General features: G+C 47.3%; 3 protein-coding genes, 2 long non-coding RNA genes and 1 pseudogene across 5 annotated transcripts in view; 2 read left to right on the plus strand and 4 right to left on the minus strand.

The window, feature by feature from the left end:
• Positions 1-1,359: 1,359 nt before the first annotated feature.
• On the plus strand, positions 1,360-2,225 carry LOC122204928. The gene is made up of 2 exons (XR_006195844.1): positions 1,360-1,435; positions 2,110-2,225. It is a non-coding gene; the product is annotated as an uncharacterized LOC122204928 (long non-coding RNA).
• A 12,065-nt stretch (positions 2,226-14,290) lies between these two features.
• Positions 14,291-63,960, minus strand: LOC122204797 (F-box/WD repeat-containing protein 12-like). The gene is made up of 10 exons (XM_042912493.1): positions 63,765-63,960; positions 61,037-61,074; positions 50,946-51,109; positions 50,399-50,517; positions 46,711-46,920; positions 22,917-23,075; positions 22,250-22,460; positions 20,789-20,967; positions 20,584-20,711; positions 14,291-16,547 (listed from the first exon to the last, which is right to left on the minus strand). The coding sequence occupies exons 1-10, from the start codon at positions 63,930-63,932 to the stop codon at positions 16,421-16,423; spliced, it is 1,503 nt and encodes a 500-aa protein (XP_042768427.1). The 5' UTR covers positions 63,933-63,960; the 3' UTR covers positions 14,291-16,420.
• A 1,186-nt stretch (positions 63,961-65,146) lies between these two features.
• Positions 65,147-72,237, minus strand: CDK20 (cyclin dependent kinase 20). The gene is made up of 8 exons (XM_042912494.1): positions 71,899-72,237; positions 71,359-71,472; positions 69,049-69,237; positions 68,715-68,836; positions 68,468-68,530; positions 67,676-67,799; positions 67,212-67,367; positions 65,147-66,155 (listed from the first exon to the last, which is right to left on the minus strand). The coding sequence occupies exons 1-8, from the start codon at positions 71,971-71,973 to the stop codon at positions 65,958-65,960; spliced, it is 1,041 nt and encodes a 346-aa protein (XP_042768428.1). The 5' UTR covers positions 71,974-72,237; the 3' UTR covers positions 65,147-65,957.
• Positions 72,238-74,487: 2,250 nt separating this feature from the next.
• On the minus strand, positions 74,488-74,695 carry LOC122205528 (annotated as a pseudogene).
• A 24,519-nt stretch (positions 74,696-99,214) lies between these two features.
• LOC122205503 (double homeobox protein 4C-like) lies at positions 99,215-107,566 on the plus strand. Its single transcript, XM_042913920.1, has 3 exons — positions 99,215-99,296; positions 102,686-102,837; positions 106,811-107,566. The coding sequence occupies exons 1-3, from the start codon at positions 99,215-99,217 to the stop codon at positions 107,564-107,566; spliced, it is 990 nt and encodes a 329-aa protein (XP_042769854.1).
• Positions 107,567-108,269: 703 nt separating this feature from the next.
• Positions 108,270-142,786, minus strand: part of LOC122205536 — a 38,013-nt gene continuing 3,496 nt past the window's right edge. The window contains exons 2-4 of the long non-coding RNA XR_006196124.1: positions 142,673-142,786; positions 109,211-109,308; positions 108,270-108,346 (exon numbers count right to left, since the gene is read on the minus strand). The exon at positions 142,673-142,786 is cut by the window's right edge and continues 17 nt beyond it. This is a non-coding gene — a long non-coding RNA (uncharacterized LOC122205536). The remainder of the gene's footprint in view (positions 108,347-109,210; positions 109,309-142,672) is intronic.

Genomic DNA, 142,786 nt, shown 5'->3' on the forward strand with positions numbered 1-142,786 from the left:
TATGATATATTGTGCTTTTAAAATATATCACTGGATTTGTTTTACTGACATTTTGCCATTTTGTATCCATGTTTATAATTATAAACCTATAATTTTCTTTTCTCTTTATGTCTTTGTCAGGTTTCATTATCAAGCTATGCTAGCCTTGTAAAATGTTGGGAATATTCACTTATTTCTATTCTCTGGGAACGGTATAAGGTTTAGAATTACTTTTTCATTGAATATTTAGCAGAACTCACCAGTGAAGCCTGGAGCTTCCATTTTGAGGAAGTTTTTTCCTTTTAAGTCAGGTTTATGTACAGATCATTGAATTTGGACAAATGTACACATCATATACCACTACCACAAGATGTAGACCATTAATACCAACCAAAAATCTTTTCATGCTCCTTTGTTTTCAATCCTCTCTCCTTACCCAGGCCCAGGAAACTGCTAATTTGGTTTCTATTCCTATAGTGGAATCAACCAGTATATAGCCTTTGTGACTGGCTTCTTTCACCTAGCATAACGCCTTTGAGATTCATCCATGCTTGTGTATGTATCAGGATTTTGTTCCTTTTTATTGCTGAGTGGTATTTCACTGTGTATATAGATGAACTACAACTTGTCTATCCACTCACCAGTTGATGAACATTTGGGTTGTTCCTGTACCTGGCTGTTTTCAATAAGCTCCTATAAACATTCACACGCAAGCCTTTGCACGGATATGGCAGTCACCTTGCAGAGGCAGATTTGCCAAGTTTGGTTTGGATGTCCAGACTGATGATGCTAGCACAAATTAAGAAAAGACTTCTTTTTGTAAAAAAAAAAACATTTGTTTTAATGTTTATTTATTTATTTTTGAGAGAGACAGCACACAAGTGGGGGAGAAGCAGAGAGAGAGAGAGAGAGAGGGAGACACAGAACCCGAAGCAGGCTCCCGGCTCTGAGCTGTCAGCAGAGCCCGATGTGAGGCTCAAACTCACAAACTGTGAGATTATGACCTGAAGTCAGATGCTGAACCAACTGAGCCACCCAGGCACCCCAAATTAAGAAAAGACTTCTTACTCACTTATTCACATAAGGAGGCTTTCTGGGGAGAGCAGAATGCCTGCCAAGCAGGCCCAAAAAATGACTTAGAAGATCAAGGAAAGGAGACTGGCTTGGAGTTTTATGGGAGTGGGGCTGGAGGAAGGTTCCAGAGCATGGGCAGGGACTTGTGTGGTTTGAGCCTCATATCTTCACGAAAGCAGTGAGAGAGCACCTGTGTTGAGGTATTATTAGCTTGCTTGAAACTGGGAAGAAGGGGAAGAGAGAGGTGTTAGGCTTAAAAATTGTCCAAAAACATCAAAAGATGTTAGACTCTTTCTTATGGTACACATGTATTTTTTTTTACTCTTAGGTAAACACAAGAAATGGGATGGATTGCTGGTCTGTTAAGTGCATGTGTAACTTGGTAAGAAACTGTTTAACCATTTTCCAAAGAGGATGAACCATTTTGTCTTTCCCACAGCAGGCCAGGAGAGTTCCTACTGCTCCACATCCTGGCCAACAATTGTTATTTTCCACTCTTACCTTTAAAATTTTACCTATACTAGTAGCTGTGATTGTAATTTTCATTCCACAGTAACTAATGATCCTGAACATTTTTCAAGCGCTATTTGTCATCTACATATCTTCTCTGTTAATTTCTGAGGAAACTCTCAACTCTGTTCAATTCTTTTTTTAAATGAATATAGGACTCTTCAGCTTTCTGACTCCTTCTAGCAGGGTAATACTTTTGTAGGATTCATCCATGTCATCCAGATTGAGAATTTACCGGCATATCATTATTCATGATATCCTCCACATTCTCCTTAGTAATGTCCTCTTTCACATCCCCACTGTTGGCTTTTTGTGCTGTTTCTTTCTGTTACTTAGTCTTCGTAAGGAGTTGTCAGTTTTATTAGTCTTGTCAAAGAGCCACATGTTAACTTTTGTTGTTCCTTTTTATCATGCATTTTTTTGTTTTATGAATTCATTGTTTTTATTGTTTCATTTCCATTTTTGTTTTCCTGTTATTTTTTATAACATTTTAAGATCGATTGGAAGCTCATTAATTTGTAGCTTTTTTTTTCTTTCCCAATATAGGCCCTTATGGTTACAAAATTCGACCTCATCCTGAGTTGGCTGCACTTTGCAGGTTTTGATTCATAGTATTTTTTCATCATTTGTTCAAAAGTAATTAAATTTCTCTTTCAACGTGCTCTTTGACATGTGGTTATTTTGTAGTAAGCTTAATTTCAAAACATGGAAATTTCTGATATTTTTGTTATTTCTAAAATAATTTTATTGTGGTCAGCGAACATACTTTGAATAATAGTAATTCTTTACTATTTACTGAGACTTGATTTATTTCCCAGTATATTTCATTTTTTTTGTAAATGCTCTGTGTACTTGCAAAGAAAATAGATTCTGTAGTTGTAGATGTGATGTCCATATTGGGAAGTAAACTGTGTACCTCCTTATATTCTCGAGAACTCCTGCTTCTTTCTCTTGGTCCGTGACCTACTTGAATTAGTTTACCTTCTAGTACTTGGATGAAATTCAATATCATGTCAGTTTACAAAAATTAAATGACAGTCATTCTCCAACTTAAGAAAATATCTGAAAGCCAGAGAACTTTATCTCCTGTCAACACAGGGTGGAATGCAAAGGAGTTTACATTTACAGCCTCAGCAGGTTTTATGTGAAAATCAGGCCCAGATGCAGGATGAGTAATACTCTAATATTTGGGATTGGGATATTTGGAAGCACAATCTGATAATTTTGATACCCCTCCCCCTCATGTCCCTGAACACTTCCTGATGGCAGAAACAGCGTTTTCCACATTAGCCTCACCTGAAGTGGATGCCTTAAATGATGATGTCTGTCCTTCTCAGGACCTACCTGCCCCTCCATTCCCCCAACTCCTCATTGTCTCTGTGTTGATACCAAGAGTCAGGTACCAGCACAGCCTGGGGAGAGAAATAAAAAGTCCTCCTATGAGGAAAAAATGCCTATATAACAAAAGGTATTACAGGAGCTGCCTAACAACAGGGCCTGGGGAGTCTGTGTAAAAGTGGACCCTGGTGTTAGATAAGGGAATGTAGAACTTAAGAGCAGAGAGGTCATTTATTGACCCGGGCACTCACCTTTGATTCATGATTTTTACTTAAGCAAAAATACCTAAAGCCATCTCAGCAGACTAAGGACAGGCAAAGTTGGAGTGGCAATTAAGATGGTTTGATCTGCAGGGATCTCAGGTGGTGGCTGATACCACAGTTCTCTAAGGTGATAATTTATTTACATAAACAAGCAAGCAAAATAAATAAATAATTAGCCGTTTGCTACCTTAATGGAAAATCAGGGTCCCACACCCAGGGCTCAGCTCTAAATTTACAGACTCAGAGTACATGAAGTGGAAGGTCAGTCCCCCTTTAGTAACACTCCTGTAACTCCATGCAAATGTACACAGTAAATATTCCTGCAACCATTTCTCAAAGGAGCTTATGGCTATTTCCAGGCACTGGGTAGATCAAGGTCAGGTTGGGATGTTTCTTCACAGGTGATGGGCAAGCTGCTGCACTTGAAATATCTCTCCACTTAAATAAAAACAATGAAAACAATACATTGTGGGTCTCTTTGGAATTTGAATTTGGAGGAAACAAGTACCAAAGTTGGGAATACTCTGATTCATTTATTGGATAACCCCAGAGGCTGCCAAATTCCCAAGGGTCCAGAGAAGATCCCAACTGTGGCACAAGCTGCCCTCCTTCTTGATCCTAGAACTCAGCAGGTCAGAAGTTGCTCGTGAGATCTACGGTTGGTAAGGACGTTGTTTGGAATCTGGAAAGCTCCAATAGAGAAGACAGAACAGAGAGGTATGATTTGGAGTAAACTGATACCCTCTACAGAGGAGCACCAGTCATTTGAAGAGCAGCTCTCATGCCCTGGTAGTTACAGATCACCCCACCACAGGACACAAAGTGACAAGTGATCTGAGTTTGCCATCATAAACTAGATTTGATATGATCCATCATCACAGAAATTGGTGTGTACAGCAATGATCAATCGTGTAATGGTAGTGGCCCATTTGGGACTGGGCTTAAGCGGGGCCATAAGGCCCAGGTAAATCACAGGAACAGGTGGCCCGGACTCCTACCTGTGCTGCCTCTCCCTCAACCAGCACCCATGTTTCACGGGGGCTTCCTATGACTAACCAGCATGAAGAAATGACTCAGAGTGAATCACAACTAGGTTGGCTCATTATGTGGGTGTTGGCTGAAATGGTCTGCTGCTGCACCCCTGCCTCATTAGAATGCCACTTGGGACATCCCTGAAAGACACCATGAAAGGAAGTCCTTCAGGTGAGCCAAGCTTGGAGTGGCTCTGTTAGTAATTCATTCATATGAAAGAAAATGACTAGAGGTACAGAGACACATGGACTTTTGACAGTGGCAGATGGCTTGTCTGGTCAGGGGCCTAGAAGGGTCTGAGGTCTGAGAAAGAGATGTGCAGTAGGGCAGACAGCAGGAGATCTTTGTGTCTTACTTGAAAGCCTGCCAGAGACCACACACTGCAGAAAAGGCTCTCAGTATTACTGGTAACAGGATGACCATCTTTTGGCTGCCATGCCAGACAGACTATTCTTGACAACCCAGTCCTTGTGCAAAGGCCCGTGAACAGTGTCAGGGGTAAGAGCTAAGCACAGGCCCAATGGCAAGGGCTTCCTATATCAAGACTGACATAGTTGCCACCATTGCCAAAGGCCCATCTAGTAGACAGCAGACTGATGCTATCAACTTGGCACCATTAATCACAAGGCAGGATTTTGTCCTTATGACCCCTGCCCATGGTTCTACCAGCACATCACCCAGACGCCTGCAGAATGCCTTACCTGTGATATCCCACAGTCCTGCCTCAGAACAAAGGGCCCATTTTACACCAAAGGAGGTGTAACCATGAGCTCATGACTATGGAATGCATTGATCTTGTCCCCTACCCATCATCCAGCATTAACTGGTCTGATATGATGGTGGGATGCCCTATTGATGGTTCCCCTAAGGTGCTGGCCAAGAGTCAATACTTGGTGTGGCTTGGATACCATCTTCCAATCCAGGATGTGGCACACATTCTGAATCAATAATGACTGATGACCAATAGTGCCACTATCGCTAGAATACATGAGTCTGAGAACCAACAAGTGTAGGGGTGGCCCCCTCTCTTATGACAGACAGCAACCCTACATATTTTTTTGTTTCCCATTCATGCAACCTTTGGCTCTCTGGGATTACAGGTCCTAGCTCCTGGAGATATGAGTGGAGACACTTCTTTCAGGGTCACAGCAAACATTCCTCTTAAGTGGAAGCTATGACTACCACCTGACTATTCTCTGTTCTTGGCCAGTGGCCCAAAGGTAAAGAAAGGATTGGCTCTGATGATTGGGATTGTAACTGACAAGCATCAGGGACTAGACTGCTAGTAGAGAATCAAGTAGAGTGGGGTGTGTCTATGTAAATAACTGGGTATCTCTTAACTGTCGTACCCAGCAATGACTTCCAATGAGCAAGGAAAACCACCACAACATCACCCTGGGGATGAAGGTCTGGATCACCCCACGAAACAAGCAACCCACAGAGCCCAAAGTGCTGCTTAGAGTAAAGGGAATCCAGCAGAAGAACTCTTGCTCATTTTGCTAGTGCTCTGGCACAGGTGTTCAGATTAGAACAGGTCATCATCAACTTGGAGACTCCAATCACACTTGCAAAGAGTAACGATGCCTTTGTTCTCAGTCGAGGGAGGCTCGGGAAGGCAGGCCCCATGATGTGTATGAAAGCTGTACACAATGGGAGTGATGCAAATGGTGGACTAAGCTGGGACACAAAGCTTGTACACCTTCTCCAGTTCCTTCAACCAGTTCCTGCTCTCCTGCGATTGGCACCCCATCTACCCCAGGCTGCCCCAAACTTGGAACTGACTGAGGTATATACTGCAGGGCATTTAGAGCTGGCTCTCCGTCAGCCACCTAGGTGCTGGATGTGCATAATGGAGGTGCACAGGAGTCAGCCTCACACTGAACTAGGACTTCAAAAAGCTATACCCTCAGAGCAAAGGAGATTAGCATCTAAGTCTGCCCCTCCTGCCAGATGCAGGGGATAGTAGAGAATGCAGCCTTCTGATGATCAGAACAGGGGATGGGCAGGGACGTGGTGGGGAGCTGAGACACTGTTACCCGGAACCCGCACTACTGGGAACACATACCTTGGATTGGCCAAAGACGTTCAGATGTGAGCCAGATAGAGGCAGCTTCCATCATTGGGTCGCATATCTCTATGCGTCTGCAAACACTCGGCATCATCCAGCTTTCTTTCTTTCTTTTTATTGGCCAGCCTAATAGTACAAAGTGATAGGTCATTACTGTTTTATTTTGTTGTGATTACTAATGATTTTGAGCACTTTATCTGTACTTTAGGATTTGGTTTCTTCTGCAAATTATGTTTCCTCTTTGCTCAATTTAGGGGTTGCTGTCAACAGCATGTCTTAATTTTGGTTATGGTGTCACTTGTACAAAAGATTTAAATCTTTATATAGACTAATTATTTTGCTCTAAGTTTTGCTTTTGTATTATTTAATCCTGCTTTAAAAGCCTACTCTTTTATAATTTTTTCCCTATAACTTAAAAGAAAGTTTAGATCCTTCACACATAAAAAACTTATTTTTGTGCACAGTATGAGGAAAGAATCTGCTTCATTCCATGTGGATAGCCAGTCCTTCCAAGATCACTTACTGAAGCATCATTTCTCCATTCTGATTTGAAATGTCACCTATTGTATACCAAATTTCAAAATATACATAGGTCTGTTTCTTGATCCTCTATTGTCTATTCATGCACTGATGCTGCTGGTCTCAATGATAAAATTTAACTTTGTCTTCATAATTCACAGGGCAGGTCTACCCCTTCCTCTGCCTTTTTGTTTCTGCAAGATTGTCTTGACTACTCATGTACTTGTACAGATGCATATAAACCAGATAATCATCTTTTTACATTCTATTTTTTAAACTGTAGCAATTTTATCAGTATTGCTTTCAATATATGGCCTCTTAAAAGTAGTAATTCTTCTATCATGAACATGGGTTATCTCTCTATTCTTTATTCCTTTAGAAAAGCTGTGTTTTTTCTTCATAAAGTTTTTTTCATTTTAGATTATTCCAAGGTATCATAGTTGCCAGTGTTGTGGCAAATGGGATAATTTTCCTATCATATTTTCTAATTATTATTACACTGATCTCAATATGTTACACTGATTTCAAATATTATTTTCAAATCATGCTGATTTGCTAATTCTAATGCTTTTCTTAGGTTTCTAAGGGAGAAGGTACTGTTTGGAAATTACAAAAAACATCCATTTCTAATATTTTTAGAATTTAATTTTTAAAAATTTTACAATTAATCAGCACCTCCAGGGCAATACTTTTTTTGTTGTTGTTGTTAATACAATTTATCGTCAAGTTACCTAATATACAGTGTATGCTCTCGGATTCAGAAGTAGATTCCCATGATTCATTGTTTACATACAACAACCAGTGCCCCATCTCAACAAGTGCCCTCCTCAATGCCCATCATCCATTTCCCTCTCCCTTGCCCCTCCATCAACCCTCAGTTTGTTCTCTGTATTTAAGAGTCTCTTACGGTTTACCTCCCTCTCTGTTTGAAACTATTTCCCCCTTCCCTTCCCCCATGGTCTTCTGTTAAGTTTCTCAAATTCCATATATGAGTAAAAATATATGATATCTGTCTCTCTCTGACTGACTTATTTCACTTACCATAATACCCTCCAGTTCCATCCACGTTGTTGCTAATGGCAAGATTGCATTCTTTCTCATTGTCAAGTAGTATTCCGTTGTACATATAAATCACATCTTCTTAGCCATTCTTCAGTTGATGGACATTTGGGCTCTTTCCATACTTTGATTATTGTTGATAGTGCTGCTATAAACATTGGAGTACATGTGCCCCTATGAATCAGCACTCCTGCATCCTTTGAATAAGTTCCTAGTAGTGCTATTGCTGGGTCATAGGATAATTCTATTGTTAATTTTTGAAGAACCTCCATACTGTTTCCAGAGTGGCTGCACCAGTTTGCATTCCCACCAACAGTGCAAGAGGGTTCCCATTTCTCCACATCCCCATGAGCATCTGTTCATTCCTGAGTTGTTAATTTTAGCCATTCTGACAGATATGAGGTGGCATCTCATGGTGGTTTTGATTTGTATTTCCCTGATGAGAAGTGATGTTGAACATCTTGTCATGTGTCTGTTGGACATCTAGATGTCTTCTTTGAAAAGGTGACTATTCATGTCTCCTGCCTGCCCATTTCTTCACTGGATTGTTTTTTGGGTATTGAGTTTGGTAAATTCTTTATAGATTTTGGATACTAACCCTTTATCTGATATGTCATTTGCAAATATCTTTTCCCATTCCATTTGTTGCCTTTTAGTTTTGTTGTTTCCTTTGCTGTGCAGAAGACTTTTATCTTGATGAGGTCCCAATAGTTCATGTTTGCTTTTATTTCCCTTTCCTTTAGAGATATGTCAAGTAAGAAGATGCTGTGGCTGAGGCCAAAAAAGTTGTTGCCTGTTTTCTCCTCTAGGGTTTTTGATGGTTTCCTGCCTCACATTTTGAGTTTATTTTTGTGTATGGTATAAGAAAGTGGTCTAGTTTCATCCTTTTGCATGTTGTTGTCCAGCTCTCCCAGCACCATTTGCTAAAGAGACTCTCTTTTTTCCAATGCATACTTTTTCCTGCCTTGTCAAAGATTAGTTGGCCATACATTTGTGGGTCCAATTCTGGGTTCTCTATTCTATTCCACTAATCTATGTGACTGTTTTTGTGCCAATATGATACTGTCTTGATGATTACAGCTTTGTAGCAAAGGCTAAAGTCTGTAGTAGAGGCTAAAGACTGTGATGCCTCCAACTTTGGTTTTCTTTTTCAACATTACCTTGGCTATTCGGGTCCTTTGTGGCTCCATACAAATTTTAGGACTGTTTGTTCTAGCTCTGAGAAGAATGCTGGTGCGATTTTGATTGGGATTGCATTGAATGTGTAGATTGCTTTGGGTAGTGTTGACATTTAAACAGTATTTTTTCTTCCAATCCATGAGCATGGAATGTTTTTCCATTTCTGTGTATCTTCTTCAATTTCCTTCATAAGTTTTCTAAAGTTTTCAGCATACAGATCTTTTGCAACTTAGGTTTATTTCTAGGGATTTTAAGGTTCTTGGTGCAATTTTAAATGGGATCAATTTCTTGATTTCTCTGTCACTTCATTATTGGTGTACAGAAATGCAACTGAATTCTGTACATTGATCTTACATCCTGCAAATTTGCTGAATTCATGTATCAGTTCTAGCAGTTTTTTTGGTGGAGTCTTTCGGGTTTTCCATGTAGAGTATCATGTCATCTGTGAAAAGTGAAAGTTTAACTTCTTTGGCAATTTGGATGACTTTTATTTCATTTTTTGACTGATTGTTGAGGCTAGGGCTTCCAACACTACGTTAAACAACAGCAGTGAGAGTGGACATCCCTGTCATGTTCCTGATCTCAGAGGGAGAGGTCCCAGTTTTTCCCCATTAAGGATGATATTGGCTGTGGCCTTTTCATATGTGGCTTTTATGATGTTAAGGTATGTTCCTTCTATCCTGACTTTCTTGAGGGTTTTTACTTAAAAAGGATGCTGTATTTTGTCAAATGCTTTTTCTGCATCTGTTGACAGGATCACATGGTTCTTATCCTTTCTTCTATTAATGTGATGTATCACACTGATTGATTTGCGAATGTTGAACCAGCTCTGCAGCCCAGGAATGAATCTCACTTGATCACGGTTAATAATTTTTATGTGCTGTTGAATTTGATTTGCTAGTATCTTGTTGGGAATTTTCACACCCATATTCATCAGGGATAATTCTTCTTTTTAGTGGTATCTCTGTCTGGTTTGGGAATCAAGGTAATGCTGGCTTCATAGAATGAGTCCAGAAACTTTCCTTCCAGTTCTAGTTTTTGGAACAGCTTGAGAAGAATGTATTAACTCTGCTGTAAATGTCTGGTAGAATTCCCCTGGAAAGTCATCTGGACCAGGACTCTTATTTTTGGGAGATTTTTGATAACTGATTTAGTTCAAATTTTCTATTTCTTCCCGTTTGAGTTTTGGTAGTGTGTGGGCACCTAGGAATTTGTCCATTTCTTCCAGGTTGTCCAGTTTGTTGGCATATAATTTTTCGTATTCAATAATTGTTTGCATTTCTGTGGCATTAGTTGTGATCTCTCTTCTTTCATTCATGATTTTATCTATTTGGGTTCTCTCTCTTTTCTTTTTGAGAAGTCTAGCTAGGGGTTTATCCAGTTTGTTTATTCTTTCAAAAAAAACCCTCTTAGATTCATTGCTCTGTTATACTGTTTATTATTATTATTATTATTATTATTATTATTATTTCTGCTCTAATCTTTATTATTTCTCTTCTCCAGTTGGCTTTGGGCTTTCTTTGCTGCTCTGCTACTAATTCCCTTAGGTGTGAGGCTAGGTTTGTATTTGGGATTTTTCTTATTTCTTGAGATAGGCCTGGATTGCAACGTATTTACCTCTTAGCACTGCCTTTGCTGCATCCCAAAGGGTTTGGACCGTCGTGTTTTCATTTTCATTTTTTGTGACCCAGTATGTGATCTTGGAGAATGTTCCATGTGCACTCAAGAATGTGTATTTGGCTGCTCTTGGATGAAAGGTTCTGAATATACCTATCAAGTCCATCTGGTCCAGTGTACCATTCAAGGCCATTGTTTCTTTATTGATTTCCTGCCTAGAGGAGTATTAAAGTGGAGTATTAAAGTCACCTACAATTACTGTATTCTTATCAATAAGATTACTTGTTTGTGATTAATTGATTTATATATTTGGGTGCTCTCAAGTTGGGGGCATAAACATTTACAGTTGTTAGCTCTTCTTGATGGATAGACCCTGTAACTATGATATAATGCCCTTCTTCATCTCCTGTTACAGTCTTCAGTTTAAAACCTAGTTTGTCTGATATAAGTATGCCTACTCCAGCATTCTTTTGACTTCTAGTAGAATGATAGATGGTGTTTCATCCTTCAATCTGAAGGTGTCCTCAGGTCTAAAATGAGTCTCTTGTAGACAGCATATAGATGGATCTTTTTTTTTTTAATCCATTTGATACCCTATGTTTTTTGATTGGAGCATTGAGTCCATGCACATTCAAAGTTATTACTGAACGATAGGGACTTAATGTCACTGTGTTATCTGTGGGTTTCATGTTTGTGGTGATGTCTCTGGTCCTTTGTAGTCTTTACAGCATTCCACTCAGAGTGTCCTTTAGGATCTCTTGCAAGGCTGGTTTAGTGGTCATGAACTCCTTCAGCTCTTGTCTGGGAAAGCCTTAATCTCTCCTAAATGATGGCCTTGCTGGATAAAGGATTCTTGGCTGTATATTTTTCCTATTCAGCACATTGAATATTTCCTGGCAGTCCCTTCTGGCTTGCCAAATTTCAGTAGACAGGTCTGCTACTACCTTTATGTGTCTATCCTTATAGGTTAAGGCCTGTTTTTCCCCAACTGCTTCCAGAATTCTCTTTATCTTTGTTTTTGCTAGTTTAGCTATGTTATGCCATGTTGAAGACCTATTTTTGTTGATTCTGAAGAATTCTCTGTGCCTCCTGGATTTGGATTTATGCTCCCTTACCCAGATTAGGTTAGTTCCCAACTACAATTTGTTCAAGTAAACCTTTTGCCCCTTTCTCTCTCTCCTTCTTCTTCTGAACTCCTATGATATGGGTATTATTACATTTCACTGAATCAGTTCTCTAATTCTCCCTTCATGGTCTAGCATTTTCTTATCTTTTTCTCAGCTTCATCATTTTCCATACTTCATCTTCTATTTCACTTATTCTCCCCTCTGATTCCTCCATCCTTGCTGTCATTGCATTATTTTGCACCTCATTTACAACATTTCTTAATTTGTCGTGACTATGCCTTAGTTCCTTGATCTCTGCAGCAATAGATTCTCTGCTGTCTTCTATGCTTTTTCAAGCCCAGCTATTAATCTTATGACTATTATTCTAAATTCTTGATCAGTTATATTGTTTTTATCTGTTTTGAGCAATTCTCTAGCTGCCATTTCTTCCTGGAATTTTTAGTGAGAGTTACGTTTTGTCATTTGGGCTAGTTTTCTATCCTTCATGTGTTTTAATAGCTTGTTATGTGTCCTGCACCTACAAGCACTACTATATTAAAAAGGGGTCATACACTGTCCAGGGCCTGACCCTTCAGGAGGTGTTTTTGGAGTGTGTTGCGTGCTCTCTGTTGTTGTGACTCTGGTTGCTTTCTCTTCTTACTCATAGTGGCGGTTTGGATCTTCCACCAGTTGTGGTTTGACTTGTTCACTGAAGTGACCCTGGAAAAATTTTAAAAAGGGGGGTGGTGGTGGAAGAAGCCTTATCCCATAGAAAGAGAGAAATGATGGTGGTGAGGAAAAGAAAAGAAAAAAAAAAAAATTGACCAGGGAGAGAATCAGAGAAACTACATGGTTTAATCCAGAGAGAGAGAGGAAAATAAAGGAGATACAGAATAGGTGTAAAAAGACTAGATTAAAAGTGTCTGCTTAAACAAACGGACAACCAGAAAAGAGAAGGGAAGAAATGAGGAAGAAAGAAATGAGGAAGAAATGTGTGTGTGTGTGTGTGTATATACACATACATATACATATATACACATATATATGTACACACACACACATATATACATATAATGATATATGTGTATACATATAATAATATATATGTATATAATCTATAAAAAGAATTGACCAATAATCAGAAAATGCAAAACCACTGGACCAATATAGGACAGTGCCTTGGAGTCGGTGGCTGTGCTGGTCTGGAGGAAAGGCTGTCTGATTTGTCAGCATCAATCCCGCTCTTGTAGATACGCAGTTACCAGGCATGGAGGGGCACAATTTGTAGAGGTGAGTCCCGCCTCCACTGTGGGCCTGCTGTCCCTTCCCTGAAGCCCCACCTTGTTGGATGGGGAGAAAAATGGTGAAACCCCAGTCTCTCCTTCCCGGACTGGGTGTCCCAGACCACTCTGTTCAGGTTGTTCTCACAGTGCTGCGGGGGCACAAGCAGGCCAGTTTATCCCACTCCAGAGTCTCCCACACCTCCCAGGCACTCGGCTGGGACTCAAACCCTGATGTCTTAAGGGATCCCACTCCACAAGCCCTGGTTCTGGGGTTGTGCCACTCTACCCAACCAGATGACAAAGGGCTTCTGGCTGGTGGGCACCTGCAGGGTCTTTTGTCCTTGGAGGCTATATACCTTCTTCCCACAGCACTCAAGGGACAGGACTCCTCTGACTGCACCTCTGGGCTGGCTACTGAGCCCAGGGCTGGGCTCTGCCTCCCCCTTCCCCCAGGGCACGTGTGTAGGGCAGCAGACCCCAGTCCAGAGAAAGCCCTGCAACCCTGGATTGTGTTAGGAATTTGTTCCTTCTCCGTTTTTTTCTGTTCCCTAGTCTATGGTCTGGACGTTTTTCTTTTGTCCAAATACAATCCTACACAGTCTCTTCCTTTTGTCTCTCCACCGAAGGGGATTCCTCCCCTCCATGCCTACACTGTCCATTTTCTTTTTCTCTCTCCCAATTCACAGTCATGCACCTATGGCCTGCCAAGCCATCCTCATGGGCCCCTGGAGATGTTTTTGTCACTCTGTAGCCTGGAATTCCAAGTCTTCTGGCCTCAATACTGCTATGTTTGAGGGACAAGGGAACTTTGGGTCCCCCTACTTCTCCACCATGTTGACTCCTCCCCCTGTAGGGCAATACTTAATTATGGTGGTGACCAATGTCACACTTACCTTGTTTCTAGCATCAGTGGAAACATTTCTGACTACTCATCATTAAGCATATTTGCTCTTTTGTATCCCCTTTATCCAGTTAAGAAAATTATCTTCCATTCTTATTTTGTACTTTCTACTTAACCCATCAATTACTTAAAAGTGAATTTTAGGGGCGCCTGGGTGGCTCAATCAGTCAAGCACCTGACTCTTGGTTTCAGCTCAGGTCATGATCTCACAGTTTGTGTGTCCAAGCCTTGTGTCAGACTCTGCACTGACAGCATGGAGCCGGCTTGCGATTCTCTCTCTCTTCCTCTCTCTCTCAAAATAAATAAAAATAAACTTTAAACAATAAAAGTGAATTTTAAGAGTGATTGTGTTTGTGGTAACTGTCTTTTTAAAAAGGCATTATTATAGTTAGTAATTAATATTTTAGAAATTGTTAAGACGTCACCTGTGGCCAAGAACTAGGGAACTTTTTTCAGTATTTTCTGTACTTATACAGAATATCTTGGGCTGCACCTGCAGTACCAGAGGCTCTGAGGAAGGTTGAGATCTACCTGCTGGCAGGAATCAGAGGTGCTGCTAAGGCCCTCATGCTCCCCGGCAGCATCAGCCCTCAAAGGGAAAGAAGCCTCAGAACTTGGATTTAGAGTACCTGGGAGCAGGACACACTTCCTGTGTTTCCCCCAGGCTGTGGCATCACACCTCATAGATGTTGCTTTTCCCTAAGGAGCCCATCTGCCAGACTCAACACATGGTTTCTGCAAGTCTCCCATGCTTGAGTTAGGGCAACTCTCTCCCTAAGCCTCCCGCACCACAGAGCTGTCCTTGGGCAGGGCCACCACACCCAGATGTGACACCATTTAATGCTGCTGCCAGCACACATGAGGCCCTGGTGGGCTGCCTTCCCTAAGAACTGACCACACTGCTTCCCCAGCTATCACATGTCCATGCCTCTCGGGTGGCTTGTACCCTCACCAGTCCCTTATCGGACCTCCCCTCTTTTGCCAACATTCCAACCCCTTTCCCGTGTCTTCAGCAAAAACTCCTCTATCTCAACTTACCTGAATCTTCCCTTTATCTTCTGAACAGCTATTTCCTCTCTTGCTGTGTCATGTGTGTGTGTTTTGCAGCGAATTTTTTGCCTCCTCTCCCTTCCCCCATGGCTGTAAGCAGGATGCACTAGGACCGCTGAACACCCGGTAGGACTGTGATGGGACAAACAGAGAGTTCTGACTTCAAGCTGACAAAGACTTTGGGTTTCCAAATGCCCACCTTATGTAAGGTATTCACACGAGGGGAGGGTGAGCAAAAGATATATGGGGATCCACTGCCCTGTTTTTGCAACTTTTCTGTAAATGTAAAATTACCCCAAAACAAATCTTAGATTTCAAAAGGGGGAGGACACAGATCTCCTCTTGGGTAAATAACTGCGTCTGGGCTTATATGGGACACAGGTGCTGTGTTGGGTATAACGTGCAAGTACTGGGCAAGGGGGTATCGGTACTGGACAGCTGAAGTGGCAGGCTGCGGTAGCGAGCTTTTCATCCTCATTGTCTGTTTCTCAGGAACTTTTCCTAGTTTTGAAGAATTTTTCACAGTGTGAGTCTGGACTGGGAGCTGCTCTATTGAAGCTTAAAGGGTCAGACTCTCCCATCCTGGCCTGGATGGTGAGGGCTTGCGGCAAAGTCAGAAAATCACACTCACATCCTGGTGTTCCCAGCCTTGAAGTCACCCTTCCCCAGAAGCAGCTGGTAAGTTTTCAGACGGTGTCAGTGCCACAGATGCAGTGGCAGCAGCGTGGAAGTGTTGGGGAAAACAGGGACGGTAGGCCAGACACTGCTGGAACAGGCCCTGCTTCCTACGGTTCCAGATCTGTTTCTCCAGCCCCCCCGCTGACCCGGCACACTTCTCTATCTCCTTCCAGTAAATTCCTTTCTTGGTGTTAGTTAGCTAGCTTTCTGTCCCTGCTGCCTGTAGCTGAGAACCCCGGTGACCCACCCACCAAAGCAGCCAGGGCCTCCCTGTGGACCAACTCCAGGGATGCCATCTGTACAAGACACAGAATGGCATCCCTAGAGCTGGGCAGTGTGGTGCCACACAACCATTTATTAACGTGTGCCTAAAGCACATAACAGAATGGGGGGAAAAACCATGTCCTTACTTCGTTACATATCTAACAACAAAATAATCATGGTACAAGCCCAGGCCCTTGTACTTGGGCCTTCTGGCATCCACTCCTCTCTACCACTTACTATCTGAACAAGCTTAGGCAGGTGGCGTGGCAGCTGGACAACGGGCCAATAATGGGTTACTCTCCCATTACTGGTCCTGTTCCTCATCTGAAAAACAGAGACATCATACCTCTTTAACTGGTTTGTGAGGATTAAAAAAAAGTCACATAGCACAGTGCCTGGTCCATAACAGGTATCTGAGAATTGCTCATTTCTGTTTCAGTGGTGTTAAGTCATCATTTAGTCTGTATGTAGACAAGCTCTTCACCAAAGTGAGATCATCTTCAATTGATGCAGTCATCTGAGCCACGCTGCACTTTGAAGCAATATGACCTCAGAATACTCGTCCCAATGTTTCTGGCTTCCACACCTACAATGCTCATACTGTCGCCTTCCACATGGGTGAATCCACTGCGAAAGGAAGGGACAGGTTGCACGTTAATTTGAGGAAGAGACATGTGGTTAAGTAGCTAAGCCTTTACACAGAGAATGGAGTGCAACATCCTGACTGTCTCCAGCCAGCACACCCCGTCTGTGTTGAGACCTATGTTCACTCTAACAGATAGCAAGATGATCACATTCTGGAGTGGGGATAACAGCTTGGGGCCCTCCTGACAGTAGCTGCCTGAATCGCAACGATTCCAGCTGGTCTAGAAACATCTCCTGATAGAGAAGAACTGGTATCTAATCCAATCTTGGCAGGATAGAGTCATTTCCCTGGAAGTGAGAATCAGCCCATCAATTCCTGACCAGTCTCAGTGAAAGACAAATGCAGGAGCTAATGGGGCCATCATTTTCTACAGTGTTCTCTTCACCTAGAAAGACCAGACAGTGCTGCTCTGAGCATGACAGAGAATGAGCCGGTGAGAGAACCAAACCAACCGAACCACAGAAGGGATTGGAGTTTCCTGCAGAAGCTGTTTCTGGCTATAGATTGCTTCTAAAAACACTGCCACTCTGACTTTTATGAAATACCTTTTAGCTTGGAGTAAATTCCACACTGACTTACTGAGTTTAAGTAGCAACTGAAGTTCTACTTAACTTAGAAATTAGTATCAAGAATGCAAGGTGGCATCTCCAGACTCTCAGAAAACTGCAGCATTGGATAGTCTACACTGGGGCTGGGCAGGAAGCAGGCAGCATAGTCAGTCAGCCAGTGGTCCTCACGGTTTGTTGGCAAGAAAAGTTGAACCAGCATCTGCTTCCTTTCTTATTCTCTTTAGAGAATTCCTTAGTCTTTTTTCGTCCATTGATTTTTAGTAAGTGTGCAGAGTTGTGCAACCATCACCACTATCCAGTTTGGATTTCCATCACTCCAGAGGATCCGTGGGGCGCGTCGGCAGTGAATCCCCTCCCACGCCCAGCCCCAGGCAGCCTTGTTTCTACAGACTCGTCTTTTCTAGAAGGGTCATGTAAATGGAATCACACAACGAGGTCTCACACATCTGGCTTCTTTCATGTAGCACAATGTTTTTGTGGTTCACCCACAGTGTCCGTGTCAAAAAGCTGTTCTCTGTCACTGTGGAGTCAGATTCCCGACTGAATCTATCTATCTACCAGCAGATGGGCACTCACAGTATTTGCACTTTGGGGGTATGTTGAATAAAGCTAAGAACATTCATGTACAAATCTCTGTGTGGACATAAGTTTTATTTCTCTTGGGTAGATACCTGGGAGTATGCAGCTAGGTTGCTGGTAAATTTATAGTTAACATACTTGTCTTCCCTGTTTTCTTTAGAGAATCAGTAGGTATTCACAGATGATAACATTTTGGGAAACTGAAAAGCTCTCAGAAAGTACTGGTTATGTCTTGCAGCATTCAAAAGATGCTGGAAAAAATTTATGGGGAACAGCATGAAACAAGATGGCAGGATTTCTTGTTGTCAAATGAAGCTCCCCAAGAGAAATTACCACTCAACTAAGGATTTCCTGAGGAATCTGTTTTCAATTAGGAATGGGGCATAATTCATTATCATGATTCATTCCAGGGTCCTGATTAAAGCACATTTTTTATTTTTATTTTTTAATTTATATTTATTTTTTAATTTTTTTAATATTTACTTATTTTTAAATTTTTTTTAATGTTTATTTATTTTGAAGGGGAGAGAGAGAGAGATGGAGCATGAGTGGGGGAGGGGCAGAGAGAGAGGGAGATACAGAATCCAAAGTAGGCTCCAGGATCCGAGCTGTCAGCACAGAGCCCAACATGGGGCTCGAACCCACAAGCCGTGAGATCATGACCTGAGCCGAAATTGGACACTTACCACTGAGCCACCCAGGTGCCCCAACATTTATTTATTTTTGAGAGAGAGAGACAGAGCACAAGTGGGGAAGGGGCAGAGAGAGAGAGGGAGACACGGAATCTAAAGCAGCCTTGAGGCTCTGAGCTGTCAGCACAGAGCCTGGTGCAGGGCTCAAACCCACAAACTGCGAGATCGTGGCCTGAGCCAAAGTCGGATGCTCAACCAACTGAGCCGCCCAGGTGCCCCTAAAGCACATTTTTAAAAAGATATTTCTTAGTGTCCTACTTACTTGTCACATTGAGAATGGTGTCATTTCAGTGAAGGATGTGTTCACCATTCTACATCCGTGTAATTCAGTGTGTAAAAACACATACGAAAAAGAAGATTCTAAGAGTGCTACGTGCTCAGCATGAAGGAACAGGGTCATGTCAGTGAATGGATGTATTGTGTAATGCATGGGTATGTGTTTTAAAAGACATGCAAAAAATAAATTTCTAAAAGTGCCACTTGCCTGCTAAGTTGAGAACAGTGTTATTTCAGTGAGAGGCTGTTCTAACCACTCCGTAATGATGTAGAGAATTCTTCAAAGACGCGTACAGAAAAGAGAGGACAAAAAGTGTATTTTGAGGCCGACATGGGAGCACAATCCCTGGCAGGCAGCCTCCCCACCCAGCCTCTTTTCAGCGACCATGAGGACAAGTGTGTGTGCTGTGTGTCCCCCAGAAGACAGAGGCTTTCCTGCTGCTGCAGAAGGAAGCCATCACCGACAGTCTGAGTGTCTGCGGCCTATAAATCGGGACCTCCCCCACCTGAGAGGCTTGTTGCAAAGGCCTCTGGTCACTCACAGACTCAGCACCACAAGGCCGCAAGACCCCCACGCTGAGGGCAGGGGCCTGAAGGGGTAACAGCACTGGGGCATTAACTAGCAAAAACACAGCACCTACAGATGTGAACGTGGCCTCGAACTTCAAAGGAATTTAAGGAGGAATCCTGAGTGAAGAAGCAACTGTGAAGATGCCAAGTCCTTCTCAGAATGGGAGCGTCTGGTGGAGGCGGGGGCGGGGGGCGCAGTGGGCCTGGGTGGCTCAGTCGGTTGAGTGTCCAACTCTTGCTTTCACCTCAGGTCATGATCTCATGATTTCATGGGATGGAGTCCTGCATCAGGCTCTGTGCTGACAGCACGGAGCCTGCTTGGGATTCTCTCTCTCTCACTGCCCCTCCTCCACTCATTCATACTCTCTTTCTCAAAATAAATAAATCAACTTTAAAAAACAATAAGAAAGAGAGCATCAGCCTGTCCAGTACAGTTTGTTTAGAAATTTAAGAGAGAGGGTTAAAACCGACTTACAGGCCAGTTGTCGTTAAGATTTAAGTTGACTCTCTAGTTAATTCTTTACCTTATCAGAAAGTTGAGTTGTTTACTAAAAATGAAGATTCTTCTGTGTTAATTAGGAGTTTGCTTTAATAATTATCTTCGAATGACAACTAACTGAAAACTCAGAAACGAAGTAGGTTATAGAAATCTAGTTTTTAAAATATTTGGTTTTGGGCTTAGTGTTTTTTCATTTACGAAGGTAAGATGTTTGCCCCAGGAGGTCGAATTTACCCCAGACCTCATACCAAGTAACTGATGGCTGTCAGCACTCTTGTCGTGAGCAGGCCGGGGGAGTAAGATCCACGGCCTGTCTACTTTGTAGAACTCACTGTGGCAAGAAGAAACATAAGTGATTCCAAACACTACTTTCAGAACCCAAAGCAAAACTGCCTTCTTCGGGACTTTCACCATCTCACCCCCACTGACTCCACCACCACCTGTACGTGGTATATGGTTTCGGAATCACGTGAGAGCTGGACTGCAGGGCGGTGCTGGGCCCGCCTGGGCCTCACTACGCGTCCCTGGGGGACTGTGAGCAAAGTATCTGCATCCCAGAGCCTCTGTTTCATCTGGAAAAGTGGGTAACACCAACTTCAGGTGGTGGCTTTGTACATTAGAGGAGATAATGTACATGATGCTTAGCATCTTTTTTTTTTTTTAAGCACAGTAGGAAATAGCACCTGAGCAGTGACTTGCCTCGGGTGCCCAGACAGTGAGGGAATGGCGGAGCTAAGACCCACGCCGCAGTCTCACCCTTTCCAATGGCCATCTTACAGATGCCGCTGGCAGGCTGGGTGAGGCCACTGTGAAGGAAAGTGGAAGCAGTTACCTGGCCCATCTGTGGGAGCCCCCAAGCAGGTGATAGCAGCTCTTGAGGACGGGAGGCTTCGTTTCTTTATTCCACACATAGACTCGCAGGGATAGGTCAAAGGAAGCGGTGATGACTCGGCTCTGGTCCTTGAAATGAAAAGCCAGGTGAGGTGGGGCCACGGGCTCTTCGGGTGGGGGTGCAACACAGGCAAGCCCACACTCACCACCCACATGGACGTGATGGGCCTCTGGTGGTCCTGGAAGGCTGCCAGCTGCACCCCGTGGATGGTGAAGAGTGCCAGCTCCGACCCGGACACCAGCAGGATCACCTGAGAGCCGTGGCCCTTCATGAGGTGAGGAGGTATCATGGAGTTGGGCAGGAGGAAACTTGCCATCTGTTGTACTTTGTGAGAGAAAAACACACGGACTGTCACCTTGTGATACAGCTGGGGGCCCGGAGCACACGGGCCTCACCGAATGTGCCGTGCGTGGCACTGAAAAGAGCAGCACTTTTGCGGTCACGCCTACGTTCAATCCCAACCCAAGCGTTTACCCCCCGGAGCCTCCCCTTCACCAGCTCTCCAACACCGATGCCAACACCCTAGTTACGGGCACTACAAAGATTTGAGGCAATATGCATGTGGAAGTGACAATACCTGCACACATACCCTCCAGGGAATGGGCCCCCCGCGCTTCCCCATCTACGGCAGGGTGAGGTAAGAAGTGGCTACATGAGAACTGTGACATTCACAACATCTGCGAAAAACTGCTGTTGACAATACTATCTTTTATATTGGATGGCGTTCCTCATTTAAAAACAATTAATTGGATCACTTCCTTATGGTGTTTAGCACCAGGGAAAAAAAAATACCTCTCTTTTTTTTTTTAACGTTTATGTATTTTTGAGGGGGGGGTGGTGAGCGAGCATGAGCAGGGGAAGAGCAGAGAGAGAGGGAGACACAGAATCTGAAACAGGCTCCAGGCTCTGAGCTGTCAGCACAGAGCCCGATGCGGGGCTCAAACCCATGAACTGTGAGGTCACGACCTGAGCCAAAGCTGGACGCTCAACCAACTGAACCACCCAGGCACCCCAAAAATTACCTCTCTTGAAGAATGCATGCTTGTATCAGACAAGGGATTATATTACACATCCCATTTCCCTTTTTTCCTCAGGTGCTAGGAAGCTCAGAGTAAAGTTTATTGTCAAATGATGATATGAAAACAAATGAACAGAATATAAAAGAAAAAATGCTAAGGGCCACAGGGCTGGCCAGGCACAGTGACGTGTGGTTTGGGAGACAGAGAAGGCAGAAAAGGAGATGACTGTGGGTCTTATTTGCCTGCTGGCCTAGGAGCTCCTTGGGGAAGAAATGGTTGTGGCTTTTAGTCACCTCTGTGCACACTGAGGACTGAGAAGAGTGTATTTGTCAGAGTTGTGACAAGACAGTGAGGAGGCGAGACTACGTGGCCAGCGGTTACTGTCTGGCTTCCAGGGCCACAGAGAGGGCCCTGCCCACAGCAAGTGCTCAGCCACTCGGCCAGTATATACGATCACAAACAACAAAACAATTGTTGGGCCACTGTATTCACTGAGAGGGAAGAAAAGTGGCCCGAAGGAAACCTGAGCAATCTGTGCTTGAAGCACCACAGCACAACGGTGACAGTCCTGGTACGGGGATCCTTACCCACGACGTCTACCCCTTCCCGTGACTGCTTGGTCCTGAGCTCGTAGGTGGTGATGACCAGCTGCATGCCGTTGTCATTTCTGTGCGTCACCATCAGCCTGGCTGTCTCGTCAGGGGCCCAGCAGGCTCTGGAGGTCAGCCAGATGGGTAGAGTGGTGGAGACGGGAGGCTCATCCTCCACCAGACACAGCAGGGAGCGAGTGTGGAACACCTGGGGAAACACCATCACGCGGCCCATGCCGCTGACAACCAGCCAGGAGCGCCGCAGACCCACACCCAGTGACCTCACTCTGTCTTACGGGGTTGCCGGAACCACCTGTGCACCCCCAGACTGCTGGGACCAGCCCGTCTGGTCTGGCGGGAAACGCCTCGCCCACCAGTCCCGCGTCGGTCAGTGTACCAGGACGACCGAATCAATGACTCTGGTGGTTTGGGGCAGCGCATGTCCCTGGCATGCCTCTGCTTTCCTGTCCTATCTGCTTGCGGTCTGCTTCAGATGCCTCCTCTGTCCCTGGACCATCCCGTCAAGGTGCCGGTGCTGTTGGCGGGCTTGGTCCTGCACCGGAAGCCACCCTCCTAGACGCATCCACAAGCCCGGGCACAGGCCCCACCACCTTACGTGCGCAAAGCCAGGCCCCCCGAGCAAGGGACATAGCCCACCACTGACCTTCGGGCCCAGGTCTGAGTTCTGGGTTGAAGCAAACACCCACTGGCAGTCAGGAGAGCAGAGGAGACTGGTGGGGCTGCTCGGGAACACGCGAGTCCTGGACCGCAGCTGCAGCTGGGGCACCGTGAGCGCATACAGGAAGCCCTCGGCACAGGCCACCTGCAAGGCAAGGGCCACGGTCAGCACGTGGCCTCACCCCAGGGCAGAGGTCAGCGGCCTGCCCGCCTCCCTGCTGAGGCAATGCCACCTCCTGACACCAGAAACAGGAACGTCCGAACAGGAGGTAAGCCTTCAGAGGGAACCCTCCGCCCGCTCTTTGCAGCCTCCGGGCAGGACCTCCAGGGATTCTTCTCTGTGTGAGACTCAGGCGCTGTCTGCAGACTGCCTTTCTGCCTGTAATACTCCCCGGAACTATTTCTTGTCAGAGGAGACTTCCCACGACCTTTCACTTTCTCTCACTGCGGCGGAAATGTGAGCTGTTCACAATTTTGGCCACTGCAGCACCGAGCACTTCTGTGCATAAGCTTTGTGCACCGACACGAGGATTTCCTCCTGAGAGATCCCGAGAGCGGCTTTATTAGGTCAAAGAGCATCAGACTGAAGACTTTTAGCAGAAGAAAACCAACAAGCTTTTCAAAAAAGATCAACCTGGGGTGCCTGGATGGTTCAGTCGGTTGAGCATGTGACTCTTGATTTCAGTTCAGGTCATGATGCCAGGGTGGTGGGACTGAGCCACACTCAGTGTGGAGCCGATAGGCTCTTTCTCTCTCTCTCTCTCCCTCTGCCCCTTCCCCACTCATGCTCTCTCTCTTTCAAAGTAAATAAACATTTGTTTTTTAAAGCTCAATCTGGGGCACCTGGGTGGCTCAGTTGGTTAAACATCCGACTCTTGATTTCAGCTCAGGTCATGATCTCACGGTTTGTGGGTTCAAGCCCACATTGGGCCGACAGTGCACAAAGCCTGCTTGGAATTCTCTCTCTCCTCTCTCTCTGCCCCTCACCCTGCTCACATGTGTGCTCTCGCGCTCTCTCTCTTTTCACAAGATAAACTTAAAAAATTTTTTGAAAAGAGCTCAATCTATGTTCTCATGCATGTACAAAAAAATACCTTTTTCTCATCCAACTTATTACAATGCTAATCTTTGAAAATGTTTGCTCACCTAATAAGTGAAAATAAAAGCCTCAACCTTTTTTTTTCTATTTTTAACTTTTTTTCCTCAAATTTTTGAAAAGCCTCATCCAATGTCACTTTCTTACCAGTTAGTAATTACATATTATTGACCATTTGTGCTGTTTTTTTCACCTACACTCTATGCTTCATATCATCTGCTATCAGTGCTTTGTTAAAGAAGATACAGTGTTTACTCACAATTTTTCATGGATCTTAATGTTACGATATTCTCTGGTTCAGATGTTTTGGTAATCTGAACAGACTTTTAGGTAAATCAAACCTATGTAATTTTTCTTGACTCAAAACCATTTAACTTTATACTCTTGCCTTCTGCATTAGTTTTTAATTATTCTAAATATATTTCTACTGAATGACATGGGAATAACTTGTTTTCTCTTCCTGACCAAGTCTTGAGTTTCTCAAATAGCTTCTCCTTCACTTATGTTTTATTTTTTTTAATTTATTTTTTTTTAATTAGCATATAGTGCAATAATGGTTTCAGGAGTAGAATCCAGTGATTCATCACCTACACATAACACCCAGTGCTCATCCCTGCAAGTGTCCTCCTTATTGCTCCTTGCCCATTTAGCCCATCCTCCCACCCACAAACCCTCCAGCAGCCCTGTTTGTTCTCTGTATTTAAGAGTCTCTTATGGATTTCCCCCTCTCTGTTTTTATATTATTTTTGCTTCCCTTCCCTTATGTTCATTTGTGTTGTATCTTAAATTCTACATGAGTGAAGGCATATTTGTCTTTCTCTAATTGCTCTTAGCATAATACACTCTAGTCCCATTCACATTGTTGCAAATGGCAAGATCTCATTCTTTTTGATTGCCGAGTAATATTCCATTGTCATACATATACCACATCTTTATCCATTCATCTGCCAATGGGCATTTGGGATTTTTCCATACTTTGTTACTGTTGATAGCACTGCTATAAACTTTGGGGTGCATGTGCCCCTTCAAAACAGCACTCCTGTATCCTCTGGATAAATACCTAGCAGTGCAAATGCTGGGTCGTAGGGTAGTTCTATTTTTCATTTTTTGAGGAACCTCCATACTGTTTTCCAGAGTGGCTGTACCAGTTTGCAATCCCACCAGCAGTGCAAAAGGGTTTCTCTTTCTCCACATCCTCACCAACATCTGTTGTTGCCTGAGTTGTTAATGTTAACCATTCTGACAGGTGTGAGCTGGTATCTCATTGTGGTTTTGATTTGTATTTCCCTGATGATGAGTGATGTTGAGCATTTTTTCGTGTGTCAGTTGGCCATCTGTATGTCTTCTTTGGAGAAGTGTCTATTCATGTCTTTTGCCCATTTCTTCACTGGATTATTTGTTTTTTGGGTGTTGAGTTTGGTAAGTTCTTTATAGATTTTGGATACTAACCCTTAATCTGATATGTCATTTGCAAATATCTTCTCGGTGTTTGGAAACCATTCCATTGGTTGCCTCTTAGTTTGCTGATTGTTTCCTTTGCCGTACAGAAGCTTTTTATCTTGATGAGGTCCAAATAGTTCATTTTTGCTTTTGTTTCCCTTGCCTCCAGAGACATGTCAGGTAAGAAGTTGCTGCAGCCGAGGTCAAAGAGGTTGTTGCCTGCTTTCTCCTCGAGGATTTTGATGGCTTCCGGTCTTACATTGAGGTCTTTCATCCATTTTGAATTTATTTTCTGTATGGTGTAAAAAAGTGGTCCAGGTTCATTCTTCTGCATGTGGCTGTCGAGTTTTCCCAGCACCACTTGCTGGGGAGACTGTCTTTATTCCACTGGATATTCTTTCCTGCTTTGTCAAAGATTAGTTGGTCATATGTTTGTGGATCCAATTCTGGGTTCTCTATTCTGTTCCTTAGATCTATGTGTCTGTTTTTGTGCCAGTACCATATTGTCTTGATGACTACAGCTTTGTAATACAGCTTCAAATCTGGAATTATGATGCCTCCAGCTTTGGTTTGCTTTTTCAGGATTGCTTTGGCTTATTCGGAGCCTTTTCTGGTTCCATACAAATTTTAGGATTGTTTGTTCTAGCTCTGTGACGAATGCTGGTGTTATTTTGGTAGGGATTGCATTGAATATGTAGATTGCTTTGGGTAGTTTTGACATTTTAACAATATTTGTTCTTCCAATCCATGAACATGGAATGTATTCCTTTTTTTTTTTTTTTTTTTTTTTTTTTTTTTTTGGTGCCTTCTTCAATATATTTCAGAAACTTTCTATAGTTTTAAGTGTACAGATTTTTCACCTCTTTGGTTAGGTTCATTCCTAGGTATTTTATAGTTTTGGTGCAATTGTAAATGGAATCAGTTCCTTGATATCTCTTTCTGTTGCTTCATTATTGGTGTATAGAAATGCAACCAATTTCTGTACATTGATTTTATATCCTGCAACTTTGCTGAATTCATGGATCACTTCTAGCAGTTTTTTTGGTGGAATATTTTGGGTTTTCCACATAGAGTATCATGTCTTCTTCAAAGAGTGAAAGTTTTGACTCCCTCCTTGACGATTTGCATGCCTATTATTTTTTGTTGTTGTTGTCTGATTGCTGAGGCTAGGATTTCCAACACTATGTTGAATAAGAATGGCGAGAGTGGACAGTGTTGTGACTTTATGCAGAAGCTCTCAGTTTCTCCCCATTGAGGATGACATTAGCGGTAAATCTTTCACATATGGCTTTTATGATCTTGAGGTATGATCCTTCTATCCCTACTGTCTTAAAGGTTTTTTTTTTTTTTATTTATTTTTGGGACAGAGAGAGACAGAGCATGAATGGGGGAGGGGCAGAGAGAGAGAGGGAGACACAGAATCGGAAACAGGCTCCAGGATCCGAGCCATCAGCCCAGAGCCTGACGCAGGGCTCGAACTCACGGACCGCGAGATCGTGACCTGGCTGAAGTCGGACGCTTAACCGACTGCGCCACCCAGGCGCCCCTTAAAGGTTTTAATCAAGAAAGGATGGGGTATTTTGTCAAATGCTTTCTCTTCTTCATCTATTTAGAGGATCATGTGGTTCTTATTCTTTCCTTAATTAATGTGATGTATCTCATGGATTGATTTGCAGATATTGCCTTGCATCCCAGGAATAAATTCCACTTGATCATGGTGAATAACCCTTTATTTTTTTATTTTTATTTTTTTTAATTTTTTTAACGTTTATTTATTTTTGAGACAGAGAGAGACAGAGCATGAACGGGGGAGAGTCAGAGAAAGGGAGACACAGAATCTGAAACAGGCTCCAGGCTCTGAGCTGTCAGCACAGAGCCCGACGCGGGGCTCGAACTCACAGACCGCAAGATCATGACCTGAGCCGAAGTCGGCCGCTTAACCGACTGAGCCACCCGGGCGCCCCGACCCTTTAAATGTATTGTTGGATCCAACTGGCTAGTATCTTGTTGAGATATTTTGCATCCATGTTCATGAGGGAATTGGTCTGTAGTTCTCCTTTTTAGTGGGGTCTTTGTCTGGTTTTGGAAATAAGGTAATGCTGGCCTTGTAGAATGAGTTTGGAAGTTCTCCTTCCATTACTGTTTTTTGGAACAGCTTCAAAAGAGTAGGAGTTAACTCTTCTTTAAATGTTTGGGGGCACCTGGGTGGCTCAGTTGGTTAAGCGTCCAACTCTTGATTTTGGCTCAGGTCATGATCTCAAGGTTTGTGAGTTCAAGCCCCACATCAGTGCAGAGCCTGTTTGGGATTCTTTCTCTCCTTCTCTCTGCCCCTACCTCACTCTTTCTCTCTCAACATAAATAAAATAAAACTTAAAAAAAAATAATCGTTTGGTAGAATTCCCCTGGAAAGCCATCTGGCCCTGGACTCATTTTTTTGGGAGATTTTTGATTACTAATTTGATTTCTTACATTTTTTTAAATGTTTATTTATTTTTGAGACAGAGACAGAGCATGAACAGGAGAGGGGCAGAGAGAGAGGGAGACACAGCACCCAAAACAGGCTCCAGGCTCTGAGCTGTCAGCACAGAGCCTGACACGGGGCTCGAACCCACGAACTGTGAGATCGTGACCTGAGCCGAAGTCGGATGCTTAACCAACTGAGCCACCCAGGCGCCCCATTAATTCAATTTCTTTGCTGGTTATGGGTCTGTTCAAATTTTCTATTCCTTCCTGTTTCAGTTTTGATAGTTTATATGTTTCTAGGAATTTTCCCATTTCTTCCAGATTGCCCATTTTATTGGCATATAATTGCTCATAATATTCTCTTATTACTGTTTGTATTTCTGCTGTGTTGGTTGTAATGTCTCCTCTTTCATTCTTGATTTTATTTATTTGGGTCTTTTCCTTTTTCTTTGTGATGAAACTGGATAGGGGTTTATCAATTTTGTTAATTCTTTCAAAGAACCAAAGAACCAGCTCCTGGTTTCATTAATCTGTGTTTTTTTTTTTTTTTTCTGGTTTCAATACCATTGATTTCTACTCTAATCTTTATTATTTCCTGACTTCTGCTGCCTTTGGGCTTTATTTGCTATTCTTTTTCCAGTCCTTTAAGGTGTAAGGTTAGGTTGTGTGTCTGAGACCTTTCTTCCTTCTTTAGGAAGGCCTAGATTGCTCTATACTTCCCTCTTATGACTGCCTTTGCTGCATCCCAGAGGTTTTTGATTTCCTCTTTAATTTCTTGGTTAACTCATTCATTCTTTAGTAGGATGTTCTTGAATCTCCAGGTATTCTTGGTTTTCCAAACTTTTTCTTGTGGTTTATTTTGAGTTTCATAATATTATGGTCTGAAAATATGGATGGTATGATCTCGATCTTTCTGTACTTGTTGAGGGCTGATTTGTGTCCCAGTATGTGATCTATTGTGAAGAATGTTCCATGTGTACTTGAGAAGAATGTGCTTTTAGGATGAAATGTTCTATTATCTATTAAGTGCATCCGGTCCAGTGTGCCACTCAAAGCCATTGTTTCCTTATTGATTTTCTGCTTACATGATCTGTCCTTTGTTGTAACTGGGGTGTTGAAGTCCCCTATTATTATGGTATCACTATCAATTAGTTTCTTTATGTTTGTGATTAATGAATTTATATATTTGGGTGCTTCCACTTGGGGGCATAAATGTTTACAATTATTAGATCTTCGTGGATAGGCCCCTTAATTATGATATAATGCCCTTCTTCATCTCTTGTTACAGTCTTCATTTTAAAATCTAAATTGTCTGATAGAAGCATGGCTACTCCAGCTTTCTTTTGTCCACCATTAGAATGATAGATGGTTCTCCACCCCCCTACTTTCAACCTGAAGGTTATCTTCAGGTCTAAAATGGGTCTCTTGGAAACAGCATATAGATGGATCTTGTTTTCTTACCCATTCTGTTACCTTGTGTCTTTTGATTGGAGCGTTTAGTCCACTGACATTTAGAGTGAGAACTGAAAGATATGAATTTAGTGCCATTATGTTGCCTGTAGAGTTCGAGTTTCTGGTGATGTTCTCTGGTCCTTTCTAGTCTTTGTTGCTTTTGGTCTTTTTAGTTTTGTTTCATCTTTCTCCACTCAGAGAGTCCCTTTTAAAATTTCTTGCAGGGCTGGTTTAGTGGTCATAAACTCCTTTAGTTTTTGTCTGGGAAACTCTTTATTTCTCCTTCTATTATGAATGAATCCAGCCTTGCTGGATAAAGAATTCTTGACTGCATATTTCTCCAATTAAGCACACTGAATATATCCTGCCACTCCTTTTTGGCCTTCTAAGTTTCTGTGTGTAGGTCTGCTGTGAACCTGATCTGTCTTCCCTTACAGGTTAAGGATTTTTTCCCCTTGCTGCTTTCATAATTCTTTTCTTGTCTGTGTTTTTTGTGAATTTGTGAATTTGACTATGATATGCCTTGTTGATGGTCAGTGTTTGTTGAATCTAGTGGAAGTTCTCTGTGCTTCTTGGATTTTGATGTCTGTGTCTTTCACCAGATTAGGAAAGTTTTCTGCTATAATTCTAATATAAACCTTCTATCCTTTTTCTCTCTCCATCTTCTGGGACTCCTATGATTCAGATGTTACTCCTTTTTAATGAGTCACTGAGTTCTCTAATTCTTATATTGTGCTCTTTTGCCTTAGTTTCCCTTTTTTTCTGCTTCATTATTCTCCAGAATTTTGTCTTCTATATTGCTGATTCTCTGCCCTGATTTGTCCATCCTTGCCACCATGGCATCTATTTGAGATTGTATCTCAGTTACAGCATTTTAAATTTTGTACTGACTAGATTTTACTTCTTTTATCTCTGCAGTAAGGGATTCTATGCTTTTTTTCAACCCCACCTAGTATTCTTATTATCGTGATTCTAAATTCTAGTTTAGACATCTTATATTTGTGTTGATTGTCATTTCTTCCTGTTCTTTTTGGGTGAATTCCTTCATTTTGTCATTATGGAGGAAGAAAAAAAGTTAATAAAATAAATAAAAATTAAAAACAACACAAAAAATCAAATAATGGAAGCTAGATCCTAGGTGTGTTTTAGTCTGGTTGTTGAAAGAAGCTTGATGTAATAGAGAAAAAAGGGAAAGAAAAAAAAGAAAATTAAAAGAAAAGGTAAGAAAAAGTTTAAAAATTTAAAAATATATATAATAGAATAAAATGAAGAAAGTGAAATAGAATTTTAAAATTTAGAAAAAATAAAAAACATAGTAAAAAGAACTTTAAAAAAGAAAAAAAGAAAAGAAAAATAAAATTTTCTCTTTCTGTATCCAAGAAAAAGGAGAAAAAAAAATTTAAACAAAGACAGGAGCAAAAAGAAACAAAAGAAACAAAAGATGAGCCAGCAAACAGATTGAAACCCAAATGAATCCAGTTTCCCTGGAAATAAAACTATGAAGCACTCTATAGTCTGTACACTAAGCAGGCAGAGTGACTTGTGCTGGTCTTCTAGGGGGATGTGCCTGGAGGGTACAGTTGGGCGGGGTTTGGTGTAATGGCTCCATTCTCCATTAGATGTCACTGCTTAGCTTACTGAGGTGGATCAGCGTGATGTACATGTGTATGTGTGTGTGTGCGCGTGTGAGTGGGGTGGGGTGGAAATGGCTTCACCTAGCTTCCTAGCCTCTGGCACAAGAACTTTGTGCTCTCACCGACTGGTAATCAAGCCCCCTGCTTTGTCTCAGGCTTCTGTCCACTCCCCACTTCTATCCTGTCTGTGTTCAAGCTGTCAGCCTGCCAGGTGCACCTCCCTTCCAAGTTTTAGCTCAGATGGGGCTGTATCTCCAAACCCCTCACTTCAGAGAACCCTAAGGCTTGGATGCCCCCTGACACTCTGGGGGAGGGTCTCGCTGAGCAATGGCCGGGTGCCAGCTTGCCCCAGAAAATGTTCAGCAATCACACTGCAACAAGAGGTTGAAAGATTGTGACAGATCACAACACACAGCCAGCATCAGGTTTCACCACACTGTGGCACCTTTGTCCCAATACCAGCAAACATGGCTGCTCTCCAGGGTCGGCTGGGACTTTTGCCTGTGGGGAGGCTGTATGGCCTCTACCAAATGCACTCCAAGCAGGGGAACCGCTTCTCATGTGGCCCACAGACCCCTTGGACCTCACTGCCTGCTCCTGGAGATTCATTCCTCACCAGAGCACTGCCAGATATTGAGCCCCAGAATTTCCAACTCTATGCTCCACTGTTTATAGAATCCTAATGGTAGTGAAACCCTCTTCTTTCTTCCCATGAATGTCTTTGGGGAACAGATTTATTGTTCAATCCTTTGTAAGAGTTTCCACTCTTTCTCTTTCTCGCCAGCTACTTTCCGGGGAGTGCTTTTCCTGCACGATCCTGGTGTGCTGCACTCTCCCCCTTTCCCTTTCTCTGCCCTCTCTTTGCAAAAACAGCTCCTTACCCTACACGGATTTTTCTCTCCCAGTTCACCTCTCCACCTCACATATCTGCCAAGTTCTGTGGCTCAAGTTATGCAGATTGTTGTGTTAATCCTCAGATAAAATTTCCTAGGTGTGCAAAATGGTTTGGTGTTGATCTGGCTGCATTTCAGGGATGAGACAAGCTGAGAACGTCTATGCTGCTCCGCCATCTTGGAAAAAAGACTTCACCTACTGTTTTAAAAGGACATCTTTCCACAGGCACTTACACATGGAACCTGTGTAAATTTTACATTTACACAAAGTCCTCTCCGGACTTTGTTTTCTGTTCAACTTACATAAAGATACCTGTTCTACTGGCCAAGAAAACACAAAAGCTTCACAATTGCAGAAAATGGCAGGCAACATTCAAACAAAGTCATTAGAAGGAAGAGAAAGTGAGTGAGAAGCAAAACTTTTTAGCTGATTCCCCAAAGAACAACCAGGAACCAAGATACCGGTAGCCACACCCCAACATGAATCAAGTTATCATAAAATAAGCATGTGCAGACATGAAAGAACACTCTGAATCAGAAATTTTACACTCAGACCGAAATGGACAAAAAGCCAAGATGTGAAATAAGAGTTAAATTAATTCAGGAAAGATTATGAAGAAAAAATTATCTTAAGAATAGCAATATGCCTAAGGGAGAATACATTCTACTGGACCCATAAGGACACTAAAGGGAAGAAGGAAAATGGGCAAGAGAACAAAGACGGAATAAAGAGTTAAGATGCATCCAAGAGTAGGTGTCCAAGAAGACAGGCAAAGACGAGCTAGTAAAAAGACAAGTGAAGCTCCTGCAGGAAAAGCAAACAATTAACAGACGAATACTTAAAACTCATGTACAATGAAACTTTCTGCAAATAAAACCTGAATCCATATACTGAGAGTACATATGTTCCTGGAAAATTCAACTCCAGACAGTCACCATAGACATCTCACAACAAAACTACTACCCTTTAAATATTTCAAAAATCGTATGGGTCTTTGATTTAAAAGTCCCAAGTGTCTAACAAGGAAAAGTCAAGGTCGGAGTAGACTTTTCAAAAGACACATACACAGTGAAATAATATTTTCACAAAATTCAAGACAAGTTGAGCCAGGGATTTAAGGCCCATCCAGGCCATCCTTCAAGCCTCCAGGCTACAGAAAAGCAGTGTCAGGCCCACTGGAATCTGCACAAGGATGCATCCACGAGACTTCCTTGGGGATCTACTAGAGAATGGGTCCCACCAGATCACAAGATACAGGGAAAATGTCACAGAACTGGTGTGGCTACTACGTACAGTACACTATGGGTCAAAGAATTAAAAAAAGAAAAAAAAAAGGAGACAAGGAAAAGGTGTGTAAATGTTGCATGTTCTCAAAAAGGTGGGAATAATGGACCTTCAAAAGTGGGAAGACAAGGGCGAAGTATCAAAGTAGAATAAGTTCACCGATTGCCATGGGAGGTAAGTGGTATCATTTAAAGCCAACAAAATAGTACATAGGCTTGAATAGAGAAAATGGAGACAGAAAGTATTAAGACAAAGGTAACCACCCCCACAAAAATACAAACCTTTCTAAATAACATAAGATATCACCACTACCCAAAAACATGTAAAAATGGGAAAACATATTCAGAGAAAGGAGCTCAGTGATGGGCCACATCACACCCTAAATGTGACATAAAACAAAAGTTGAGATCAGGCACGTAAGTTACACTGTTCATTATAAATGGCTTAACTCACTTTGTTAGAATAAAAAGATGATCAGATTGATGAACAAAAGAAAACATGGCTGAATATTCAAGAGGCTCAATCAAAACAGAAAGTTTAACCATGATGGAAGGGTAATGGTGTGCCAGGCACACACAAATCCTTGGAAAGCAGGTGAAGTGGGCCTGATACCAGAAAAGGGAGGACTCAGGCCCAAAGTAGGAAATGCAACAATAGACACTTCCCCACACTGTGAAAATAAACAAAAGGAAACCTCATTTAGAATGGAGTCCACCCGGGTAGCTCAGTTGGTTGAGTGTCAACTCTTGGCTTCAGTTCGGGTCATGATCTTACAGTTTGTGAGTTCGAGCCCTGCACTGGGCTCTGTGCTGACAACACGGAGCCTGCTTGGGGTTCTCTCCCCTCCCTCTAGCTCTCTGCCCCTCCCCGACTCGTGCTCCCTCTCTCTCAAAAAAAATAATAATAAAATAAGATGGGAGTCAGGAGGTGGGCATTGGGAGTGCTCATGCCAAACACTGGTTGTTACTTGTAGACCCAACAAGAAGAGAAGGAGCTCACAGGTGGATGCTACTGTACTACCCCAGCAGGAGGGAGGAAGGTTCCTTCCTCACCAGTACAGCCTAGCCAATGAGAGGCAGTCACAGCTCAGCCAATGAGAAGCCACTCAACTTCCGGCTCCCAGTTCACTCCAACAGACTTTTAGTTTACAACAGCTCCTCCCTATACCCCCTTTCCTCTATAAAAGAGCCTCTCTCTCCTTTATTTTCTGGACTCAGCTATAGTTTTGCCATGACCAGCTTGTCTTGAATTGCAATTCCTTGCTATTCCCAAATAAACCCATTTTTGCTAATAAAATAACTGGAAGTTTTATTTTCAAAGTTAACAATATTAAAGGCTGTAATTCACAACAAAGAAATAAAACCTATTACACCTATTAAAGAAACACCCCCAATCACCTTTATGAAGCAGATACAAGGAGAAACAGAGTGAAACACAATAATACTTAAATATTTATGGGGCGCCTGGGTGGCTCAGTCGGTTAAGCATCCGACTTCGGCTCAGGTCATGATCTCGTGGTTCGTGAGTTCGAGCCCCGCATCGGGCTCTGTGCTGACAGCTCAGAGCCTGGAGCCTGCTTCAGATTCTGTGTCTCCCTCTCTTTCTGGCCCTTCCCCTCTCTCTCTCTGTCTCTGTCTCTGTCTCTGTCTCTCTCTCTCTCAAAAGTAAATAAACATTAAAAAATAATAAATAAATATTTATGAATATATTGTGACTTTTCGAGAGGGGGGAGGAAAAGAAAGAGAGACAGAGAGGAAGGGAGAGAGAAAGAAAGAAAATCCCATGCAGGCTCCATGCCCAGCACAAAGCCCCACATGGGGCTTGATCCCACAACTGTGAGATAATGACCTGAACTGAAATCAAGAGTCAGTTGTTTAACTGACTGAGCTACCCAGGTGCCCCAGAATTAAATATATTATTATATAAAAATAAATAGTAACAATGCTCGCAGTCTAAGGCAGGCCAAGTAGACAAACAGTAAATAAATATAAGACCTAACAATATAATTAATGACAGAATTTGGATCTTTGCATCATAATAATGGAGAATACCCCTTCCCTGCATGCACACACAAACTTTCACAGAACTTGAATATATCATCACAAAGAAATCTCAGTAAATTCTATATGGTAAAGTAATACAACAGTCCCTGATCACAATGATCACAATGAAATGAAATGAAACTAGAAATTAATGGAAATATTAAATAAAATAGACAAGGTGCCAGCTAAAATAAGCACAAAAAATGGGAAAAAGGACATATATACAGAAAGAAATGACAAGGGGAAACAAATGTTCAAACAGGAAATTTAGGGAAAGAATCTCTAAAGAGTATTCTAGACAACTGTATGCATAAAAAAGTTGAAAGCCTAGATACAGTGGGTAGTTTAATACAATATATTAAAATTTGATCCTAGCAGAGAAAGAAAAGCTTGAACAGACCAATTTCCATAGAAGACACTGAGAAAACTGTTTTAAAACTTCCCCACAAGAAAAGCACCCAGCACCAAATAATGTCAAAAATAAATTCTACCAAACTGAAAAAACCATATAATCCCAATGTAACTTAAATTGTTCCAGGGCATTAAAAAAGAATAAAAATGTGCAGATTCCTCAAATGAAGTATAGCATTTATATGTAAACCTGATAAAGGAAGCTACAAAACACTAAAGACCTACTTCACATAGATCCAAAATCCAACTAAAATACTAGCATTTAAAAAGCACTTTAAAAAGAAATATATGGGGTGCGTGGGTGGCTCAATTGGTTAAGTCTCCAACTTTGGGTTGGGTCGTGATCTCGCAGTTAGTGAGCTCGAGCCCAGCGATGGGCTCTGTGCTGGCAGCTCAGAGCCTGGAGCCTGCTTTAGATTCTGTGTCTCCCTCTCTCTTTGTCCCTCCCCCACTCGTGCTCTCTCTCTCTCTCAAAAAAAAAAAAAAAAAAAAAAAAAAAAATATATATATATATATATATATACACACATATATATGTATATATTAAAAAAAGGAAATATATGATTTAATACTTTAAAATCTAAAAACATCACCATAATAAACCTAAGAAGAAAAGTCCTGTAATTATATCTGCATGCTGAAAAAGCCTTTCACAAAATTCTACACCTTATCATGATTTTTAAAAACTAATAGTGAAGTTGGTGGGAATGCAAACTGGTGCAGCCGCTCTGGAAAACAGTGTGGAGGTTCCTCAAAAAATTAAAAATAGAATTACCCCACAACCCAGCAATAGCACTACTAGGAACTTATCCAAAGGATACAAGAGTGCTGCTTCATAGAGATACACGTACCCCAATGTTTATAGCAGCACTATCAGCAATAGCTAAATATGGAAAGAGGCCAAATTCATCAACTGATGAAAGGATAAAGAAGATGTGGTTTATATATAATGGGATACTACTTGGCAATGAGAAAGAATGAAATCTTGCCATTAGCAACAACAGGGATGGAATTGGAGGGTATTATGCTAAGTGAAATTAGTCAGAAAAAGACAGATATTATGTTTTCATTCATATGTGGAATTAGAGAAACTTAACAGAAGACCACAGGGGAAGGGAAGGAAAAATAAGTTACAGAGAGGGAGGCAAACCATAAGAGACCCTTAAATACAGAGAACAAACTGAGGGTTGATGGGGGTGGGGGAAATGGGTGATGGGCATTGAGGCGGTCACTTGTTGGGAGGAGCACTGGGTGTTGCATGTAAGTGATGAATCACGGGAATCTATTCCCAAAGCCAAGACTACACTGTATATACCGTATGTTAGCTAACTTGACTATGAATTATTTTTAAAAATACGCTTTTATATAGTTTTTTTTTTTTTTTTTTTTTATTTAATTTTTTTTTTTCAACGTTTTTAATTTATTTTTGGGACAGAGAGAGACAGAGCATGAACGGGGGAGGGGCAGAGAGAGAGGGAGACACAGAATCGGAAACAGGCTCCAGGCTCCGAGCCATCAGCCCAGAGCCTGACGCGGGGCTCGAACTCACGGACCGCGAGATCGTGACCTGGCTGAAGTCGGACGCTCAACCGACTGCGCCACCCAGGCGCCCCAATATAGTTTTAAAAAATCTTAAAAAAACTAACTCTGAAAGACTGTTGTATTTGATACTTGCTGCCTGGTAATGAATTTGTAATGGTTATTTCTATTATCTAAAAGGTGTAAATATCTAGAGAGTTTTCAAACCAGAAACTGTCGCTTCTCTCTTCCACTCACATGCGCATCTAATAAAACTCATGGACTCTTTTTGAGAAAAAACAAAACAAAACTAATAGTCAAATAGTCATTGATGGCTTTTTCATTAACATCATTCCTGAAGCCAGCATCCCCCTCCCCCAGAGCGAAGCTCTCCAGGTCGGCCCACTATGCTCAGCTACATGGAGAAATGGCCACCAGTGCCAGCACTAATTAACATTTCCTGGAAGTATTAGCCAGAGCAGTCAGAGAAAAGAAAGCTGGATGCCGAAGGCTTGGAAAAAATAAGTATCTCTACTTTTGGATGATAAAGTATTTACCTAAAAAAAAAAATGAAGAGAATCCACTCATGCTCTGTCACTCTCTGCCTCTCAAGAATGAATAAATGTTAAAAAAAAAAATTGGAAAAAAAAAAGGGGGTGCCTGGGTGTCTCAGTCAGTTGAGTGTCCGACTTCAGATCAGGTCATGGTCTCGCAGCTCCTGAGTTCAAGCCCCGCGTCGGGCTCTGTGCTGACATCTTGGAGCCTGGAGCCTGCTTCGGATTCTGTGTCTCCCTCTCTCTCTGCCCCTTCCCCACTCATGCTCTGTCTCTCTCTGTCTCTCATGAATGAATAAACGTTATAAATTAAGAGAATCAATTATAAAATAAATGCAAGTAGGAGAATTCAATAAGATGACAGAATATAAAACGAACAACATGGGAATGTGAGCTGGTGCAGCCACTCTGTAAAACAGTATGGAGGTTCCTCAAAAAACTAAAAATAGAACTACCCTACGACCCAGCAATTGCACTACTAGGCATTTATCCACGGGATACAGGTGTGCTGTTTCGAAGGGACACTTGCACCCCCATGTTTATAGCAGCACTATCAACAATAGCCAAAGTATGGAAAGAGCCCAAATGTTCATCGATGGATGAATGGATAAAGAAGATGTGGTATGTATATACAATGGAGTATTACTCGGCAATCAAAAAGAATGAAATCTTGCCATTTGCAACTACGTGGATGGAACTAGAGGGTATTATGCTAAGTGAAATTAGTCAGGGGAAGACAAAAATCATATGACTTCACTCATATGAGGACTTTAAGGGACAAAAACATGAACATAAGGGAAGGGAAACAAAAATAATATAAAAACAGGGAGGGGGACAAAACAGAAGAGACTCATAAATATGGAGAACAAACTGAGGGTTACTGGAGGGGTTGTGGGAGGGGGGATGGGCTAAATGGGTAAGGGACACTAAGGAATCTACTCCTGAAATCATTGTTGCACATATGCTAACTAATTTGGATGTAAATTTTAAAAAATACAAAAATAAAATTAAAAAAAAAAAAAATCAAAAAAAAAAAAAAAAAAAAAAAAGAACAACAGCAGCCTTCATTTAAACAAACACCATCTGGTTAGAAAACAATAGGACAGGGGCGCCTGGGTGGCTCAGTCGGTTAAGCGGCCATCTTCGGCTCAGGTCATGATCTTGCAGTCCGTGAGTTCGAGCCCCGCGTCGGGCTCTGTGCTGACAGCTCAGGGCCTGGAGCCTGTTTCGGATTCTGTGTCTCCCTCTCTCTGACCCTCCCCCGTTCATGCTCTGTCTCTCTCTGTCTCAAAAATAAATAAACGTTAAAAAAAAAAAAAAAGAAAGAAAACAATAGGACAGAAAATACTCTCACATATCAGTGGAACAAAAAAATAAATAAAATACTTTGGAATAAAGTTAACAACAAGAAATGTGCTAAACTAATCTGAGGAAAAAAATATAAATCACTTCTGAAGAACAAAAAAGCAAACCTGAATTAATGGAAATACATCATTTATTCTTGGACAGACTTTGCATCATAAAGATGTCCATTTTCTCCATGTTGGTATTTAAACTGAACTTGGTATCAATGAAAACATCATTTTCTTTCTAGGAGATAGAAAGTTCATATGAAAAATAAACATGAAAGTAGCTAAGGAAACCTTGAAAAAATAAAAGGGGAGGCAGACTTACTAGATATCACAACCATAATCCAGTTCTGCAACATCTCCATCATCTAAAAAGTTGTGTCCTTTATCAGTCCCTTCCATACCTAAGGACCACCAGTCTGCTGACAGTACAGATTATTCTCTTGGGACTGGACTTCCCAGAAATAGAATCCTACAGTATATCCATACTCTGTTGTAGCTGGTTTCTTTCGCTTGGCATGTTTCTGAGTTTCATCCACGTTGCTGCACAGATCCACAACCTTGTTCTTTTTCCATGCTGAGTAATATTCCACTGTACACATATACCATTTTTATAAATCCATTCACCTGTTGATAAGCACTTGGGGTGCATCCAATTTGGCTATTATTACTAAAACTCCTACAAATATTTGTGTACAAGTCTTTTTGTGTAAAGATTTTTGTATCTCGTGGGTAAATACCTAAAAGAGAAAACTGCTGGAAAATATGGTAAGCATTTTTTAATACTAAAATAATTGTCAAACAATTCTCCAAAGTGCTGTGCTGCATCTTTGTAAACACGTGTTTAATTTCAGCTCTTTAGGACAATATGGTGCTGGATCTCACCATGGTTCTAAGTTGCATCTCACTGATGACTGATGGAGCTTCTCTCTCCATGTGCTAATGGCTACCTGTTTATATTCTTTTGTGAAGTGTTCAAATCTTCTGCCTAGTTTAAAAGTGGGGCTGTCTCCTACCTACTGAGTGATAACAGCTCTTTATATATTCTAGACAAAGTCCTGAGACAGTTTGCATTATTATAAATTTTTTCTCCTAAGTTTTGCCTTTTCTTTTGCTGAACAATGCTTTCAAAGAGCAAAGTTTCTCAACTTGAAGTGCAATTTATTTTTTTCTTATACAGTTAGTGCTTTTTGTGTCCTAAGAAATCTTTACCTAGGAAAATTTTCTCGTCCACCAAAAAAAAACCTATTAAAATTAAAAAACAAGCTTAGTAAGGCTGCTAGATACAAAATACACAAAATTCAAATGTATTCCCATGTATGTTTATATAGAAATAATTTTTATGTGTGCTATAGTATGTAAAGCAATTTATAAATGCATAGTTTTGCATTTATACTATGCATTTATAAATTATTTACACATTTCCATATATTTCTATATATGCTATATTCTAGCAAGGACAAATTGGAAAATTATTTTTTTAAACAATAACATTTAAAATAGTATAAAATACAAATAAATAATTTTAATAAAATATATGCAAGCCCTCTTCACTTAAAACTACAAAACTTTGTTGAGAGACATAAGTAAAGTCCCCTCTAAATGGATATGTTTTGGGGCGCCTGGGTGCCCCAGTCGGATAAGTGTCTAACTTCAACTTGGGTCATGATCTCACAGCTCATAGGTTCAAGCCCCGTGTCGGGCCTGTGCTGACAGCTTGGAGCCTGGAGCCTGCTTCGGATTCTGTGTCTCCCTCTCTCTCTGCCCCTCCCTCACTTGTGCTCTGTCTCTCTCTTGCTCTCTCTCTCTCAAAAATAAACATTAAAAAAAACTTTATAATAGAGACATATATGCCTTATTATGACTTAGATTACATATTTAGATGTCAGCTGTCCCCAAATTAATCTACAGATTCAATGTCATCAAAATCTCAGTAAGCAGTTTAATAGAAATTGACAAGCTGACTTGAAAATTTTTAGAAATCTAATTTTGAAATAAGAAAATGCTAGAGGGGGCACCTGGGTGGCTCAGTCAGTTGGGCATCAGACTTCAGCTCAGGCCATGATCTCGTGGCTCATGAGTTCAAACCCCGTGTCAGGCTCTGTGATAACAGTTCAGAACCTGGAGCCTGCTTTGGATACTGTGTCCCCCTCTCTCTCTGCCCCTCCCCTGCTCACACTCTGTCCCTCTCATTCTCCGAAAAATAAACATTAAAAAAGAAAGAAAGAAAGAAGCTGCTAGAGATCATGACTTACTTTAACGAGAGCCTGTGTCTTAAAGACAGACACACAGAGCAGTGGAAATGGATTCACACATGATGTTGGTATACTGACAAACAAAAGTGCTGATGTAATTCAGTGAAGAAAGGATGGCCTTTCCTACATGTTCCGGATATCCATTTGTAAATAAAAAAGAACCTCAATGCTGACCTTGCACACACACATAATTTAACTTTAAACGATCTACATGTTGCACTTCCAAGTAATGCATGGGTAAGAGAAGTCACACAAAGCTGAGTCTAGGTGCCAGGGTTTCACCTGGGGGCCCACTAGGGTTGTTGGCAGCTCAGTCCCTTGTGGCTGCAGGCAGAACTGAAGTCTCCCTGGTGGTGAGGGGTGGGGCGTTCCTGGTTCCCAGGCCCCCCCCCACATGGCAGCCAATGACCGGTTCACGTGAGTTGCCCCCAGGGCTCCAGCCTCTGACTTCTTCTGTGTCCAGCCAGAGAAAACTCTCTGCCTTCAAAGCACTCATGGGATTTCAGTGGGCCCACCCAGATCATTTTCCTTTAGCTGTGTAACAAACTTCTCATAATGCCTGTAGATTTGACCAGTCTCCTTGAAATCCCACAAATGTTGTTCTATATATGTTCAGGCCAATTTTGAGGTGCATCCAAAATTAGCTTTGCTGTATCTTCCTAGGAGGCTGATCTAATTATTATTGCAAAGTGTCCCTGAATATCTAGCAATGACTTTCATCTTGAAGTCTTCTGACCTAACATTAATAGCTTATCAGCCTGCTTTTGGTTAGCATCTCCAGTGCGTGTCCTCTTCTCATCCTTTTCATTCCAAACGTCCTTAAGTGCTGTTTTTTGTTTTTTGGGTTTTTTAAAAGATTTTATTTTTAATAAATCTCCACACCCAATATGGGGCTTGAACCTACAACCCTGGTGTCAAGAGTCGCACGCTCTACCAAATGAGCCAGGCAGAGGCCCCAAAGTGTTCCATTTTAGAGTCTTATATTAACTTCTTAGGGCTGCAATAACAAATCAGGTGGCTTAAAAATACATATATACATTTTTAATTCTCTCATGGTTTTAGAGGCTAGAAGCCCAAAATCAAGGTGCCGGCAGGGGTCTTTCCTTCTAAAGACTCTAGGGCTTTCCTTGACTTGTCTGCCTCAGTGTGCACAGGGCTTTCTCTGTGTGTCTGTGTCTTCTCCTCCCTTTATGACAGCCCAACCTAAATCCAGGATGACTTTACCTGAGATCCTTAACCAGACACCATTTCCAAATAAGGTCACATTCTAAGGCTCTGTGTAGACATGAATTTGGGGGGTGGTGAGTGGGGATACCCTTTACCATCCTCTCCAGGTACATGTACAGAATTAGCAATCTCCAAATCTGAGCCAAATCTCACTAGGGAATTGACCCTGCCCCATCCTCCTACAGGGCAACCCAAAACACACGAGTGCCTGTGGCCAAAGCCTGCTGTCCACACAACAACCCATCCGGCGAATGCTGCCGGCCACATCTGGGCCCTGTGGTGTGGCTGGTACTCAGAGGGCCTGAGCCCCCGACTTCCCAGGGAGGCGTTATGTCTTGGGGATGTGGGGGCAGCACCTTGCAGGCTCAGCACAGCCACAGAAGCCTCCCTGTTGACCTAAAAATGGCCTGCCTGGGTCATGTTGGGCTTTCCCTCTGCACAAGGAAGGAGCTTCCTGTTGTCCTCAGACCCTTGTCACATGCAAGGACCCTGGAGAAGGCCACCCTCTAGATAAACAGGAAAGAGCGATCCCGCAGTGTACAGGCCGCACTGCTGCCATCGCACGTGAAGGGCCCACCACCGCAGCCCACCTGCTAACGGGAACATCCCTGATAAATGTGGACCTGACTTCGGGCGGTCACCTTAGCCCGGGAAGCCCCAAGTAAGGACCAGCCACAGATGCACATTTACGCTCTCAGGCCATTGCCAGCGCTGCAGCCATGTGGCCAGAAACAAAGCGTCTCGTCCAAAATTCTCCCTCTTGGTGAAGACCTCAGGAACCCTGGACTCCCCGCCCCCCCAAGACATAAATGGCCATCACACATGTCTCCGCACACAGCACACACCGCCTCCCCTCTGGAGACCCAGACATACCAACAGCGACCAAGGTACTCACTTCACTTCTCAAATACACAACACTTGAGCTCCCAAACGAACCTTATGAACCTCATGGGGCACCGCACAAATGGCTGGCTTACACAAGTCCTGGTTCAAGGAGATAAAATCTGCACATTTCAGCCATCGGCCCGAAGACAGAATTACAGTAAAGTCATCAGAAGGGAAGCATATTAGAGTCCGACTCCATCTTTGATGTTTGGTTGCTGACAGCTTTCAGGCCTGCTGGTCCCCCGGCTCTGTTCCCAATCAGGCCGAGCAGATAAAGAGCACCTGCGGAGAATTCGACCCACAGAAACCCGGCCCCTGCGCACTAGCCCTCCCACCACCTACTCCACCCACAGGAAGAGTAAGCCAGTCACTTGCTGGCCTCCAGCCATTCAGACCAGCCTCCTGGGAGCCACTGTCCCCAAAAGCAGATTGTTATATGGCAGATTACCTCTTCATATCCTCTTGGGGCTCATGTGGCTTCATCAGGCTTGATAAGCCAAATTTGGTGCCAGAGTTGATCCTACCCCTTTTCCTCTCACGATTTAAAGGTTACACGCTCCTCCATTTCTCTCTGGGAGTCAGGGGACAGGCTGCTACATGCAGCCTTGCCTTATAGACGTCCCTGCCCATCAGTACATGACTCAGCCCGCCCAATTCAAGGATCTTGGGCTGTTTAGTGCTTCCTAAACTTCTCCTAATGTAAATGCTGACATCACAAATATTTTTTCTGCACCTAAGTTTAAAATCCACAAGACATGGTTACTGCTGTTCTACAGTCGGTACCCTCAGATCTCCTTGGCTCCACCAGTGCTGTTCATCAACGTCTCCCGACACCCTGGGATACCAGCTTTGCTCATCTTCCTTCTGCTTCAAGTCCCACGCCTGTCCTTCTCACTGGTGGTGTGGCTGGTGCTAATTCTCCATTTTATCTGACATGCCTTTATTCCCCTTCATTCCTAAAGGGCACTTTCTCTTCTAGAATTCCTGGCCGGTAATTATTTCTTCCAAGATACCATTCTACTGTCTCTGAGGTCCCATAGTTGCTGTTAACAAGTCAGATGCTGAAGGCAGTCTACGTCCCCAGGCTGCTTTCCTGGTCCTTGGATAATCTTCACTCTGACGGGCCCGTGTGCTTCCTTGGTCCTTGGATAATCTCAGTTCACTCTGACAGGCCCGTGTGCAGATCTATTTTGGTTTATCCCCTTTGGGGTTCACAGGCCTTCTTGATTCCAGAGATTAACGTCCTTAGTCTACTTTAGGAAAACGTCTGCCGTCACCTCTTCAAATGTTGCCTTTGACCCATGCACTCCCTCACCTGCTCCTGCTACCAAATACCAGAATTTGTCATGGGTCTTCCTCTATGGCCTTGCTACTCAAAGTGTCGTCTGCGGACAGGCAGTACCAATACTACCAAGAAGCTTGTTAAAAAGTCAGAATTTAGTCACCCCCAGGGACTCATCGAATCAGAATCTGCATTTAAACAACATCTCGGTGGTTCACAACCCACCAAAGCCTGAGGAGCACTGTCTACATCTCCTCCCCTCTCTTCCCATTCACCTCACTCGACATCCCCATGTCACTCCAGGTAACCTCTCTTATGAACTTTTCACTGATGCAGAAAACACATAGACAGAAAAGTGCACAAAACACAAATATAGCGCTCCATACGTTGTTACAAAGCAAATATTCACGTCGCCATGCAAGTAAGAAACAGGATGTTGCCAGAGGCCCACAAGCTCCCCTATGCCCCCCATCTTGGAGTGATTCCACTGTCCACCCTGCTATGACCCCCAGCCCCCGAGCTAACCTTTGTGCCCCATTTCTCTGTTCTGGAATTTCTACTTGGCTCTTTTCTAAATCTGTTGCGTCGTTTTTCATAGTTCTGAGCTCTCTGTTCAAAGTCACCTCCCTGGACACAGAGGCCACAGCTGTCTCAGTGTGCAGCAACTGCAGCGTCTGAAACCCTGTGGCTCTCCCGACGTCACCCGCGGTTCACCCAGCCACTGTGGCTGGTACTAGTTCCTCTCTCGTGGTCCCCTTAGCTCTAAGTGTGTGCTGAATGCTACGCTTGCAAACGGAAATAACATGAGGTCTCGGTGGTGTTATCCTGGTCCAGGAAGGATTTTCGCAAACTCCTCCCAGGTGGCCAGGATGCCAGGCTGCAGCCAGGGCGGGCAACTGCCAACCTTCACACCCTCCTCTTGGGCCATACCACTTGACAACCCCCAAGTAAAAGGGGAGGCACGGGGCCTGACCCTCAGTGGCCCCGCACCCCAACTCGTCCCCTCAGCTCTCAAAGGCCTGTGGCCTCTCGGCTGCCTGGGGAAAGCGTCTCCAGGGCAAAGCAGCCGCAGCGTTGGGCTCAGCACTTGGTCTCCGCCGCATCTCCTGAACCTCGGTCCAGACCCTTTTGCTGCACCTAGCTCTCTGCTCTCCACTACTGTGTGCGCTCTAACTTCTCCAACTGCCCTTCGCGGACAAGTAACTGGGCATCACACCGTCTACCACTCCCAGGGACAGCCCACGGCCTCCTCATTTGCGTGACAGATTCTCAAACGCATCTGGGGATACCAATCACACTTATTCTAAAGTCTTCAACAACTGCAGAGTGGTTTATGAGAAATCTGTTTCACTAGACATTACTTGTTTTGTTTGCTGAGCTTAGTCCCTTTCCATTTGATTCTGTGCGCACGTAAAGCTGCTCCAGGATACCCGCTCCTCCTGATATTTGGGACACCAGCCTGCCCGTCCTTTCCAGGGCCTCCTCCCCACAGGTGGGGACACTGCCTCCAGCCAACAGCCACTTCGTCCACCTGCCACCGTAAACCCACTTTCCTGGTTTCTTCTTCTCGCCAAACCCTCCTGATGCCTGAGTCACTTCTAAATGGACATCCTGGTAACAGTAGCCTTTGGTGTCCTGGGCAAACGCTCATGTTTTGTCAAACGTGCCTCAGCTTCTCCTGAGTGGGACCATAGCTGGGACTTGAAACAAGGGAAGGAAGGGTAAGAATGCAGAAGAGAGAAGGAACTGCCGAAGAAGAAAGAATACAAACAAGGTCAGGAGGCAGAAAGCAAGGGCACAGGCAGCCCACGGCCCGGTCTCGCTGACACCTGGGGACTGGCAGAGGGGGGCCAGGGAGACCGGCTGTGCAGACAGCAGAATCATTGCCTGGTCTGCCACAGCGAGCGCCCAGCTCCAGGCGCCCCCCATCACAGTGTCCACGACCCTGGGGGACGGCTAGGACACGCAGAGGCTCCCGAGAGCCAGTCACTCACCAGCAGGAAAGGGCCCTCTGGATGGTCGCAGGCCTGAAATGCAGACGAGAATGTAGGCAGGCGGAAGGAGGCCTGCTCCCATCCATTCTCTGCTCCCCAAACCTTGATGAGGCCCCGCTCATCCACGGTGATGGCCAGCTGGAGCCGAGGGAAGGTCACCACGTTCACCAGAGCAGCAGGCTGCAGAGGGCTTGACCAGATCTCTGTGCCCTGGGCAACAACAAAAGGAACATAACAACTTACTTGGGGGCTGTTCGTTTCACAAACGTACTGTTTTTGTTCATTCAACAATCATTCCCTAGTGCGTACAGGGGATGCACAGGGGGAAAGAGCAGGGTCCCCACCCTCACGGGATCCACGCAGCAAAGAGCACAACACAGACGTTGGAGAGCAGTGGCTAAACTGAGGGTGTGTGGAAATTCCCCAGGGCTGAGAGGCACCACCGGGACTGGGGGGCGGGGGGCCAGGCGTGCACACGGTGGTTACCCAGCTCCACTGAGGAAGGCCGGCCAGGGAGCGCAGCCTGGGCCACTATGGCTGCATAGAGAAAACTTCTCACCTGTCCTCAGGCAGCCCCATTTAGATCGGCTAACTCAGGCTCGCAGGTATGAATATTCACAGGGCATGTCTGTGCTGCCCTGCGCAGAACACCCCCTTTCCTATGGCGTGCCCTGGCCGAGGCCCGAGCTGGGTGATTCCACAGCCTCTCCCAGGACTGTACAACCGGAATCGGTGGTAAAGAGTCAGTGCCAGTAGGCCCAGGGTACTTGAAGGGGGGCAGAGAACCATCCACTAACCACTCTTCCAGTGTCCCAGGGCTGCCCCCTGGGCTTCCTTTCCAGTGCCGGGTCATTACGACCTTGTTCTAGCACATGTGCATTGTACCACGATCTGTATCTCTTTCCAACCAGATGTCTGACTCCTCTATGGGTTGCTTTCTCAGCTGATTTCTGTTGCTCAAGCAGCAAGGTGATGACCATCATCAACCAGCAACAGCTTGGCGAGCAGGAGCTGGGCACCAGTGATGGGGGAAGGGCAGGGAGTGTTGAGGAACACAGCGTCAGTGAAGAAGGCTCGAGACTCCTGGTTGCAGGAGGTCAGGGGGACAGAGCGCAGGAACGTGCCAGGGACTGCAGGCCACACGCCTGCCACAGGAAGGAAGGGGGCTCTGCTGGTGGCACCAAGACTGATGCCAGAAAAAGACAAACTCAAACCCTAGAATTCTCCGGGGGCAGCGGATACAACCGGATGGACAGCCAGATCAGACACCAGTATCACCAGTCAAAAATGTGGTCTCAACAGATTAGGAATATTTATTCACTTCTGGAAAAGCAAAATGTTAGTTCGCCTCTTGGCTTGGTGTGAACAGCTTTTACACAATGATTGTAATACTAAGAATACACATTATTATGTGGGGACGGGAAGGTTATCCTGTGTGGATGTAGGAGGAGGAAAGAGGGGTCGTCTTCTACAAGAGATTTGCTCGTGCACAGTACTGAGTTTGTGCAACCAGGCAGAATGTGCACAGACCGCTCTGAAACAGGCCCATGATGGAAACACAGACCACACGCAAGTACAACTTGGCCCACTGCCCATATTTGTATTTTGGTGGAAAAAAAAAAAAAAATCAAAGGAATACTTCACGACACATGGAAACACGTGCACCTGTCCATCAGCCACATCACGAGCTCAGCCAGAACACAGCGTATCTCTCTTTGCTCTCCGCTCCTGCAGGACAGAGCTGAGTGGTTGCAACAGGACCACAGGGCTCTTTCCAGAAAATGTCGGCCGAGCCTGCACCAAAGCTCTCTCCCCTTTTTTTTTTAAATGTTTTTATTCCTTTTTGAGACAGAGAGAGACAGAACATGAGCAGGGGAAGGGCAGACACAGAATCCAAAGCAGGCTCCAGGCTCTGAGCTGTCAGCACAGAGCCTGACGCAGAGCTCGAACTCACAGACTGAGATCATGACCTGAGCCGAAGTCGGACGCTTAACTGACTGAGCCACCCAGGCGCCCGCCCCTTTCAAGTTGAGAACCATGTATCTGGGCAGCGCTGGGCCCTCCCAGCCGCCGGGTCTCCTGCCGGGTCCCCACCCGGAGCCACACACCTCAGCTAGGGGTCTGCAGCTGAGGCGGGTCCTCAGAGAAGGCACAGGGAGGCGGGCAGCCCCCACACCGGCACACGCAGGGCCCTCCCATGAAATGACCCTAGAAACCAAGCACAAGAAAGAGGAACCCAACAACAACCGAAAACCTGACCACGGAGAAGAGAGAAAGGACACAAATGACTCTGGACCCTTTAAACAAAACAGAACAATAGGGGATAAGAATGGGGACCTGGAAACTAGAGAAGTTTCTGTAAAGTAGGCAGACAACATGTCCTCCGAAGCATGCAGATCGAGAAACCGAGTCTACTAACATAAACACTGGTGAATTGAACCGGGAACCGGTTCAGACAGCACTTGAACAGTGGTCACCTCTGGGAAGAGCTGCTGAGAACAGGCAGGGAGAACTATTTCACTCATGAAATATCTCCTAGTCCTGACTTTCCCAAACCCTCAACTGCTTCACTTTCATGATTCAAAAGCAAAATAAATTGTAACTAACCACAGCCCATCCCCAAAGTCCCCCCACCCAGCACCACTTGCCTCTGTCCCCAGACCCTGCCCCAGCCCCCTGGCCCTCACGATCTGGCGAGAGCCCAGCTAAGGCTTTTGAGGCTCACTCACCACCAGGAGCCTCGGGTGGCCTCTCAAGTGTCCCCATGTGGCCAAATGTGGTGCACACCCACACTTACCAGACTCTAACGTGACATCTGGGCAGAGCAGTGACCCCACGGCTAGCATGGGGGCGCAAAGACGCAGCTCCCAGTGGTCTGCTTCCCTCGCACACTGACAAGGAAGTTTGCTGAGAGTCAGGATGCCCTGTTCACAGGGGCCAGGGGGGTCGGGGGAGCCCCTCTGCTCTTGGTGCACGAGGCTCCCATGAGCAGGACCGGGCACTTCCAGCAGACCTGACCAACGGGGACATGAGCAGGCTCCCTACCTAATGTAGCAAGGACCTGGAAAATCGTGAGTTGATCTGTAGTTATCCAGGAAAAAGTCCTTTATAGGAGGTTGGGTTCTGTCTACATGCACAGAACCCATGGATTTACAGGCAACCACATGATTCAAGACTCCGAGACACCTTCCCTCTTGGTCTCGGGCTGACGGTCTATAAAATCATGATGATAACAATGCACATATTGCTTGGCTGCTGTGAGAACCACGTGAGAAAATAAGACCAGGAAGCTTTTTAACCGTGACAACCAAGCGTGAGAACACCGATCGTGTTATCAAGGTCTCAACACTTAATTGGTATACGAGGGTGACTAAAAGTGGCAACTGTCTGGGAAAAACCACCCAGATTGGGCACTGGCTCCAAAGTAGACACCGCAGGTCCGGGACTGGCACTGAGGCAGGTGGCCACCTCTCCGAGGCAGGCAGCACAGAGTCAAAGGCAGATCAGGCTCCATCTGCGATCAGACCTGAGTTCCAAGTGTGACCAGGTCTCCTGCAGCTCAGAGTTCTCGTCTGTACCACGGGGATCCCACCACCTCCAAGCTGGCCAGGAGGGCTGAATCGCTGGCGAAAGGGAAAGACCTCACTGAGACCCAGCGGGTCACACCCTGGCCCCTCCGCAGGCTCACCTCCTGCACATCCCAGGCACGGACGGTGCTGTCCGAGGACACGGTGCACACCATGGACTTCTCTTGCCCATCAAACCGGCACTCCTTGGTTGAGATGTAAGCCAGCTCGTCTATCTCTCCTGGAAGAGAACACAGACTGGCCTTGAATGCATACACAGATGCCTGGGATATGGACACTCAGCCTGGGGAAAGACAGGCAGGACACTCATTCCTCTTGCATTCTCAGAAGCACACAGGTGCTCGTTAGGGGTGAGCAGTGGACAGAAAGAACTAGGGCTTCACACCCTGGACTGCCCCACTCCACCACCCACAAAGCCACAAACAAGTGCCTAATATCTCTCTTTCTTTCTACTCTGAAATAAATGTAACGATTCCTTCTTCACAGGATTACCGCAGGCACCAAGTGACACAGTGCAAATATAGAACGCAGCAGGGCACGTACTCATCAAGTGTCACCTTCCTGCTCAATGGCTGAACACCAAGTCCCACGACACTCGACCAGGAGTGAGCAGCGGGAAAGCACGCAGGACTACATTCCCCACCATACCTGTGTGCCCGGCAATGGCTTTGCAGATGAAGTCCTTCTCTGGCCGCCCACATTCCATTCGGAACTCCAGCTCGGATCGGCAGAGATAGTACTCTTTCCACGTTTGTGTGCCCAAGGTCATCTGGGAGGTTTTACATGATGACCAGCGTCTCAGACACAGCTGCCTGGAAAACAGACCCATGATCCCAGGCAGGACAGAACACACATTAGAAGAAGGTACTGTGGTGTCGACAGGTCTAGCTTTGATTCCTGGCTTCACCATCTAGTAGCTTAGACAACTCACTCTGCCTACCTATGCCTTAACTGTCCCCAACGTAAAATGGGGAAAACAAGGAAGTGACAATGAGCAAGCGCTCACCACCATCAGGTGTCAGTGGTTCTTGTGTATTAGCCAGTTTTCCTGACACCCCCATGAAGTCTACCTGATCCCCTTGTATACGACAGGGAACTTTAACAATTGACCTAAGGCCAAGGGCATGCAGCTTTGGTCATGCAACTGCCATTCAAGAGTATTTCTTGAAGTCTCCAACTCTTACTGCTGAATTGCCTATTTCTCCTCTCAGTTCTGCCAGCCCTTCGTGTATTTTGTCGCTGTTATTAGGTGCGTATATGTTTATAATTTTTTGATCTTCATGGATAGACTTATCATGAAATGGCATTCTTTCTCTAGTAATGCCTTTTTGTCTTAAAGTCTATTTTGTCTGATATTAGCATGGCCATTCCAGCTTTCCCTTGGTTACTGTTGCATGGTATATCTGTTTCCATTCTTTTAATTTCAATTTATCTATGTCCTTGAATCTGAAGTATGTCTCTTGTAGACAGCATAAAGTTGAATATTGTTTATCCCTTCTAACAACCTCTTTCTATTGGAGTGTACATTAAATACACTTAATGTAATTAATGATAAGGCACAATTTATGTGTTATTTGGCTACTTATTTCTATAAGTTAGATGCATTTTCTCTATTATTGCCTTCTTTTGTGTTAAATATTTTATTTTTTAATTATTTTTATTTTTGTGAAAGAGTGAGAAAACAGGTGCAAGTGAGGGAAGTGGGGAAAGGGAGGGACAGAATCCCAAGCAGGCTCCACACTTAGCCCAGAGCCTGATGCAGGGTTCAATCTCAGGACTGTGAGATCATGACCTGAGCTGACATCGAGAGTCAGATGCTTAACCAACTGAGCCACCCAGGCACCCCTTAAATATTTTCTGATATACTATTTTAATTCCCTTGTCATTTCTTCTATCATGTTTTTTGAGTTCTTAGTGGTTGCCTTGAGGATTAATCTAGTTTTAATTAATATCAATTTAATTTCTTTTTCTTTTTTTTTTCCCAAGCAGGGGAGGGGCAGAGAGGAATCCCAAGCAGGCAGGCTCCATGATGTCAGTGCAGAGCCCAACACTGGGCTTGAACCCACAAGCCATGAGATCATGACCTGAGCTGAAATCAAGAGTCAGACGCTTAACTTACTGAGCCACCCAGGTGCCCCAACAGCAACTTAATTTCAACATTATTCAAAAATTTTGCTCTTTTGTAGCGCCATTTCCTGCTCCTCTCAACTGTGCCGCTACATCTACAAATTACATTTTACATGTTAAATATACACGAATAGAGACTTACAGTTGTTTTATGCAGTTGTCTTTTAAATAATACAGAAAAAAGAAAGACTTACAAATAAGAAATATATTTATACTGCCTTTTCTATATGCCTATAGAGTTACTTCACTAGTGTTTTTTATTTTTTAATGTGGATTCAACTTCCTGCCTAATGTTCTTTCATTTCAATATGAAAGATTCCCTTTAGGACTTCTTGTAGGACAAGCATATAGCAACAAACCCTCTGAGCTTTTTGCTAATCTGAAAAGGTCCTCGTTTTCTCCTTCATTTTTCTAGACATACAATTCTTAGTAACAAGCTTTTCTTCCTATACCTTCAATATGTCATCCCATTACCTTCTGGGCTTCATGGTTTTTAATGAGAAATCAACTGGTCATCTCATTGGGGTTCCCTTCTACATGATGAGTTGCCTCTCTCTTGCTGCTTTCAAGATTCTAGGTCTTCAGCTCTTGATTACAATGGGTCCTTTTAAATATTTTATTTTTAAAAGCAATCTGTACACCAAATGTTGGGCTTGAACTCATCACTCCAAGATCAAGAGTTGCATGCTCTACTGATCGAGCCATCTAGGTGTCCCTCCAATGTGTCTTGATGTGGAACTCTTTGTGTTTATCCTACTTGCAGCTAATTGAGCTTTTGCATGTATAAATTAACATTTTTCATCAAATTTGGGAAGTTTCCACACCTTATTTCTTTAAATATTTTATTCCTTCTCCCTTTCTCCTCTCATTCTGGGACTCTTGTTATACAATGTTGGCATGCTTGATGGTGGCCCACAGGTTTCTTAGGCACTGCTGACTTTTCTTCCTTCTTCATATTGATTCTATTCTTCAGATAATCTCCACCGACCTATCTTCAAATTCACTGATTCTATTTTCTATCTGCTCAAATCCTGAGTTTTTTAAATTAAAAAGGTCAGGGTGTCTGGGTGGCTCAGTTGGTTAGGAGTCCAACTTCAGCTCAGGTCATGATCTCGTGGTTCACAAGTTCAGGCCTTGCATCGGGCTCTGTGCTGACATCTCAAAGCCTGGAGCCTGCTTTGGATTCTGTGTCTCCCTCTCTCTGTCCCTCCCCTGCTCATACTCTGTTTCTATCTCAAAAATAAATAAAACACTTAAAAAAGTTAAAAAGGTCAATAGTATACTTTTCTACTCCATAATTTCTATTTAGTTATTTTTATAATGATTCTTCACTGATATGCTCTATTGGATGAGACGTTGTCCTACTTCTAGTTCTTTGTACATGGTTTCTTCTAGTTCTTTGAACATAATACAAATAGCTGATTTAAAGTCTTTATCTAGTAGGTACAAGGCCTGGTCTTTCTCAAAGACAGTTTCTGTTGTTTGCTTTGTTTCCTGTGTAGAAGCTACACCTTATTACTTTGCATGACTCATTACTTTTGTTGAAAACTGAACATTTTAAATAATGTGGACCCTGAAAATCTGACCCCACCCCTAGATTTGTTGTTCTACCTCCTTACTGTTATTGTTTGTTTAGTGATGTTTCTGAATAAATCCTGAAAAGCCTGCATTCTTTGTTACCTGTGGCCACTGAACTCTCGCCCAGTTAAATTAGTGCTCACTAATGATTGGACAGGGATTTCCCAAACACCTAGAACCACCAACTCTCCCAGTCATCACCAAAGGGCTTCTGTGCATGTTGGGGCATGGACTCAACACCCAGTAAGGTAGTTGACCACTCTGCCCTAGACTTAACTTCCTACTTGCACAGAACCTCAGGGTTAGCCAAACATGTGAGTGTAGAGCCTTCTTAGGTCTTCCCTGAGTTTGTGCACAACCCTGTTACACGTGCCTGGGCTTTTTAGGAATGTGACAGCTTTTCAAGGTCCAAGTCCCTAAAGATGTCACATCCTCGGCTTTTCCTTTTAAGCTTTTTGGTTAGCCTACTTGTTTGCTCAATTGCTGTCCATCAGCTCTGACAATCACAAAGTTCATCAATTGTCTGTTATTATTTGGACAAAGGTCCCAAAGAAAAGGCTTTTCATACTGGGTGAACTCGAAGTCAGACCAAATAGAAACAGTCTGCCCATGGGGTCTTCCAAGAAATACCAGACAGGTCAAATAATGACAATTTTCCAGGAACGAAAATCCACTCCCATCCTTCTCCCTCCAGTGACTGCCAGGCTCCTGGTCTCACTGTGATTGTGCGCTGATGACATTCAAGGCTAACACAGAACTGGAGGGCTTTATGGGAACAAGGCAAGAAAACCTGGTGTTCTAAGATTCAAATATTTCTTCTTGAACAAACACTTCCTAAGCTACTACAAGTCTCTTGTTAATTTCCAGAGTCCTGAAAAAATTGATTTTGACACTTTGTGTCAGTTTCCTCGTTGCTTTTAGGGAGGAGAAAAACTTCAAATCCACCATTTCCCAAGAGCCTGCGTTCTGAGCTTCCGTGCGACTAGTGTCAATTCTCTGACAGCACCTCTCTCATGAGACTTTTCAGGAGAGAAATGTTAGCTCAGCCACACTGTAGAGAACTACAGAATCCCCACCCGGTCTGTGGGCACCAGAGCAAGTGAGACACGGCTTCTGCCGAGGGCACTCTCAGCCAGTGGTTGGGAGGAGGATGAGCAGAACAAAAGCGCGGGGGAGAAACGTGGCGTTTCAGGAGGGGCAACATGTGGAGCTATGGGTACTAAGCACCAAGAGCGGATGTCCGGCCGGGAGGGGGCTGGGGAGGCTTCACGGGCAGAGGCTTCCAGCATTTACTGTCCCCACAGCTGAAGTGGCATCACGTGGCTCCAGCCCAGCACTCCTACCTCACGGAGAACACAAGGTCAGGTGGGAAATGCAGGGCTCACGGTCCTTGGCCTCAACAAGTACCACACCCAGTCCTCATTGCCTCTCCACTCATCGAGTACCTCCACGCCAGGCCTGTGCTAGGCACTAGGGACCTTCTTTTTTTTTTTTTTTTTTTTTTTTTTATTTATTTTTGGGACAGAGAGAGACAGAGCATGAACGGGGGAGGGGCAGAGAGAGAGGGAGACACAGAATCGGAAACAGGCTCCAGGCTCCGAGCCATCAGCCCAGAGCCTGACGCGGGGCTCGAACTCACGGACCGCGAGATCGTGACCTGGCTGAAGTCGGACGCTTAACCGACTGCGCCACCCAGGCGCCCCAAGGGACCTTCTAACACACGGAGAAGGATCCACCACCTGCGCTCCGAACGGGTTTTACTGTGTTTTCTGGAACTCTAGTCCTTCTATCAGAAGCACCATATTGGCAGCCTGTGGGCAGAATGGACCCCCAGATTATTCTGTCTGCCTTGCACAGGATTAGCCCAGTGAACTAGCTGCTGACACTTAAAACTCTTGAGTTTTCACATAAAAATCAGGAAAAGGCAGGTGGTCTGGTTATGCTGAACCTAAATTCCCATTGGACAAAAGGGGTCTGGAGCCACATGAAGCTGAGCCCTTCACACAAGAACGAGCCCTCGGCTTCACCGTCTCTTTTCTCTTCTGGGTGGTGAGACCGACACACCTCAAACCACCACTCCTGTTGTTGGCTTTGAGTTGAAATAAGAAGACAGATTTCTTGCACCCACACCTCAATCTGAAAAGTGTGAAAACAAAAGCTAGACCAAGAAAATAATGTGGCTTAAGAAAAAGAGGAGAAGGCACATTTCTTTATGGAAGTTAAGTCTATTTCTACATATTACACACTCAAAACTTAAGTAGGACCTATGAGCAATACTGAGAAATGAAAAAGTGATTTGACAAAAATGAAGGCAGACCATCAAAAAGGTTGAAGTATGAAGATGAATAAATTATGTGATATGCCTCTGAATTGCAATATATCAAGTGAAAAAAATACTGATACCAAAACTTTTCAGATAGCAACTAATGACAAAATAATCTATTGTACACAACAGAAATTATGTACCTTAAACAAAAGCAAATACCTGCGATTTTATTTCTAACCAAAACATAACGCTTACTGTATTGAAGAAACAGAATTTAAAAGGTCCTGAGGCATTAAAAAAAGGACCTTGCAGCATTTCCAACTAAAATTACACAATACAGGGGCATCTGGGTGGCTCAGTTGGTTAAGGGGCTAACTCTTAATTTCAGCTCAGGTCATGTTCTCATGGTTCATGAGATCGAGCCCCACTTGGACTCTGTGCTGACAGCACGGAGCCTGCTTGGGATTCTCTCCCTCCCTCTCTCTGCCGCTCCCTAGCTCGCAGTCTTGTTCTCTCTCTCACTCTCAAGATAAATAAACTTTAAAAAATTAAAAAATAAAAGAAACAAAATAAAATTATACAATACATATTAAAAATACATGACCAGTTAACTACATTAATTTACTGTGTCCATGAGAATTTCTTTTTCTTTTTTTTTTTTTTTTATCTCACACAACAGTTAGAATATTTTATTTCACTTTGCCCATGATGACAACATAATAAATAGGATCATCTCTAAGACATGGTACACATTAACACTAGCCTTATTTTACTTAATAAAAAGGCTATTGAACTTAAATATGCATACAAATTCAAAAGCTTAAAATAAAACCCTAAACACTTAAATAATTTCCAAAAGCATGGAGGTTAAAGAACACCCTACTAACGAATGAGTGGGTCAACCAGGCAATTAGAGAAGAAATTAAAATATATATGGAAACAAACGAAAATGAAAATACAACAATCCAAACGCTTTGGGATGCAGCGAAGGCAGTCCTGAGAGGAAAATACATTGCAATCCAGGCCTATCTCAAGAAACAAGAAAAATCCCAAATACAAAACCTAACAGCACACCTAAAGGAAATAGAAGCAGAACAGCAAAGGCAGCCTAAACCCAGCAGAAGAAGAGAAATAATAAAGATCAGAGCAGAAATAAACAATATAGAATCTAAAAAAACTGTAGAGCAGATCAACAAAACCAAGAGTTGGTTTTTTGAAAAAATAAACAAAATTGACAAACCTCTAGCCAGGCTTCTCAAAAAGAAAAGGGAGATGACCCAAATAGATAAAATCATGAATGAAAATGGAATGATTACAACCAATCCCTCAGAGATACAAACAATTATCAGGGAATACTATGAAAAATTATATGCCAGCAAATTGGACAACCTGGAAGAAATGGACAAATTTCTAAACACCCACACTCTTCCAAAACTCAATCAGGAGGAAATAGAAAGCTTGAACAGACCCATAACCAGCGAAGAAATTGAATCGGTTATCAAAAATCTCCCAACAAATAAGAGTCCAGGACCAGATGGCTTCCCAGGGGAGTTCTACCAGACATTTAAAGCAGAGATAATACCTATCCTTCTCAAGCTATTCCAAGAAATAGAAAGGGAAGGAAAACTTCCAGACTCATTCTATGAAGCCAGTATTACTTTGATTCCTAAACCAGACAGAGACCCAGTAAAAAAAAGAGAACTACAGGCCAATATCCCTGATGAATATGGATGCAAAAATTCTTAATAAGATACTAGCAAATCGAATTCAACAGCATATAAAAAGAATTATTCACCATGATCAAGTGGGATTCATTCCTGGGATGCAGGGCTGGTTCAACATTCGCAAATCGATCAACGTGATACATCACATTAACAAAAAAAAAGAGAAGAACCATATGATCCTGTCAATCGATGCAGAAAAGGCCTTTGACAAAATCCAGCACCCTTTCTTAATAAAAACCCTTGAGAAAGTCGGGATAGAAGGAACATACTTAAAGATCATAAAGGCCATTTATGAAAAGCCCACAGCTAACATCATCCTCAACGGGGAAAAACTGAGAGCTTTTTCCCTGAGATCAGGAACACGACAGGGATGCCCACTGTCACCGCTGTTGTTTAATATAGTGCTGGAAGTTCTAGCATCAGCAATCAGACAACAAAAGGAAATCAAAGGCATCAAAATTGGCAAAGATGAAGTCAAGCTTTCGCTTTTTGCAGATGACATGATATTATACATGGAAAATCCGATAGACTCCACCAAAAGTCTGCTAGAACTGATACATGAATTCAGCAAAGTTGCAGGATACAAAATCAATGTGCAGAAATCAGTTGCATTCTTATACACTAACAATGAAGCAACAGAAAGACAAATGAAGAAACTGATCCCATTCACAATTGCACCAAGAAGCATAAAATACCTAGGAATAAATCTAACCAAAGATGTAAAAGATCTGTATGCTGAAAACTATAGAAAGCTTATGCAGGTAATTGAAGAAGATATAAAGAAATGGAAAGACATTCCCTGCTCATGGATTGGAAGAATAAATATTGTCAAAATGTCAATACTACCCAAAGCTATCTACACATTCAATGCAATCCCAATCAAAATTGCACCAGCATTCTTCTCGAAACTAGAACAAGCAATCCTAAAATTCATATGGAACCACAAAAGGCCCCGAATAGCCAAAGTAATTTTGAAGAAGAAGACCAAAGCAGGAGGCATCACAATCCCAGACTTTAGCCTCTACTACAAAGCTGTCATCATCAAGACAGCATGGTATTGGCATAAAAACAGACACATAGACCAATGGAATAGAATAGAAACTCCATGAGAATTTCTAACGGGCCTGGGGAACTTTGGGGCCCGGTCGTCATAAGACACAACATCAGAAATGACATGCATGTGACCACAGATGACAATGCTCCTGAAATGCTGTTGTCCCAGCTCCAGAAACATAAACTCAGTGTTTTTTGTTTTGTATGTGTGTGTTTTTTTAAGTTTGACAGAGAGAGAGAGAGAGAGAGAGCGCGCGCGCGCACGCACGCACACATGAGCAGGGGAGGTGCAGAGAGAGAGAATCCAAAGCCTGATGTGGAGCTTGATTCAAGAACTGTGAGACCATGACCTCAGCCAAAACCAAGAGTCAGATGCTTAATCGACTGAGCCACCCAGACGCCCCTAAACCTAGGGTTTTTATAAGAACGCAGTCCAAGGATACAATCTTGAGGAATGACTTTATGCTAAAAGTTTAGCCCCAATTATGAAACAGTGATGAACTGAAACTACTCTGTGACTTGGTTTGCAAACGCCAAACCATCTACCCAAGGCACCTGGAAGCACAACGTGATAACACACACATACGCGCAGAGGTCAGGTGATAAGCCGCAGAAGATAGTTTCTGAGCTGTGGGAAGGAACTCACTCCCATCACTCAAATTCCTTCCTGGCTTCTCAGCAGAGATAAGAACAAAGAGCAGGGTTAGGGCTGGCTTCCTACCTATCCCAATGTGGGAATACGGCTCTGCGAGCACTTCCACAAATACACCAACCCAGGAGTCAATCCATTTATTTCCCAGGACACAATGTCATTGGGAATCACATTTGGGAAGACAAAAAATCTTGTCCACTCCCCTACAGAGAAATCAACGTCCAGAACTGAATGTTCTCTCCAGAGACATTCCCCAAAGTGCAGAGATGAAGACTGGAATCCGATAAAAGCTCTCTTCAAGACTAACTGAAGAGATCAGCATCATTTTTCTAACAAACATTAGCAATAAGAAGTGGATGAGAAGCAACAGATGCCACAGAACACCGAACATGGCAGTGGCAGGCCTGGCATCCAGAATCCTCAAGGACCACAACTGCAACATTACCCTGAAAGCAAAACCCATCAAGCAGAGATTCCCTCCAAGCGTGGAAGATTCTTTGTGTGTGAACAGCTGTTTTCCATCATAAGTGGCTAAAACTAAACACAGCTCCTAGTGGACGGCCAAGGCCACGGCCTGTCTTGTGTTCAGCAAGAGAGAGAAGATGTGAGACTCCTCTCTTGGGTCAAAAGGAGTCAGGTTCCAAAGGAAAAAAGAATAAGAAAAAAACTTAATAAATTAACGATTAAGATATTTTTTATTTTCAACTTTAATTTTTTACATTTTTAAAAATTCTAATACCATATGCGTTCATATACAGCTATGTTGTTACACCAAAGATGAGTTAAAATAAAAGTGATTTGGAGGCACCTGGGTGGCTCAGTCGGTTGAGCGTCTGACTTTGGCTCAGGTCATGATCTCACAGTTCCTGAGTTCGAGCCCTGCGTCGGGCTCTGTGCTGACAGCTCGGAGCCTGGAGCGTGCTTCGTATTCTGTGTCTCCCTCTCTCTCCACCCCTCCCCTGCTTGCACTCTGTGTCTCTCTCTCTCAAAAATAAACAAACATTTAAGAAAATTTAAAAATAAAAAAATAAAAGTGGTTTGTTGATTTGTCTTCTATCAGCTGGCCACATGCATCTGCTGTACATATCTGCCCAAGTTTGGTGCTCCTGATGCGTGTCAATCTCCCATTCAATTAATAAAATCTCTTATATTTCAATATACTATAAAAAAAAAGTATTCACTACATGCATGACAGGAGTAGTTCCCCACTGACAGGTGCTACGGATTGTCCTTTCTGATGTACTCAGTAGAGCCAGACACCCGGTGCTCAAAACACACGCTACACCCCTCACCTTCGCAGGACCCTCTCCTGCCCACGTTTGGCTCTTCCTTCACTTACCTCCACAGTTCCTTGGTCCCTGAAACCTCATTCCAGACCTAGAACAAGAGGACAGAGAAGTCTGGTCAGTCTGTATGCAGTTGGCACCTAGCCTGCCAGGCACCGTAGACGGGACAGAGAGCTAGATGAGACTCAGTGCCTGTGGGCAAGAAAACTCACCCTGGGGAATCAGACATATGTGGATGGCCCAATAAAAACAATCAAGGAGAGTATAACAATGTCGGTGGAGCTGAGGGGCTCAGAAGTGATTACTGACAAAATCCCCAATAGCTGAAGCATTCCAGGGAGAGAGAAAACTACTGGAGCAAAGACTGTGAAGTGTGAAAAAACTAGTGAGCATTCTGCCTTAAGTGGAGTAAAGCGTTCTGGGGAAAGGAGCTGGAAATCTGCTTAGACCCAACTCGCAAAGTCGTAATGGCAAAACCAGTGAGAAGCCACTTGGCAATTGTGAATGGAGGAGTGGCGGGGTAGCCTGTTTAGTTAGATCACTGGCTCCTTCGAGAAGGAAGAATTGGAAATGAGGGCAGGGCAACAGGCTCCAGAAAGGCTGCCGCAGCGGAGTAACTAAAGGCACTGGCCTGGAGGGTATCCCAGAGACGCCAAGATGGCAGAACAGCCGTCTTGGGAGAGGGTCAGCCCTGCTCCCATAAACCGCCCCCTGCAGAAGTATTTGAGAGAGGCTCGGGATCAGTCAGTCCTGGGCGGGAACCAGAGTGTCATGCCTGCCCTCACCCAGACACACAGCTGCGTCCTGGGACGCCCTGGCCTCTCCAGCTAGGCCAGCCTGCATCCCGGAGCCCACACAGCTTCCGAGGGAACCACTCTGGAGAGTTGTCTGTGGTCCAGACGCACTGAAGGCCCCATCCCAGAACCTGGCTGTCCAGTCCCTGGCAGAAGCAAACACCATCCTCGCAGCCCGGGCCCCGCTCACACAGCCCTTGCTCACCTGCTGGATCAAAGTGCCTCGGTCTTTTTGGCAGGAATGTGAAGTTTATAATTTGCAGAAATCAAGCCAAGACAGTCAAGAAGATTTACGCATTTTCCTTTTATGGAGTTCCCAGTTCAAAACCTAATTGAGACCTTATTTCCCAAACACAGAGTATGGTATGATGTGCAATATAATCTGAAAAATAAACACTACCCACCCAGAGGGCCCCTCTGTTAGATGCTGGCCTTCACGACAACAAAGTGAGGCAAGGATAAGTGACTTCATCTTACCCAGCAGGGAAACCATGTCCCAGAGAAGCTTGTGCTGCCCAAGGCTACAAGTCGCCCTCCTTCCTAACTCTGCCCCTGCGCCATCCCTAGCCCGCTGCAGGGATCCAGTCCCAGCCCTGTTTGGGACTAGCTGGGTGGGACTGTCTCTTTGTTGGTAAAAAGGGGGATGAAAACCCGGTATTTTACCTGACACATTTTAAATCTAGTTATGGAATCCAAACACGAATCTGTTTATTGATCTTTCTGTAAAACGATATGATAATGTGTGACAATTAATAAGGAAAATCTTCAGGAGGGCCGCCTCGGTGGCTCAGGCAGTTAAATGTCTGCCTTGGGCTCAGGTCACGATCTCATGGTTTGGGAGTTCAACCTCACACCGGGCCCTCTACTGTCAGCACAGAGCCCACTTCAGATCCTTTCTCTCCGTCTCTGTCTGCCCCTTCCCCCTCACGCTCTCTCTCAAAATATACATAAACCTTAAAAACGAAGAAAGAAAAAGAAAATCCTCTGGAGACCAGCAGGGGGGCTCTCAGGCCACAGCCCTGGTCAGTTGCAGACCCAGCACCTTGCAAACCAATGCTAGTTTAGCTACTCCTTCACTGCCTCAGAGGGAGTAAGATTTCTCCCCACCCCACCTCCCAACAGCCCAGCAAAGGAGACTGTCACAGCCCAGCTAGGGAGAAGCCACCACACTTCCAGTCCCCAGTTTACTGCAATGGACTTTTAGTTCACAACAGCCCTTCCAGCCTCGCCTTCCTCTGTAAAAGAGCCTCTTCAGCTTTCTTCTCTGGACTCGCCTATTGTTTTGCCAGGCCCCGCTGGTCTTGAATTGCAATTCTCCGTTATTCCCAAATAAACCCATTTTTGCCGGTAAGATAACTGGCAGTTTTCTATCTAAGGCTAACAAATGTATTTTAGGTTCCTTTATGAAATTCCCTGACTGGACAAGTATTTACAAAGGGCACGCTGGGTGCTAGAGACAGGATGCTGGCTGTCAGGCATGAATCCAGCGGGGGGAAAGCGGACATGAACTACATACACTATACCAGCAGTTAAGGGGTACGGAGCCCTAGGAGGAGCCGGCGCAGGTGCACACGGGGCGGATGACAGCCAGGACCCAGGCGTGCGGGCGCCCTGACCCCAGGGGACTCACCACTCCCAGGAAACTCTTGGCTTCCCAGACAAGACCCAGAGGGAAATTATAGAATGTCCCAGAAGAGGTGGGAGGGGCAAGGAAACAGGCCCCTCAAGCCCATCCAGGCAGTGAAGGCTGATGGCAGGGGGGCCGCAGCAGACCAGCGAACAGGGCTCTGGGAGTCCCCGGGGCGGCGGCTCGCAGCACCCACACAAGCCTTCAGGTCACCACCCCGGCCTCAGCGCGCTCGGCCCACCACGGAATTGGCCGCCGGACGCCGCCCCCCAAACGGGGAAACTGAGGCCCAGAAAAGGGCCAGCCTTGGACACGCAGGAACCATAAAGCCAGTCCTGCCTCCCGGACAGGGCGCGCTACCTTGTCCACCTGGGCGGCGCAGAGCAGGTCTCGGGCCTCCAGGAAGGAGAAAACGTGCAGGAGCTCATGGAACCCAAGTTTCGGCTCCATCTCGCCCGCACCGCCCAGCCTCCTCCCTCCGGCCACGCCTTCCACGCGCTTCGGGCCTTCCGGCCAAACCCCGCCCATCTCGCCACGCTTCCGCCCCGAGGGCCAAACCCCGCCCATCACGCCGTGTTTCTGCCCCGCAGGCCGGGGAGCACGGCAAGATGCTTCCTTCCGCTCCGGACGGCCAAACCCCGCCCATCCCACCCCACTTCCGCCCCGCAGACTACACCCACCCAGTGCTCAATTCTTCCGTTCTGTTGGGTCAATCCTCTGCCAGCCTGCCACCCTCTGCCTTAAGCTGGAGCCAGTCGGCCCCGATCCTCCCTGACCTTCCACTTGCCTCTGACCACCCCTTGGCTCTCACTCTGACCTTCACCCCTGCACTGACCCTCACGTTGGACATTGTGGCGGTCTTGAACCCAGCCCCTCCCAAGCCCTTGCTCTGGCCTTTTGACTTCACCTTTGACCTGTCCTCCATTTCGGACCCTTGCCGCTCTCAACCTGGCCTTTGACATGGGCCTCTCATTTACCAGATTCGGGCCTGCCCCTGGTCCTGACACTCACCCTTGACCCTGACCCTCCTCCAACCTCGCCCTGCTCACAACCCTCAACCTTGCCATCCATGCTTTCCTGAATCCCTACCCTCACCTGACCCTGACACTCACTGTGACCACCACTGGGATCTTCACCCTGGCCTCACCTTTGCTTTCACAGTGACCCTCAGCCTCACTCTGACCTTGACATTCAAGGTGAGGTCAGGTTCAAGGGCAAGTTTAGAGTATCCTGTGGATGGAGTTGGTGGAGGGTCAGTGATCCAGACGTGGGTACAGGCTCAAATTTATACGGAGCTGAGAGCTCCCAGAAATTAGCTAGACCGGAGCTTGGCATCGACAGAAGATGTGGCTGGACAAACAGGCAGAGGACAGATCCCTAAAACATCAGACCTCTCCCTGAAAGCAACGCTGTGTCTATTGTTTTGTATTTCCCCAGAAGCTTGGAGGCAATGCCTGGCAGTGTCACCTGTGCTCAGGGCTGACACGGGTTTAGCCACATGAAGAACAAAATGCACATTTTAAGAGTAAGCGATTGCTAAGGATATGTTTGTTTCTCTGGTCCGTTTTTAACTCTTCCTGAACCAGGACTGCACTGTCTCAACAGGCCCTATGAAAAGTCTTAGGTCTAACAGTGAGTCCTTCCCTGGTTTTTCTCTTCTGCCTTCTCTTAACCCTTTCATTTCTGTGTAGATTATAGAACCAGCTGATCAAAATTTATTAAGCAAGCAAACAAGAGCCAACTGGGCTTAAATATTCGGATTTACTGAATTAACAAATGACTTCCAAGAATGCCTATCTCCTCACTTGCTCTGTACCTGAGTAAGGAGGTGGCACGTCTGGTCCTGGCTCACCCTTGTCCTCAGGGTAGAGATGCTGGTAAGTGGCTTGACCCTGATCGGTCCCCAACCTGAGCCATCCTGGGGCTTGAATTCTGCCACTGCACCTCCAAATGGGAGCCCCACTGCATGAAGCCCCCAGGACCGGAGGAGCCGTGAATGGAGCCGCATTCCTGGTGACCACAGAGAAACAAGGGCCGGGAAATGATGCCTGCCACCTTGGCCACTTCCCTCGGTAGGAATGGAGGAGGGCTGACACCAGGCAGAACTACCTGGGCTTTCTACGATAAACCTCCAAAGTGAACTAGCCTTCGATGCCTCTGAAAACAAAATCAAACAAAGCTGCCCTCCCACTCGTGTTCCCACGTGAGGACACCTTACACTCTCCGCTCCCCTAGATGGCTCCACCAGGGCCATCCCTGACCGGGAAGTCAGGGCCTGGACAACCAGCACCACGGCAGCCACAGCCACAGCCACAGAGCTCACGGTCTCCCTCTGATGGGTCAGTTGGCAGCACGCACATGGGAGGCCAACGGCACCGGCTGTAGGTCCTCTCTGCTGGAGCCGGATGTCCTCATCCCCAGCCTGGGAGCAGACCAGGCGAGGGGTGGACCTGGTGAGGCTGTGTGGAGGCCACAGGAGGTCGGGTCAGGCCCAGCAGAGAAACAAGAAGCCCAGGGGGCTCCGGGGGACAGGACGGCAGGGCGGGCCCAGCGTCAGCCCTCCGGGATGAAGGGCCGAATCAGCTCCGGGTTCAACAGTGACTCTTCGAGAGGCCGGTCCACGTGGAAGTCATGGACGTGGGGGGGGCCCGGGTGGGCCTTGGGGGTGGGTCCCCCTGGGCGCTGGGGAATCGGCAGCTCCGAGGGGTGGGCAGGCAGGGGAGCCGTGAAGAAGTACTGATGCAGGAGGGCCTGCGGGCGGCAAGCAAGGGACAGAAGGCAATGAGTCACCTCCCCGTCCCAACCTCAGCTCACCTGCCTCTGAGGGAGGATGGAGCACTGCCCTGCCAAGGCTCATTCCCACACCTGCTCCACAGCATCTCCACGTGCGCAGCACCTGAACACCGTTACAGGTTCTCGGGAGCCAGCAGGGGGCAGAACACAGCGCCTCCCCGTGAGTCTTCCCCAAGTCAGGGGTATGTATGGGTGACAGACAAGACAGAGGAGAAAGGGACAGGGAGCGTCAGATGACTAGTGCTGTGTCACAGCGACAGCGGAGGTTGAGGGGACCAGAGAGGCCGCGGGCCTGCAGAGCAGTGCGGGCGAGCTCCAGGGAGGGGTGCCGGAGCAGAGATCCCAGAGGCGCACAGTTAAGGCCTGAGGACACACAGCAGGCCTGGGGCCCGGGGGCGGGGGGAGAGTGGCCAGGAGGGTCACAGAGGTGATGTCCCCCAGCATGTGGTTGCTCGGAGAGGGAGCCACAGGAGAGCCCTGCTGGGGTCTGAGTTGGCCTGCCGGGGAGGATGCCCCGAAGAGACACAAGCAGGATCTGAGAGGCAGTGGCGTAGACAGGGAGGCGGGCAGGTGGCCTTGGTCCAGGAGCCTTGGTCCACTGGGGACGGTGAGGCTGCGGGCACGGGTACACCTGAGAGAGGCTCCCACGTCAGCCCATGGTCCTGCCTCTCCTTCCCAGCCACACAACCCCTTTCCAGGTCCCCCTCGCCAGACCTCTGCTCATCATTTCTCCCTGAAAAACACCTCCCCAAGCTTAAACTGGCACCCCCCCACCCAGAGTCAGTCCCACCTGCCCACCCCCAGGGCCCAGGAAGATGCCAGGCATGTGCAGATGCAGAGTAAATATCCACTGGAGGGATGAGGCAGCCGGTCAACCACAACCCAGGCGCGCTCTCCGGCAAGGTGGCCATGCCTTCTACTGGGGCCCCCGCCTGCCTGTGGCCCCCCGGGTTCTGGTGCCAGCCTATCACAGGGCCCCGAGTGAGGAGGGTCAGGGAAACGGGGTCACCCTACCTGGGAGGCTGAGATGCGCTGGCGCGGAGGGTAGAGGAGGAACAGCCCCAGCAGGTCCAGGGCCTGGGGAGACGCGTCGGGCAGCACCTCCTCCAGGGGCACAGGTGCCTGCTCCTTGAAGGAGATCTTGTTGTAGTCGGGCAGCTCCGTGATCTCCTAGGACCATGGTCATCAGTCCGTGCGGCCGTGGCCCACCTGCTCACCGGTCATCCCGCCTCCCACCCCCCCACGTCTCAGGCATGTGTACAAAGTGCCAGTGCGCCGGCAGGAGGGGAGGGACAGGACCCGGCTTCCTGCATATGGGAGGAGCCGCCAAGAGAGGCCAGAACAGTGGTCTGGGGGGACGGGAGGGGGCCGGGGAGGTGTGGAGCCACAAGAGAAAAGGCACAGAGGGTGCTCCTAGCTGTTGGGGGGAAGGGAAGACACCTGCCCCCACCCATTCCCCGCCGGGAACCCCTGCAAACCGGCCAGACTTGAGGACTGGGGGTGCCCAGGATTCGAAGCACACAGCAAAGCTGCTCGATGTCATTCTCCCCAGGGAAGAGAGGGGATCCGTTCAACAATTCCCCCAGGATGCAGCCCACAGCCCTGCAGACACAGACCCAGACAGCTCAGAGATCTCCCCACACCGGTTCGGTCGCCTCACACTATGACACAGATCTCCCCACACTGCACCCACAGCCCATACTAGGGCCAAGGAACCACAGAATAGCACAGCAGCTTCGTACCTGAGGCTACAGACTCGTAAACAAAACCCACAAGCCTAGAACACAGACCAACATCCCCCTCTCCAACAGCTCACTGGCCTCAACCCTAGAAAACATAGCAACCCCCTCAGTGGTTCTGAGACTTCTCAGAGCCTCAGTTTCTGGCACACGCAGCCACCGTCTCTCACTCCTCACTTTCTGGGACAGACCTCCAAAATAGCCCCTAAATCTCAAGTGCCGAGGCAAGGGCAAACCATCCTACCCAGATAAAGGCTCAGAGCCTTCACACCCAGGCGTATAACCAACCCCTGCCTACCAGATTAGAGGATCCATGCCTTGAGCCTCAACTGCCTCCCTGACTCCAGCCCAGATGCTTCCCACTCCCATCACACCTGACCCCCACCCAAGTGAAAACTGACCCCAGACTCCTTAGAGACTCCCCAACGAGGGGAAACACCCCCAAGGCAACCTAGAGCTCACAGCACGAAGACACCCCCAAATGGCTTAGCAACCCCACATTCCCCCGTGCCCAGCCCACAGAAGTCTCACCACAGGTCGACGCCCTGGTCATACTGGCGGGCACCATACAGGAGCTCCGGGGCTCGATACCACCTGGGAGGAGGGGGTGGGCACAGCCAGCTCGCTAGTCTGACGGAGGCTGCCCAGAAAGGTCACCCCCGCCCCACATCAGCCCCACAAGCAATGTCTGAACAGAAGGTCCAGAAGCATCTCATCCCGGTGAGAAGGTTGGGGCCTGTCCTCTGCCAACTCCTGCCTGGGAACTGGCCCTCCCTACCTGGTGGCCACCTGGTGTGTGTAGAGGCGGCTGCCATCTGGGGAGAAGACCCGGGCCAGGCCAAAGTCTGCTATCTTGAGCTGGCCTGAGGCACTGATGAGCAGGTTGGCCGGTTTCAGGTCCTGAAGACACCAAAGGAGGCATCAGTTCCTCCACACCCCTGGAGGACCTTGGGGCAGGAGGATGTGGGAGGCTAAGCACCCGGGTCAGCCCAGGCCCCACCCTCTCCAGGGCCACTGACTCTGTGGTGTGGCCACACCACGGGTCCTGCCCCTCTGACCCCCTCTTCAAGGGCTGGCCCGCAGGTCCCGCCGCAGCCCGTGCTGACACTGACCCGATGCACGATGTTGTTGGCGTGGCAGAATGCCACACCCTTGAGCAGCATCTGCAGGTAGCTCTTGACCTGTGCCTGACCCAGGGGCCTCTGGGCGTGGCGCACCACCTCGGCCAGATCCGACAGCATGAACTCGAAGGCCAGCACAAAGCCTGCGCCGTGCGGGAACACGGCCTTCAGCTGCACCACCTGCGGGCAGGCATCCCGTCAGCCCTGGGACCCACATCACTCAGACCCGCTGGGGGACCCCAGCCCCGCCCCAGACAGAGGACCAGGCGGGTGGGTGACGTGAGACCTGAGCTCAGAACCAGGTATGCGGAACTCCCAGTTGTTCCCCTCTCCAGAGAGAAGATGGTCCCCATCTAACACTCCACTCACTCACTCAGGGAAGAGGAGGTGGGAAGGTCACCCAGGGCAGTGACTGGGCATCCCCCCAGCCCAGGAACTGGAAAACCACCTGCAGTGTCCCCCCCCACCCCCTGCCCGTCACTCACACACACACAAACACACACAGGGCACAGGTCTCCTCTGGGCTCCACTAGGGCCATGAAACCCCAGCACCAGGAGAGCTGGACACACGTCACATACACTTCCCAAGGGACCACGGGTCAGCGGGGCCAGGCTGCACAACATGGAGCAGGAGCAAGGCCTGGCAGGGCCTGTGCTGTGCTCACAGCACAGGGAGACAGACAACTGAGCGAGCCAACGGCTGGGGTGTCCCGGTTCTGACGAGGACAGACAGAATAAATAGGGCGAGGGGAGTCAGTAAGGCAGGGATGCGGAAGGAGCACAGACAGAGGAGCACCAAGCACAAAGCCCTGGGGGCAGAGGGGACAGTGAGGCGGCAGGAGGGACACAGGCATGTAGGGTCCTTTACGGGAAGGACGTTTGCCCTGTGCTGAGGCCCGGACGGTACCCGTCACAGGGGACGCTTCAGAGGTCATGTAGGACGAAGAGGGGCTGCAGCTCTCGGTGTGAAGAAAAGCCAGTGGGCTTTTCCAGCAGGGAAGTGAAGGGTTTCATCCACACTTTTGGACGGCGGGGAGGGGAGCACCAGCAAGGAAATGGCGCGATCATTCGGGTCGGAGATGAGGGCAGCCTGGGCTCCACGCTGGGGCATCTGAAGGTGGGACCTCCAGGGCTGCTGACTCACAGGTGGAGGGCCCGTGTCACCCTCCCATGTATGGGCTGTGTGTGCAAGCCCGCGGACCTTTTTTTTGTTGAATTTTCTTAATGTTTGTTTATTTTTGAGGGGAGGGGGAGGAGCAGAGAGATGGAGACAGAGGATCTGAAGTGGGCTCTAAGCTGAGAGCAGCAAGCCCGTATGTGGGGCTTGAACTCACAAACCGTGAGATCACAACCTGAGCGAAGTCAGACATTCAACCGACTGAGCCACCCAGGTGCCCTGAGCCCCTGGACTTTTATTGCTGGTTTTCAGAATTTGAAGATAGCACCCAATCATTCCCCACGTTACACACATACACTCAAATACACAGAATTATAAAGGAAAAACAACAGAAGAAAAACCCTATCACCTACAATCAAACTTATAGCACATTCTAGCCGACTTTACAACAGACAGGGTACGTACAATCCCACACTCACATATAGGTACACATGTTTGTACAAAACTAGGGCGCATAGTTTGTGTGTTTTACAAGCAGTTTACAAAGTGCTTCTGTTACATAGCCAACATGTCATGGACATCTCCAGAGGATAACAAGCAAGTCAGAGCACGACAGGATACACCAGTCACCTCCCAGGGATGAGAGAGAGCACCGTGAAGAACAACGGGGCTGGGGGGAAGTGCCCCTCCTCGCGTGCCCACAGCGCCTCCCAGCCCCATGGACCAAGCCACGTGGGCCCTGCAGCCTCTGTCCATCTCCCCTGCAGCACTTAAATCATCAGAAGTCCGCTCAGGGCCAACGCCCAGCACAGGGTAGGGCCCATGAGAGGACCCAAGGTTAGAATGTCCTCGATCAGACCCTGACCAAAGCCTCCCGGGACCAGCTGAGCGCCCACAAGCTGGCAGAGGGGAGATCCTGAAATGGCCCTGGCTGAGCAGCGGAGAACTCAGAATGACAAATACCTGAAACAGTTAACCCAGCCTGTGACCAGAACAGAAGCTCAATGGGTGGCAGTGATCATGATCATTAAAAATCACTAAATGCTTTATGGAAAGAAGTCAGTGAAGAAGAGAATGAGTAAGGGAAGAAATCAGTGGGTAAGAGGGATGAGTGCAGAGTGAAGCCGGTGGGTGGATGAGGTGGACAAGGGAAGGAGAGGCCCTCCAACCCCAGCCCCACTCACGTGCTGATTGTCCTCGATCTCCTGCAGGGCTTTGATCTCCCGCAAGGCCTGGTTGGGGATGCCATCCTCCAGCCGCCGCAGGGCCACTTTCTTGAGGGCCACGATCTCCCCAGTCTGTGCAGGACAGAACGCAGACACTGCCACCCATCCCAGGCTGGGAAAGGGGCCGCGGGGACGGGAAAGGCGCCACCTGGGTGGGACGCAGAGGCCCAGGGGCCTCATGGGGTGGGAAGGGAGGGAAATCAGGTACAGCCCGGAACCAGCTGTCCCAGCGCCGCGCAAACAGCTAAGAGGCTTTCAGGCCACGCTCCTCGGGCACTCGCGGCATAGCTGCTGTGGCCTCGCGGGTGGGTGGGAAGCTTGCAACCCGGACGGCCCCCACTGATGGGGGCCAAAGTGGTGGGCGCACACCACGAAGCGGGGCGAGGAGGCAGGCGCAGCGGTGCACACGCGGGCAGGGGAAACGGTGGCGGGGGGTGGGGGGGGGGGCGTCCCTCCGCCAGGAACCGCTGCAGACGGAGATCCCACGGCCCCGCTCACCTCCACGTGCTTGGCCTTGAAGACGATGCCGTGCGCGCCCTCCCCGATGCGGCCCAGGATGCAGTACTGGTCCATGCAGACCCTCCGCACGCCCCGCCCCTCCCCGCTGGAGCGACGCGGTTGCCTAGCAACGGGCTGCTTCCGGGAGCCGGACCGGGCGGCCGACCGGAGCTGGAGACGGTGTCTGGGCGTCGTCTGCGCCTTCGCCGGTTCCCCGCGGTCCGGCCGCAGCGCGCTTCATTCGGGGGAAGCCATCGTGCGCGGAGGGCGCCAGCGCCGGGGCGGGGGATCAATGGCGGACGGCTTCCCCAGCCCGCAGCTTCTGGACGTCACGTGACGTGCGACGCCAGGGCACGCAGAGGGGGCGGTGCCGCGTGGTCGTGATAGGCCGGGATCGGGGGCGGGGCTACGCGTCTGGGGCGGGGACTCCTGGTGACTGGGCGGGGCCAACTCCTCCCCAGCCGGCCAGGGTTCCCCATCTGTAGCTGGAGACGCCAGCTTCAAGCTTACTCAGGAGTCAGTGAGGAAGGGAGCCCGGTTCAGGACCAAGCTGTGGAAGGAGCATCAACGGGGCCTCCCTTCTGGACGGTTAGCTGGGACCTCTTAAAAAGTTCGAACTCTGACCAGGAAGCCCAAGTCTAAGGCTTCTCATGAGGAAATATTAGGAGGAAATTGCAGTGAGCGATTTTAAAGAAGTGTATACAAAGGATTTTGACAAAAAACACAGTTGCGAAGTTAAACTTCGGAAAAGATGCGCGATCTCACCACGATAAAATAAATGCGAAATAATCTACAATTTTCCACCTATCAAATGGCTAAAGATCCCAGATCTAAAAGGCCATTAGTCAGGGGCACCTGGGTGGTTCAGTCGGTTAGGTGTCTGACTTCGGCTCAGGCCATGATCTCGCGGTTCGTAGGTTCGGCCCCCAGGTGGGCTCTGTGCTGACAGCTCAGAACCTGGAGCCTGCTTGGGATTCTGTGTCTCCGTCTTTCTGCCCCTACCCCACTCGTGCTCTGTCTCTTTGTCTCTGTCTCTCTCTCTCTCTCTCAAAAGTAAATAAACATTTAAAAAATTAAATAATAATAATAAATAAATAAAAGGCCAGGGCTATGGGAAAACAGGAACTCTTACCCTTTGCTTGTGGGAGTGTAATTTGGTGACGCTGATCAAATGACAGATGCATACCAGATGCATATCCCCTTGGACCCAGCAAGTCCACTTCTAGAAATTCCCCCAACAGATGTACCACACACATGTAAAACGGCATGTGCAAAGTTACTCATTGTAGCATTATTGGAACAGCAAAAACTGGAAACGTTCCAGAGGTCCATCAGTAGGAGACTAAGTGGCGGTATACCCTTCCAATGGAATATGTGGCCTCAAAAATGAATGACGATGCTTGTTTATGTGCAGTAATAGGAAGACTCCTCACATACATTGTTTAGCTAAAAAGGCAAGATGCAGAACAGAACATACAGTGTGCCACTAGCTATGTAAAGAAAAACATGTAACTAATGCTTGTTCGTCCATTATAAGGTTTCTGCAAAGATACTCAAGATTTCCTGACTGCAGTTACCTGGTGGAGGGACTGGAAGGATTGGTAGGAGGTGAACTTTTCACTGGGCCTTTTTGTATTCTTTCAGTTTTGAACCATATCATTTATTAATTTTCAAAAAATGTTTTCTGGCTCAGAAGTTCAGTTCCACTTTTCTTTTAACAATTGCAGAAGAATGCCTTGATATCCAAAGATGTTCATGCTGTTTGATGATAGCAGAGACCGTGGCAGATGGTAAATAAGTAATGGGAGTGACTTAGAATGGAATACTTTATAGCTATTACAAAGGGTGAGGATAAATACAGTGTGGCATGGGAAAAGGATGGTTTTCAAAAAATAGTACAGAGTCATTTGGAAAGTCATATGAAGAAAAAAATGTACACACCATACACAAAAATTCATTCCAGGTGTACTGCAAAACTAAATATGAAATGTAAGCAATGAAGCTTTTAGATGAAAACAAAATATCTTAATGACTTTTGGGTTAGGTAAAAATTTTATTTATTTACTTATTAGCAGTTTTTCACTTCATTATTGCTCAAAGACCATGGTCTACATCATTCTTGGTGTACATTCTATGAATTTTGACAAATGCATAATGACACATACCCACCATTATGGTATTATATTATAGTATATAGTTTCACTGCCCTAGAAATCCCCTGAGTTCATCCTATTCATATCCTTTCCCCTCACCCCTGGCAAGCACCAAACTTTTTACTGTCTCTAAGTTTAGGCTTTTCCAGAATGTCACGGAGTTGGAATCACACAGTATGTAGCCTTTTCAGAGTGGCTTTTTTCACTTAGTAATATGCATATAATTTTCCTTTATGTCTTTATGTCTTTTCATGGTTTGATAGCTCAATTTTTATTTTGTTATTTCAAAATTATTTTAATTTAGAAATACAAAACGTCTGGAGGAAAAAAATGATAGAAAAACCCAAAACATACAGGCAAATTTTTACTCCATGAGCTTCTTAAATTCTCACTTGTTTACCAATCCCCAAGATGAGAAACTCTTCTTAAAAGATATTCAGCCACCAACAATGATGTTATTGATAGGAATATGCATCGATTTCACAAAAAAAGCCAATGAATCCTATTATAGCATATCTTATTGCTGTTGCCATGACAATCTTCTGGAATTCTTTCCTGTCGGGTGTAGTGCATCTTTTAACCAGTCAAACTGAGTCCTTCACAAACTGCCGACTTGGCTTTATGCACTCCATTACCTGATCCATGGTGCCTGCCTGCCAACACCTCAGTTGCCAAGGACATGTACACAAAAGTGGACGAGCTCATCTCTTTTTAGCACGTCAGTAATATCCCATCGTCGGGATAGACCAAGGTTTATTTATCCAATCACCTACTGAAGGAAACCTATGTTGCTTTCAGGTTCTGGCAATTATGGAATAAAGTTGCTATAAACATCCATCTGCAGGTGTTGTATAAACATGAGATTTCCAGTCCTTTGGGTAGACGCCAAAACAGGAGAACAGTTGCTGAATTGAATGGTAAGAGTATGTTTTTTTGTTTTGTTTTGTTTTAATTTTTTTTAACGTTTATTTATTTTTGAGACAGAGAGAGACAGAGCATGAACGGGGGAGGGGCAGAGAGAGAGGGAGACACAGAACCGGAAGCAGGCTCCAGGCTCTGAGCCATCAGCCCAGAGCCCAACGCGGGGCTCAAACTCACAGACCGCAAGATTGTGACCTGAGCTGAAATCGGACGCTTAACCGACTGAGCCACCCAGGCGCCCCGAGTATGTTTTGTTTTGTAAGAAACTTCCAAACTTTCTTCCAAAGTGACTGTACCTCTTTGCCTTCTCCTAAGCAATAAATGAGCTTTTTTCTTCCTCTACATCCTCACCAGCATTTGGTGCTGTCAGTGTTTTAGATTTTCACCATTCTAATAGCTGTGTAGTGGTCTCTTGTTGTTTTCATTTGCATCTCTTAATGAAATATGATGTGGAACATCTTTTCATACACTTATTTACCATTTGTATATCTCATTTGTTTAATTGTCTGTTCAGGTCCTTTGTCCATTTTGGATAACAGCCCTTTATTACAATGTCTTTTGCAAATATTTTCTCCTAGTCTGTGGCTTCTCTTCTCATGATTTGCTACTAGCTTCATGACACTAGTATTTTTTTTTTTCGAGAGTTTAAAAAAAAATCCATATTCGTAAAGGATATTGGTTTGTACTTTTCTTGTAATATCTTTGTTTAGTTTTGGTATGAGGGTAATACAGGCCTCATAGAATGTATTAGTGACGAGGTCCAGCCCCAGCAGGTCCAGGGGCTCCCGAAGGATGAACGGCGTCGGCGAAAATAACAAATGGACACGACAGCAGTGTGTTCGACTGGCCGCTTTATTGTGGCAAACGTGGCATTATGTTTGTTAGCAGTTTCCTTGTCGCGTGGTCATCTATGTTTCTCGGCTTTACCTGATTCTAAAAACGTTCCTTGGTGTGATCACCCATTAAGGAACCTCACGGTTCTTTCTTTGTAACGTTTCCTCCTGCCTTTTGCTTATTGATTGATTTCTTCATACGACTTTCATTATGTATCTACGTTTATTTATAGTCTATAAAGCATTTGCTTTGCTATTTTCATGGAAGGTCATCTAGCTCTCAACACCTCAAGTGGAACGTTTACAGGGATCTGACTTGTTGATTGTTCCTTTGAACGGTTTGCGGTACAAGGAACAAAAGTATTCGCTTTGGTCTGGGTGCCGAGAGGGAGCCAAGAGGGCCCTGGGAACCCTCGCCTTATGCGCTCCCAGAGAGACAATGTATACCTGGGAACTAATGAACCATTCTGTACCTTAACCCGCCGGGTCCAGTTACCATCTGGAATGCCTCCTGGGGGCCAAGTGGGCCTAGGGGTTGGAGTAACTTGTGTCCCTAGAGACATCCCTTTGTTGCCGGAGTGGGGCTTTCGAACCCATTTGCCCCCCTCCCTGGCTGAGAGATATATGGGGCTATCCTTCCTTTAGGTAGGGGACGGGCAGGCAGGGGTGGCACCGGCTGGATATAAGGTTTCATTATCCATCTTCGGATTCTCAGGGTTTTTCCCTCATCCCCAGAATATATCCCCGAGTTTGCCTCCATGGGTTTCTTTTGAATCATCAGTGCCAGTTGGACCATGGGGATGGCCATGATGAGTAAGAGGACGGATACCAGTAGCTTCCCATTCAGAGGGTCGCTGTGCATTGCCCTTCCTCCAACCACCCGGGCTGTGCCACCAGGAAGGCTGGATGGATTGGCTCCCGGCGTATTAGAAAGTGTTCCCCCCTCTTCTATGTTTTCCAAGAGTTTGTGAAGGATTAATAATACTTCTTCTTTAAACATTTGGTAGAATGAACCAGTGAAATTATCTGTTCCTGGGTTTTCTTTGTGGGAAACTTTATGATTATTTATTACTTGCTATATGTTCAAAATTTCTGTTTCTTCTTGAGTCAGTTTTAGGAGTACATGTCTTCCCATGAATTTATCCATTTCATCTGGATTATCTAATTTGTCAGTACATAACACTCCATTTTAATTATTTTCCTGTTAGGTCAGTAGCAATGCCCTCTCCTTAGGCTATTGACTTTAGATCTTTCTTTCTTTTTATTTTTAAATACCGGCATTTGCAATTATAAATTTCACTCAGAGCACCACTTTTGCTGCATTCTATAAGTTTTGGTATTTGTGTTTCATTAGTATCATTTTCTCATTTTCTTTGTTTTTCCTCTTGAAACATTGGTTATTTAGGACAGTGCTGTTTCATTTCCACATATTTGTAAATTTGCCAAGTTTTATTCTGTTGTTGATTTCTAATTTCATTCCGTTGTGAGTTTAGAACACATTTTGTGAAGTTTCGCTCCTTTTCCATTTACTGAGACTATTTTATGACCCAGTATATGAGGTATCCTGGAGAATGTTCTTATGCACTTGAGAAGAATGTGCATTAGCTGTTGGTTGGTGGATCCTTTTATGGGTGGCTATTAGGTCTGATTGTGTTTTAGTATTGTTCTAGTTTTTATTTCCTGGTTTACTTTCTGCCTAGTTGTTCCATCCGTTATTGAAAGCGAGGCATTGATGTTACCAACTTTTATTGTCGAAATGTATATATTTCTCTATTCAATTATGTCTGCTTTTGCTTCATGTATTTTAGGGTTCTGTTGTTAGGTGCATATATGCATGTCACTGTTATTCTTCTTATTGGATTGGCCCATTTATTTCCCTAAATACACCTATAAATGTTCTTTGTCTCAAATAACAATTTTTTTTTTTTCAAATAACAATTTTTGCCTAAAAGTCCATTTTGACTGATGTGAGCATAAACACTCCAAATCTCTTTTGGTTGCTATTTGCATGCTGTATCTTTTCCCATTGATTTACTATCTAAAGTGAGCCTCCTCATATAAACAATGCATAGTTAGATCATGTTTTTAAAAATCCATTCTGCCAATCTCTCCCTTTTGATTGGAGTGTTTAATTCATTTGTTGTTGTAATTATTTATAAAGTAGGATTTACATCTGCCAATCACTGTTTTCCATGTCTCCTTTCATTTCTCTGCTCCTCCATTATTGACCTCTTTTGTGTTAAATGGATGTTTTCTAGTGTGTTCTATATTAATTTTCTTGCCATTTTTTTTTTTTTACTGTATGTTTAGATTTTTTTTTCGTGTGTCTCTGGGGATTAAAATTCACATCTTCTAAGAATCTATTTTTTATTTTTTATTTCTTTTAAAGGTGTTTTTAAAAAATTTTTTTTAATGTTTATTCATTTTTGAAAGAGAGAGAGACAGAGCATGAGTGGGGGAGGGGGAGAGAGAGAGGGAGACACAGAATCCAAAGCAGGCTCCAGGCTCAGAGCTGTCAGCACAGAGCCCGACGAGGGTTCAAACTTGTGAACCGTAAGATAATGACCTGAGCTGAAGTTGGACGCCCAACTGACTTAGCCATCCAGGCTCCCCTTAAAGATGGTTTTATTAAAGCATGGGGAATGCATGGGCAGAAAGAGCTGCCACAGTCTAGTTTTTATTAAGACCAACTTAATTTCACTATAGAAAAACTTTGCTATGTAGCTCCTATATAGTTCTGTTCCTCTCCATTTCTTTGATGTGGTGATTGCCATACAAATGAACGATTATATGGAGTATGCTGAACACAGATTTATAATTATTGCTTTATGTAGTTGCCTTTAAATAAGATAGGAAAGAAGTTACAAAGAAAATATATATATTTATGCTGTCTTTTACATTTACATTTACTTATATAATTTTCTTTACTGGAGCTCCACATTTCTTTATGTGGATTTGAATTATGGCCTCGTGTCCTTTCATTTCATCCTAAATGTCTCCTGTTAGTATTCTTGTAGGGCGAGTCTCAATTCCTTCTTCATTTTTGAAGGATAATCATGCTGGACGTAGACTGGCTGGCTGATAGTCTTTTACTTTCAGCACTTTCAATATGCCATTCCTCTACCTTCTGGCCTTCCGACCTCTATGATGAGTAGGTCTTATTGAGGATCTGTTAAGTAATGGGTTGCTTCTCTCCTGCTACTTTGTAGATTCTCTTTTTCTTTGGTTTTCAAAAGTTTGACTATGACATGTCTAGAGATGGCTCTCTGAGTGTGTTCCGTTTGTAGTTTGTGAAGATTCTTGAATATACGTATTAATGTTTTTCATGAAAATCAGGACAACTTTGGCCATAATTTCTTCAAATATTCTTTTTTCCCTTTTCTTCTCTCCTATTGGGACTCCCATTATGTGTATATTGACACATGATGGTTTCCTATAGGTCCCTTTTAGTTCTGCTCATTTTTCTTGATTTTTTTCATTCTGTCCCCAGACTGGATAAAGGTTTGTTGCTCTATCTTCAAGTTAGCTGGTCTTTCTTCTGAATGCTTAAATCTGATATTGAGCCTCTATTAAATTTTTCATTTCAGTTATAGTTTTAAACTACAGAATTTTTACTTTTTATATTTTCTCTCTTTCTGACATTCTTTATCAGGTAAGACATCTTTCCTCTACTTTTCTTTCGTTCTTTAGACATGCTTGCTTTTGTTTAGTTATTTTAATATATTTTAAATAGACCATTTAAAGTCCGTCTACAAAACCAATATGTGGGCTTTTCAGGGACAGTTTCTGTTGTATGCATATTTTCCTGCATGTGAACCTTAATTTCTTGTTTCTTTCCATGTCTTACAACTTTGTATTGAAAACTAGGCTTTTGGGGTGCCTGGGTAGCTTAGTTGGTTTAGCGTCTGACTCTTGATTTTGGCTCAGGTCGTGATCTCACAGTTCGTGAGTTTGAGCCCCATGTCGGGCTCTGTGCTCACAGCCTGGAGCCTGGGATTCTCTCTTCTCTCTCTCTCCCTGCTTGCTCACATGCTTGTTTATAAGCACCTGCACTCTCAGTCTCTCTCTCTCTCTCTCTCTCTCTTTCAAAATAAATAAACTTTAAAAAAACTAGACTTTTAAAATATTTTGGAAAAAAATAATAAAATAAAATAAAATAAAATATTTTGGCAGCTCTAGAAATCAGATTATCTTCCCTTGCCAGATTTGCTGTTGTTGCTTTTTGTTGATGTTTGTTTGGTATATTTTCTGACCTAATCATGTAATGTCTGCTTTCTTTACAATGCATGGCCCCTGAAATCTCTGCTCAGGGAGCTTAGTTGTCAGTGAACAACTGGGGAGAGCTTTCCTATAGACTTTCCAGTCTTTGAGGAGGGGTTCTGTGTGTGTGTGTGTGTTGGGGCCATCTCTCACGCTCAGTCAGACGGTTGACAAGTCTGCCTTACGCTTCACTTGCTGCTTGGGCAGAGCCTCAGGGTTAGCCTTTGCAGGCCTTTCCTGGATACATGCACAGTGCAGGCATGCATACATCCCTACATATGCACACGGCCTTCTAGCTTCCCAGGAACATGCTGGAGCCTCAGCTTTTCCTTTGAAGCTTTTTAGTTAGCCTGTTGTCTACCCCACTAGTATGCTCTGCATCACATGGCCACAAAGTTGTCAATTGCCTGGGATATCCTTAATAAATGATCCAGCGTAAAGGCTTTTTGCACTGGGTGAGTTGTGAATCAGGTGAAATAAGGATAGCCTTATGAGTGGGGTATTCAGGGAGCTCCCAGACAGGCCAAGTAATGGCAGTGCTCTGGGAGTGAGGCTTGGAAGTATCTCCAATACATTTCCAGAGTGCTGCTTCCCTTGCATGAGCTGCCATGCTTCATTTTCATCTCGATTCTCACCAAGATTGAGGGCTATTCATTGTCGAGGCTACTGTAGGGTTTCAGAAGAGGGAAAGGAAGTAGGGCACATGCAGGTATCACAAGGCCTGCTGTTCCTACTGAGATCCCACTGTTTTCCTCGAATAAAGGCTCCTGCATTGCTCTACATCTTTGTTTAATTTCTAGAGTTTCTTTATTTTTTTTATTTTTTTTAACGTTTATTTATTTTTGAGACAGAGAGAGACAGAGCATGGACGGGGGAGGGTCAGAGAGAGGGAGACAGGTTCCAGGCTCCGAGCTGTCAGCACAGAGCCCGACACGGGGCTCGAACTCACGGACCGCGAGATCATGACCCGAGCTGAAGTCGGCCGCTTAACCGACTGAGCCACCCAGGCAGCCCTAATTTCTAGAGTTTCAAAAATGTCGTTTCTGACCATTTTTTCCAGGTTTCCTGTTGCTCTTGTGTTGGAGAGAAGTTTTGGAGGGCCTGATGAGTAAGCACACTGGAAACAGGAAGGAAAGTCTTTCGTCCTCTGTGCTCCAGCATGGCCCCCACTGGCAGAGATTCATACCTATCATGACAGGAGGGAAAGGAAAGGGCCAGATCAGCTGTCCACTGTCCGGAACAGGTAAGAAGGGTGAATTTGAAGCTGAGAAGCAACAAACTGACAAATCGGCAGAAGCTGTGTGGCTACAGAAGGGGACAAAGTAGCTTGATTTCAAAACAGTGAAGACGTGGTGAAAATCCCACAATCTTATCACTCAGAGAACAGTGCTATTGTTCTTTTACATTTATGAAATGTTATACTGACTAGGAGTATGTATTTCATGCGTATGTATAACACATTATAGGAGATACAACAGTTAAATGGACATTTTAAGCAATTAGGATATTATTTATATGTGGATACAGTACATCATTTACATAATATTATTCATATACTGCCACATGATTTTCTTTTCTGGATGACAGAAATTTCACAGCTATTAATTGATTTGCCTAGAGCACCATAGCTGGGTTTACAGGGTTTTTTTCTTGTAATTTTACCATTCACTCACCTGCTACTATCTAAGGGGGATGGACAACCAAAGGGAGGAACTTGTTATTTCCAGCTGAGGAACTGGAGATAGTTCTATGAGGAAGGTGATAGAATTGACTTGCATTTTAAGGGGGGCTTTACATGCCATGGGATAATTTGAATAAAGATTAAAGAATCCAGGTGTGGGGGTACAGGGTCTCAAGGTGGGCTGGGAGGTGAGGGGGTAATCAAGTGTGTGGGTAAGGAATGGAAGGAAACTGAGAAACTGGTGATAGAACAAGGTGTCTAAGACTGTGACCTCTTTGGAAGGAATGTAGACTTCTTCACTTTGTAGGGGAGGCAACATGGCCCCCACCTATCTGACGTTTTCAGCTGGGGCTCTTTAACATAAAGACAGGTTAGCAAGAGAAAAACATTATATAGTGCAAGCAGCGAACATCGCATAGAGAAACCTCAAAAAAGTAACTCAAAAGCAGTCTGGCTTAGCACTCCAGCTTCTGTACCATCTTCAATGAACAATAATAAATTTGCAGAGAAATGATAAGACAAGGGAGGATTTTAGGCTCCAAAGGCAGCAAACTGTGGGAAGGTAGAAACACGGGAGGAAACTACTGACATAAGGTTTTCTGCAGATTCCTCTGGTGCCATCACTGGCCTGATAAGTCTGTCTCCAGTAAAGGAGAATTTATTTCCTGCTTTTAGGCAGTAAAGAGAGAGCTTTTTCTGGGTTCGCTGCTTCTCAATATGCTTCAGCTCAAAATAATTTTTATGTTAAGGCATCAACCTTAAATATAAAAGAGCCAGTTATTTCACTAACAAAATGAGCTTATTTGGGGATAACAGAGGACTTATAATTTGAAACATGCATGCTATGGTGAACCACAGGCAAATCAGAAGAGACAAAGGGAAGGTAAGCTTTTATTAGGTTTTAGAAAGAAATTGGGAAAGGTTGTTTTCAGCAAAAGTTTACTGGGAAAGAATAGGAGTTCAAGGTTGTGGCAGTATCTCATTGACTGCAAACATTGTTTGCATAGTTGTTGGGGCAGGGAGAAATCTATCTATCTTTCTTTCTTTCTCTTCCTTCTTTCCTTCCTCTTTCTTTATTTCCTCTTTCTTTCTTTCTTTCTTTCTTTTCTTTCTTTCTTTCCTTCTTTCTTTTTTTCTTTCAGAAGATGAGACACATTGGACCAGATGGATCTAATGGATATATTAAGAACATTCTATCCTAAAACAGTGGGACACACTTTCATTTCAAGTGCACATGCAACATTCTTCAGAATAGATCCCATGTTAGGTCAAAAATCAAGTCTCAACAAATTCAGAAAGACTGAAGTCATACCATGCATCTTTTCTGACCACAATGCTATGAAACTAGAAATCTACCACAAGAAAACGGGAAAGAGGACAAATATGTGGAGGTTAAATAACATGTAACTAAACAGTGAATGGGTCAACAGAGAAATCAAGAGGAAATAAAAAAATACATGAAGACAAATGAAATTGAGAACATAATGGTCCAAAATCTTTGGGAAGCAGCAAAACCTGTTCTAAGAAGGAAGTATACTGCAATCCGGGCCTACCTCAAAAAGCAAGAAAAATCTCAAATAAGCAGCCTACCTTACACCTAAAGGAGCTAGAAAAATAACAACAAACAAAACTCAAAGCCAGCAGAAGGAAGGAAATAATAAAGGTTAGAGTAGAAATAAATGATATAGAAACTAAGAACACAGTAGATTAGATCAATAAAACCAGAAGCTGGTTCTTGAAAAGATCAACAAAATTGATAAACCTTTAGCCAGACTCAGAAAAAAGGGAAGGGGCAGGAGGAGTGAGAGAGGACTCAAATAAACAAAATAAAAAATGAAAGAGGAGAAATAACAACCAACACCACAGAAATACAATTATAAGAGAATGTTAGGAGAAACTACATGCCAACAAATTGGGCAACCTGGAAGAAATGGATAAATTCCTACAAACATCACCTACCAAAATGGGAGCAGGAAGAAATAGAAAATTTGAGCAGACTGATTACCACCAATGAAATTGAATCAGTAATCAAAAAATTCCCAACAAACAAATTTCAGGACCAGATGGCTTCACAGGTATATTCTACCAAACATTTAAAGAAGAGTTAATTCTCATCCTTCTCAAACTATTCCAAAAAATAGAACAGGAAGGAAAGCTTCCAAATTCATTCTTAGAGGTCAGCATTACCCTGATACCAAAACCAGATAAAGACACCACTAAACAGACAAAGAACAACAACAACAAAAAAAAACCAGAACTACAGGCCAATATTTCTGATGAACATAGATGCAAAAATCCTCAACAAAATATGAGCAAACTTAATCCAACAGTACATTAAAAACATCATTCACTAGGTGGCTTAGTTGGTTAAGTATCTGACTCTTGATTTCAGCTCAGGTCTTGATCTCAGGGCCAAGCCTCATGTTGGGCTTCATACTGGGAATGGAGCCTACTTTAAAAAAGAAAAAAAAAAAAAACTTTGGGGATGCCTGGCTGGCTCAGTGGATGGAGCATGTGACTCTTGATCTCAGTGTTGTAAGTTAGAGCCCCATATTGGGTGTAGAGATTACTTAAAATCAATCAATCAGTCCATCAATCATTCACTACAATGAAGTGGAATTTATTCCTGGGTTGCAAGGGTAGTTCAATATTCACAAATCAATGTGATACATTGCATCAATAAGAGAAGGATAAAAATCATATAGTCATTTCAATAGATGCATAAAAAACATCTGGCAAAGTACAACATCCATTCATGATAAAAATCCTCAATAAAGTAGGCTTAGAGAGAACATACTTCAACATAATAAATGGCCTATATAAAAAACCCACAGCTAACATCATCCTCAATGGAGAAAAACTGAAAACTTTCCCTCTATGTCAGGAACAAGTCAAAGATGTCCACTCTTGCCACTTTTATTCAACGTAGTACTGGAAGCCCTAGCCACAGCAATCAGACAAGAAAAAGAAATAAAAGGAATCCAAATTGGTAAGGAAGAGGTAAAAGTTTCACTGTTGGCAGATAACATACACACACACACAAACACACACACATGCACACACACACACACATATGTATATATACAGAGAAAGAGAAAAGAGTCCATGAAAAAACTGTTAGAACTGATAAATGAATTCAATAAAGTCACAGGATACAAAATCAATACACAGAATTCTGTTACATTTCTGTACACTAATGATGAAGTAGCAGAAAGAGAAATTCCAATTACGATTACACCAAAAATAATAAAATACCTGGGAAAGACCTGTACTCATAATAGGTGTGGGAGTTAAGGAGTGCACTTGTTGTGATGACCACTGGCTGACATATGGAAGTGTTGAAACACTGTATTTTACACCTGAAGCTAACATAACACTGTATGTTAACTATACTGGAATAAAACTTAATAATAAGAAAAAGATTAAATGAGACAGTGCATGTGTAACTTTTAGCACAGTATCTGGCACTTAGTAAGAAAGCCACAATAAAAACAAAACCTATAACACCCTGTAGAGAAAATTAAAAATAAATAATAAAAAAAAAGAAGTGATAGACCCATTGACCACACCAATCTGATGGAGAGTGAGTCAGGATTCATCCAGTGACTACTGTTGGCTTTGAGCCTCTGCTGTAATAACAATGACACAGGGGTGGGCTTGGCACCAGGGCATAATTTGGCTCTCCCTTGTCACCAGTAGCCTCAGTTATGGCATTGGGATCATCTGTGGTGGGAGCCTTTAATTCTGGTGGACTTAGTGGTATGGTTTCTGGGGCAGTCCCTCGTGGGTAGGGGTCAGGGTCATTGGCATCTTTCAGGAATTTGGTCCTCAGGCTCTGGGATTCTTTTAATAAAAAATTATGAATTTGGGGGTCCTTGGAAATACTGACCGAAATAGCACAGAACCAGAACGAGGTACTCTCAACAACCAGTTGGCCCTTTTGTCTCCCTCCTGCTGTACAAAATCTTTTAAAATATTTTGAGTTTCAAGACACATGAAGTTTCAAGTTTGAGTTTCTAATTCTCTATTATCCCTCATTGATTTGACCTTAGGCGTTGTCACTGGAAAGATCTGCAGTGGACCTCTCCAGTGCCCGGTCTTGTATGTGGCTGCTCCCTTCCCCAGGGTGTCCCAGTAGATGTCCCTGGAATCCGAGTCAGCCTCCACTAGTGCAGTGCAGGTGTGGCCTCTAGACCTTCGAGAGCAAGAACAAGTGCATGAGGGGTCAGCACACACTGAGCAGTGCCTGGGCTGTTTCCTTGGGTGGTTTGCATTCAGTGAGGAGGTTGCTAAGCTCCTTGGGCATTTTAGCACCAGGTGCTATTTAGGGCCATTAGCTCTTATGCCACGTTGCCCCAGGAGTGGGACTCACCATATCTCACAGGATCAGGGGACAAGACAGGACAGCAGGAGGGTGTGTAGCGACTGAGGGACCACAGACTATGGCCACACTTGCCTTTGCAGGAGCTATGACTTCCAAAGGGAGGATGGGCTTGGAGTCCTGGTGCTGCTCCTCAGCACAGCAGTCACAGAAGGGGAGCCTCCCTGTCCTAAGGGCATGCTTGCCACCCTTGTCTGGTAGCCCACACTCGGGGAGGGTTGACACTTAGTCCATTAACTAACGCAATGGACCTTGCAAAAATCTTGGCCAATTCACCTCACAGCCGTCAGCCAGGTCCCATCTTAGAATATAACACCTCGGGAGGACTTAACTCCCACGGGTGTTCATAGGTGAAGACATGTCCATGACACCTCAACCAGCTCCAACAAGCAGTGTTCCAAAATTTGGGGGGAACTCTGCCTGCCTTCCTCTGAGCTTGCAATTTGGGATGAGAAGGGTGGGGGCACACTGCACAGTCAGCACTCTGCAAAGGCAGCACGCTGCATAGATAGTAAATACTCTGCACAGGCAGCACTCTGCACAGGCAATGAGTACTCTGCACAGGCAGCACACGGCACAGACAGTAAGTACTCTGCACAGGTAGCACTTTACACAGGCAGTAAGTACTTTCCACTGGCAGCACTCTGCACAGGCAGCAAGTACTCTGCACAGCCAGCACTGTGCAAAGGCAGCACACTGCATAGGAAGGAAGTACTCTCCACAGCCAGCACTCAGCACAGGCAGTAAGTACTCTGCACAGGCAATAACTACTCTGCACAGCCAGCACTATGCAACAGCAGCACACTGTGCAGATAGTAAGTACTCTGCACAGATAGCACTCTGCATAGGAAGTAAGTACTCTGCACAGGTAGTACTCTGCACAGGCAATAAGTACTCTGCATAGGCAATACTGTACAGCCCACAGTAGCATCTGAAAGCCAGAGGGTGGTGGACCCCTCTCGGATAGATTATCCCCTGGGAGAGGCTGTTGGTAAGCATTTGCAGCTAAAAGGCATTCCCCACCCCCCCAGGTCACTTGCCAGCAGATGAATCCATCCCATTCAGGAAGACAATTGCTGTGACTTAGTTAAATTAGCATTTGTAAAGAGGAGCCCCAGGTGCCACGTGGTGAGTTCTGGTTTAACAATAAAAAGCACCACCGAGGAAATTGAAATAGAGAAGTTTATTATTCACAGGTCCTGGAGGAAGTACACATCTCTTGGGGTCACACTGGGAGGTCAAGGTACCATCTCCAGGGGTCACACGGGGAGGTCAAGGCAAAGTGCAGGCAGAGAGGCAGGACCTGGGGCTCATGCCTTTATTAGGGTCTATGGGTGCAGTGCTTTGGGTCCCCCTCTTCTAAGGGCAGATTAGTCACCTCACAAACAATGGGGTTTTGGTAACCTTTTGGGATCTTATCTAAGGGACACACACGACGAGGACCCTGAGAGGTAACAGTTTGGGGGGGTGGGGGACACTTGTTCTAAAGGGCTATTGAGGAGTCATATCCGAAGCTTACGTTTGCTTGTGACTCTGAGGGCTACCTAGGGCACGTGTTCCAGGGAGGGGTGTCAGTTCAAGGCTCCCCAGGCCACCTGGCCACACAGAATGGGTGCCGAGGCAGCAACACCGTAGAGCGCCTGACCTGAACTCTTGACATTCATAGTTCGCGGTGAGCATGATGTCATCAAGGCCCATCCCTGTTGCAGCATACGGTCAAAATTTCCTTACTTTGCAGGCTGAATAATATTGCATTGGATTCCTGTACCGCCACATATACCAACATATATTTTGTTTATCCGTTCGCCATCTGGACTTTTGGCTGCTTCCATCTCCCAGCTCTCGCGAACATGGGTGTGTACACATCTCGTCAAGTTCCTACTTTTAATTCTTTTGAGTATATACCAAGAAATGGAATTATCGCTGGATCACATAGTAATCCTACGTTTAATTTTTTGAGAAACTACCACCCCATGTTTTCCTGGCCCTGTGGGGTTTTGTCCAGGTTCTAAGGGGTTCCTAGCCCTGTAGTAGGTTCCTGGCCCTGTGGGGTTTTGTCCAGGTTCTAAGGGGTTCCCAGACCCTGCCGGGTAACTTGGGTGGCTTTGGTCCAGCGTCTTGCACACTGTCTGGGGCAGGCCTCTCTAGGAATACCACCGCCTCCCACCAGCATGACCCCACTGCTCTCTTTGGTGGCAGTCTGGGAACCAGGTCTCGAGGGTTTGTTCACTAATCTCCAGTTCCCAACCCTACATTTTGTGAAGTAAGGAGGCTGTTTTAAGACCCACTTCTAGGGTTATTACTGATTTGCCAAGCAACTTTGGGAAGGAAAATAAAAAGAAACTAGAGTATGTCACCCTACCACATGCCTTTGTGAAAATAAAGGACACCTCATTTAGAATGGAGCCAGGAAGCCCTGAAGGGGGCGCTCTCACACAGGAACCTCTCCCTGCACTTGCACAATCGCCAGGTGGAAGAGAATTATCTTCAGGAGGGAGGACATCTTTCACATAGGAATTTCATTTACTGCTTTATTTTTATTTTTATTTTTTTTATTTATTTTTTTTTCAACGTTTTTTTATTTATTTTTGGGACAGAGAGAGACAGAGCTTGAACGGGGGAGGGGCAGAGAGAGAGGGAGACACAGAATCGGAAACAGGCTCCAGGCTCCGAGCCATCAGCCCAGAGCCTGACGCGGGGCTCGAACTCACGGACCGCGAGATCGTGACCTGGCTGAAGTCCGACGCTGAACCGACTGCGCCACCCAGGCGCCCCTACTGCTTTATTTTTTAAATTTATTTTGTAAATTCTAGTATAATTAACGTACAGTGTTACATTAGTTTCAGGCGTACAATATAGCGAGTCAACAATTTTATACATTTCTCAGTGATTATCACGATAAGTGTTCTCTGAATCCGCGCACCTACTTCACCCATCCACAGACATCCCCTCTGGTAGCCGTCAGTTAGTTCTCTATAGTTAAGAGTCTGGTTTTTTGGTTTGTCCCTTTTTTCCTTAGTTCATTTGTTTTGTTTCTTAAATTCCACACGTGAATGAAATCATATGGTATTTGTCTTTCTCCGACATATTTCACTTAGCATAATCTCTAGCTCCACCCAGATTGTTGCAAACGGCAAGATTTCATTCTTTATCGTGGATGAGTAATGTTCCATTATACATGTACCACTTCTGTTTTTTATTTTTAAAAACTTATTTATTTAAATTCAAGTTAGTTAGCATACAGTTAGGTCTGAAAGGAGTCTCCTGGAGGCAGCATATAGATGGGTCTTGTCTTTTTATCCTCTCCATCATCCTATGTCTTTTCACTGGAGTGTTTAGTCCACGTACATTCAAAGTAACTATTGATAGTTATGTATTTATTGCCATGTTGTCGTTTGTTTTGTGGTTGTTTCTGAAGTTTCCCTCTGCTCTTGTCTTCTCTTTCTCTCTTAAATAGTTTGCTGGTTTCCTTTAGTGGTATACTTGGATTCCGTTCTCTTCATTCTTTGCACATCCGGTAGTTGTTTCTGATTTTTGGTTACCATTTGATTTGTATGTGACATCTGCATATAGCAGTCTATATTAAGTTGATGATCATTTAAATGTGAACCCATTATTTACTCCTCCCCTCCCTGTTTTTGGTATATGGTGTCATATTTTACATCCTTTTATTTTGTGAATCCCCTGACTGATTTTTACAGATATAGTGAGGCCCAGCAAAATGTATAGGTCAGGTCTTGGTGGGGTCTGCTCTGGTCTTCTGGGGAGGGGCCCACAATGCTGGGACTCAGGCAAGTATGACTGGGAAGGGCAGCTCCACCCAAGAGCAGGTGGGGGTGGCTGGGGGACAGGGCTTAGTGTAAGCAAGTTATGTAGTGAGTGTTGGCACCAGCTCCTGAAGGTAGCCCCGTGTTTATGCCAGGGGGCAGGGGAGGGAAGTGATGCCTGCCAGCTCCCTTCTCCCTGGGGGGCGGGTCGCCCTGTGATCCCGGCCTCTCTGGGCTACACTCTAGGATGAGCAAGTCACTCTCCCTCCCAGCTGCCCCCAGCGTTTTTTTTTCAAACTGTTAGTTCTATGCTGTATCTTTATGGGCCATTTGTCATACTGTCTCTTTAAGGGCGGGGACTCCACTTCCTAATGCCCTCCGGGCTTTCCCAGAGCTGAGCCCACTGATTTTTAAAACTCCAGGCTTTAAGTCCTGCTGTTTGTAAGAACCCATGAGATTCCGGCCCCTGTTGCTTTCAAAGCCAAATAGTATGGGGGTTTGTCCTCCTGGGTCACGGGCTTTTGTGTGAAAGTCTGTTCTTTGCCCCTCTCCACACCACCAGCTCTCTCCTCACCGAGGACGGCCATAGTCCATTTTGTTCCCAAACTGTGTCTCTGCCCTTCCTACCTTCTTTGATGTGATCTCCTCACAACCTTTCGGTGTGGGGTTCGTTATGCTGGGCTTCAGGTCGATTTCTGGGTTATTACGCTGGTATGAGTTGTCTAGTTGTACCCATGGAAGGAAGCAAGGTTGTCTAGTTGTACCTATGGAAGGAAGCAAGGTTAAGGTCCTCCTGCATCTTCCCAGCCCTCCATCACCCCTTTGAAGGTAGCATTCTGGATGACCCAGATTTCGTCTCCAATCCCGAAGACGTAGCAGTCAACCCCACCTCCAGAGAATTCTTCTTACAGGGAGCATCCCCCCCCCCCCCCCCCGCTAAATTATTACAGGGCAGCACTCCTGCACTTCTGGGGTAACTCCCATAATGTTGGGGAGCCCTAGAGAAATAGACACAGAGGCCTGCCACGAGGGAGACGCTCACTCAGTCTCAGCTTTTGCAGTATTCTAATGGCCCACAACCTGAAGGCCAGCCCCTGGACGCCAGGTCCCCCATCCCACCTCCCAGAGCGTCCTTTCCACCTCCAGGTCCTGAGCTACATACCACCCCCATCGGAGGCAAAGCCCAGGATGGCTCTGAGGAGCAAGGCGCTGCATGCCACGGCTCTGCCAGCTGGGCGTCCCCAGTGAGCTCGTATCTCTGCAGCCCTGGTGCAGGCTTCTCTTGACAGGTGATCACAACACAGCCCAGTGTCCATGGCCCAGGGGACTGCAGAGGGCCCTGGGGCCTACTCTTCCCCCTCCCCCAAATCTTCCCCAACCTGGGAGCTCGGGAGCCCTGAGAGCCTTACCCTAAGGACTCAGCAGCTACGAGAAGCTTGTCCTTTCCAGGGACAGCCCCCATTTATGACTCTGGTGGTCCACCGGGACAAAGGTAATAACCACATTCCTGGCTCTTTTAGTCACAGGAGCCTGAGTCACGGTAATTCCAGGTAACCCCTCTAAATTCCCCAAGGGAGCCTCCTATACTCTACCAGAGGGAGCACAAGTCAAGCTGGACGTGTCTGTGGCACCATATTTCCAAATTAGCTGCTAGTGTTATTGGCCCCCTGACTCTCTCTTCCTGTTACAGGTATGGATGCCCTGGCTCACCAACACATTGTTGGGAAATGTCACCAAAGAGAATTGACTGCCGGTTGACCTGTGAGCTGGACCCGGGCCCTTGGAGGCTCCTCACCCCCTCCCACCCTTGGAATGTGGGTTCCATTTGGCTTTCCCGATCCTAGAGGCTGCTCCAAGGATGTGGACTTGAGATAGCGATGTGGTGTGGAGAATACCTGCACCGTGCATGTGACTAAACCCACTGAGGGCCTCTTTGTAAACGCTTAAGACTTGGGGGGCAGGTGCAGGAATCCATTCATCTTGCTGCTCAAGACAAGCCTTGTATGTAAGTTTCCTTTGCTTAGTAAAGCTACCGCCTACCAACTGGGAGTCAGCTGCCTCTCTCTTTGGTGTCTCCCTGCCCTCTGTGTAAGGGGCCAAGTTCAGGTTTCACCAGGGAAGCTCCAAGAAGGCTGTGATTCAACACACATCTACTGGAATAAGCCTAAATTCCTGGCATTTCTCATGGGAACCTGCTCAACTGCTTCTCTAGCACAAATATTGACGGAAGCAAGGTGCGGAGGGATGATGCCCCTTGACCCTGGGGTCATTAGCCCGCCACCTCATCCTGTAATAGCCCCGTCTGGCCAGTGTCAAACTGGCCACCAAGGAGTGGAGACTAACAATTGACTCTGGCAACTTAAATGCACAGTTTCCTGCCACTAAGTCTCCCATTTCCAGTAAGACAGAGATGATCGATGACATCAAAAAAACTCAGGGCCCCTACTTTGCAGTCTGAGATCTAGACAGCGTGTTTTACTCTATTCTCATCAGTAAAGACTCACAATATCGATTTGCTTTCACTTTCAGACACCCAGGGCACCTACTCAGCTGTGGACGGGTTCCCTGCACAGCCCTGCGTCTCCTATAACCTATGCAGACAAGCTCTAAATCCACTCAAACTAACCCGCTGTGGCCTTTAGCATCATATGGAGGACATTCTGCTACAGGGGTCCTGAGATGCTGTCCGGGAAGACTCACGCCAGGCAGCATGACATTTACAGCAGGGGATGAACCACCACTCCGAATACGATCCAGGACCAGCCGCTCTGTCAAGTTTCTCGGCACACTACGGTCAGCTGAGGGCCACGGGACTCCTCTGGCTGTGAACCTCCACCCCTCACAGCCGGTTCTCCCACGACACTGCGGGAGGTGAGCACGTGGCAGGTCTCTCCACCTTTTGGAGGCAAAACGTCCCCACTCTCCATTCCGCTTGGCCCTACTCGTGCCGTTACTTGCCAATTGGCTGCCTTCCTTGGGGAGAACCTCAGAAAACTGCCTTACAGCTTGCCCTGCCCTTGGTCCCTCTGGGCTCAGACTTCCAAGTTCAATCGCTGGCTGCCCCTGATTATGCCTCAAGGCGTCCCCAGGATGAGCACGGGGTTCTGGGCCAAACCTGCCCCAGACGGTAGCCTGGTACATGCCACTCAAGTGCCAAAGTTTGGCAGCCTACCGGGCCCTATTACAGACAGAGGCATTACTGGTTCCCAGCCCGAGCAGGAGGCACACAGTCCCCATCCTGCCTTGGCTCAGCATAGCCACCGAGGCCTCACTGTCGAACTGGAGTTTTTTGTTTTCAGATTACAGGAAGGTGTGGCTTCCCCCACACTCGGCCCCCTCACCACTGACGTAGAGGCACAGATGGCCACACCCCCACTGCCGGCCCTCTAGCGGTTTGGAGGGCCCTTGGCATCAAGGGTACGGCATGGAAAAGGAGCCAGTTCTTCACCAATGGCAGGGCTGCTGCTGTATGGAGCACAGCGCCCCAGAAAGCCAGGGCATGTCCCACAGCCTGTCCCTGATTGGGGTGGGCAGTCCCGGCAGAATGGTGACATTATGCCCGGCTCTACAATAGGTCAGAAGAATGACACTCCTGAGGGGGCACCTGGGTGGCTCAGTCAGTTGACCATCCAACTTTTGAGCTCAGCTCGGGTCTTGATCTCAGGGTCCTGAGTTCGTGTCCCACATTGGGTTCCATGCGGTGCATGAAGCTTACTTAACAAACAGACAAAAAAACAACAACAAATAAAGAAAAGAAAAGAAAAAAAAAAGAGACTCCCAAGACACACAGTGTTGACTCCTGGGTGGTACGCAATGGGTTAGCAGCCTGGTCTAGACAGTGGCCTCCCTGGGGCATCTCCATCTGGAAAAAGATCGCCAGCTCATGCATGCTGACTGTGCTCATGCATCTCTGCACACACACACCAACACATGCCAGAAGCACCTTGTAGTAACGTTGCGGACTCCAGCTCCGAATGACATGCCTGTTCCGACGTGCCACTCGAGCCACCTCCACGCGTACCAGACACAGCCCGACACGACGAGTCCTCTAGACACGGCTGACCCACTAGCAGGTACGCTAGCGGAGTTGGCCCCTTACACCGGGTCACAGGGCACGGCAGCCCCTCACCGCGGCTCCAGACAAAGTGGTGGCACAGGATTGTCTCTTGCTGGTACATAACTGGCTCCCAGGAGAGGACCCGTGCCCCAGGGGAACAGACCCTATTCTTGAGCAGCCCCCACTAGAGACAGCAGGCACCCCACCACTATCTGGGTCACCTTCACTTTACTCCCGCTGGCAGTTCCTCTAGAAATGCTGCCGCCAACCTGTAACCACTTTCTTAAGCAGGTCTGGGCTCGTCTCCCTTGGCGCACACACCAGACATCGTGGCTTGAGATCAAGGTGCCCGTTTCACTTACCAGGCTGTCCTGTCGTGAGTTCGAGAACGTGGCACCTTGTGGAATTTCCACCTTGCTCACCGGTCCCAAGCAGCCCGGCTTACAGAGAGGCAAAACGTTCTACTCAAAGACGTGCTTCTCAAGCTTTTAAACAAAGGGGGTCCCTCCGGTGGACAGAGAGTTTGCCCTAAGCTCTGGTCTTGCTCAAGTCCCAGCTCTCAGGGCTCCAAAACCCTCGCACCAGCTACCTGTCTCCTGCGATATCTCCTTGTGAGTGTTCCAGGGATCTTCATCCCACCATAGATAGCACAGAGGGCGTCATTCACATCTGTCACCGGGGGAAGCTCCCCTCGCCATTGAGATCTTTTGAGTTTTTTATTTCTATTTTCATTTTTTGAACCGGTGACCCAATTGAGGGCTGATTGTGTAATATGACCCTCTTATAATAGAAAGTCAAGGGGACAACCCCACCAGATTCTTAGAGGTCATACAGATTTCAGTGGTCCCGGTTACGATGGCCCGGTACCAGCTGCAAAACTAGGGCCGATGATGCTGCCTCACATTTCTGTTATAATAGCTGATCAATTTAAACAAATTCATCAGGGGTGCCTGCGTGGCTCAGTGCATTAAGCGTCTGGCTTCGGCTCAGGTTACGATTTCATGGTCTGTGAGTTCAGGCCCTGTGTTGGGCTCTGTGCTGACAGCTCAGAGCCTGGAGCCTGCTTCAGATCCTGTGTCTCCCTCTCCCTCTGCCCCTCTACTGATTGCGCTCTGTCTCTCTCTCCCTCTCTAGTGGGGCTGTGTGGATCACAGAGACAGGAAAAGAGGTCTTCCGCTTAGCGATGCCATTGGGAAGTGAAATCCACAAAGGAATCCTGGAATCTAGTGGTTGTTATCGGCCGACGTGGGCCAAGCCTCCACCCTGCCCTAGGTGGAGGGGTGAATGACCTCAGGCTGTAGGTGGAGGGATGAATGACCTCGGGCTCCGAGGCAGCCACACTGCACCTGGGGTCAATATCCAGACCGAGTCCCCAAGAGGCCCCGCAAGCCCGTACACGCTCTCCTGGGTTGTGGCTCCTGCTCTCCCCTGCACAGCCCGGATGGTAGCCCGGATGGTAGGGTGGCAGGTGGGCCTCGGAGGGTAACGCGTCCCGGACTATGGGCTGGAACAGAATCAGTGCCAGTGCTGCAGGCCCTGTCAGAAGGGCTTCAGCCAGTGGGCCGCCAGCCGTGGGTTCTGGCCCTGAGCTCACCTCCGTCTCATTAACTGGGGCCGTGGAAACGGGTTGCTCCTCCTTATCCCCTGCCTCCGGTTATGCCCCGGGCAGAGGGCCCTCCCCGTGTAACCAAGTCAGCCCGTCTGGCTGGCAGGGGTGTGCTCTGACGATATGCCACAGTTTAATGGGGAAGTCTCCGGACTGTGAAGCCGCCATCCACAAACGTGGTGACAACTAGCCCATCAGTGTGTCCGGAATCTGTAAGCACCGTGGATAGAGTCTCCACGAGACTCGGACACGGACAAGGCGCACCCGCCACGAGCAGGTGGAACTGCCTACAATCCGCTCGCCGAGCCACAGAGCCCACACTGCAGCGCCACCCTGAGCCCGGGCCCTCGAGATGGACTCGGGACTTAACACCAGCCCGCTCCTGCCCCTCATGGGTCTCCTCCTGGGTGGGTCGCCCTCCGCCTGGCTGGCCCCCACCACCCCAAGTACGCCAGCGCCTCGGACAACGTCACCGCAGCCCGAGAGCTTGATGGGGACGGTGCGCGGTGACCTCTTGGACGCTGGGACTTTCCCCTCCCAGGTGTTCTCTGCACATGGCGGGGTGTGGGGGGAGGGCCAGTGCCCGTGGTACAGTAACCTGGAGGCCAAGTTGCACACATGCCTCCCCCTGACCGACCCTGACAACCGTGCAGAGTGTTATTTTTCCGGAATAGCTGGGCTTGCAGACCCTGCCTCTAGCAGAGGCTCGCAAACTGGGAGTAAGTCCCCTGCCCACTGGCTGGCACCCTGGGCAGCATTTCACCTTTGTGGCCAAACAGTGGACCGTAAACCACGGCAGCCACTCTGAGGGCACTTCCCGCAGAGTGCCCACGGCCTGGGCCTCGTGAGGCAGGGGCCTCCTGCTGCCGCGTTCACTGCTCGGTGCACTGGGACACAGCTCCTGCTTTGCGTGCGACACGTCCGCAACAGGCCTTGCTCCCTGCTTCCCGCTACCACCGCCAGCACCCCAGGCACCGTCCGAAGGCTTCCAGCTCCACTCCAGCACAAAGGCCGGACCTCTCCCTGGGTACTCACTGTCCCCCGATGGCCACGCCTCACTCAGACTCTAGAGTGGACCTGACTCGAGGCCCAGGAGCAAGTCCAGCAGACCGTGCCCACCCACAAGCCATCTGCAGGGATGGCCCCTGTTCCTGCAACTCTGTTACCTTGACTGTTCCAGCACCCTTCGCTCTCTGGGCATCTCCCCCAAACATGTCCTGCTGGCTGACCAAAAGCCATTCTTATTCCCATCCTGTGAGGGACTGGCCAGCTCCACTGGCCCTGCAGGAACGGAGAACATCCTAGAGCAATTCCCAGCCGCTCTAATCAACCACACACAACACCAAGCTCCGAGTCTGAATCAGCAACGGCACCACCGGCTGGGCAAATGGTGATGGGGTCCACCTGGGCAGGTTCCCGGGTGCCGAGGGCACGGGGCCTCTTACAGGGACAGTGATAGGGTCCACCTGGACAGGTTCCCGGAGGCCTCGGGTGCGGGGCCTCGGGCGCCCCTTGTTTTGCTCAGAACAACTCACGACAGTACAGGCCAACCTCAAGGAGAGGCCTCCAGATATCAGGTCAGGTAGAATATAACTGAAATATCCAACAACCTCCGTCTCCCCAAGGTCCCTGATTTGTCGCAGGGCTCCCGCCATGCACCTGGGGGCAATGGCTGAGAACAGGACTGCAAACAGCAGCGAGCCTATGCACTCCAGGCTTCGTTGTGATGGCCTCGATTCAACGTACGTTCTGGGGGCTGCAGAAAGCAGGACCTATGTCCTTTAACAGATCTGGTCCTTGCGGCACCTGGGCAGCTCAGTCTGTTGAGTGTCCGACTTCGGCTCAGGTCATGATCTCACAGTCAGTGAATTCGAGCCCAGTGTTGGGCTCTGTGCTGATCACACAGAGCCTGCTTCGGATCCTCTGTGTCCCCTCTCTCTGCCCCTCCCCCACTCTCTTTCTCAAAAATAAATAAACATTTAACAAACAAACATATCTGCTCCTCCATCGATGGCTACTGCTGAGGGCCGGGCATCCCAGGACAGGCTGTCCAGAGTTCAGCTAAGCTGCTCCGTGGGATTCCCGCCTCTGCCCCTTCTCTCTATTGGGGCTCCGTAAAAAGGCAACATTGAGCGTTGGCAGGTGGATGGCTTGCCCAGGCTGGAGGTGGGGACAACACAGAGCCAGAGGGTCTCCAAGCTTCACCCAGGACTTTGTAAAGATGCTTCAACGTTTGGCTACAACAGGAGGACACATTCTGCCCTGAAAACATTCGTTCTGTATCAGCGGAAGTCCTTACCCACAGGCAATCCCTCCTCTCTGACAGAATCAAACAGCTCCTTCCAGGTGGAGGCTGTGGGTAAACGAGACCCCCTTCCTCCTGGGAGGCTCAGCCCGGACTTGGCATCTTCCCCGGAGGCCAGGCCGCCCCACATGTGGCGGTCCTGCTGGGCTGAGGCAGCGCCCTGCCCCCTCCCCTCTCCCCGCCCGAGATGAGTCTCGTCAACGCTCACCTGTCCCTGCAGGGACGTCCACCGGACTCCAAAATACAGGAGAGAAAGGACACGCCTATCCGTGGAGGCAGGATGATTGGAGGGAGAGTGAACCCTGGTCAGCTGCACTGGGGCCTGCCGCAGGAAGTGCCTCACAGATGTAGCTTGCTCACGTCGTTTGTAAATAAATGAGATACTATATATAGAAACACAAGGAAAATGCAGCGGGACAAAGTAAACGTTTCTCCTGGGGTTGCCGTCGGAGGGGCGGGCGTCAGGGGCCATGGAGACCTGGAAGATGTTTTACTCTAATGTTATACCATTTTTTAAAAATGCTTACTTTATTTCTGAGGGAGAGCATGAGTGGGGGGAGGGACAGAGAAAGAGAGGGACAGAGGATCCAAGCAGGCTCTGCGCTGACAGCAGAGAGCCTGATGTGGGGCTTGAGCCCACGAACCTTGAGATCATAATCTGAGCCTAAATCAGACGCTTAACCAAACTCAGCTACTCAGGCGCCCCAGTTTTATACCATTTCAAAAACTGGGATTATTGTTGGGTTTTAACTTCATTTGTATGACATATTTTCCTAATGGAACTAACAAAATTAGGATGTGGAGGAAGGGACTGTGTCTCTGCGTTGTTGTGTGTCCTGACCCCAGACCGCTGCCGTTTTCAAGTGACAGAAGCTTGATCATGACCAGCAGCACCCCACCCCCCAAAGTCTGGACTCTCAAGTTCAGGTTCCAATGTTGGCTCTGGGCTCTGCCAGAGGTGGGAGTGGTCCCCTCGGGGAAGTGATTTCCCACCCCCCTGGCCTTCAGCCTACCCCCAGCCCCAGCCCCAGGGTGATTTATGGTAATTTTCTGACTCATAGTTATAACCTCCTAGGAATAGAAACTTGGAGAAAAGGCTCAGCCAACATTGGGGCTAGTGTATCCCTCCTGCCTGGAGCCATGAAATCCTTGGGTGGTGCCCCAAGTGGGCCAGGGCCAGTCTGTTTGCATCTCAAAAGCTTTCAGAGTTTCACTGTTACAGACACCGAGGCTCAGAAAGCAAAGTGTCCCATCAAGGCCACACTCTGTCCTTAGGCAGGGCAGTTCGCTGGACAAAGGCGAGGCGAGGGCCGGCCCTCTCTCCGCCAAGGGCGCAGTCCTCAGTCTCCAAAATGCGTCTCCCTCGGGAGCGCTACCTGTGCACCTGGGCAGCAATCAGCTCCACAGGTGTCCTGGGCCCTCTCTTCCAGAGAGGTGGGGAAGGGGCAGAGGTCAAGAATCGTCAACTGTTTTCAGGGGTGATTTGGGAAAAAGAGAGAGGACGTAAGCATTTGTCTATAAAGGCAGGAGGCTTGGCATCCCTCCGAGCGTTGCCGTGGAAACGCAGACAGGCAGCTGTCCCAGGCCCGGGGCTGGCTCCCCAGCTCTGCCCACACGGCGGCGAGGTCTGCCGGCAGCTTCAGTGTCCACTGTTCGGGGCTCCCTTCTGCAGCAACAGAACACGGGTGACACGGATTTTGGCAATACATTTTAGTTTACCCAGTGTGTCAAACGTGTCATTGCTTTGGCCATATTACGAATACAGACATCACTGAGCTGCTTCATGTTGTGTGTCTCGAGTGTTCACAAAGCAGAGTGTGTACCCGCTCACGGCACATCCCAGCTTGGAGTCGCCACGTGTGGGTTGTCGGACAGAAACGCCCTCACGGCCTGTGGCAGGGGAGGAGCCTGGCCACAGGTCAGGGCCAAGGCTGGCTTGAATCCAGGGCTGCGTCTGTCGCGGGCCTGGGCCTGACCTCTGCTCTGGAAGAAACGGGGATGCGAGCAGAGGTGAGGACCGCTTGCTACAGGGCTTTGCCAGGGGTCCAGACCCCAGAGTCCCTCTGCGGAACAGCCCCCTCAGTCTCTGGATCCATCCTTTCCTACCACCAACTCCCGGAACACCTTTCTAGAACTTCTGCTCCTGTGGCAACCTGCTCGGGTCACGTATCCCGGCCCTTCTTACGCCTGCGCCTCGGGACCCCCTCTGTCTTCCACTCGCCCCTGCACGGGCAGTGGGGCTCCTCAGACTTCGCAGGTCTTCAATGGGACCGTGGGAGGCCAGAGAAGAAGGGAGAGCTTTCAAGGGTGGAAAGGCCGGCAGTGGCGCTGGGGGTCGTGTGGGGTGCTGGGGGGCCTCGTAGGGTCTTTGTAGGGTTGCAGTGGCTTATGTGAAGCTTTGGGATCATTGTGGGGTGGTGTGTGGTGGCTTCAGGGTGGCATGGGGCAACACGGGGCTTCGTGGGGGGACCGAGGTAGCTTGTAGCTGGTGTGTCCGTCCCCCAGGGGAGGAGCGGAGACGTTAGTAGCTGTCGGGCGGCTCCGTCCCTCCCAGGCTGGCTCTCTGATGTCGAGCACACTCAGAGACCCTGCGCACGTCCTTCAAGGACACACAGCTTTGGGGATCATTTCTGACCAGAACGGGGGTGCCTTTTACGACTGGAAGCACTCTGGACTCGTGGCCTGCTTCTTCCCTGTCGGGGGGGCGGACAGCAGCTGGGCCCTCGAAGCAGGCCAGGAGGGCAGTGCTCCTGCGCCCCCGAGCTTCGCGGCCTGCAGCTTGAGGACCAGGCTTCCCGGGACTCTCTGGGGAGTCGAACGTGGCATTTCCAGTGGCTCTCAGCAGCCCCCAGGACAGTCCCACCAGCTTCTCAGCCCCTCCATCTCCTCAGGGCTGCCCCCTCGGACACTTGACGTCTATCAGTTCAGCACAGACTTGGGTGAAAATAATTTCTTTCTCTTTCTTTGCATGTCTGAGTCAACCTCACGAGGACGTCCCAGAACTTTTCACTTGCACATTAATCCAGCCAGAAACAAAACAGAGCAAAACCCGACACAGTTTGAAAGGCAATGCTTGACGCCCATTAAAACGTGGTTGCAAGTAACGCCCCGCCCCGCTAATCTCCAAAGTGAGATAAGCCTTCGACCAGACCCGCAGACGCTGCAGCCTCTGCTCTTCTCCGCCTCTCCCGGGACCTGAAGCTTGGGGACCGTCGCAACGGGCCGTCCTGTTTACGTGGATTTACACACTACTAAACTACTAAAACCCTTGGGACTTGATCCGTCCACCCAGGTTCAAGAGAAGGGGGCTCGGATGCACGGCACCAACCTAAATCCGAACCTTCTGGGTACACAGAGGCAGCTGCCTTACGAGAAGCTCGTTTCGTGGTCACACTTTGCCCATTACGATTCGGAGGGTACAGATGAGGAAGCAGCAGTGGAGGGTTCCATGGCAGCTGAGCAAGGAGTGTGGGTCCTGGTCTGCTCTGGGTGCGGGTCTGGGCAGGGGGCGCGTATTTGTGCTGCACGGCAGGTGCTCACTGACATTCTTTTTGCTTAATTCACTGGTGGCCGAGCCCCTCAAAACAACACCCACTGGCAACGCACGTGGTCGGCAGAGCCTGCACTTGGCAGCCTGAAGTCCTGTCTTAAGCCCTGACGCATGCGGGTGCGCTCGCCCTCCGCAGCCCTGCAGGGCCCAGAGCAGTTGAGGGACGGGTGGTCTGGCACCACTCTGGGATCATCCCTTCCCGAGAAGATAGTATTAAGGGAGGTGGGTCTTGCAAAGTGCTAACCAGGGGCTTAACTGGGTGGGACCCTCAGCCTTTGCTATAAGACCTGGGGCGGGTGGGAGAGAGGGAGGCAGTTCTTACCGAGATCCCTCTGACCTGCTTCAGTCTCCAGCTTGGTCATGTCTTCAGACCGTGAGTCCTAGAGGGGGGTCCTGGGGGTGGGGGTGGTGGCCGGAGAGGCCGGGCAGTGGGGTCCAGGCAGGTCTCAGGCGTTGCTCACCGTGACGTCTGGTTTGGGGACCTGGGAGGAGAGACCAACACCCCGGACCGGACCCGGAAAGGCCCCCTTGAGGAGCACGGGCGACACCATTTTTCAGTCCACAAGTCCCCTCTTGTGGGGGCTGCTGGCTGGCACTGTGGGGCCTGAGGAGGACAGGAGGGAAGGGAGCCCGGCTTCCCCCGGGCCGTGTATTCTGCGGGCTTTTCTCCACAGCGGATTCTGTGTTGACCTGAATCCCGTCAGAGGGGAGCCCGCTCTGCCCGGCCCGGGGTTGGGGACCAGCAAGCTTCCCCAGGTCACTGGGGAAAAAAACCTGTGTTGACAGACAGAAATCCCCTGGGCTGGGCTTTTGCACACGAAGGCTCCTTATCTTGTGGTTTTGGGCCTCTCTCCCCACTCGTGTGTCTTGGGCACAAGCAGAGGTAGTGGGCAGTCAGAGGCTGGGAGACCCAGTCGTGCCCATCCCGGAGCGGCCGAGCCCTCCGAGATGCCCTCACAGCCCGCAGCCCGCAGCCAGGGATTGGGGGCGGGGGGTGGGGGGGGTGGTGCAGCTCATGCGGGGAGAGCAGGTGCGGCCGTCGGTGCGGGAGCTCAGGGAGGGTCCCCAGCATGTCCGCCTAGGGCACTGGCCAGGGGCAGCAGCTCGGGACGACTGGGAGGCTTTTTTGGAGGGGCCGGAGTCCTGTGTCTGCAGGCAGACACCTCGTCTTGGGGAGGATGCACGCTGACTTGGACGGGGAGCGAGTCTCAAAACGGACCTAAACGTGGGGTCAGACTAACACCTCCTCTTTCTGGGTGCGAATCTGTCCCAGCGCCCCAGGGAGGTCGGAGACGCAAAAGGACCAAGTTCAGCAAGACCCAGTACCAGGTGCTCATCGAGGCTTTCGAGAGGGACTCATACCCTGATATCACTGCCAGAGAAGAACTGGCTCGACGAACCCAGATCCCTGAGCCCAGAATCCAGGTGACTACAGACCGGTTGCTCCCTGACGGGAGGGCGAGGGGGGCAAGGAACCTTGTACTAAGCGCCTGTTCTAGCTCGGGCTTAACAACCCACTTTGCGTTAAGCCTCTCAGTTCCCCTGTGAGTAGGCGTTAATTATGCCCTTTAGCTGGGCTGGGACAATGATGACGGAGGTTTAGTGACAGGTTACAGCTCTGGCAAGGGGTAGAGCCTGAACTGGTGATGAGAGTTGTATCTGCCAAACAGTTACCATGTTAGCAATGAAGAGAAATCTTCAAATATTTACTAACAACAACAAAAAAAAACCATAATAAACCCATTACGTGTAAACCGAAACTTATTTTTCAAGATAAGCAACCATATTGTCACAGCCAGAAAATTTACTCAGAGAGGATGCCAGAGGACGCGGGAAGAGCAGGGGTGGGGCTCCCCTCTGCCAAGGGCTCTGAGAAACCCTTGAGAAAGTGGGGTGTGAAGCAGGCAGAGGCGGATTACACCTGGGTGTCGTAAAGGAAAGCGTTGTGAGCTAACAGCGATCCCGAAAGGATGTCAGGGATCCTGGGGGTCCCGGGTCATGGGGTCCTCTGGGTCTCAGTGTTGGGGGCACCGGGCCCCTCCTCCAGGAAGGCTGCTGGGTGCAGCCTGGGTTTGAGGGCCGCCGCCCTGCATGAAACCCAAGTCGTTGAAAGTGGAGCCCAGATACCGAAGGTTGTTAGGGAAGCCCCCCCAGGTGATTCTGCTGTGTAGGCGCCTTTCAATCTGAGACCATCAGGGTCTCATCCCAGACTGTGACCAGGATCTCTGGGAGTGAACAGATGTGCAGAAGTTTTTAAAACTGCCAGGTGACTCCAGCATGCCGACCCCTACCCTTTGACCCTTGCCCTCCCGTGTGCTGTGGGCCCAGCTCTCCCGGAGAGCCGACCATCTACTGAGTCTGGGTTCGACTCCAAAATCTCCAAAATCTGGAGTTCCAAAATCTCCCCAGGTGGTTCGCAGGTGCAGCAGACTCAGGGTCACCCCATTGGCCTCCAGGGCCCACCACCCCCATTTCTTACCAGCCGCTTTCGAGGTCCTTGATGAGGGTGGTGGGACGGATCACAGGCTGCTGCATGAGAACGAACAATGCTTAAGGGTTTGCTAATTTTTTTCTAATGTTTGTTTATTTTGAAAGAGACAGAGCATGACTGGGGGAGGGGCAGAGACAGAGACAGAATCCCAAGCAGGCTCCGCACTGACGCACTGACGCAGGCCTGATCCCACAGACCATGACCTGAGCCGCAATCAAGAGTCGACACTCTACGCCTGAGCCACCCAGGTGCCCCAAGGGTTTGCTAATTTTAAAAAATTTTGACCTAACCCCAGAGATAATTAAACCACAGCCCAGAGGGGAGAAGGGTTACCAAAAACACCCTACAGGGGCTGAGAGATAAGCCTTGGGGCTTCCTATTTCTAGAAGCAATAGATAGCCTGAGCCGTCAGTATCTGTCCTAGAAGCCCCCTGCTGGCCCAAACCTTACAAAGAGAACCAGGATACAGAAAAGCTTAGTGAAAGCCCCAAGCCTGTGACGTTAGATTTAGTGGCCTTTTATCAGCGGGCCCGGAAACCTCACTCAGGGAGGGGCAGACAGCCCTTCAGGACTAGATCACCTTCCCAGAACCCGTCAGCCCAAACAGCCCTCCATGCCAAGTACAACTTGACCTTCCCCAGGAGAAGGAATTGGCCACAGAAGTTCAGTACTTGGGGTGAGGTGGGTGGGTTCCAGGTTTCAGCTCAAGCAGCTCCTGGATCCGGGAGGAAAACCCTGATGTTCTCGGTCCGGCTGGCGCCTGGGTGGCGAGTGAGTTCCCGGGGCCAAGTGTGCTGGGGTGGCCGTGATCAGGATTCGCAGAGGCTCTGGCTCCCACAGGCTGCACCAGCACCCTGCCGGCCGGCACCTGGGCCTGGCCCCGGGCCAGGGCGTGTGTGGGAGGGTGCCAGGTGGCAGTTCTGGGAACGGCCTGCTGGAGGATTGGGCTTTTGTCTTGCAGTTTGTGCAGAGGATTTTTTTTTTTTTTCTCCCCCTGGGGCAAGCAAATCCTGGGAGTTGTTTTGCCTATTCATGTCCCATCTTTCTGTGGGATCTTCAGGCCTCGCTTGGTGGCTGGGCCCCAAAAGAGGCCTCTGTTGTGTTTTCCAAGAGTGGAGGGGAGGCCTGGCTGACCGCTGCTGGGAGGGGCATGGAACCACCTGACCCAGGTGACCCCCAGAGGAACCGGACATTGAACCTGGGCAGAAAGAGGCTTTACTCACAGGCGTCCATCTTACTCCTTGTGTGGTGGAGAGGGGGCCACCCAGACAGAGCAAGTGAAGGCTGTGGGGTGATCTTGGCGGGGTGCAGCCCCATCGCTGGTTCAGCAGAGCCTCAGAGGCAGGCAGGGATGGGGAGCTGCCAATGCAGGGTGTAGGTACTCGGACGCCAGCGCGGTCAGCCAGAGGGGCACCTGTGTACTGGTCTGGGAAGCAGACTGGGCTGCTGGTCCCGAGCTGAAAGCAGGTCCTGGGTGGGCGTGGTCGAAGCTGATGGCTGTAGCGGTTCTGTGGTGATCTGGCCCTCGACTGTATATTCAGCCCTTCACTGTTTTCCAATACATTAAAAATTTTTTAGTGTTCATTTATTGTTGAGAGAGAGACAGAGGGTGAGTGGGGGAGGGGCAGAGAGAGGGAGACACAGAATCCGAAGCAGGCTCCAGGCTCCGAGCTGTCAGCACAGACAGCTGGGAGACTCAAACCCACGATCTATGAGATCGTGACCTGAGCCACAGTCGGACTCTTACTGACTGAGCCACCCAGGCGCCCCTGTGATACAATATCATCAGCTATAGCCCCCCTGCTCTATGAGGCCTCCAGAACTCGTTCATCTCAAGACTGCAAGTCTGTGTGCTCTGACCAGCACCCCCATGGTTATCGGATAATGGAGGACCGGGGAGAGGGCGCAGGAGCCGGAGTGTGAGTGTTGCCTGGTGGACCGTGGAGCCCCCTGAACACCACCAGACGCTCTGGTCTCGTCCCCATAAAGAATTCAAGGACAGACCAGACAGTGGTTGAACGGTGCTAGTAGGAAAGTTTGTTAAAGAGCAAACTCTGAGGGGCGCCTGGGTGGCTCAGTCGGTTAAGCGTCCGACTTCGGCTCAGGTCGTGATCTCGCGGTCCGTGAGTTCGAGCCCCGCGTCGGGCTCTGTGCTGATTGCTCGGAGCCTGGAGCCTGTTTCAGATTCTGTGTCTCCCTCTCTCTGACCCTCCCCCATTCATGCTCTGTCTCTGTCTCAAAAACAAATAAACATTAAAAAAAAAATTAAAAAAAAAGAGCAAACTCTGGAGATGTGAGCGAGCTCCAGGATGCACGGGGTTTGGGGCTCTGTCTTATATTGATAGTTGTTAACCGGGGGTGGAATATTAATTACTAGGGGAGGGGACTAGGGTTTTGTGCCTTTTTTCCCTTATTTGGGCAGGGTCTCTGGCCTTTGTTGTGGGAGGGGCGGGTTTCTTCCAGCTTCCCTTGGCTTTGCCTTGGAAGGCTCCCAGGACAGGTCTCTAACTGCCCCCTCCAAGGCAGTGACTCCCCTTTGCCAGCCTCCAGGCATCATGTTAAGGCCTAATAATAACCGCCTACCCTAGCACGGGCAGGAGAGAGCCCGGTGTTTCCCCGAGGCAGCCTTCCCGTAGCACTGGTGTGTCCATGAGTGTCCGTCAGTGTGTGTGTGTGTGTGTGCACGGGTACAAGGTGGGTGCTTTGGGGAGAGGTACCTGGAAGGTAGGGAGGGCCATACAGGGAATGGTTTGATCAGCCGAGCCAAGGATTTTGCTTTCGTTCTAAACTCTGAAAGTTTCATTTGGTGACCGTCTAACCTTGGCTACGCGGTGATGATGATTGTACTGGCTTTATTACAGTGTCTCCTCTTCGTCTCCCCTTCCATGCCCATCCTTGCCCCTGCAGGTCTGGTTTCAGAACCGGAGAGCCCGAATCCCCAAGAGCAACCAGAGGAGGCCAGGCGTGGAGGCAGGTGCCCAGGCGCCGGGGTCCGGTCAGCACGGCGGGGGCGCCCCCCACTGCGCCTGCCAGCCAAGCTTTGTGGGGGCCCCGAGCACCGCTGGCCACTTCTTGGCGTCGGAGGGCACTTCTGGTCAGGCCATCCCATCGGGGCACGCTGCTGTCGTGGACGAGAACGTGGCCTTGCATGACCTGGAGACTCCAGGCAGCGCACTGGGCGAGCCTTCCGGAGATTTCTATCTCTCTCCCTTGGGCTTCAGCCCCGAAGCCCTGTGTCCGCTTCCTGCTTCCCTGCAGCCCCTCTCCCAGCCGGAAGAAACCGGAGCTCAGTGGGGGGACCTGGGACAGCTCCTGCCCTACGGGGACTGTGCCCTTCAGGGCTGGGAACAGCCTCCCGCCTCTAGTGAGCCGCAGCCACAGCCGTGGTGGGGCTGGCAGCCTTCGGCCTCACTGGAGCCGGACGTGTTGCCCCCACAGTCCCAGCCCCCGGGGCCCTGGGAGCAGCCAGCATGGCCCCTGCCTCCCACAGAGCCCTGGCCCCAGCCCTCACTGGAGCAGGTGCCCATGGGCGTCGGGAGCAGTTTCCCCACCCCCCTGGGACACGGGATGCTTGAGGGAGGCCCCGGGGCCCCCACACACCCCGGCCCCCAATCCCGCAGCTGTGGGGCCATGCTGGGAGCTGCTGCTACAGCGAAACGTTGAAATGACTTAAGCTCCAATGGTAGGAGATAGTGAGTGAGCAGCGGTTCCCCTGCACACTTCATACTACGCGAAATTAAAAGGGAATGAAGGTTTGCGTCCTTTGCGTGGAGAGGTGTCCCGGACATACCTCTCAGGAGTGGGGTCTGTCATAAAGTGCAGAGGGACAGGCAAGCAGAGGATCCAGGGGGATGGTCTCAGATGGGAGGAAAGGGATTTTTTGGTTTTTACCACCCATGTGACCTGCCTTCAAGTCACTGGTAAACTCAGAGCACTTACAATGTCCTGTAGACTCTTAGAGGGGGCTTGGGGACAGGGCGGGGCTGCCTTGTACAAGGGTCAATAAAGAACGAGGAGCACCTCGTCCCTCTTCGCATGCACAGCGGCTGCTTCCTTCCACCTGGCCTTGGCCTTCACAAGGGTCCCACACTCATTCCTCCCCCACCGCCCCCCCCCCGTCCCCATGTCCAGCCAAGTGTGGCTTCCTCCTGGACACTGGACGTGTCCCTGGTGCTGGGCAAACAAATTTCTTGAAAACGAGCCGTATGGGTCTAATGCAAAGTGTGGCATAAAGTAGCTGGATCTCAGCAGAGAGAAGCAGGGAGGATGCCTGAGCTGCGTCCCTTCTCTCCGGTCCACAGTGTAGTCTGGGCCCCCCAACACCCACCCATCTGCACTGAGAAGGGGTGTGGGGGAGGGTGCTCACCTCGCCTGGACAGCTGGTGGTCCTGCCTTCAAGGATGGGGAAGTCATGAAGACCCCTCTTGGTCACCGGAACCACACCTTCGAGGTTACACAGAAGGAAACATTAGTTGTGCCCAACTTACAAGTAGGGGCAGGTGTTAAGTCAGACGGACGCCAGAGATCGACCACCCTGCGGCCCTGAGAAACCAGGAGCTGAGCCCAGCGGCTTGTCGGGCACACACTTCATGTCCCTGAGGAAAGGCGGACACACAGATCTCCAGGGCTTCTGTGAGTGATGTTGCCGTGGCCTGTGTGTCACCACGTCCACCTGCTTGTCCTCCTTTGCCAGCTGAGGCCCGGGGGGCCTCCTGCTTCAGCCAAACACTCTAGAACCGGGTCTGCATCAGCACCCTGGGTCTCAAGCCAGGCCAACTCAGGTGTGTGGATACGTAGACATCTTTCTAGCCAGCAGTCCCAGTGTCCCCATCCCCCATTACCCTTCCCCAGATGACAGTCCCAGCTGATGGGACGTGACTCCGGCAGGCAGAGCCCCAGCTGCCTGGTACGATGTGGTCCCTGTCGGGGACCTGCCCTGCGTATCTGCTCGTGAAGAATGTTCTGGATTTCCCAGGGCTGGAGCCAGAAGGGACCAGAGCTGGGCTGCGTGGCAGGGGACCCAGCGGCCGTCCTGTTGGGATGGCGCTGACTGCTGACCTCAGGGTGGGTTCTCCCTCTGACGCCCTTTGTAACTAGAACAACCTGCAGCGTGCGAGTCCACACGGAATGATCCGCAAACATTAGCTGGCCCTTTACCACGTGCCAGGCATTGGTAGGGATGAGAGACAAGATGCCTGCCAACCGTTTCTTAAACACCCAGGGTGATGCCGGGCCCAGAAACTGCCTGTGCTGAGCAGCTCGGAGAGGGATGTTCCTTCTCTGAAGTGAGGCCTTGGCGATTCCTACCTTCCCGTGGCTGCGAAAGATCCAAAGGCGTCAGCTGTCTCTTCCTTTCTCTCTGTCTTCTATTATTAGCAAGGAATCTGGCTTCACGGGAGGAAGGCCTGTAGAGGATTGGTATTTGTTAGGAAATGCTTGGGGATATACGAGGGGAAGCCAGGCTCACCGAGGCCCTAGGTCTCCTCGGATCACCGCTCGCTGCTCAGCTGCCTGCCTCCCTCTCCACCCGGCCCAGGTGCATATCTGCCAGGCAGCTGGTCAGAGAGCCTGAGGAGTAGGGGGAGGAGTCTGAGGAAGGATCGGGGTTCGGTTCTGCCCCCACTCCTTCTAGGTGTAGAGTCTGGGCACTATTTCTTCTCTTACAACCTAGTTTCCTTAATTACAGGGGAGCATTTGAGAGCTCGTTTGGGCCAAGAGCGGTTCCAAGCATAAACATAAACGTGTAAGAGATGGCTCTGCCTTAGTTCAGGAGACAGAGTCACCGCAGACAAGACTCAGAAGGCGAACGACAAACTGGGAGCAAAATGAGGATTTATTTATTTTTTAAGGATTAAAAAAAAATTTATTAGAAAAAAATTTTTAATGTTTATTTTTGAGAGAGAAAGAGAGAGAGAAAACAAGCGGGGGAGGGCCACATAGGGAGACATAGAATCCAAAGCAGGCTCCAGGCTCCGAGCTGTCAGCATACAGCCGGATGCGGGGCTCAAACTAGTGAACTGCGAGGTCATGACCTGAGCTGAGGTCAGATGCTGAGCCAACTGAGCCACCCAGGTGCCCCCAAACGAGCAATTATAATAGAGAAACTAATAACACCAGATAAGGACGACTATCACCTCCCAAAATGAAAGTACCTATAGATGGGCAATGAACATATTTTAAAAGTTATTCTAAAATTTAAAAAGTAATGCAACTTAAAATAGTGCCATGCTACTTTTTACACAGTATATTGGATTAAAAATGAAAATATTCATCACACACAGTGCAATATTTGAGGATATGCATAAGAGCTTGTAATAGTAAAAATTGAGGGGCACTGGGGTGGCTCAGTCGGTTGAGCGTCTGACTCTTGATTTCAGCTCAAATCATGATCCCAGGGTCATGGGATCAAGCCCTGTGACAAAGCTTCTCTTTCTTCCTCTCCCTCTGCCCCTCCCCCTCTTGTGCTATCCCTCAAAGAAAAAAAAAAAGAAAGAAAAAAGAAAGTTGGGAGAAATTTGCAAGGTTTAAGGACCGTAGAATGGATAATTATACAGATCTTCTAGAGCATGAACTATTATGCACCCATTTCAAACAACATCCTAAATGAATATTTAACAACATATAGTCTTGTTTTCAACATCTGGGTGAGAACCATTCAGCTAATTAAATCCTCTACAGGAAAGAATCTGAGCAGATAATTAGCCAAATTCAACCTCCTTCCTTCTCTTTTTTATTAAATCTCTCCACCTAATTATAAATGCCTTTAAAGGCGCACCAGCACCATTCAGGTGAACCACTTGAAACTTCCGAAATGCTCCTGGTTCTGGTCCTGGCCCTGGTCTGGCCCACCACGTGCAGAATCATCCACCCCAGCTCGGCGTGTCCAGGGCAGAGAAGGGGGAAAAGACATTTGCTAAGCAATGTGGCCTTTGGGTTCGGTGGGCTGAGCATCAAGTCCTGGGGAGCCTTCCCCTCTCAGACCCCCAGGGAACGTGTCCCAGGCCCCAGGATGCATCCCCCCTCTGGTGTCTCCTTTACGCATTCGGCCTCACAGCAGCCAGTGCCCCGGGCAGCCCCCCTTCCGGAAGTGGGGGGTGAGGGGATTGAGGAGCAGAGGCAGGAGGTGGCAGGGGGCCTCACTCACGCCTGCGCACGGTCAGGTTCTGGAGGAGACTGGAGATGGGGCAGGGGACAGAAGCTGAGAACCGGCCCCGGGACACTGAGCGTGACTCCCGCGGGCGGTCCAGGGAGCACGGTGCCGGGAAGGGGCACCACCGCCCTGTGCTCCACCTGAAGCCTGCGTTTGCACGTCGGGTCTAACGGGTGCAGCTGCCCCCCTGCCCCACAGAGGAGAGTGTGGAAGGAGCAGGGGCCGTCGCTCTAGAAAGGCAGGGGGGACACCCGCGGTTTTGCCGGGGCTGAGAAGGCCCGTGCAGAACTGTCGGTGTGCGGGCATCAGCAAACGGAAGGCGGCAGCGGGGCAGCCCCTGTGCCAATGACAAACCAGGCTGACCCCAGCCCCCTCTACCAGCGCAACCCAGACTGCAAGTGTGAGTTGGCCTACCTCTCACCTGCCAGGGATCCAGGTCCCTCTGTGGCGTTGGGCTGTGCAGAAGCAGCTGGAGGGTCCTCCCTTGTCTTTTTAAATTTGTTTTAACGTTTATTTATTTTTGAGACAGAGAGAGACAGAGCATGAACAGGGGAGGGGCAGAGAGAGGGAGACACAGAATCAGAAGCAGGCTCCAGGCTCTGGGCCGTCAGCACAGAGCCCGACGCGGGGCTCGAACTCACGGACCGCGAGATCGTGACCTGAGCCGAAGTTGGCCGCTTAACCGACTGAGCCACCCAGGTGCCCCATCTCCCTTGTCTTTTTAAATTCTTCTCTGCCTTTTCTCCTTTATTTATCTTCCAGAAAAGGGGGATTTTTCTTTCTCCCTTCTCTCCTAACCCCCGTGTCTTCTGAGTAAAGACAAACCCTCCCAGGATTCCAGTCCCCATTGTCCCGCCTCGTCCACAGAGGTCTGGGGAGACAGGACCTGGGACGGGTGGTCAGAGTGGTGGATGGGTCGCTGCACTGTCCATCCTCCCCTGAGACCCGAGTCTCTGCCCGGCCTGTCCCAAAGGCCTTGGGATGCACGGGATGGGTGACAGGGCTCGCATGCCGTCTCAGATTTTGAGGAGCTAAATCAATTTTGTGCCATTTTCACTGCAGGGGTCTCCGCGGAGGGGAGCACCCTGGGCAGGTGTTTGGGGACAACCCGCTGGCCCTATTTTACAAGGACTTAGAAAGTTTGGATAATATCACCAACAAAAAATAATTGTTGCTAATATAAACTCCACAACCATATCTTGCAAGTACTCGCATTACATTGTCCCTTCTTCTCGACACTTTGCTGCCCGTTCTCTCTGGAAATCCTCATCTTTGATATTGGGATTCCTGAAACTAATCTCCGATTTCCTTAACTTTTTCTTTCTCTCTGTGTACCTTTACTCTCCTTTGTGACATTTCCTTGACTCTCTCTTCCAACCGTTCTATTGGCTTTTTAATTACTCACATCCCGTTTTCTTTTGTTCTGAATGCTCCTTTTAAAGGCACCCATATCCATATTCTTATTTCCTCTAAAGACACATGTATATGCATAATATCCTTGGAGATTATGTATCTGTGGATATAGTGATAACTTTGAAGGTTTTTTTTCTATTTTATACATAGTTTTTGTTCCTCCATGTTGATTGTTTTTGCTTGTTTTGGTCTTATTTTCCGTTTTAGAAGCGGGTCTGGTAATCCGTGGTTGTCTGCTCATGGTTAACGATATGGAATGGAAAAGCTTACTGGAAGCCCTATAAGTGGGTGTGGCTTGTTGACCTTGCCCTTCACTGTGAGATGATCTTGTCCTCACGCACCACTGCTGAAGTCAGTCCTCAGCCCAGAGCTCCTCTCCAGAGAACAGATGGGGCTGTTGGCCGTCATGAAGCCCCGTGGGCTGGGGAAAGGGGTCTAGTGAGCCAGCTGCTTCTTAAACTTAGCTTGGTTCTCAGATGAAGTCACTTGGGGCTTAGAATTCAGCTTTCTGGGGTTGGCTAGATCAATTATTGCTCTTGATTTTTCCAGCTTCCAAAGTTGGCTTCTGTCTTCTGGTTTGCTGTTGAGGACATGTTTTATTCTCCAAAGATGATGACCACAGTATCTCCAACCTCACGTGGTCTTCTCACCGTGATTTTGACACTTTGGTGGCTGAAAGTGTGTGGGTAGACTGATGGGTTCAGTCAGTCACAACTGCAACACTGAGACGATGTTTGAATTTGGGCATCACTGGCCTCTGTGCTTTAGTTTTCTCATTTGAAATAGGAGGATAACGATAGGACTGTTGCTGTACAACATTCACAGAGCATCTTGAGTTACATCTGGTGCATGGTAAGCCCTCTGTTTTATTTTTTATTTTTATCAAAAAAGATTTTTTTAATGTTTTATTTATTTTAGAGAGAGAGAGAGAGAGCAAGCTGCGGAGGGGCAGAGAGAGAGGGAGACACAGGATCTGAAGCAGGTTCCAGGCTCTGAGCTGTCAGCACAGAGCCTGACGTGGGGCTCAAACCCACAAACTGTGAGATCATGACCTGAGCTGAAGTTGGACGCTTAGCTGACTGAGCCACCCAGGCGCGCCAGCCCTCTGTTTTAACTATTGCTATGATGACGAAAGAATCTCGGTAACTTCATTCTTGCCTCCTTCTTGGCTCCTACTGTGGTAAGAGTGCAGTGTCTTACCTCCTACAGTATCTTACCTCTCCTCGTGAACAATTGTGCCAGAGGTCAGCTGGTTGATTTTACTTATCTCTTTGGTTCTCCCACAAAGAACCAATTTTAGGGGCACCTGGGTGGCTCAGTTAAGTGTCCGACTTCAGCTCAGGTCATGATCTCACTGTTCGTGGGTTCGAGCCCCACATCAGGCTCTGTGCTGACAGCTCAGAGCCTGGAGCCTGCTTTGGATTCTGTGTCTCCCTCTCTATCTGTCCCTCCCCTACTTGCACTCTGTCTCTGTCTCTCAAAACTAAATAAAATGTTAAAAGAATCTATCTATATATAAAAGAACCAATTTTAGACTTTTTGGGGGCCCGTTTAGGTATATTTTATTTCCTTTTTAATCCGCTTCTGCTATTATTTTTATTATGTTCTGCCTTCTGCTTTTTGGGGGAATATATTTTTTTTTTGTTGGATATTTACACCTATATGGTGCTTTTAGTATGTAGCTCTAGTATACACTGAGATTCAAGGTCAGTGTTTCCCAACTTCTATCATGATTTCTTCTTTAGTCCACGAGTTACTTAGAATTGTTGACTGGTTAGTTTCTATGCAAATGGGCATTTTCCCCCCTTAATGCTATCTTCTTTTATTACTGTTTCCTATTTTATTTTATTTTTTTAATAAACATGTATTCATTTTTAAGAGAGAGAGTGTGAGCATGGAAGGGGCAGAGAGACAGGGGGACAGAGGATCCAAAGCAGGCTCTGCGCTGACAGCAGTGAGCCCGATGCGGGACTCGAACTCACGAACCATGAGATCATAACCTGAGCCGAAGTCAGGTGCTCGACCGACTCAGCCACCCAGGTACCCCACTGGTTCCTATTTTAATTGAGTTATAGTCAAAGGATGCAGTCTAGGTGAACCAATTCTTTGAAATTTGTTGAAGCTAGCTTTATGGTCCAGGATATGGCCAATGTTTGCATGTTTTCCCTTAAATGTTTGGGAAATAATGTGTATTTTTTTAATGTTTATTTTTGAGAGAGGGAGAGAGAGACTGAGTGTGAGGAGAGGGGAAGGGTCAGAGAGAGAGGGGAGGACACAGACTCTGAAGCAGGCTCCAGGCTCCAAACTGTCAACACAGAGCCCGATGCAGGGCTTGAACCCACAAGCCCTGAGATCATGACCTGAACCAAAGTCAGATGCTCAACTGACTGAGCCACCCAGGTGCCCCTTAATGTGCATTTTCTAATTTAAGGGTGCAGTGTTCTATATATGTCTATATAGAGATCAGGTTTGTTGTTCAAATATTTACCAGTTCCTGTTACTTAATTCCTAAATTGTTGAGAAATATCTTACCATGGTCATAGATTTTTCAGTTTCTCCTTGGATTTCTAGGAGTTTCTGCTTTATATTTTTTTGAGATTTTATGTGTTATTGGGCACAAAACTTCTAAAATTGTTACATTTTCCTGACAATTTGAACTTTTAACTGCTATTGACATTTTTTGCCTTAAAATGATAGCATGTCTGATAGGAATGGTGGGGCCGGGTGTGTTGGGTGCGTCTGCCCATCTTCCACTTCTTTCCTTTGTGTGCCGCAGGCATATCTCTAAACAACATGTAACTCCACTTTGTGTCTTCAGGACATGTGGGGATATAGCCGCGTTTATTTCTGCCGTTCTATTTTGTGCTTCCTACTTGCTCTGATGTTCCTCCTCCCTCCCTTTTGCTGCCTTCCTTTGTATTGTCCAACTTTTCCTCGAAATTCCATCCTCCCTCCCCACCAATTCAGAAGTTATACACACAGAGAGTCCTTCTTACTTTTCACAAACCTTAAAAGCCGATTCGGACGATAGAAAGTGTTCTGCAGGCTCTACTTCGTTCCAATACGTAGAGGATTCGCCCTTCTGCCCCTCTTCTCAGATCTCTTCACAGGAAGGCAACGTTCATCCGTTCAAAGCTTTGGCCTTAAACGGACATAAAGTCACCAAAGGAAAACTGCAGTTTGCTCAAACTCAGGTTCGATACTTAGGGCCCCTGACCTCAGAACCAGGGCTAGATTTGGACCCAGGCCGACTTCAGGGCACCCTGAACATCCCTAAACCTAAAACCAGCACCAATTACGAGGTTTTCTTGGCCTAGCTGACTGCGTCAAAACTGGACCCCAAACTCTCTTACAGCTCAACCTCCACACGCTTTCCTGAAAATCAACCAACCTGACCCTGTTATTTGGAAAGATCAGGATGACACAGCTTTTGGGACTTTAGGGAAAAGCCTAATACGACCCCTGCCTTTGGACGTCCTTTCAATTCCCCTTTTCCCTCTTGGTATGTGAGAGGGAAGGGAATGCCCTTGGAGCGCTCACCCCAAAATCACGGGCACCATTGCTGTCCCGTAGGGCATTATAGCCAACAACTTGAACCTGTGGCTCAGGGATGTCCCCCCCCACCCTGCCCCCTTGCCTCCCAGCCATTCCTGCCACTGCCCTCTTGGTTGAGGCCACTGCGGAAATAGTCACGGGGTCCCCTCTAACCATCCTTGTATTGTGGCTGTAGGGAAAATTGCAAACTTTTATACAGATGGCTGGTACGCCTTCCAGGAGTTCATGACTTTAGAAGATTATGCATACAGCGAGGTTTCCTCACCTCCAATGGAGATAATAAAAAAAAATGGCTCCTATGTTCACAATTTATCACAAGGCCACACTTTTGCTGGCTGCTCTGGCCATTACCAAGGTTCCTGGGCATTCCAGACGTGAGTCCCTGGAGGCCAAAAGAAACCACCTCACTGACATTTCTGCCCCAAATGCTGTTCTCTCGGACGCCAACAGCCAGACCTCTGCCCTGGTCCAAAGGGATGTTCTCTCAAATGATAATTTGGAAAAATTGACCAGAGACCCAAAAATTGGCCCCAGAAAAGGAAAAACAGTATTAGAAATCTAGTCATTGTTGGTTTGATAGTAAGAGAGAACTCTGGTTTGGACCAAATAACAATCTGCCCACCCCAAATCCCCACTGCTCACCACTGTACGTGCTTTCAACCACTGGTCTCCTGACACGGTGATGGCATTCGTGGACCAATACTGGTGTGGAAAATATAACAGGGCCACAGAAAGTGCCTACTTCGCTCATCCCACATCCAAGGTATAATCCAGGGAAAACCACACTTCTCCCAGACTCTGAACCACCCAACGGACCATTAGAGGTTTGGCAAATGGATCTCATACGGCTTCCCTACCTCAGGGAAAGAAATATGTTCTTGTCGTGGTCTGTACGTTTTGTCACCGGACCAAAGCTTCCCCTTGTAGACAGGCCAATGCTTCTTCTGTGGCTAAAATTCTGTTAAAGAAGATTACTCCTACCTGGGGGCCCCTCTCACACATCATGGTGGTCGGGAAACCCACTTCACCATTCAGGTGCTTTGTTAGTTAGGCGTGCACTGTTCGGCCGTGTGATGTTACCACACTTGCACTGTGCACACGCCACACTCAGGCCTCAGACTTGTCACACTCACTCGCGGCATCGTGAAGTCTCAGCTGGAAAAACTTGTGGAGACTGCCACTGGTCCTTCTAAATCTCAGGTCCATTCTCCGGGGAACTCCTGGACCCTCACCCTTTGAGACAGTCACAGGACATCCGGCCCGCTTGGCCCTGCCTCCTCGACCCACAGTCCGTAAAGGGAGGTCCCTTCCGTAGCGTCAAGGCTCGCTGCTCCTATAAAAACAACCACGGTTTGGTAGAGCAAGCTTTGCACGGCGTGCTCCCGGGACACGCCGTCCTGCATCACCCCTGGCAACCCAGAGACTTCGTCTGTCGGGAAAGATGCCTCCAGAAAGACTCTCTTCAACCTCGCCGGCAAGTGCGGCCACAGTCCAGGGAACAGACTCTCGGATCCACGGGACACGTGCAAAGACGACGCCTGACTGGCCCTGCCCGCCATCTGGTGTGGCCTGAAGGTACGGGCTTCCCGGAACTGAAGTTGACATCTGACCAGCTTTCCCACAATGCTCCCCTCTTCGTACTTTTCTTCCCCTTATTTGTGTTGGTTTCTGTCTTTTGTGTTACAACCTTCTTCCCAACACTTGGCGATCCTCAAATATTCATTCAAGTTTAAGACCGAGGCCGAGAACATCTGATTGGAAGCTTGGGTGGGGGCTGGTGTGAGGGGTTCTCCACTTCAGACACACATCTAAGTGTTGTTTCTCTTCTGCTGGGCACTTTCCTGGGAAGACTCTTCTGTGTCTCTGACCTTCCGAGAAAGGTTCAGTAGAGATGTGGGAGGCACACGGAGAGCTGCGGTCACGTGTGGGGTGAGGGGACAGCCGCCTGGGGACAGGTAAGGGGCCGCCGTGGGTTGTGCGGTGGGGCTGCAGGGGAGAAAAGCTGTCATCCCCAAATGTGTCCTCTCCGGCATGTGTGTGTATTCTGGGCTGATTATTTTCATGAAACAGAAGGCTCGGGAAGAACCCTGACCTCCCCCAGGTGCCTGAAGAACGTAGGCAGAGAAGCCGCTTCGGGGGGCAGCTGTCGCCGTCAGTGACCCCAGTACAGCAGCAGGGGGACTGGGAGGCACCTGTCTGCCTGTTAACTCCTCCGTGTCCCACGTCTGTCTACCAAACGTTGACTGTACCATCTTCCCTGTGAACCATCTTCCTTCCTAACACCGGTTATTTCCAGGTCCCTTTGTATGGGAGAAGACACACAAGTGGGGAGCAGGAAGGTCTAATTGGAACTGGTTCACGTTGGAAGGGAAAGAAAATTGTTAACATTCTCCAGCTTTCCTACATGCGGTCTGGGTCTGGCACCTGTTAGCTCGTGACAGAATCACACCGGTGTCAGTCGTCGAGGAAGTAATCTGCATCTCTTTCTCTGTCCCCAGAGCAGACCACACGTGTCCTGCAAGATGCTATGAAAACAGCAGCAGAGCGTGGGCACACACTGTGGGGGCTCTTACCGCATGGCCACAGCCCCCGAGTCCTGGCACTAGCATGCAGCATCCTGCAAGGACATCCAGTGTTCCCCAACCTGGTGTCCCCCTCCCTTCACGGCTAGTTGTCGAGACCGCGTCCTTCTGGAAATGGATTCCGAGTGAGACTGCCTGCAGGGGGCTTCTCGGGAGCCCTGGCAGGAGCCACATGTGGGAGGGAAGTGGGAGCCAGCGGAAAAGGCAGTGGCCATAGAGGCGTCATCTGATCCTTCGGGAGGTCTGAGGCTGATGTGGCGCAGAACTGCCCCTTTGTATCCCACGAGTGACAGTCACCAGGGTCAAAAGCTGGCGGGGAGGGGGGGGGCAGTTCCTGGGGAGGGCTCTACTCCTCTCTGAGCCCTCAGCAGGCAGCACAGCCAGGAGCTGGGGGGAGGAGAAGCCCAGTCCCGGGAGGGAGCTGGAGTGTGCCTGCGGAGGGCCAGGCCTCAGGCACCTGGCCAGCCCCCGCTCCCGCAGGAAGCTGCTGTTCTGCCTTCAGAGTTCACGGTCACCTTGACAGTCTCATATCCTTCATCTATTAGCATGCAACCACACCTAATCGGTGGGGCCGGTTCTCTGCAGGCCAGTCCCCGCCCCCCGCGATCACGGGTCAGCGTCCACGGGCCAGTTCTCCTCCGGCTGGTCCACCCGTGATCACGTGTCAGCGTCTGTGAGCCAGTTCTCCACGGGCGTTCCCCCGGCGGTCACGGGTCAGCGTCCGGGGGCGACTCACTGCCGCACAAGGACACGGCCGAATCACAGCTATTCGGAGTAGCGTATTGCGAGCTGTGCCGTACTTGCTAAAACCAGTGGCACCATCGGTCTGTGACACGAAGGAGGGGGCCCTTCTCTCTTGCCCGAACTCGAACTATACCGTACGCACCTTTGGAACAGGGACGTGTGGAATGGAGAGACGGTCTTGCAGCAACCACTTGCTTGAAGCTGGTGCCCTCCCACCCCCAACAGACTGCATTCATCATCAGTTAACGCATAGATACTGTGGCCTCTCTCTATATCCAGGAGAGGTTAATGAACTCTCATTTAAATCACTATTTCATTTGTTGAGAGTTGCTCTTGACTGAATGCATTATCTGCTCCAGCTGTCTGTGGCCAAGGACCACAGACACACCTAACAACAGGGATTGTCTCCCAGTCTGGAGTCTGGAAGCCTGAGATCCAGCATGGGCAGGGCTGGTTCCCGTGAAGCCTCTCCCCTGCCCTGGGAGATGGCCACTTCCTCCCTGTGTCCCTCTGTGCATGTCTGTGTCCTCACGTCTTCTTATGAGGACACGGTGTAGGACCCACACTCCCAAAGATCGGCTTTCAGACCTGTGTTTAGAGAGTTTTTTCTTTATTTTTTTGTTAACGTTTTTATTTATTTTTGAGACAGAGAGAGACAGAGCATGAATGGGGGAGGGTCAGAGAGAGAGGGAGACACAGAATCCGAAGCAGGCTCCAGGCTCTGAGCTGTCAGCACAGAGCCCGACGCGGGACTCGAACTCACAGACCGTGAGATCATGACCTGAGCCAAAGTCAGACGCTTAACCAACTGAGCCACCCAGGCGCCCCGAGAGTTTTTTCTTTAAAAAGACCAGCATACTTTCCCTTATGGGTAGTTTGAATTTTGTGACTATATTTATATGTATTCGTTGTGCCCAGAGTTCGATTTTTGGCCCGATTTTCAGAAAGGTACGTGATAAAAACCAAAAATTCTGGCTTTTAATTTTTACTCAAAAGTGCTCTTAGCACATCAAGTGTCATCAGAATCGCCCAGAGGGCTTGTTAAAAACAGATCACTGGGCTCCACCCCCGGAGTGTCTGACCCAGGGGGTCTGGTGGGGCCTGAGGATTTGCATTTCTGACAAGCCCTCCCAACCCCGCTGGGGTGCTCACCCATGTGTTCCAGACATGGTCCACCAGGTGGCGCAGTGGGAGCACCTCCAGACAGGCCATCACGGCCAGCGGGCCCTCCAGGTGGGCGGTGGGCCCCTGTGCACCAGGGACCCTCCCCACAGGCCATGGGTCCCCTCACCCCTGTAGGACTTTTACCCTAAATTGTTGCGACCCAGCTTCAGCTGTGGCATTTCAGACCTCAAAAGTAATAACATTTTTTAAAAATTTTATTTATTTATTTTTAATGTTTATTTATTTATTTTATTATTTAAAAAAAAAAATTTTTTTTTAACGTTTATTTATTTTGGAGACAGAGAGAGACAGAGCATGAACCGGGGAGGGTCAGAGACAGAGGGAGACACAGAATCCGAAACAGGTTCCAGGCTCTGAGCTGTCAGCACAGAGCCCGACGCGGGGCCTGAACTCACAGAACCACGAGATCATGACCCGAGCCGGAAGTCAGCCGCTTAACCGACTGAGCCACCCAGGCGCCCCAATGTTTATTTATTTTTGAGAGAGAAAGAGAGCACGAGCAGGAGAGGGGCAGAGATACAGAGGGAGACACAGAATCCGAAGCAGGCTTCAGGCTCCGAGCAGTCAGCACAGAGCCTGAGGTAGGTCTCGAACCCACGAACCACGAGATCATGACCTGAGCTGAAGTCTGAGGCTTAACCGAATGAGCCACCCAGGTGCCCCAAGAGTAATAACAATTTAAATGACACAAACTGGTAATGAATAAAGCAGTAAGGAGCTATAAGTGTTTTTTAATACAGGACTTTTCATGCCTGCACAACCAGCATATGCAAAATCCAGCTGAGGAGGATGAAGGGAAGGGTCTTCGGCTTTTACTGTCTTTTGTTCTTACATTTGGTTTGTCAGAGTCAATGGGATCCACTTACTTGTGAAGTTAATTTCCTAACCATCTGCTACCCTTCAGCCTAACTTGCAACGTGAGCTATTCCTGTTTAAACTGTGCGTGCAGTCAACAGCAAGGAAATCATAAGTGTTGGTATGACTCAGACAGTCAATCAAAGGAAGTGATTAGTATTTGGGGTGAAGGGAAGCTAATTAAATATGTGCCTAATCATGTATATATGAGAGCAAAGTACTGTAATGAAATTGTCATTTTGAGTGGTACAAGTCAGCATGATGATTAAAAACAAAAGTCATGAATAAATAAGATATTTATTAACTACAGGGGGACTGCAAGATCCAAGTAGTCAGAAAGTTGTACTCAGCCTGGTTATGTGCAGACTCTATGACTTTGTGTTCAAGGGTCTTAAATGTTCAGTGCAAGCTATATCTAATTACACTATGAACTAGATCTATGATTTCTAGCAGTTTTCCAAATGATAGGAGAAAGTAATTATCAAGAATGCACCTTTGTGGAGGGGGAAAGAAAAAAACCCAAACTCTATTAGAGGAAATAAGAGACATGGGAAGAATGTCAAGTTATTTTCGTACAAGCAGGTTTCTGAACACTTGATTAACAGAGGGTGTCAGAAATCTTTTTTCTTTTTCTGTATGCCTCCATTGTACTTCAAATTAGCAAAGAATATTGCCTTTATCAAGGCCAAGATTTGCATGTTGCAAAGAGAAGAAAAGGAGTAAGTAGATCATCTTTAATGATGATTCTTGGCACAGTTAGAGCCGGAAGGAGCAAGGGGTAAGTCAGTCTGCGTACACGAAGTGCCCCGGGCCCACCCCTCAGATGTGTGCACGTTTTAGGCCTCTGGTCGGGGGCGCCGAGGGATTGAAGGATAAGACAGTACAATCTGCTGGGAGGGGACTGTGAGATCCTCAATCACAGGTCAGTTCAAGGTGAATTTCAGATGGAATCCTACAGCTTAATCGTCACATCTGGGGTGTGTTCTCTGTCCATTCTTCTTCCTTGTAAAGGAAAATCTGTGCTCACATGGTGTCTCAGTCAGCTTGGGCAGTGGCGCAAACACCATGGCCAGGCGGCCTAAACAGCAGACATTTCTTTCTGTCCATCCTGGAGCCTGGAAGGCTGAGATCAGCGTGTCAGCAGGCTTGATTCTTTCCGAGGCCTCTCTCCTGGCATGTAGACACCATCCTCTCCCCATGTCTGCACGTGCTTGTCCCTCTCTGTGTGTCTGTGTCCTGATCTCTTCCGTTTATAAGGACACAAGTCACGTTGGATGATGGCTACCTTAATGACCTCATTTTACTCTAAAATATAAAGGCCGTCTGTGCATACACAGTCTCTTTCTGGGGCACTGGGGATCGGAACTCTATCATATGAATTTTGGGAGCCCTGAGCACAGAGTGTTATGGCAGCAGTTGGCTTCTGGACGGGAGACCCTAGAGAAGCCTTGTCAGAAGTGAGTCCATGGCTCAGCAACTCTGCCAGGTGAGTCCCGCTCCAGAGGGCACAGATTCCACCCAGTTCCTAACCACCGCGTGGCGTGCCGTGGTTACTGAGGGCAATGGGGGTCTGGTGGTCAGCTTCTACTTCCAACAAGCAAGATGTCGATACATTTAAAATGAAATTTTAATTTCATAATTTCATGCTGCAATTTAAAATGTTCAGCAGTAAGGGGCACCTGGGTGGCTCAGTCGGGTAAGCGTCCCACTCAATATCAGCTCAGGTCACGATCTTGCGGTCATGAGTTCGAGCCCCAAGTTGGGCTCACTGCTGAACGTGAAGCCTGTTTGGGATTCTCTGTCTCCCTCTCTCTCCTCTCTTTCTGCCCCTCCCCGGCGTATGCTCTCTTTCTCTCTCTCAAAATAAATAGGTAAACTTAAAAAAAATTATAAAATGTTCAGCAATAACTAAATCACTCTGTGGACGAGGTACTAATGCCTCTCAGTAAAAAGCACAGTGTGTTTCCTGCAACATGAGAACGGCTGGCATGTGGTAAACCCCGTGGAAGGCAGTGGGAGAGAACCATCGCCTGTGGTGCACGCAGAACCAGTGTCTCGCTGGCCACGACTCGGCCAGTCACCCTGCCTGCCCCGTGCTTCTCTACTGAGCACTCCAAGCAGAGCAGGCGTGGATGGGCCAAGGCCCAGGGTAAGAAAACCGGCCTGCCTCTTGGTTCACGGGAGCGCCCAGCGCTCCTGCCTGAACACAGAGGGCCGCACACTTCCCGGGGAGGTGGGAGATGACGCACCAGAGGATGCACAGCCCATGTCCCCAGAGACGTCCCTCCTGTAGCTGGTGGCCAGAGACGTGCAGAGCCGTCATTGCACGGGGAGGGCTTTGGGGGCTGTGATTCTCCAAGTGTATCCTCAGAGCAGCAGGGTCAGCATCCCCAGCGAGAGGGTTGGAAATGCAGATTCCTGGGCCCCACCCGGATCTGCTGAGCCACGACCTCCGAGTGTGTAGCCCAGAAACCAGCGTCTGAACAGGCGGTCTAGGTAAGGCTGCCAGGCACGGTGAATAAAATAAAGGCACACAGTTAAATTTGAATTTTAGAGAAACCCGATTTTTGCATGGGACATGCTTATACTAAAAATGATTCATTGTTTCTCTGAAATACAGATTTAACTGGGCTTCTGCCTTTCCTCTGGCAGCTCCAACCCCAGGAGATTCCGATGCTAAAGTTTGGGAATCACTGGTATAGAGATTTGCCCTGATCTGGCACTTTCCATGATGAACTTCAACGGGTTTTCATTAGATTCCTCCTGACTTTTATCTTTCTCTGCTCCTTTTGTAACTAATGACTCCATGTTCTACAGACTTCTTTTCCTGAATCTGGGTCTAGCTTATCCAAGCCAAGCAGACACCCAGAATGTGGTCGTATTTTCGTTTTCACCACAAGGGACTTGGAATGTAGTCATTACTGGGGAGAAGGACGTGACCCCAGCAGCCACGCCAGGCGGAACTGCCCTCGGCTCCTTCTCATCTCTGTCCTTACGCTTACAGGTCGCATTAAGATTTGTTCTGATATTTGCACGGTTACCTGACAGCCTTACCGTTTGCTCCCACTGTAGATTCGAGGGCCTCCCCCGCCCCCACCTCCTCCCCCACAGGCTTCTCCAGAGAGAGCAGGAACATCAGGTGCATGGTCCTCTCCCAGATCATTCTTGTCGAAACGCACCAGACAGTCCATGAAACAGCATGTTTCGGGAATACGGGAATGGCGGCCAAGCATCATACACTCACCCCCTTTATGTCCAAGTGACATTCGTGGTCACGGAGGTATGAAGCTCTTGGAGGAGCTGATGTGAACCTTGTTAGACATGAACCACACACAGGGCTGCGCTGATCCGTCCTGGCCCTCACGTGGGAGTGGGGTCAGAGGTCCGAGAACGGGGCCATGAGGCATATTTGTAGAACTCTGGAAGGCGGACACATCACAGTTACTGACCACATAGCTTTGTTTCAGACAGCTGAAGAGCCTTCTGTCCCCACATTTGTCGCCCTGGGTACCTGTCCCTCTTCCCTTCATGTCTGATTCTCTGTTCTCTCCCTCATTTCCTCTGCCTTTTGCTCCTCAGTTTGGTCAGGGACGGTTTTTAAATGTCACCCTCCCCCCCGCCCAAACTGCATGGACCTACTACATGCTGTTTGTGGCTTGTGGCTAACCAGAAAGGGGTTAGACTGTGCACCCTCTGATCAGCACACCTGCCCACATCCACAAGTGCGTTCGTAAGACCCTCAGAAGTCATGTCCTTGTTCTGCATCTGGCTCGTGCCTCCACACGTGCATGTTACTAGGTCACAGCCATTAAATATAGAGGAAAAGAGAACTCCATGTTTTTTTTTTCCTAAGTGTTTATTTATTTTTGAGAGCGGGTGAGCACACACGTGGGGGAGGGGCAGAGAGGAGACAGTCCCAAGCAGGTTCCATGCTGTTAATGCAGAGCCCAACATGGGGCTTGAATCCATGAACTGTGAGATCGTGACCTGAGCCAAAGTTGGATGCTTAACCGACCGAGCCACCCAGGTACCCCAAGAGAACACCATTCTTAAAAATCATTGTAGATGGAGCTCTTGTTTTGATTCTGGGTTGGACACTGAGCTGTATGGAACTACTGATAGTTAAAAGGCAAATCCTTTAATACAGCACGTGTTGTTGTTTATGACAGACAGTAACTGACCAACCAGGGCTGGTTGAATGCAGGGTGTTTGTCGGCTGAGGGCCTAGGAAGGTCATATGATAATATTTGGCAAATGCGTTCAAGAAACGGAGGTAAATATGTCACTCTTGGTGGTGACACATGTGATTACAGACAGAAAGTTGCAGCCCCAGCGTTGATGGAAGCTTTTTAACATTGGGTTTTCTTTTCCTCGAGCAGATTTGCCCGATGATTCAGTATAGCAAGAAAACAGTGCATTTTATACTTAGGAAGAGGGCATGTGGTAGTCGAGACACAGGCTGTTCACATGCTTCTATCAGGTGGGTTTGAACTGCGGCAGTGAGGTCGGGACAGCTTAGGCTGGTGACTGCCTGTGTGGCCTTAGTATCGACCGGAGTTGTAGTCACAAAAGATCATTCCGGGACCTGCACAACTGAGATTTCAGCCCTGTTGCCGACTAGGGGGCGATGTCCCTGTCATGGCACGGACACTCGATGATCCCCGCTCTGGGGTCCTTCTCACATAGTCGACGCCATCGCCGTGCGCTGATTTCCACCACGTAGATTCAGCATCTGGACAAACAGGCGGACCTCTCCGGTGAGGCTGCAGATGGGGTGTGGGTGCGCAGAGCCAGGAGGGGCGGCCGGTGAGGTTGGCAAGGCAGGACAGACAGCACGGGCGGTGCTGCTGGGGCTTGATTCCAAGCAGTAACTCCAGTCATTTACAAGGTTTTCATGTCATAGTTTTTAGTGCGTTGATGACTGATGGCAGGAGCAGGAGTTCTCAATTATTCACGAGATGGTTCCCGTAACTCCTGCTCAAGTTCCCCAAAACAGTCATGTGGGAATTAACTTCCAAATATTATTATGCTTTAAAATCATATTACCGCAGAGTGGATGTGTGGTTGCAAAAAGAATATGTCGCCTGCCTTCTGCCTGGCAGGCGTTCTGTGCTTGCCCTGGGGGCTGTAAACGCCCGTCTGGGCCCCCGCCTCCCGGAGCCCCCTGATCCTGCCCCAGCTCCGGCCCTGGGCCAGTCGGGAGCACATGCACGCTGAGACCCGGGCCATGGAAACGTCCCAGGAGGACATCTGCAAAGACCTCTGTGTCGACCACTGTGTTCAGATGAGTTGGCTGAGGAAAGCTGTGTTAGCTGAGGTTCTCCAGAGAAACAGAAACAACACTGCGCGTATACGTAAAACGACAGGGGGTGAGGTGAGGAGGGAGAGAGAGAGTGGAAGAGATGTATTTGAGGAATTGGCTGGCAGGTCTAAGATCTGCGGGGCAGCGGCAGGCTGGAGACCCGGGGAAGACTGCTGCAATCTTGAGTCTGAAGGCAGAACTCCCTCTTCCTTGGGGAACTTTAGTCTTTAAGACCTAAAACTGATCAGACGAGGCCCACCCACATTATGGAGGGCCATCTACTTTGAAGTCTGCTAGTTTTATTTATTTATTTATTTAATTTGTTGTTATTATTTTATTTTACAGAGAGAGAGTGTGAGCAGGGGAGAGGGAGAAGAAGGGCAGAAGGAGAAAGAGAGAGAGAGAGAGAGAGAGAGAGAGAATTTCAAGCAGGCTCCATACTCAGCACAGAGTCCTACTCAGGGCTCAATCCCACAACCCTGGGATCATGACCTGAACCAAAATCAAGAGTCAGACACTCGACTGAGCCACCTAGGCTCCCCTGTACCAGAATTAATGCAAAATTTTCCAGGAACTTCTACAGTGTCTTCTTTGGACCCAACTTGTGAGCAGTTGCCATTCAGCACTTAGAATAGAGCACAAAACGACTGCCGTTTGGCTGCCACAAAAGGCACACGGCTTCGGAATGGGAGCCCAGGGGCGCCTGGGGGGCTCAATCAGTTAAGCGTCCGACTTCAGCTCAGGTCATGATCTCACAGTCAGTGAGTTCGAGCCCCACGTTGGGCTCTGTGCTGACAGCTCACAGCCTGGAGCCTGCTTCAGATCCTGTGTCTCCCTCTCTCTCTGCCCCTCCCCTGCTTGCACTCGGTCTCTCTCTCAAAACTAAACATAAAAAAAAAAAAAAAAAAGAATGGGAGCCCAAAGCCCAGGGTGTACTGGGAACCTCCTCAAGGATTACAAAGTGGCTGGTTCAGAGGCCTTGAAGAGAAATCTCCAGAAAGGGGGTGTGAACGAGGCCCACCTGCTGGTGTCTGTGGGGTCTGCAGTCACCTGGGGCCTCTCCTGTCAGGAGCCCAGCGGGTTTTCTCAGAGGCTTCCATTTCTAGCTCCCTTCACAAAGTGCATCTCGAGGCAGCATGATGAGCAGGAAGTGTGGCAAGTGGATGAGAGCTGCTGTGCGCTCCCCGCACCCTCCCCAACCGTGAGCCTGCTCCTTGAGCTCTCCCGGGGGGCTGGGGCCTCTCCTGGCCACGGGATGAGGTGGCCAGCTGGGTGCCAAGGGGACCAGACACCTTGCAAGAGCGCCTCCCCGGAGAGTAGGCTTCTCTGCAGTGACAGAGAAAACAAGAGGACACTAACCTGCTGTCTGTGGCAGTTCCGGTGGCCTTCCCACATCCCCCCGCCCCCCGCCCCCGTCCCCCTCGCTGTGACTAGAGCCCCAGGTGAGGGCTTCCCTCAGCTCCTTAGTGGGTTCGAACCCTACATCAGGCTCTGTGCTGACAGCTCGGAGCCTGAAGCCTGTTTCGGATTCTGTGTCTCCCTCTCTCTGCCCCTTCTCTGCTCACACTCTGTCTCTGTCTATCAAAAAAATAAACATTGAAAAAAAGTTTTTAAAAAATCCATAAGGGGCCCCTGGGTGGCTCATTCGGTTGAGCGTCCAATTTTGGCTCAGGTCATGATCTCATGGTCCGTGGGTTTGACCCCCGCATCGGACTCTGTGCTGACAGCTCAGAGCCTGGAACCTGCTTCGAAATCTGTGTCTCCCCCTCTCTCTGACCCTCCCCCGTTCATGATCTGTCTCTCTCTCACAAAAATAAATAGACATTAAAAAATTTTTTAAAAAGAAATGAATTTCTCTTGTGAAGAAAATTTATTCAACCCACAGAAACTCCTGACTTCAGTTTCATCTTCTTCCATTAAATTCCAGAAAACTTAGTTTGATTTTACTTAAAAATTGCATGCATAATGTTTTTTTTAATGTTTATTTATTATGAGAGAGAGAGAGAAACAGAGAGAGAGAGAGAGAGAGAGAGAGAGAGTGTGAGCAGGGGAGGGGCAGAGAGAGAGGGAGACACAGGATCTGAAGCAGGCTCCAGGCTCCGAGCTGTCAGCACAGAGCCAGACATGGGGCTCGAACTCACGAACCGTGAGATCACGACCTGAGCTGAAATCGGACGCTTAACCGACTGAGCCACCCAGGCGCCCCTACATGTATAATATAATGCCATGTTTGTAATTCTTTCCCCATCCTTTGGTTTACCTTTTGGCACATGTAGAAAGTTACTCTCTAGGTGCTGCCTAGTGTTGCTTTGAGCTGATTGGAGTCAGGATGATATTTACATTCTTTGTTTTTTTTTTTTCTGTATCACTTTTTTAAATAACAAGAATCAGTTATTGTTTGGAAAAAATAATGTTTTAAAAAGCATATTCTCATGGGGCACCTGGGTGGCTCAGTCGGTTGAGCATTTGACTTTGGCTCAGGTCATGATCTCACGGTTCATGAATTCTAGCCCCACGTTGGTCTCTGTGCTGACAGTTGAGACTGGAACCTGCTTTGGATTCTGTGTCTCCCTCTCTCTGTGCCCCTCCCCTGCTCGTGCTCTGTCTCTCAAAAATAACCCTTGAAAAAAAATTAAAAATAAATAAATAAATAAATAAATAAAAAGCATACTCTCAAAAATGTAACAACATGCAAAAACAGGGATCACAAAGCTGTGTATCATGACATTGTATAGGAGAAGGGCTGGGAAAGAGTACCTCAAAAGGTCCCTAGTGATTTGTGAGAATTGAGATTACCGGGTTTTTTTTCCATAGCTTTTTTTGATATGTTAAATATTTAACATTAATATGTATTATTTCTCTGTATTACTCGGGGTTCTCCAGAGAAACAGGGTCAACAGGATATACAAATAGAGATTTATTATAAGGATTTGGCTCATGTGACTCTGGAGGCTGAGAAGTCCCCAGATCTGTGATTGGCACACTGGAGGCCCAGGAGCTGATGGTGCTGGTGCCCATCTGAGTCCACATCTGAAGGCAGAAGACTGTGTCCAGCTGGAAGATGGGCAGAGAGATGGAATTCTCCCTTCCTTGGCCCTGTGCTCTATTCGGGCCTCGGTCGACTAGATGCCCTCAGTGGGGAAGGCACTCTGCCTTATTAGTCTGTTGATTTAAATGTTTATCTCACCCAGAAAATGCCCAGAATCATGTTTAACCAAATATCTGGACACTCCAGTGGAAGTGACAGATAAAATTAACTATCACACTCCTTATAATGAAAAAATAATAATTATTAAGGCCATTGAAGGCAGAGACGCAGGGTGATCTTTCAAAAGGAGCGTCCATTGGCTGCTTACTGGCTCGGTTCTGCACATGGTGCGGGCCTGTGGAGACCTTCCCCAGGACATCAGCAAATACTCTGAATGACCTCGCTCCTTTGTGCTGCACGGAGGGTACTGGGCATCGTAGGTGATGAGGGAGAGAGCTTTGGGCCCGCAGGAGCCACTGCTTTAATGACCGTAGCTCTGTTCACAGCACGTCCTGTGAACCCAGTCCTATGCCCGAATCTCACTCCTCCCCACCACGGCTGCAAGGAGGGCTGTCGTTCTTCTTTACAGACGGGGAAGGTGAAGGGCAGAGAGGCCACGTAACCCATCCAACACCACACAGCAGGCAAAGGACGGGGGATTTGAACCCAAGAGGCAAGTACGGATCAGCTGACCTCTTGCTCCCGGGTTGGCAGCTCCATTCCTCTGTTTCCCTTGGGTGCCAGGTAAGGGCAGGTGGACTTTTTTTTTTTTTTTTTTAATCAGGGCATCTTTATTGCAACACGTATATAATCGCAATGCATTATATATATACTTGAAGGGCTTAAAATCTTACTTCCCAGCTCATTAACATAAAATTGACACTGAAGGCCCAGAAATTTGAGTTTAAGGTGTGACCCGTGGAGGAATGATTTACACATCCTGGGGCCACTGTCTTACGGAAGGGCTGCCTTTAAAGAGTATTCCGGGGGGGCGCCTGGGTGGCTCGGTTGGTTAAATGTCCCACTTTGGCTCAGGTCATGATCTCACAGTTCGTGAGTTCAAGCCCCATGTTGGGCTCTATGCTGATAGCTCAGAGCCTGGAGCCTGCTTCGGATTCTGTGTCTCCCTCTCTCTCTGCCCCTCTCCTGCTCGCATTCTGTCTCTCCCTCTCAAAAAATAAATAAATAAATAAATAAATAAATAAATAAATAAACATTAAAATAAAATAAAATAAAATAAAATAAAATAAAATAAAGAGTATTCCAGGGTGTCTCATCTTCTAGGACACTGCTGAGGAAGGCTATCTTAGGCACAATTCACATTTTTGCACGTTTCCTGAAACCAAATCATTTTATTAGATTTTGTAACACTACTGCTTTCTTTTATACGGGGTCCCTTGGGGATTCCCCATGTTTGGAATTAAATTCAAGCCATCTATCTTTTCTCACCAGATGCCTTGCCATCGGGTCTGGTCTTGGTAATATTTCGAGGACCACAGACACCTGGGTTGAGCGCGACGCATTTTAAACAGTGCAGCAACATGGCTTTCGTTTTCCTGAGACTAGATACTTGTTATTCAGCCAATACAATTCCAGATTCCTAGACAGATGGAAAAGTCAATATTTTTTCTTGAACACATCCTAACTCCTAGACTGCTTCTTCCTGAGTCTGTGTGTGAAGCTGGCCGTACACGCACCTGCAGATGTAGTGGCTGTGCTGTACTTTTTTTTTTTTTTTTTTTTTTTAAAGTGCTGTACTTTTTATGACAACTTGCCTCCTGGAAAGGGCCCACTGTCCTGGTGGAAAACGTGCTTGTGACAAATGTTTTAGTTTTGAATTTTGGTGCTGAGAATTAATGGGTCACAATAAATATATGAGGGGATTCTTTGTGGTTTTTTCCTCAAGGCGAGTTTGCCTTTTGATATTATGAATTACTTAAAACATCAAGCACACACATGGACAAGCGTGTGTGCACACAGGGCAGTAAGAATAGGATGTGTCATCTTCTTCCTTTTTTTAGTGTTTATTTTTAAGAGAGAGAGAGAGAGACAGAGCGCCAGCAGGGCAGGGGCAGAGAGAGAAGGAGACACAGAATCCGAAGCAGGCTCCAGGCTCTGAGCCGTCAGCACAGAGCCTGACATGGGGCTCAAACCCACGAACTGTGAGATCATGACCTGAGCTGAAGTCGTACGCTTCACTGACTGAGCCACCCAGGCACCTCTGTGATATAGAATTTTCAGCATCTTTTCTGCCACAAAAGTACCAACTATTATTTAGTCCAGGAATTGCGGGAAATTTCCTAAAGGCAGAAATTTAACCATTACTGTTTTTAGTTTCTCGGTGGTTACTTCCAAATTCCAAATTATATTGGGGAGCTGGGTGGCTCAGTGGTTAAGTGTCTGACTTAGGCTCAGGTCATAATCTCGCCCTTCATGAGTTCGAGCCTTGTGTCAGGCTCTGTGCTGACAGCTCAGAAGCTGGAACCTGCTTTGGATTCTGAATCTCCCTCTCTCTCTGCCCCTCCCCTGCTTGTGCTCTGTCTCTCTCTCTCTCTCTCTCTTAGAAATGAATAAACATTAAAAAAAATTTTTAAACAAAATTTCAAATTATAAAGTTTCTCCATTTTTCGACCTTGATTTGTTTTGTGATGACCTTCTGTTATGGAAGATGGAGGTTTAGCTAACATGTACTCCTCTCTCCTTCCTCTGCATTATTTTAGGTACATTATCACAGTCAGTGCTCTTATAGGTTCATATTTAGCTTTAAGTGGTTGCTTGAACTTGAATTTCTTATTGGATCAACTTTAGATGGTAGGAATTGCTGAGCCAAGCACGTCTCCAAACCCTGCCTTTCCCTCCATCTTTCTCCCGGCCTTGTGTGTCCCACATTCTTCCAAATAGCATTTATTTTTTTAGTGATAGATTTTTTTGCCCCATTTTTAGCAGCTGGTATGGTTTACATACCATAAAACTCACCCACCTCCAGGGTACAACTCACTGATGTTTATAAATCTATAGCTGTGTAAGATCCACTAGCTCTGTTCCAGAACATTCTCAACATAAGTATGCACTTATTTTTATACTGTCAAAGTAAATGTCATTGAGTTTGGTCCCCTGGCCATATATGGATTTTCTGGGTTTCATCTAGAAGTCAGGTCAATACACCACGTATAGCCATGATTACGACAGTATAGGGACGGGCCCGGTGCAGACTCGTGACTGTTTACTTAATTCACTCAACAATAAATCATTACTGAGAATCCACTTGTGTCAGGTGCTGTTTTAAACACCAGCAACAAGGGGCGCCTGGGTGGCTCAGTCGGTTAGGCGTCCGACTTCAGCTCAGGTCATGATCTCACGGTCCGTGAGTTCGAGCCCCGCGTCGGGCTCTGGGCTGATGGCCCAGAGCCTGGAGCCTGCTTCCGATTCTGTGTCTCCCTCTCTCTCTGCCCCTCCCCTGTTCATGCTCTGTCTCTCTCTGTCTCAAAAATAAATAAACGTTAAAAAAAAATTTTTTTTTAAATAAAAAAATAAACACCAGCAACAAGATGGCGAGCACAGTGCACCTGGTGCCTGCCTGCATGATGCTTAAACTCTGGAAAAGCCATTGACACCATAAAGTACCGACCCACACATATGCATATCCATTAGCTTCCACCAGCGAATGGTGGCTTCAAACCACAACCACCTGATTATCATACATCTGATTACTGCGTCATCTGGACTGGCCATCCAGTCTGGGCCAGCTTGTTTGGTCCCTGTATGTGTGGTCAGTTAGAGGGTAGTGTGGAAGCCGGCTGATGCAGGATGGCCTCCTGACAGGGTCTCTTCCACCACATTCTGTTGGTCAAAGCAGCCATGAGCAAAGGGGGAACGTAGACCACCCCGCTGAAAGGGGGATCCTGGGTAGGAAGATTACCCGACCTGAAGCAGCCATGCTGGGAGAAAACTCAAGCCTCACAGAGAAGCCACGTGCAAGAGCTCCAGGCCTGGGTGAGCCTGCCTTTGGGTCATCCCAGGTTAGGTGCCGGATAAGTTGGGAAAGAAGCCTCTGTCGTTTCGGTCCTCTTAGCTGGGGATTCCAGACTCCAGGGAGCAATCAAACCATCCTGTTGGGGTCTGGCTAAATTCCTGAGTGCAGAATCCAAGGGGCATAATAGAGAGGATGTTGTTTTATCACAGTAAGTTTTGCAGCAATCCATAACTGGTTTGCTCAAGGAGAAAGAGAAAGGAGAAAGATCAAGGAGAAAGATGGGGGAAGTACTGGGTCAAGGAGAAAGATGGGGGAAGTACTGGGGTAACTCACAGAGAAGATGGTGCATGTTTGCAATGTTGTTCCTTTCAGTTAAAATTGTTTCCACGGGATGTCGAGAATGAATGTGAGAAATCAGGAGCCCATACTGTGCTTTGCATTAAGTGACACATGATTTGCATATTATCCGAAGTTGTGAATGGAGTGACTCTGCCCAGCTAGTGCTGAGTGGAAATGGTGGCCATGGAGCAAGTGTGGGGTACGCTGTCCCAGAGCAGTGGGTGTCCAAGGCCACTGGGCCTGGTCTGCCTTGGAGAGGACAATCATACTGGTTTCTAGATCAGAAAGCTCTGAGCTCAGGATAAAGAAAAGAGTCTTTTACGGGAAACTGTAGAACTTGATGTTTTTTTGTTTTTGTTTTTTTTTTCTGGAATATTTATTCTTTGTTTTTCTAAATGAGTAAAGAAAAATTCTAAAGAATATTCATTGGATTTAATTTTGTTCTTTGGAAATCCAGGGATGAGCTTCTAGGGGAATGAAAGGTACATGCCTGAAAGGGCTTTTCTCTTGTTAAAAAATGTGATTAGAGGATTACCCAGAATGCTGTGTTTTGCATTTTCCCTGTGGCTTTCATTACAGCTGCTCCTTCCTCAGCAGGCTCCATAATTATACAAATGTCTTAGCCTTTCAAGTGTTCCATTATTCATTTGTGACTCACCGGGAGCACCTACGGCCTGTTCAGCTGCAGAGCCAGCTTGCTCAGTGCACTGGCTGTACATTCGTTTTTGACTTGGGTCTTTTGTGTTTCCGGGAAAGATGAAGTGGAAGATAGCATTTATGCCGTGGTTCTCCTCGCTTACACATGGGGCCTTATTCTTTATCGCTCACATGCGTGAGCCTCCAGACTGCTCAGTCCTTGGTTCCCTGGTTGCACTGGCTTGCAAATTGTAGACACTCTCACTGAAGCAATCTTGTCTACTTGAAATATCTCATTTACTGTCATTGCTTTGGGGGCAACCATTTCCCAGCCTCTGAGTCTCTTTGCCCACAGCACCACCTACGTCTTCTACTTATTGTATCCTACACGTTTCAGCAAAGCCATCTCAGAATCCTCATTTCCCACCATAAATGTTGCTTAGATAGAACTAAAATAGGTTAGACAGAACTTTTGGCTGTGTGCCCTTGGTGACATGCATAAGCGGCAATGAATAAAAATGATAGATTTTTTGACAAACAGCAGTTAGTAACAACTTTTAAGTGGCGAATTAATCATTGGGTCATTTAATTGTCATGTAGAAGAGTTCAGAAATTGGAATGTCTATGAGGGTAAGCAGACACATGTGTGTGGACGGGCTGGGGTGCATAAGACATCTACAGTTACACAGCATCTCATTAAAGTAAAGAAAACTCTACACATGCAGTTGTACGAAATAGTACAGAGACATCACCCAATTTCCCTGGGGGGTAACATCATCCAAAAGTACAGGACAATGTTAACCAGGACATTGACATTGATAGTCAGGACATAGCGTTTGCATCACCACAAGACCTTCTTGGGTCCTCCCTGTCCTCCCCACCCCATCCCTAACCTGGGCAATCACTCCTCTTCACCAGTCTTTTCTCTGTCTCTATAGTTTTGACATTTTAAGAATGATATATAAATGGAATCATAAGGTATTATTAAAAAGAGAAAACAGGCCCAAAATGGAGTCACCAAATGAAGACTTAATACCTAACATAACAGGTTTCAGCCTCTCCCAGGGGTGTAATCTTTTTTTTTTTTTTTAAGTTTATTTATTTATTTGAGAGAGACAGAGACAACGCAAGTGAGGAAGGGGCAGAGAGAGAGGGGGAAAGAATCCCAAGCAGGGTCCATGCTATCAGCACAGAGACTGACACGGGGCTCGAACTCCCAAAACCATAAGATCATGACCTGGGCCAAAACCAAGAGTTGGAGGCTTAACTGACTGAGCCACCCTGGCAGCCCCCAGGAGTGTAATCTTAACCAGTCAGTCTGGGATTACCTGGTCAGCACTAGTGAGGTCATCTGCCTGATAGACCCTCAGCCTTCCCCCAAAGGAAGGTGGCCTTGCCTAAAACAGTCCACTCTGCTAGTAACTTGTTTGTAAAAGTCTTCCATTTTGTACCCCGTCTGCCATGGATCTCCTTTGTATCTGCTCAATGGGATGCTGGTCAATTCATGAATCACTGAATAAAGCCAATAAGATCTTTAAAATTTACTCAGTTGTCTTTTAACAGTAACCTTTTGGGAATGGATGTTTTCCCGCTCAGAACTCCTTGTAATCTGTTGCATAAATAAATAGTTCTTATGGTTGCTGAGTATAATTTCATGGTATGGACCTCCCAGAGTCTGTGTGACTTGACACCCACCGAAGGACATTTCGTGTGTTTATACTTTTTGGCTGTTATGAATAAAGCTGCTCTGAACATGTACATAAAGAATTCTGTGTGGACATAAACCTGCATTTCTCTGGGATAAATGTCCAAGGGTTTGCTTGCTTGGGTCATGTGGGGATCGTGTGTTTAGTTACGTAAAAGCTCCCACACTTTTCCAGAGAGACTGCATAAATTCACATCCCCCCAGCATATACAAGTGATTCTCTGCATCTTTACCAGCATTTGGTGTCGGTGGTATTTGTCCTTTCAGCCTCTCTGTTAGGTCTGTAGTGATAGCCCACATGGTATTAATTTGCATTTCCCTCATGATGAATGGTGTTGGGCTTATTCGTTGTCTTGCTTTCATCCTCAGGACGTGTCTGCTCGTGTCTTTTCCATTTTCTAATTACACCATGTTTCAACACATGAGACAGAGGAGTGCAGCATGTCCTGGATCCCAGAGAGCCTGCTACATAGATGACCATCTCACAGAAACTAAGAGCCGTGGCAACTTTTCCTGTTGAAGCATTTCACAGTGTCCCAAGGCACTCACTTTAATAATCGCTGACATACAGCCAGCGAGAAAGTAGTTTTCTTTATCAACAGGAGGTGGACTCTGAAATCTGGGGTCAGGATCCCTTGTAGCCAAGAAACAGAAGAAGCATCTGCCCTGGCCAAGATGTCCCCATGTCTCCCGTGCTGTAAATGGGCAGGGAAGCAGCTGGAAGGTGCAAGGGGCAGAGGGAGGAGGGCGGGGAGGGCAGCACCTAGAACCCCAGGTTTCTTCTCTTCCTTCTTGGCACTAAAATTTTCACTTCAATCCACAGTGGCTGCTCAAGCAAGATTTCGCTGGCTTTGGCCCCAAATCTGTAATTTCAGCAAGGGTCCAGGTCATTTGTCTCCTTCTATTTGGGAAATAGTGCCTTCTAGTGCTCCTGTGTGTCACTTACTCGTCTGTCACAGGGCCGATTCCCAGGGAGATGGGCTACCTGGTCTCTTGGCAGTGTGACTTAGTGCCATTTAGCACACGTGCTATGGTCCTCTGTGTCCACGGTTAGTGGCAGCCACCAAGTCCATCAGCCACCTCTTCTGAAGATGCTCTGTTGAACTATTGATGGGCATTCACAGAAGACGGGACCTGTGTGTGTTGTTAGTTGTACACGGCCCATCTGTCCCACAGCATCTAACTTTCTGCTTCCTACTTCCTTTCCAGTGTACACATATTTTATGAGCACAAATTCTCGGCGGGGGGAGGGAGGGACATAATGCAGTCTTTGTTTATTAATACTAGAAATTACAAGTTTCCAAAAAAGTAATTCTAAAATAATTCATGCAAGATATTCCCAAATATCCTAATCAGGAATCCTTCTGCCCTGCACCTTAGGAAAAGAGTCTCAAAAGAAAGAGGAATGGTTTCTCCAAATCCTAACTGGCCAAAAGCACCGATAAAACCCACTTCCCCTGGATTAATGCTATGCTGTGGTCCATTTCGATCAGTTGCAATCATGTCCACTTAGCAAAAATCTCAATAAAATTGTCTATGTCAATTACATGTTAAAACAACAACATTTTGGTATATTGGGTTAAATAGAATACAGTATTAAATAAAAAAATTTTAAGTTTATGTATTTATTTTGAGAGAGAAAAAGTGAGCGGGGGAGGGGAGGAGAGAGGGGGGGGGAGAAAGAAAATCCCAAGCAGGCTCCACGTTGTCAGCGCAGAACCCGATATGGGGCTCAAGCCCACGTGAAATCATGACCTGAGCCGAAATCAAGAGTTGGCTGCTTAACCCACTGAGCCCCCCCCCCCCCCCAGGTGTCTCTACAGTATTAAAACTAAGCCCACCTGTTTCTTTTTAGTTTCATAATGTAGTAACTGGAAAATCTAGAATTACGTCTGTGATTTGTTCCTCTTCTGCTCGATGTGGGGGCGCTCCTCACTTAGCTCTCTGCCAGAGGTCACCTCCGCCTGACTCCTGGGTTTTCCTACCTGCCAGATTTCTGTTCACAGCTCTGGCCTTATACGACTTCATGTTTGTCATTTTTTGTCTCTTCCCCTAAAGTTAAAGCGTGGGAAAGGCAAGGACTGAGACTGGCCTGTGGGCCCCCCACCCCCCAGACGCCCAATGAACATTCGTTGAGTGCATACAACTCTACCAGACAAAGCTGCAGTCAAGTTCATGATCCAAGGCTATATTTGTAAACAGTTGAACAGATAAGCTCTGGAATGCACATTTTGTTTTCCTTCCTTTTTTCAAATCTCATGGTTTCACAGTCCTTCCAAGGCTTGTAGCTCTGACCCAGGCCCTCAGGGCTAATGATCTGCCTAAACCTATCTCCTTTTTTTCCCTTTATTTTTAAATGTTTATTTATTTTTAAGGGGGTGGGAGACAGAACTCGAGCTGGGGAGGGGCAGAGAGAGAGGGAGACACAGAATCCGAAGCGGGTTTCAGGCTCTGAGCTGTCAGCACAGAGCCCAGTGCGGTGCTCGAACCCATGAACCGTGAGATCATGATCTCAGCCCAAGTCTGAGGCTTAACCACCTGAGCTGAAGTCGGATGCTTAACTGACTGAGCCATCCAGGTACCCCTATTTATTTTTATTTTTTAAGTTTTTAATGTTAATTGATTTTTGAAAGAGAGAGAGAGAGAGAGAGAAAGAGAGAGAGAGAATGAATGAGAGGGAGAGGGACAGAGAGAGAGAGAGACACAGAATCCGAAGCAGGCTCCAGGTTCTGAGCTGTCAGCACAGAGCCAGATGCAGGGCTCGAACTCATGAACCATGAGATCATGACCTGAGCTGGAGTCAGACACTTAACTGACTCAGCCACCCAGGTGCCCCCAAACTTAATTTCCTAATAAACTTTCAACTTTACACATTTAGAGTTGAGACATCTGTAGTTTGTCAATTGGGCACATTTTAGGAGAACTAAATGTATAATAAAATCATTTTGAAAGAACCATATCTGGAAGAACTGTTTTGTACCAATGTTGAGTATTAAAAATTCAGTGGGTGGAAATAAAAGCTTTTTAGACAAATACAAGGTGAGGAGAGTTCCAGAAACTATGGTCATTATTTAAAATAAGTTCCTTATTTCTGGTATGATTACTGATCCTGAAGCTTATCTTGATGAACTCACGAATCCATACTTTGTGTATATACTCGCTCAGGCAGAATAGTTTGCAATACTGTTACTGGCGACTTGAAATAAATTAAACTATGATTTAGATAATTTACAATAAAATAAGTGACAGTGTTTTTCAAGGGGAATGAGGGCCTCTGTGTATTACTAAATCCTCCCTCCGGGATATCTAGTTCTGAAGGAGAGGCTTGTGCTGAGGGTGACCCAGAAAACAAAACATGTAGGAACTTTCTTCCTTGGAGAAAACGGTTTCTGATGGAAAATGATATACAGGGAGGATCTTCGGGGTATTGATGGAGGGCTGATTCTGAATTTTCTGTCAATTTCATCAGTGTTAAAGTCTCGGCCCCTCTCTGATGCCAAAGGTGAGTGCAGACAGTGCTCTCCTAGGAACTGGCTCCCTGGTAGGGCCTCTACTCCAGGATGGCATCTATAGTTAAACTCAAGTTAACCAAACTCTCAAGAGACTGATGTATAAACCAAAACGCCAGTTTATTACTGTCCCAGTGAGTAAGGGACAGAAGTTCAGCTCTTCTCTTCAACACATTCTCCCTTCAGTACTGGAAGCCAGTTATTCTTAGGAGACTGTTTTGGGTAGCAAACAAATGCATGTAAGATGCTCGGATGGCATCTTGCCAGGTGGCAAGCAGCCTTAGGACGCAACTCTGAACCAGAAGCTGAGAGCCCTGCCCTGCGGAGGCTGATGCGTACGTCATTCCTGTGCCGGGCCCTCAAGTGCCTGCCGGCAGGACAGCCTCGCTCCGTATGTGGTTGGAACTTGGGCAAGTTCTGACTTTGTTGGCCCTCCGTCTACAGTTCTGGTAGTTATTTCTCGTTGCCTAATCCTGGCTCTTCAGACAGGATGCAACATACATGTGATTTCAGCGTCCCTGAGTGACAATCACCTTTGAGCCCAAGCCATCTGCTTCTCTTCCACGGGATTTATGCCGTTTGGACACACCTGGACATTCCCGAATGCCTACAGCTACGCGGTTACAGGTGATGGGTTAGGGTGGTTACAATGGCACTTTTAGGAGACCTCATCTCTAAGTTGTGTGGACAATTTATCTTACGTAGCTATATCTTTACTTTTTGTATCATGGAAGCTAGCTGTCATCAGGGAATCTGCCAGTTTATTCTCGGTATACTGCTGATCTTTCTGCAGTTGTCTTTTGGGGACATAATAGTATCAGGTTAAAAATAAATCCTCAGAGGGAATGTCTGTATTGAGCCGGGGCTAAATCAGGGAGGGGACAAGAGTGGGCACGGGGAGAAAGAGGAAGCCCATCATGGATGCACCTCACTGTGTGCACCTGGCCGTCGGCACACTTGGTAAAGTAGATCACACACCACGGGAAACGTTTCCGTTCCCATCTGCGGAATGTCCGGGCCTGTTGCAAGTTAAGCTTATGCCCAGAGGGTGGGTCGGGCAGGGTGAAGCTTGCCGGCTTCCTGTGAGACCCGCACATTTCGGATTCCCACCAGCGTCCTTGGCCTGACACTAAAATCTACCTTGGCTTATGGGCTTATTCTGGGGGATCACCTCCGCACCAAGTCTGGGTCTCCTGTCATCGGGACGGTACAATAGGTACCATCATTATTCAGTGGCCCGTTCATGTCTCTGAGGCCAAAAGAATTCAGTATCATTTCAGGTATTCCATCCATCTGCATCATCACGGATGCCCATTGTCTCTCAGGGACCCTTGTAAGAATACAACATCTTCCCTGGTGCTTTCCGTCAGCACCCGCAGGGCACATTTCCTTTCTATTACACTTACAAATTTTTTGAAGTTTATTTCTTTATTTGAGGGAGAGAGAGAGAGAGAGAGAGAGAGAGAGAGAGAGAGCATGTGCGCGCAGGAGCAGGCGAGAGGCAGAGAGAGGGAGAGAAGGAGAGTCCCAAGCAGGCTCTGCACAGTCAGCACAGAGACTAACGTGGGGCTCAAACTCACGAACTGTGAAATCATGTCCTGAGCTGAAATCAAGAGTGGGATGCTTAAGCGACTGAGCCATCCAGGTGCCCCTACACTTACAATTTTTTTTTAATGATTATTTTTTTAATGTACATCCAAGTTAGTTAACATATAGTGTAATAACGGTTTCAGGAACAGAATTTAGTGATTCATCACTAAACACTAAACATCACATACAACACCCAGTGCTCATCCCAACAAGTGTCCTCCTTAGTGCCCATCCCCCCTTTAGCCAATCCCCTCCCCCAGCGTCCCCTCCAGCAACCCTCAGTTTGTTCTCTTACACTTACAATTTTTACTTCAAGTATGCCTCCTATAGGTGGCAAAATGCAGGATTTTTTTTTTTTTTTTAATACTGGCAATGGTTTGCCCTTTCTTCCCTTCTCTTCCTCCTTCCCTCCCTTCCTTCCTTTCTTTCCTCCTCCTTTCTCTCCTTCTTCCTTCCTTCCTTCTGCCCTCCCTCCCTCCTTCTCTCCCTTCCTTCCTTTCTTCCCTCCTTCTTCCTTCCTTCCTTCAGCCCTCCTTCCCTGCCTCCCTCCTTCTTTCACAGCAGAGTTCTGCTGATCTGGACTGGCTCACACAACAGCCTGTCTCCACTCACTGTGACTCTGTGCCACTGATACATCGCTTGCTTTCTGCCCTCCTGGCTTCTTTTGCAGAGTGTGAGCGGGTCACATGGCTCTCGCTGACCCACTGGTGACTTTCTTCAAGGGGTGCGGGGTAAAGAAATGCCGAACTCCCTGCCACGTTCCTGGAGGAAGCCCATGCACTGTTGGAAACCCTTACTGTGACCCGCATCATTTACTTAGACTAGCGGAGGTCAGGAAAGTCTGGTCTGGAGAAGTGCCTGTCAGACCAGTGGTGACGATCGCCTCTGTCTCTAGTTCAGCAGGTGCCACTCTGAGAAGGGAGCACACTCCACTCGGGGCCCTGGGGACACAGCTTTGCCAGGGTGTGCAGCTTTGGCCAGCCAGAAGAAATAGAAAATGCATCGTCTTCACCAAATCACTGCACTTTGACTCATTCCCTCAGCTTGCCTTTGGATCTCCAGTGGCACTACTTTGAAACGGATTCTAGAATGAGTGCGGCATGGAGGATGTCGTCAGGCGCAGATGGGGACCAGGTTGTCTCTGCATCCGTCCCTCACCCCACTCCCTGCCCGGGCCGCTCAGATGCACCCAGAATGCCTTACCTCCAAAATCAGCTCAGAAGGAGCGTATCTTTCTTCCAAATGTCAGCTGGAAGCTTGTGGACACAGCCTGGCTTGGACGAAGACCACTCACAGTGCACGTGAGGGCAAGATTGC

Source organism: Panthera leo, chromosome D4 (genome assembly GCF_018350215.1).
Source record: "Panthera leo isolate Ple1 chromosome D4, P.leo_Ple1_pat1.1, whole genome shotgun sequence".
In the NCBI taxonomy this organism is placed as follows: domain Eukaryota; kingdom Metazoa; phylum Chordata; class Mammalia; order Carnivora; family Felidae; genus Panthera; species Panthera leo.

Excerpts from the sequence above, each read along its gene's own strand:
- LOC122205503 (XM_042913920.1), top strand. The coding sequence starts at position 99,215 with ATGCGTCTCCCTCGGGAGCGCTACCTGTGCACCTGGGCAGCAATCAGC. Across the intron at positions 99,297-102,685 it reads GGGCCCTCTCTTCCAGAGAG|CGCCCCAGGGAGGTCGGAGA; the intron begins GTGGGGAAGGGG and ends AATCTGTCCCAG. Across the intron at positions 102,838-106,810 it reads TCCCTGAGCCCAGAATCCAG|GTCTGGTTTCAGAACCGGAG; the intron begins GTGACTACAGAC and ends TTGCCCCTGCAG.
- CDK20 (XM_042912494.1), bottom strand. The coding sequence starts at position 71,973 with ATGGACCAGTACTGCATCCTGGGCCGCATCGGGGAGGGCGCGCACGGC. Across the intron at positions 69,238-71,358 it reads AGATCGAGGACAATCAGCAC|GTGGTGCAGCTGAAGGCCGT; the intron begins GTGAGTGGGGCT and ends GCCTGCCCGCAG. Across the intron at positions 67,800-68,467 it reads GACCAGGGCGTCGACCTGTG|GGCTGTGGGCTGCATCCTGG; the intron begins GTGAGACTTCTG and ends CTGTGTCTGCAG.
- LOC122204797 (XM_042912493.1), bottom strand. The coding sequence starts at position 63,932 with ATGGGCGGGGTTTGGCCGGAAGGCCCGAAGCGCGTGGAAGGCGTGGCC. Across the intron at positions 22,461-22,916 it reads ACTCAGACCTGGGCCCGAAG|GTGTTCCACACTCGCTCCCT; the intron begins GTCAGTGGTGGG and ends GTGTTTCCCCAG. Across the intron at positions 16,548-20,583 it reads GGCTCCCACAGATGGGCCAG|TGGATTCACCCATGTGGAAG; the intron begins GTAACTGCTTCC and ends TTCCTTTCGCAG.